We start from the raw sequence: 144,179 nt of genomic DNA, 5'->3' as shown, positions 1-144,179 counted from the left end.
TGGATATACTGTTTGAAATAGGAAAGAATGTCTACTAGGGAAAATTTAGCTCGGCATGTTCATTTCTATTTCCAATGTTGAACTAGTCATGATCCCCCTACTGATCACAGGAAGCGACTCGCGATGATTTCACAGTAGCTAGAGTTACTTGCTTAGGGCCTCTATCCACGACTTGCGTTCTTTGTGGTGGATACCCACGTATTGCTTTCTACACGGTGGGAATGTCCATGTCGTGCTTTCTATGCGGTGGACATACCTAGTTGTATGGGCAGCTAGGCGACAACGGGAGGAGTAAACTCTCGCTCGAGGGGGGATGTTGTACCTCCAGAACATTGTAATTTTAATGAATAATTTTGAGTAGAATTTTTACTAGAATTACTGTCTTGGTGCCGCTTTGCAATACTGGTTGAAGGGCTGTCTTAACGAACCTTGTGAATCGGAATCTAATCAAGGAACTTATATGTTGAACAACCATTGTGGTAGTAATTAGGACACACGAAGAAGTGTGAGTGTGGGGGTGGAAAGTGGGGGCTTGGCTCAAGTTGCCAATGCCTATGAGAAGGGTGGTCCCGATTGGTCGGGAACTCTCCATCCCCATAGTGTTATAAATCGACACTATTATTACTCATTGCCCCTAAAGTGGCAAAGTCTCAAGTGTGCGTGCCTCTAAAACATGGGAAAAAAGGCAGTCCAGATTTCTCTCCTCTTGGAAGGTGGGTCTTAGGATCGCTAGATAAGTTAAGTACACTTCCCCTGCGAGGTGGAGCTAGATCTCGTTGCTAGTAGGCTTGAACTCGACTCACTTTGTGATGAGAGATTGTCCGCTAGATGAACCCTGAACCACTTTGTTTGCTTCCGCTATAGATCTAGTGGCCACCAGGTTTACCACATCAGATCCGCCGTTTGAGACGGCGAGGTGGGGACCTCACAAAACATTAGCATCATTTAGAGACTTTTTTACAAAAATCATGTTCAAGGAAATTGAGATTCTCATTGACTTATCAAAAGCGACTGAATTTACAAGAGGTATAGTACGATCTGACTCGTTGGCATCTATAGCCCCTAGGATAACATCCTCATGTTGGAGACAGGAGATGAAAAATTCTTCTTTGTCAATGTAGCTTTGGACATGAAGCCTCAGCTTCCCAATCAAGAAATGATGGAGGCTTGATATCCCTAGAAAGCGCCATCAGTAGTGACAATATCTCCCATGTCAAAATCTTGAATTCCCAGCTTAGTGGCCAACTCCATTGATATAAAGTTGTGAGTAGAGACAGGCTCAAAAAGGATGAAGGCATCATGCTCCCTCACCTTTCCCCAAGCATAGAAAAGAGATGATCCTTTGAAATGAGCATCCTCGTTTGGAGCTTCGACCGTGAAAGCTCTAGGAGTCTCATTGCGGGCATTTTTTTTGGGGCAAGAACGATAGCCTATGTCCTTGCTCCCCACACTTAAAGCATTTCTGATATTTGTAAAAAGTCTCTAGCTCTTCAAGAGAGAGTTCATTTTTACCTTTATAGACTCCCTTCTCCTTGGTCTTGTTGTTGTTGTTGTTGTTGGATTTTCCTTGGGAAGAGCTTTGAGCAGTGTTCCTCCCCTTTGAATCATTTTGATCTTTGTTTTCCATGAACTTGGCATTCCTTTTAGCCCCTTTTTGGAAATTTGTATGAAAAGCAACCATACTGTGATGGATGACTTCGGTGATAGAACCAGGCCACTGTGAGTTGACATACTCGACCATTTCTTTAGGTAGTCCCGCACAAAATTATTGTTTTTGCTCGGTGAAGTCTATCTTTTGAAAGATTGTAGCTTTGAGATATAAATCCCAAAACTTGTCTAGATATTTCTAGATAGACTTGTTGGAGAGTAGCTTCAAACTGCACCATTCGATGAGCACTTTATCTTTGGCATCGTTTGCAAGGAATGGCTTCATGATGGAAACTCGAAGAGTTTTCCATGTCTTTGGAGCTTTTCTGTTGCCACGAAGGCTATCCCACCATTGACGAGCGGATTTTTTAAAGTGCATAGCTACATGATGTAGCTTGGAGGATTTAGTGAAGGCCTCGTCTCCAAAGGCTACAACAAATTGTTGGATGAAGGCCAATACTTTGTAAGTAGCACCAAAGGAGCCATCATAGGTGAGAAAAGAGATACTCTTTTCTCCCTCTTTGAACTTCTTAATCTTGTGGCACCTTTTCCAAGGAGGATAGGATTTTCGATGTCCTCTCCTCTTGTATTCTCTAGGAGAATAGCCGTTGCATTTTTTGGAAGAGAGGAAGGTGATGAAGAAGGACAAGAGGGTGACCTCTTTCTTGTATTTTTCTTCCTTTGTTTCCTCCCTTCCCTTTCAGAGTGATGAGGAGAAGGACTATAAGATGGTCTTTTCCTTTTGGGAGGAGTTGGGGATCATTGAGACTGCCATCTTCATGGAGCCACATCTTCAAAGGAGTTCAAAGATTGACTTCTTTCTCGTTCATTGGATTCCTCCTCTTCTCTTATTGGAGAGATTCTTCATTTGGAAGTCTCTACAAGAGGTTTCATAAGCTCTCTCTCCTCTTGAAGAGGTAGGGAAATTCCATAAGCACAAAGTTATTGGATAAATTTGGCTTGCAAGGCAAGGTTTCCCATTGCTTGTTGCAACCTAGTAGAAAGATAGCTCACAAACATTGGGGCATCATCAGTAGAACCTTAGTCATCAAGCACGACAAGCACCTCAAGCACCTTAGTCATCTCAATCACAATAAGCACCTAACCTTTAGAGGTCTTTAATGAAGCTAACCCTAAGGTCTTTTGAGCTCCATTAGCTGGCATTTCTCTTTATTAGACCATCTCCCATTTGGACCTACTGCCTTTGGTCCCGTGCTAAGATAAATCTAAAAGCACATGTCTATATTCTAACTCTTGTTCCCATTTATTCTCCAGCATTAAATGCTCAGTTAAATATGAGAAATCATTTGGGTTAGTTAGCTATTAGATTTTATGATAGTATAGGAGGTCATAGACATGTTTCTCTAACCTAGGGTTAACCCCCTATCAAGTCTCATAGCGATCGTGTTAGTGGTTGTTGTGTTGCGGCCCCATTTCGGTCTCTTTCTGGTGATGCCCCATTGACATTCTCGTAGGTTTTTGTGATGAAGTTAGCATAGAGAAAGGAGAGGACATGGTGAGGAGCCTACCTCTCATATCTAGCACCATCTGGTGTCCTTTTTGTGTTGTATGAAGCTATAGAAATTTTGTGCACTATAGTTCTATCTAGCTCTCTCTAACTTGTGAATATAGAAATGAGAGAATAAGATAAGTGAGCCCAAATATCTCATATCGGGGTCCCCGGGCCACTTGTCATGAAATTTGATGTGTGCTCCTATCTCATCACAAAATGCACTTTAGGCTCAAGAAAAAATTCATTTGGACTCCATTTGCCCCATTTTTTGAGAATTTGTCATTTTGTCCAAAAATTGGCAGATCGGGCTTTTCGCAATATTTTTATAATTGCACCCGACTTCCCCGTATATTGCTCTTGACTTGTTAATCATGCATGTATTTTTGTTTTGTTGTTATATATCCATCTCATTGGATTTTTCTATTTTTCTTTGTTTTTATCCAAAAATAAAAGAAAAATAACTAAAGTAACTCAAAAAATACCAATACATCAGCAAAAATAAAAAAGAACACAATGAACCATTATATATAGTCATTCGTGATATTTTTGTTTGGACTGCTCTGTTTTTCTCACTTTTATGCATAAAAATTGCTATTTTTACATATATGCATACACCTAGAGGCTCATTATTGGCATCCTCATGTCTTTGTAGAATCACTTTAGATAAGGGCATATATACTTGGGTTCACCAAATTTTTGCAATCAAACGCTATCAAAACCCAAAATCATAAAAAACAATTCCCTTTTAGTATTATTCTTGGGTTCGCATTGAGAATGCCTCCCCCTCTCCTATTTGGAGTCCTCCCGGACAACGTTGTATTGCCCTAGGGTAAGTTTCGTGCATAGGTTACCAGTTGGTGCTAATGCAGGTCATGTAATGCGGCCCTATATGCATACTCAGTCAATGCAAGGAAAAACTTATTGCGATACAAGAGGTGGGTATAAGTGATGTGCTTATTGGCATTCGACGGTGAGGTTTCTTGTTATGGCAGTACCAACAAGAGAGCTGTGAAATAATAATCTCTCTAATTGTGCCACTCTTTGCTTGATTGACAATGGATGCTTTTGTGTTGCTGTGTTGTTGACATGTTGTTGGAATCCGTAATTCGCATGTGGATTTTGTGATTGTCTTTGTTAAGTACCCAGATTTTTGTTTGGTTCTTTTGAGCTTGCTGTTACTACTTGGGTACCCACATTTCTTGTACCTCTAGTTGTGGATCATATTACTTTGGTCTTGGTGTGATCTAAGGGGTTGCTCTCGTAGGGAGTTCCTTGTGGTGCCGCTTTGGAATCTAGATTTTCTCTTGATTACCTTGTGCAACAGCAAGCAATTTCTTTAGCACCCATACCTGATTATACCTTCGGGTTTGTTGTCGTAGTTTGTCATTTGTCTCATCGAGGTAGGTTATTGTTGGGTTGGCTTAACTTGTGCAACCACTTTCTTTTTTATCCAAACTTGCTTCGATCATGTCGATGACTGTCGTGGTCGCTCGCTATTATTTGGTGGTTTTGTCAAATAGACTCTTTGGACTATTCTCATTGCTTGGCCTTGTAGTAGTAATGTCCTTTTCTTTGCTCTTTGGAAGACATTTCTTATCTATTGTACATAAGGATTGGTTGACCTTATCTTGTAGGTTCATTATCAATGGTTTGTCATTTTTGTCTGTTGCAAATGGAACTACTTGTTTTTTGGTTGCTTGTTGAATATTTATTGTATCAGAGCTCCAATGAATTTGTACATTGTACTTTTGCTACCATGGCTGGACCAGTAACAATGGATGTTGTGCTAGCTTACCTTCTACCACATAAAACCTATGTGGATATATATATTGATTAACATGTACATGTATCACCACCCATCCCATTAAAGTAACTGTGTAGGAGAGAAGAGGAAGGAGAAGAGCACACGACACACAGATATGGGTGGGGAGACTCAATCAGTAAGCAGCCCCCTATACACTTATGCTATGTATAAGGTATACAAGTCAGTGGGCACCCAGACTCTGGGCGGCCAGGCAAGGCACATGTGCCTATACCCCAACAACCTTCCACTTAAAGGCGACTGTGCCTTTAAGCAAGGGAACCTAGTCTAAAGACTACAAAAGGCGAGAGAAAATCGCTCTCAACCGATGCCCACTGGCTGGCTGTGATCGTGTGCATCCGACTGGCCTGCTCCCGTGTAAGTCCATACACCACCAGACGTACCGCACACGTACTGCAAGTATGTACGCAATACCTGCATATCTCCCTCGTGCACTATGCCATCATCAGTCAACAAACGATTGACAACCCCAACTACAAATGCTCCCACTGTAGTTGCGATATCCGGTCTCAAGATCAGCATCTCATACATGAGACCACCGAATGCCGATGCAATGCTAGCAGGTCTTGCTAGCTCTACGGAGCATGCATCAACATATATATCCCTGGAAATAGGCATCTCTGACTGACAAGGCATGTTAGCCACATTCATCTCCTGACTGTCCGTAAAAGACACATCAACCTGTCGTGCAACCTCAGAGCAAACCAGCTGCTCTAAGTGTCTACTGAAAGACATAACCTGCACAACTATATCCCCATGCTCACTGTCGAGCATAGAAAGGAATGATTGCATAATCATTGGCGTCTCAGCCTCCTCTGTAATCATCCACTGCAAACATGACCACTCAATCTGTTGTGACTCACTAGAGCTCTCATGCTCTAAATCCTTATGCATAGACTCTTGCACAACTTCCTCCTGTCGTGACTCACTAGAGCAAGACCGCTCTACCTGTCTATCTTGCATAGAAGTATCTCGCACAACTGACTCTCTGTTTTTCTAAGTCACTAGCAAAGAATGCATGTCTGACTCTGTCACCTCTCTGTGTGACTGCTCAAGTCGTGCCCCAGCTGTGTGCACAACGAGCTCACTACTCTGCACTCCATGCAAAGCACCCTGCAACCCATGAGCAAAAGAGACTGTCCGGGTCTCTCGCTCTCTGCATGGTTGTAACAATATTGAGACTCAACCATCTCGCACTATTACTACGTGCAATGAGTACCATGTGCCAACTCTAGCACCTCTCGCAATCACTAGCAAACCCAAATGCAATGCTAAAGATCACTCAAGCAACGATACCCGACATCCACTATCCCTGAGCTAACCATTGGAGATCAAAATCATCGTCAAATCTGGCACATGATGCACATCTCTGAGCACGTACGATGCACCGCTCGGTAATGATAGTCTCACATCTCCTGAACCAGCAATCTCATGCAGTGACCCATCTGCCAATCGCACACTACCATGCACTCTGCTAGAATAGCTACTGAACCAGTCACAATACGGAGTGACATGAAAAGTGGCGTCCCTGTCTAGCACCCATTGCAAAAGAAGTGCACTATCCTCAGACGTCAAAAAATCAGGAGTAACACAGGAAGCAAATGTGACCTCACTGTCACTAGGGTACTCAGACACTGTATCTGATCCTGCAATTGTCAAGTCAACGGAGCCTATAGCATCTACTGCATCCTTGAGACTAGCCTGTCTCATGTGCTATCTCATACGACGAAAGCATCGCCGTCTAATCTGCCCTGTGTGACCACAATGCCAACATCTCAAGTGTCGACACGAACGAGAACGCCATCTCTCATGAATCATTGTCCTAGACTCGAAAGTCTCACACATATTGACTACTATAAGTGAATGTCAAAAATAACCAAGAGCTGTAACTCTACTCTAGGTACGGTAGCAATGAAATGCACTCAACTAATCCAAAAGAAGCAACCTGCAACGAGAAAATGCTCTCAAAAAAGAGCCCACCAGCACCTACAATGCTCATGTGAATCCACACATAAAATCTCTCGCAGTAGTGTAACCACATTGTGCTCCACAAATGGCAATGATGCAAATCCCAAATGCCAAGTGTATGAGGCTCCTATAGAGTAAACCAAGCTCCTGTATGGCTGTAAAATATGGCTGCAAATCAGCCCCAAAATTCAGCTCTTAAAAAGCTGCATAAACAAGTCACAAATGTGTCCCAGATCAGCCTACAACTGAGCCATACATGGACACCTGCAAAGAGGAAACAATGGCTGAAAATTCAGCGCCCAAACAATCCCTCAAACCTGCCTGTAAACTTGTAAACCTGCTGAAAAACCTCAAGCCATTAATGCTCGAATCCGGCTACCTAGCTCGTAGCCACACAAGCATACATCACAATATTCACTCTTGTGAGTGTGCCAAGATAATTGTACGCCTGTCAAACCATGAGCTAATTACCAAGCCCACATTGTGCGGTATTGATGCATACATGCACTCACTAAGCTCCCACCTGCAGAGAACACCGCATATAATCACTGAGTGCAATCGCAATCACAACCTGGATTGCATCAACTTATGCGCATAAAAATCCTGGGAAAATTTCACCAGAGTTTCGACGCACAATGGCTATCAACACAAAATAACCATTTTCCTACAAGCTCAATACAATGAGCAATCAATGCGCATCAAACTACACTCAACATACATGCATAAGCTCTGCAAACCTGTGTCCAGTAAATGCTCACAAAGAGTACCACAGGTGACCATACATATCATCCACAACCAACCTCTGCACTTGCTCACAAGATCTACTGCTCACCACATAAGCATACATAGAGCATTACCCGCTCAAAGACCATGTATGCAAGCCACAACACTGCAGAAGAACCACTCAACTGCAACTAGCAACACATGTGGGAGTACTAGACTCAACCTGTACCTGGGAGTCAAACCCGATCTTGTAACACCTACAAATGCTCACAATCGAGCAAATCAAACCAATCCACCTCCTGCTTGCCAATCTACACAAGACGGGTTTCTTTGCGCGGCTGAAACCTATCTTCTAATGTAGTGCTCAGAACAAAATTCTGAGGGCATAAACAGCTTTGAAAGGCGGGTAAAACTGCAGGTCACCTGCTGGAAAGTCTCCCGGAACGCTGAGTGTGAATTTCCAAGCTTCGGATCCAGAATCTGCCTGAAAAGTGCGCGCGTGCAATTACGCAAAAACGCATCGAACTTGGCTCTGATACCAATTGAAGGAACTGTGCAGGAGAGAAGAGGAAGGAGAAGAGCACACGACACACAGATATGGGTGGGGAGACTCAATCAGTATAAGTAGCCCCCTATACACTTATGCTATGTATAAGGTATACAAGTCAGTGGGCAAGGCACATGCACCTATACCCTAACACCCATTGCTTTGATTGAGTGCTTTGAATATATCTGAATGTCTTGATGTGTCAGGTGAAGCTCTTGCTCAAGTGTTAGATGCCTCTATAGGCTGTAGGAAATGAGATTTCCTTAAGCTTTAGAATCTAGGATTGCCTTGGCCTCCACTTGATTACCTCCAAGCTTGACTTTTACGGTTGGATCCATTGTATGCTCCTCTTTGAATTCAGTCACTTTGATCCGTAGTGGTGGTCCGCGATGTTGTTGTTATCATAGAAGCTTCCATTTTGACATGTTCTGTCGAGCTTCTACTTGAGATTCTTTGACAACCCGTTTCTTTTCTTGAGAGTGTTTCCTCTTTGCATGTATTTGTTGAAGCATGTTCTGGGTTAGTGGGAGATGGTACTTTTTAAGGGGGCAATCACTAATCCAATTAGGCATCTCTTCACCATATAATGTAGCAAGCTTGACGGATCCACTTGGTGATATATTTGGTGATCACCAAGGGTCCCATCCGTCACTTTTTAAGTTTTTTAGCATGCTATTTTAATGTGAAAACCAAGACATAGTCTGCTACTTTAAACTCTTTCTAGTGTACATGCTTATCAAAAAACTTCTTTTGTTTCCTTTCTTGAGCATAGATAGAGGTTGTGGCCTTCACGTGGATCTCATCTAGTTTTTCAAGGTCATTGAATTTGGAAGATAATTCTTGGCCTATCCATTCGAGTTGTCTACCTATTTTGAGAGTGAAGATCAGGAACTCCAATGGCAAGATCGCATTAAGGCCGAACACCATGTTATAAATATGGTGTTGTTCCAATAGAGGTTTTGTACGGTACCCTATAGGCCCATAGTGTGGCATGTAATTGTTGGTCCCAATTTGCTCTTGAGTTGGATACTAATTTGGTCAAAAGCATGCATAGAATCTTATTGGTAGCTTCAACCTATCCATTAGCCTATCGATGGTATGGAGCAGACTGCTTGTGAACTACCATGAACTTGCTCAACAAATTTTTTATAAATTCGTTAAGAAAATGAGTGCCACGATCACTAACAATTTCTATGGGTAAGCCATATCTAACAAAGATATTTTTATATAGAAATTGTGTAGTGGTCCATGCATCAACTTTTTGTGTGGCCTTAGCTTCAGCCCACTTTGTGAGATAGTCTGTAGTCACAATGATATCTGTAAGCGGAGGCTGAAATTGGTCCCACAAAATCTATACCCCACTTAGCAAAAGCTCTTGCTCCCATCATTGGCATCAAAGGCATCTCATCTCTTGTCATTAGTCCTATGTTACACTGACATGCATCGCATTTCTTAACATATTTATCAGCATCCATGTGTAATGTAGGCCACCATATGGTTAAGAATATTTTTGTCGTCTTATCCCCTAAGAAATGGCCTCCACTAAGTCCTTCATGTGCCTACTCTAGGATTGGTAAATGCATGCTTTTGGTTGCATATATCCTGAGCTAATTGTCATTTCCTCTCTTATACAATTTATGTTCAATTAGTAAACAATCTCAAACCTCTATTTCTATGTCCCGTTGTTGTGTCCTAGCAGTATGTTTCAAAAATATTCTCATGGTTAGATAGTCAACAATGTACTCGATCTATTTTGGTACAGTTGTCACCTGAACAGTGTAGCATGTTCTACTGGTGGTTTAGATCTGCATATTCCATAATTAGTACATCAATTCACATACTCGGACAATAAACTCTTAATTGTTGCAAGCACTGGTGTGTTTTCTTTTGCGAGCAACAATTAAATGCAGAATCGTGAACATGCGCTTCCAAAAGATAACAGTTGTATTCCTCTGGATTTATGCATAACCGCAAAATGTTGAACAAGCCCAAATGATACAAACGTCCGCCAAGTAATTGGACATACTATGATTTTCTAACCATTTGTCTTTTAAATTCATGTCTTGTTCTACCAAACTTGCCTCCATAGGATAGTAAATTAACTATCTCTTGAGACCATTTTGGTATCATTTCAACATTGAAAAGATATGCATCAGGGATATCGTCTACCCCTTCTGGAGATTCTTTGTTTGATAGTCTAGAAAGGTAATCTGCTTGCAGATGTTTCTTTCCTGTTTTTAACACAATAGTAAAATCAAACTCTTGCAATATGATAAACCATCGTACAATTATTTCGATATTGCATGGTTTGTTTATGAGGTATAAGAGGGCTTGATGATTGGTGAAAAATATGAATTTGTTTGCAAGGAGATAATGCCAAAATTTATTAACAGCATATATCATCCCTAACCCCTCTCTCTCCGTGGTTGTGTAATTCTTTTCAGCACTATTAAGCTGTCTCTACTGGCATAGCAGAATGGGAAATCCATATTTCCTTCTCCTCGCTAGGCCCAGATGCATCCAATAACGAATGTTGAAGCATCGATATGAACATGAAAGACCTTTTCCCAATCCGATGCTTTCAATACTTAAGTGGATATGAGTGCCTTATTCAACTTTTCAAAGGATTATTTGCACTCATTTGTCCACACAAAGGCTACTATAAGTCTGTACAGGGGTTGGTGGGCAATTACAACATACATGTCTATAAACCTCATGTAGTACACACAGTGTCCCATAAAGCATTGTACCTACTTTGTGTTGTTTGGCATAGGCAATTCTACGATTACTTTTATCTTGTCCAAATTAGTAGATATGCAATCTCCAAAACAATATGTCCCAAGTCCAATTGGCCATCTTTACCACTATGGTTTTAGTCCCAAGGTGAGGTCTTTCCATAGTTTCCTAGCAATTTTTAGTCACAGTGCTAACTCCAATGCCACCATCAAGGATTCTCTTCACAGTTAGTCCGTTGGTAGTGATTGGTATAGTCGCATTGGATTCATCACCTTCAAAGTATTGTCCCAACTTGTTAAACAGGTAATTCAACAATAGAGTTTTCGTCTAGATTGGGTTGTGGATCTAAGTGCTCCTCCTCTATTGGCACTTCCCTCTCTCCATCCATCTGTGCAAATTGTGGTAGCCTGCCAACTTCTAGTTCTCCATTGACAAAAGCTCAAAGAGCTAAGAATAGCTCGGGGTCTCCATATATTTTGGACATGATGGTGGTTGTAACTTCTGAAGCCATGAAATCCATCAATTTGGCAATATGAAACGGCACCTTTTGGGCTTTAGTCCCTTGACCTAGGGAAGATGGGATCTCCATCTCTTTGATAGGTTCAGGTAGTGTCTCTGTAAACATTCTCTCCAACAAGAAGTGAGTACACCCACTTTCCCATGACTTTAAATCACTTTCTTCTTGGATGACACTGGATATGGTTGGACTTTGTGAGATTGTTGTTGTGTAGGGAACATTGTGTCTGTAATGTAGATCTGCCTAGGTGCTTGCTCTAGATCCCTTTGGGTCTCTTCTACCAAATTCCTTAATTTCTTGATTCTCTTTATCTCCTCTGTAGGGTTTGGGTAAGTTCCTATCTTCTTCTTGGGTCCTGGCCATTGTGGCTCACGACCATCTTTCTTGTTTGTTTCTTTCTTAGTGATCGTTTTAGTCTCCACATGTTTCACTTGAATCAGAATCCTCTTCAACATCGTTCATATATACAAGGCCGTCACCAGTCCCTATGTTGGTCTTTCAACTGGGGTCTAACTTTGCTGCTTTTTGCGATCTCTTTCTTCGTGTTTTTCTTCTTCTTCTAAGATTGGACAATTGATGTTGTGTCTCTTTCTTCACGAATATAATTTTGATTTTGGAGCATCGATCGTGTGAGTACATTTACTGGTATCACAGGTGTACTTTGTGTTGGTTCCTCACAGTAACCTTGATTAAATTCAATGGCGTTATCTTTGGTGCATTTGGATTATTAGAACATTCGGAAATCAAATATCTATGCCACATTGATTACACATGAGTATCGGAATTGTAGACGTGCTCACTTGATTGGTTTGCATTAGTGTGCCATTCTTTTGTAGCCTAATAGGACAATCGGCTACACGATGTGGACCCCCACACTCATAGCATTGAAGAGGTGGTCTCTTGGCAATGTAATTGATATTTTGGCCTCTTGCAGCAAGAACAGCAACTTGATAGACAGGTTTGACTTGTCCCCAATAGTCCTCCATATAGTATTGTGGACTTTCTTCGATTGCATCAATCCCATGGGCAATATTAGGGTCTATATCTTCCTCATAGCCTTCCAAACAAGCAATAGATGACTCACAATCCACTTGATTCACAGAAGTGATTCTTGGATGTGGTGGTTGTGTTCCTAGCACTGGAGGTGATAAGGGTGTTGTTTGAACAACATTTTGGGTCCTAGGGACCATGTGTTGTGGCGTTTGTTCAAGAGGTGGGGTTGGCATCAATTCAGGCACTTGAGGTGTGCCCGTCCATGCTAAGGTTTCTCTATTGGCCATGGCGCGCTTAAATACTATGCAATCCTTAGCTTGATGAACATACCTCCCACAGGCATTGCAATTCCCATTGAATTTTACTCTAAAAGTAGGGCATTCACTGGTACTATGCGGTCAATAGCATACTGAGCACCATTGTTGCTCCCTTCTTTGATACATATGATTGTTTTGTGGAGCACAATTGTCTCTAAAACTCTATTGAATGGCCTTGGTGAGATCTACTAAAGTCATCTCAGATATCTTTGGATCTTAAGCGGTAGATAGTATGGTCATTGGCTTATGCCCCATTGCTTACGAGCTAGTAGATTTAGGCTCAGCAGCAGACACTCTTTCTCCTTGAATTAATTTATCCTCCAATTGGATCGCATTGGTGGTGACTACTTCCCAAGTGGTGATTCCTCTAATGACTAGGCCATTGTAGATATCCTCATGTCGTGGTCCCCTAATGAATCTATCGAGCAATTGATTATTATTGAAGTGATCATTTGGATTACAACGAGAATTCAAATGCTTCAAGCGACTAATAAAGTCTCTCACCGACTCTCCTTCCTCTCGTTGGGCTTTCTGGAGTTGAGATGCTACACCCCAAAGTACTCCCTCTCGTATGTACTCTTTCAAGAACAGTCTCCTAAGAGTAGGGTAAATCATTTTTCTTCCACCCTTAGGGTTCTATACCAATCCCTAGTCTTCCCACTTAAGGTTAGGCTTAAAGCATTACTCTTATGCAGGTCATTTTGTTCTCCTAGAGAATCGCATATTTGTTCAAACCCTTTGATATAATTTCTCACATCCCTGTCTCCACTAAATTTTTGTGTGAGTGGCTATTTGTACTGCCTTACTTCTAGGCTCTCTAGCAACGTGTTATGCACATTCTTAGCAATAGATTTCTTGAGCAAAGGTTGCCAAATCACCTAAGTGAGCAGTTTTAGTGGGGACATGCGCTCTCGGGACTGCATGCAGAATGGGGTTTGGCATTAGACTTGGCGTATATGCTGCCCTTGGGTTCCAAGTTTGGTACGGTGTCATGCCATGTGGTGACCCAAAGTTCATATGTGTGGCCGTAGGCATAGCAGATGTGGTAGCTGGTATGTTCCCATTGAAATAAGAGCTTGGATGTTGTGGTTGTGGTTGTGGAGCATAAATTTTTGAAACAATGGGAGGGGTAGGAGCTATATGAGTACGAGGACCCATAGGCGTATATAATTGGTACACACTTGTAGATACTGTTGCAAGAATTGAGCTACCATGTAGTGGTGCTTTACTAACAAATAGATGGCCATGGCGTGTTTCTTGGCATGCCCATCACTGGGGTAGGAATGGTAGCCATGGTGTCATCAAGAAAAAGATGATCTAGACATGGAAAGGTAAATCTTTCACTTGTGGGCTTAGATTGTACTGAGACCCCTGGAGAAACAACATATGGAGGATCCATTGCGCTTACCGAGGGAGTCTCCATTTGCGATAAAGTTGGTTGCTTAGCCTTCCCTATATCCAATAATCTCATGAGACTTGTTGAAGGCATGCGGATCCCCTTTTTCTGTCTCTAGAGCTCAATAACCCTATGGATGACCTCACAAACTCATTTTGTTGATCCTCTACACTAATAGTACCCACTGTCGATTATTGTAGGACATCTAACCAAACCACCTGATAGTTGTGGCCTATGTATAGGTCGGTCAAAGTCTCCGTTTGTAGTTCATACTCCCAATTATCGTTTAGAAATGCTCCATCTAGGATTGAGGTGCTAGGGGTGTCCTTTGAACTAGATGCAATGTGGCTCTCTATGGGTTGACCCTAGCACTCAATGGCTCGACTACCATGGATGTTGACATAGGGGCCTTTGCTTTAAGATCTCTACGTTGCTCCGCCTTGCGTAAGCTCTTGATTTCCTTTTCCCTCGTTGCAAGGATATATCGCTCAACCTCTTGCACTTCGACAAGGCTTCTACCATCAGGTTATATAACCTCGAAGGGGAATAGCCCTCAAGAGTCAGGTGGTGCAGTGAATGGAGTGTTCACATACACACTCTCCGAGAGCATGGTGTCTACGTTGGTCATGCATGGCATATTTACTTCACCACCCCCTTCATTCACATTGTTAGCTCCATGTTTGGAGCGAGTGGCTCTACTAAAAGTTTCCTTCAAGCGGCTAAGCACGCTCAACCCGGATTGTGGACCCATGGCATGCATGTCTTGGCTTGAACTATCGGGATTAGGTATCGGGTAACCTTCCATGACGTCGTAGTCAGAGGAAGAGTCACTAGACACAATATGTGTGTCCTGAGTGGTGCTACCTTGTGTTCCCGCTGAGGGCCTAGAGCCTAAGGTGGAGGAATAATGAGTGTCCGCATAAACGGAGACAATCTCTATGTGATCGTCTAGCACACGACTAGAGAGTAGGTGCATGTGACCTCAACACTCTAGAAGTGTTGGTAAGTGCTCGTAGAGGCCACTCACCTAGTTTTGTAGGTGTTTATAACCCAAATTTTTTGTTATTTTTGGTCCTTTTTTTAACCAAGCTACGAAATATGGCGTGTGATAGCCCAAAATGAGCATCTTGGCTAGGGGATGTGTCGTGATTTACAACCCCCGATTCGGTTACGTACAGCCCTCGAAATCCTAAAACTAGTCTTTTTCTAGGTGGAAAGAGGGCTAGAATTAGTAATTCCAAAGGGTGAGTGTGAAGGGGATGGTGGAGAACTTAACTTGTCCCACATGCCCTCCCTTCACTTGAGGTCCTAGTCTTTATATATAAAGTAGTGTGTATAGTATATCATAAGACTGAGGACTGAGAACTCGCCTTGGGCTCGGGCTCGGGTTTTGGGTTTCAGGGAATGATCCTGATCTTTCCTTTGAAGATAAACTTTTTTAACTTGTTTTAATTTTTTCAAAAAAGTTTTTAAGTGGATAATGATGCGAGTGGGTGCCAAGTTCACACGCTCACACAACAACTCTGTCTAACTTTTTCTAGCCTCCTTGCATCTAACACATATGTAACATAGTTAATTAACACTAATTATCTCTACTAACACCCTGTCTAACACAGAACTGCACACTCACAGACAGTCAACCTTCTCACTGTCTACTCTACTTCTCTCTGTATACCGCACATTACTGGTCTAAACACTAGCTAACAGACCTGTTAACCCTGCACATTACAGATCTAACAAATTTAACAAAAATAAGTACAATGCAACAAACTGAGCTTACAAAAACCTGTTAAAACTGCGCATTACAGTCACTTAACAGTTCTCACACAAACTCAGACAAAAGCATAAAAGCAGATGGAAGAAAGGCTTCTAGAGGTAGCACTGAGTGCTCCTCAAGATTAATGCAAGGCAGTCCTTGGCAACGCGTCAAAATGTGCACTTTTCCGCACGTGTCGAAGGCTGGGAACTTGCATGTGCATTGTGTGCGAGCCTCGAAAGGTTGAAAGCACACAACTAGACACTCCTAGCAAGCTCAAAGAAACAATGGTGTGTCACTCATCGCTTAATGCTTCCGTTGTGAAGGATCCTGTGCTACGAAGAAGAAGGAGCCGCCATCGATGTCGCGCCCAACCACTTCACCACCATCGATGCCGCCACAATGTTCTCTCTCTCTCTCTCTCTCTCTCTCTCTCTCTCTCTCTCTCTCTCTCTCTCTCTCTCTCTCTCTCTCTCTCTCTCTCGTGTGCGCGCGCGTGCGCAAGCATACACACATACATACGCAAGTGAGCACACGAAGGACATGGAGACATAGATGGAGCAAGAGAACTTCTTAGCTTACACCTCAAAGAATGAATATTTTTAGGTCAAATGGACCCTTTATAAGAGTTTGACCCATCCACACATGGGTGCCCACAGTGGCCGGTCGTTGCATATCTATTGTAAAAATAAGATAAGTGGTGCGCCTCTCACCGGCGATCACCTACACACCTATTGAACCAACAAGCACGGTCCATGACTCAATTAAATAAAGTATATGCGTCCGTCGAAGGTGATAGGGTGTCTGCGAGGGTTAACACCAAGTGCCGATCATTTGCTTCAATAATTTGCACTACTATATGTAAGAATTTAGTTTGTAAGAATTCTAAGTTATTGGAAGAAATTGCTTCAAGAGTAGGAAATTTCAATTTTGCTCAAATAGGGCACTTCAATAGAGGTAGGCTCTTCTATAGGTTTGAGATTCTCCAAAGATGTCAAAGTCAACGATGCGAAAGCATAGAGACCAAGGGCAAAAAGCGAGAGAGAGAGAGAGAGAGAGAGAGAGAGAGAGAGAGAGAGAGAGAGAGAGAGAGAGAGAGAGTATCCTGAATCAATCAACCTTGGCAATGAATAATTGATGTAATGTACAATGGGGGCAAGGGGTCATACATAAACCCACCTCAGTAAATTTCCCTATGCAGACTTTGAAAAATAAGTAAGTCAAATACCTAAAAGCCAAAAAAAAAAAAGGAATCTTTGGGAAGTTCACTTGAGATGCCATAAACTCTATTACCCTCTTTGTAGCTCATAGTGGACATAGAAAGTGAGACCAAGTCGATGAAGAAGCTACCATGGACACACCAATAGCTACACACTTCACTGGACACACCTCGGATTTTCTACACTCAACTTTGTTCCTTAGAAGAATGCCATCTTGAGCATCGATTGCCTTTTAGAAAATTGAATTGTAGACCACACTACGTCCAAGAATCCCCATTTGTAAACTGTGAACACATCACGTCCAAACCTTTCCAGAAAATGAACTTTGAAACACATCCTGCTGTCCATAATCCGACCAACAACAATGGATTGGTGCACTCATCCATTGTGTTTTAAATACATCTGATTGATTCCCTTCCATATGCATGTGCCTTGAACTCTGACCCACGGGCTCAAACACCGGTAACTTGAACTCCAACAAAAGGGTCCAAATTAATTATATGGAGCACTGTTTGCCCCTCTGCCATCACAAGCCTCTCTTTGGCTAAAGTTAATTGTGGCAACTTCCCTCTGACTAGAAATCTTGTGTCATGGCCACTGTGGTTGCCACCATGTGTGCCATGTCGATCTCCTCTGTAAAATCTTTATCACCATTATCTCTGTACAAATTTTCTTTGCCTTTGTCTTCCTACCAGTTCTTTGTTTTGTCTTTGGCTTCAAACTCCCGAGCCAAAAATAGTATCATGTCACATTTAAAACAATGGTTGTCGGACCTCGTTGGATACCGAGGCAGCTAGCTAAGTACTAGTTCTTCCATCCGTGTCAATCTTTCCTTTGCCGTTGTCCTCTAGAAAACTTGTACATTTGCTTTTGGCTTCAAAGTCCCGAGCCAATTAGATCCATGGTTTCCTTGAGAACTTTGCCCGTGCATAGGCCGCTAAGTGGATGGTTGATCTGCTACCAATCAATGTCCTTGGCATTCGAGCAAGGGAGGGCCGTGTTGAAGTTGCAAGAGCTAGAAATAATGGGTTCCTTCTCACACTCCAAGGAATGACCTCAATCACCAGGCTTTTCACTAAGTTCTTCAAGGGCTCGTGCAATCCTCACTTCCCAAGCCAAAAAGAAGCCACCTTTAGATGCCCCTCTCTTGGGCTCTAAGATCCTCGCCTCCGAAGGTCGCAAGATTGGCACCAAGCCACTCTCAAAATCCATCATCTTTCACACCTCCCAAAGAGGCATAGTATAGATCCCAAACCATTCACCCAAGGGGAAAATTTTCCCTCTTAGTCCCTAACGACCCTCCTCTTCCACAGCTACATTGTTTTAAAATGATGTCCTTGGGTGGCAAGGGGGGAGGTCTTCCCTATAGAGAAGGTCACTCTTGACATTTCAAAATGCATGGGCGAGAGAGGAATGTTGAGGGAGGCAAGGGATAACGTTTCAAAACGCTATCTGAGGTCCCATTGCCAAGCAAAGGCATGGTGTGTTTTAGCACGTGGTCCCCTATGCCAAGTATTGCATCCGGTTGTCATGTCAAAACATAATCTCTCAGGTAGTTGACTGCCGCCAGGTGTCACTACTACTAGCATTTCAAAATGCTGGCAGTGGCCACAGTGTTAACAGCAACAACCTGAGTACAAGGGAGGGGAGTGGAAAAGTGGGATGACACCAAAGCCTGCTGCTTTAAAACACAAGGAGGAGCACCTACAGAGGGTTTTTTGTGTTTCTTCTCCTCAGAAAAACGCCTTGCTCACCAAGTTCAAGGGGCACAAAGCTCTTATACCATGTCAAAGTTGATGATGCAAAAGCATAGAGACCAAGGGGAGAAAGCACGAGAGAGAGAGAGAGAGATTTTATTATCATCCTCAAAGGTCAAACATGACCTATGGGACCAAAGTTACATGTGATGTAGTATGTGTATGGCTGATGAGTGACTCTCGATGCTCCAAAATTGTGGTGATGAGAGTCACAATGGAGAGCAAAGTGTGTAGGTCTAAGTCATGGTTGAAAATTGAAAGATGCAAGTTCGGATGTAACCAAAAGCTAAGCACTACAATAGTGTGTGGTACTGAGACTCTCGAACTTGCAGTGAGCATAATGTGCATAGTCAATTTGACTCTTCTCCATTGTCCCAACGTCCTATCTCGCATTGAAGGGAATGGCTACGATAGTGCATATCGCCGACAAGGGGATATGCTCAAGCATGTAAGTGTGAGTACGGTTTTCTCTTTCAATGAAGAACATGGTTTTGTAGTTGAGGGCAATATGGGTATTGTAATGTATGAAACGTGACCAACCGGATTTCTCCCAAGCCATAATACATTGGCGTTGTAGAAAAGCTTCATTCACTTTGGAGTCAATTGAAGCATCATGTAGCAAGCGTAATGCATTTCATCTCCCAAACCACTTGTTTATGTCTTACATCCATCCCGTGCTCAAGATCTTGTTTTTATGCGTCTTTTGAACTTTTTTGCTTGCTTCCCATGCAATTGTAGGAAGGTGATGTGAGGGGTTTTGCAACCCTTTCCATGCCCATATCCTCAATAGGAAGAGATCCCGACTCAAGAAGTAGGAGTATATATGGTGTTTGTATCTTAACTTGGAAAAAGTTTGTAAGAAAACGCTTTTGGACATTCTCAAACTCTTTCCAAGTAGACTTTGAGATGCTCCGGCCCCACACTCAACTCCACAAATCAGAACTGTTGTCACCAATGCATCAAAAAGGTACTTCTTGAGAACCCAACACTCGATGTTTCCCGCATTACACATGTTCTCAAATGCATAATATACTCTCTTTCTTGCTTTCAAACAACACATAGCATATTCGTGATTGGACGGAACCTCAAGGCCAAGGTACTTAAATCTCTCAACAACTTCAAGTGTCTCATTGTTGTACACAATGCATGGCTTCTCCTTATGGATGGTTTTCACAAGCATAACCTTTGTTTTGGATTGATTCACGATCAGCCCACTATGCAAGCAAAAGTTCTCAAGGACAACCATAAGCTTTTGTGCATCTCCTAAAGTGTGTGCTAGAAGCACTGCATCATCCGCATACAACAAAAGCATGATTACTGCATTTCAAATAGTGACCTCTTCAATGTCTTATTCTTGCATAAAGTCAAGTACCATTTGTTCCAATTGATTGATGCATATATCAAAGAGAGTTGGTGACAATGGGCATCCTGGTTTAACCCCAATAGTGCTTACAATTTTTTTTTAAATTCATCTTCCCATGCGCAATTGACACAACCCCAATAGTGCTTACAATTTTTTTTGAAATTCATCTTCCCATGCGCAATTGACACATCGCCTCTCATAGATTCAAGAGACTGCATGCATAAACTCACTTGGAACTTGGAGTTCTTCCATCCTTCTCCACAAATTGTTATGTGAAATCATATCAAAGTCTTTCTTAAAGTCCGCAAAACAATAATACAATCGCTTGTCTTTCAACCGGCTTTGCTCCATGAGAACACGAAGAGTGACAAGATGATCAATGGTGCTATGGCATTGACGAAAACCCGCTTATCCTTTTGCATGCTTGTCATTCTCTTCAATCCAATCCCTCAATTTCATCTCCATTACGCATCCAAACAACTTTTCCATAAGAGACCCAATTATTATAGTCTGGTAGTTGTTTACATTCTTTACATCCCCTCCTTTATGCAAAAGCTTGACCCAATTAGTACTCCAATCATAAGACATACCATGTTGAAGTGCAATCTTGAACATATGATACATCCACACACGGGTAAAATGTCCCGTCCATTTGATCATCTCCAGCTTGATACTTTGAAGATCTCCATCTTTGCGAGTAGCCAATTTTTCAAGCCCACCACATACATCCTCAATAGTTAAAAAACAGGCCATACATGGGAGTGAACCATAAAATGGAATTTTTCAGCATTTGGTTGCTCATATAATTGCCTACAGTGTGTGTACATATCCACAAGACTCAAGTTACCAAAATTCTCAACCCATTTGCCCCTCAAGTTTCTCCAAAATCTTCCACGTGCACATGCCTTTTCTTGGACTTGAAAAAGTTGTTTCTCTACTTCCCATCTCCTTCTCTTCGTTTGAATCAATGCCTTGTATGTATGCAAATGACTTTGATAGTTGTCTTTGTCCATAGTTGCATCAAGCTTTATAATCAAGGACTTTCAAGCATCTTGACATTCTTTATCAAACCACCTTTTTTGTGATCTATCTTTGTTGATATCATGGAGATTCTTTATGGCAAAACATTCTTCGGCATAAGAACAAATAACTTTCTTGAAAGCTTCCCATTTAGTTTACAATGGTGCGTCTTATTGAATCTTTGTCATCCATAACTTTTGCTCAACCATTTCAATGTACATTGGTGCCCGTTTGAAATTCATACATAGTGATAACTTCTCTTTCCTCTCACTGAGATTATCATGCTTAGTTGATTCTCCACATGCAAGGTCAATACATAAGGTCCGATGGTCTGATTCTCGGGTTCATTTAAAACTCTTTATGCGACACATGATGGCTTCAGAGAGTAGCATATAGTCAATCACACTATCCCCATTATGTTTTCTACATGTAAATCCATTGGTTTCACTCCACAAAGATACACCATTGGCAATGAGCGTACCCGTGCTATTACACATGTATAAAAGTAACTTTCCATAATGATCTGGATCTTTCTCATCCATTGAAGTACGATCATACAAGTGAACTTCCTCCAATTCCGTTGAAATGTATGACATATCAAATTGTTGAGTATCATGTTGCAATGTTTTTGTGCGAGCATTCATATCCCCAAATACAATAACATCAACTGCGCCTTTGAAATAAGCAATATCCTATTCTAAATCAAAAAATTACTGATCTCTATTTATGCAAGCATAAAAAGGGGAATCATGATGAGGAATGTAGCAACCGGCTACAAAAATGGGTGCTCTTTTTGGTGTCATAAATTTTCCAGCCATACATAACGTTTGTACTTGTCATCTTTGACAATTGATACAAAATCTTACAATCCTTTCTTAACCATATGCGCTACCCCTCCTTGCCCTCTTTGTTGCTTGAGATTCTTTGACCACATCCCAATGAATTTACATTGTAATTCTCCAAGCTGTTAATCCTTTGTGTATCATGCTCCCAAGTTTCAACAAGAAGTACAACATTGGCTTTTCTTGTTAGTTCATCAATGCCAACCCTCGCATTCGCGTGGGTATCCATTGCAATTCCAAAAGCCTATTTTCAATTTTAACTCGGCCTCATTGGTCGTGCATACCTATTTGCTTGAGGGACTTGCCTCCTCCTTGGGCACATTCTTTTCGTGAGAGATCTCCTTGTTTTTCTTATTCTTTTTCCTCATATGCCTTGCGAGGTGCATATTTTGTATCTTAATAGGGCGATCCTCACATACAAAAAAATTTGTATCCCTCAAATATATCCAACTATTATCAAGGATAATCTTTCGTTTAGTCTCATCTGACATGGTGCATGCAATTGGCCATTCTCTCGAGCGAGGAGCTCCTTATTTACGCACTCTATGTGTTCCATAGACCATAACTCCAGACATGTCAAAGTGGAAATCTACCATAACAATGGCAAGAGAAGGAGGCATCTCTAACTTCTCTTCAAGAATTCCACGAATAAGAATGTTCTTGGAGTGTCGCTCTTGTTCCTTCAACTCCTCTACATCCACGTTCTCAACATTCTTTGTTTAAGCCATAGCTTGCATGAGGGAGGAATTAGAAACCACATTGCTACCATGTACATCAGCCCAAGACTTGTTTGTGCATACATTTTTCATGTCGCATACGTCCCGGCTCATGGTGTTAAATTTCTCCTCTTTCAATACATGGTCATGCTCTACTTTTCTCATGTGCTCCTTCAAAGCATTCAAGTCCACAAGAGAGCGTTTACATTCCTTGATTTCCTCTTCAAGTTGCATCAAATGTGTTGTTTGCATCTCAAGTGTCCTCTTGAGATTCTCATTCTGAACCACAAGAATCCTTAGCGTGCCATTCTCCATTGCAAGTGCCCATAAGTCTTCACCTTGTTGTTTACGATCTCTTGCAACGATACCAAGTATGTCATGATCATGGTTTCCGATGTCGTTGCTTGAGTGGTTGTGTTGCTATCTCCACACTTAGGAGATTTTTGAATCATTTTCTACAATGGATGTGGACCTTGTTGAAGAAGAAGAGTGCCAGAAGACATTGTATGTAAAATAAGAGATGAGAGTCAACTTTCCTGAACCTGTTCACTTCAAAAATTCTGCTATACAGAAACATCTTTCATAACTTTGAAATTTTCTATCTTTATATCGATGCGTAGAGGGCGTCCCGCTCTTTGATTGAGGCTATAGATCACCCAAATCGGAGTTCGGATGAAGAAGTTATGATCAAAAGAGTGAATTGTTGTCTCCTGAACAAATCAACCTTGGCAATGAATAATTGATGTAATGTACAATGGGGGCAAGGGATCATATATACCCACCTCAATAAATTTCCATACTCAGACTTTGACAAATAAGTAAAACAAATACCTAAAAGCCAAAGTAAATAATGCCATCACTTTGGGCAGCTCACTTGAGACTCCATAATCATAAAACTTTACAATGCTCAATCTTTGCAACAAGGAAAAGGTTCCACCTAACATTAGTTTATTAGGAAAACATTGGTGCTTTAGGGAAGAGACTTGTCAATGGTTTATCGAGGACGAAAACTTCTCTTTAAGGGGGTAGTGATGCTACTGACAGAAGCATAGGGGACCTCCTACTTTTTGTGATTCCTTTCATCAATTGAGGTTGTAAAATGTTGTGAACTCATGTAGTCTACAAATTTATTTTTAAAAGACAACCCAATTATCTATCTTGAATGACATTAATCAAATGATGCTTTTGCTATTGACCTTCATTTTTAAGAACTTGTTTGGCATCTGACGATTCACAAGAGCAATGTTGAACATAATGTGGACTACCTATCTTTTTGAGCTTAATGTATGCATATCATTAAAAACAAGCACATTTGGAGAGAAGTGGCCAGGTAAGTCCTCTTCTCACTCTAGTTTCTTTTATATTTCAAAAACAAAGTATTCATAAGAACCAATCAGATGGTGCATTTTACTAATAGCAGCATTTGCATTTTATGTGACAACTAATTCTTTTTATCTATGGGTCCAAATTCCATATATAATGTATCCTCCTACTGTTTATTTTACCTTAAGATCTTCACATTATACACCACCTCTTATAACATCTTCTTATATGAAAGTCCCCCATTTCAACATACTTGCTTGATAAGCACCATACATTTTTAGAAAGTAGGGCTCTTTTACTTACCTGCAGTATCTTATGAGCTATCAAAACAACAATCTCTAACTTCGTGGTTGTACTTGCATTGAATGGAATTGCTAACAAGATCATTTGATATAATTAAGCTATGCAGCCAATCACATGAGCTCAGGTGATTTGTGATGGTCGAAAACAATTTGTGCATACTTCATTGTAGATATGATCATATAAAAGAATTAATCAACTTCAAATATAATGCTAAATATTTTTCTGATAAGATTGGTTAAATCAAAAAATGTAAAACGATCTCAAAAATCCTACCAGAATTGCTATGTACACTATATGAGCTAAGTAAAGTATTTTCTCTATTTTTTTAAACGCACCTTAAAACTCTTAATTTTGAAGACTTGGTCAAGATATCTACATTTCTAATTGATTGCTAATATTGCAGTAGATTTTAGAGTTTAAATAATACCCACTCACTTGTGAATTGTTGCACACTACAACGCTTACACATCTATTTGAAATAAACGAGCGACAAAGAGAGAACACAACAATTCCTTGCAAACATGACACGTCACTAGCTATCAAGTTCATCATGAAGTCTCTCACCCATGCAAGAGCTCAAATGCAATAAAATCATGAGTGTGTGTGTGTGTGTGTGTGTGTGTGTGTGTGTGTGTGAGTGGATGATTGTACAAGCAATGGATACATGCTTAGACAAAGCAAAATCTTCCTTCAATAACGGAAATACTTGTAAGACCCAGTGTAAGGGTAAGGGTAAGGGTGATTATCAAAGTGAAATGTTAGAGGCTCTATAGCCAAACATCAAAACTTTTGCTTATCTATGTGTAAAGCGAGACAAGCTTGCGATCTTCACTGTTTGGATTATCCAAGAAGTATTTTCAATTAATTTCTAGTAATAAGCTTTGGATTGCTTATACAAACACCGCAACTACTGCTCAATGAATAGGTTCTCACTTAATTAAGCAATTATGAGTACTACCTACACATGTCTTCTACTTATAGTAAAACTATGAGTAATTCTCTAACACCTCGTGCTTAGCCATTCAACCCACAACATTGAGCTATTGAGCCTAATTTTGACTAACAAAGAAAGCAAGCAAGTAGATCTTGAGAGACATAAAAACATTCAAGCCTACAAGTTGATGATAGTTGACTCCAACAAAGCAACTTATTTCGATTGCAAATTGCATAGGTTTGGTTGAGGTGAATGTGCAAGTGTCACAATTTGCCACATTATGAGTACTTAACTCAAAAAGTGTTGTGAAGGATCAAAAGGGGGCTAAGGACGTGGGAATAAAATTAGACTTTGCATAAGGGATGTGGATCAAAAGACAGGGCGAGATGTACTACCATTGAAATTTAAAAGGAGGGGTGAGTTGTTCCCCATCCCTACTTTTGGGGAGTGTTTGAAATAGTTCAATCGCTCTAGACCAAAGGGTGGTGTGTGTTTCAACGAAAGGGCAGTCCCTTTGAGGACTTAAATTACCCTTCCGTCTACTCCATTGTGTGACCGATTGGTCCCCATCCCTACTTTGCTTTGGCATCTTCACATACACATACACATACACAATCCAACGTTGAAGCATGATTTTTTTTGCCTCCTGTTGTTACACGCCATCCACTAAGGGTGGTGTCTTTCTCCTCCACCACCCCTCAATCATATGGTTTTCACCATGAAAATCACCATAAACTATGGCGCAGTAATTCATTAACTCCCTCGTTACCCACTAATATTGTACGCTTCCACCGTGCACCATATGACAAGGGCATCCCCTCTTGGTTTGGGCCTATCTCCTTTCTCTCCGCAATATGGTCCCCTTTGTGAATACAATCATCAAGGTTTCTACCATTTGATATTGATATCTAGAAAAGAAAGTGTTAGTCACTATTTGCTTCCCTTAGTGCACAATCATCATGGAAAAATTTTGCAAAGAAGTGTTTAGACCATGGTTTGCATCTAGTCATTTGTAGTCAAGGTTTTGAGTGGTTGGATTTTGTCTTTCGCCCTCTCTCCTTCTCAAGTATCATGTCACAATTTGTGTGTCATTCTTTGTATGATATGCTAGCTCTTAGAGCTAGTTCATTCTAGTTAAAACCCAGCGAGGTGGTGTCCCCTTTCAAATAAGGGGAGATGTCCGCCCAACCACAAAACGCCAAAAAGGTGTAGAGACCACCCATTGATGCCTCTAATTTCCATTTGTTAGTGCCACTTGTTACAATTATCACTTTATTGCTACCCCTTTGCATTTGACATCCATTTTGCCTCATACAAAAATATTGACAAAGAATAGCTTGTGATAGTTCATTTGGTTAGAGCAATGTACAAAGTGCACTTTTCTATCACACCTTGTATTTGTAGCTTTAGGGTTTAGGGTTCATTTTCTTCTCATTCCGTTTTAAATCCTTGCGTGGAGAGATTCCTAACATACCAAGTTCTGCCACGAACTGCTTGAAGCTTGGTCTCACCTCATCTTTCTAATTCACCTAGTTGTGCCACTCACATTGAGCAACTATTCTAAAGATAGGTCAAACTCTCAATCACCAAGATTTTTGTGCTGTCACTGACGAACTCAAGAAGACATCGTCCCTGTAGTGGTTTGTAGGATACCCTATAGACTCGATATGTTCCCATGTGCTATGATTGCGTTTAGTTGTATTCGTCAATTGCAAAGCAAAGTGTTTTGTTGATGCTCTAGGCTTGACTCGTGGCTTGTGGGTGGTATGGTGATGATTTTTTATGGGTCACCAAGAGCTTGCTCAACAACAAGGCTATCATGTCATTTGACTTAGTGTGAGCCTTTGCCATTAACAAGCTCTATAGGCAAGCAAAATCTAACAAATATGTTCTGGAAGACAAAGTTGACTTGTGCAGAACGTTCTTTGTATTGGCCACAATAGAGCACATGTGCTTATCTAATAAGCGACATAATGATTGAGACAAACAATCCTCTTGAGCACTAAATTATCATCTTCAAAATATAAAAAGGTCCTTTCAGTGATGATTGAATGTCTATTTGATCGAGTTCACATATGAAACAATAAATGCAAAGGAGGCAAATCGGGATTGCAGATATGTAGTCGTTAGCATCTTTTAAACATTCTCTCACTCCTCAAATTACTCAAAGGCTAGTACTTCTAGATATTGTACATAAAAGCATAGACTTGTCACACGCCCTCTAGTGCATCATTGCTAAGCTAAACATACCATCTTCTGATAATCGTGTCAAGGCCTGATGGTGAGACTAGTGAAATGTTTTCTTCAGCTAGGTCATCTCAAGCTACAGAGAGAGGGACTTTACCTTCGCAAATGATGAAGAGGTGACCAATCAACAAGGTCATATTTGTGGCGCTGTCGTGAAAAGATTGTTCAAAGTCAAACATCCATACTTCTTATGCCATAGACAGGTGAATAGATGCTTGAGATTTTTTTCTCATAAGCTTACTTGCCCTCTATTCACAAGAAGTTTTGGACAGATTCTCACAATAATTCCCACATTGTGACTTACCTCAACATCATGAGCTTCTGTGAGAAAGGCACTGCATACCTAGCTAGGTGAATGGGGGCAAGGGACCGCCGGCCCCCACCGGGCCCGGTGGGGGCCGGCAGTCCCCTGCCTCCAATCGTACCTAGCTAGGTATGTGGTGCCTCTCGAGTAGAAGCTCATGATGTTATGCAATGTATGAAAAACATTGAAAAAGACTCCGTTTTCCTACATGAGAATATTTCTAAATCTTCTTGTGATTGAGACTAAGCCAACTCCCTCTTTTTGCTAGAGAGACTACCACAACACAAACACCTTGGAAACCCAAACAACCATGTTTGTACCACTAAGAGATCCCCCTTGAGCAAACAACAAACTTGGGTATGAAGTTGTCCCTTTCTGTGAAATGGGAGGTCAAGGCCTTTGTTAGCCAATATCGATATGAGTATGAGCAAGCATCGCTTAGGAGCCGTAATGGGGGGCCGGGCGGGGGGGGAATGAGTTTATCCTTAGTGATATATTGCTAACCCCTTCTTTCTTTGCATTGCCCTTCATTGCATGGCATACTGCTTGTAAAACAATCCCTGGATTGGACATTTCGTTCGTTCCTCTTTAATCTATTTTAAGAAACTCTTGTAAGTATTGTGGTTACTTCTGTCTCATATGTCTTTTTGGCCTCTCCAAGTCCATTGTCAAAATCACTACACCATTATCTAGGCTCATCATGTGGCATTGCAACCACAAATTGGAACTCACAGAGCCGCCTCCATAATCACAAACAACCTTGATTAGTTTTAATCGTATGAAAAAAATGGAGAGATTGGCAACAGTCACAGCAACCAGACCAACTATGCTACCATAATTCGTATTTTTAACTCCTCAAAAACTTCATGCTACCAGCAACATGCATACACAGTGCATTTGGCCAATCAACCCAAAGCCAAATTCAACCAAAAAAAAAATGCAGGGATTTCTTATAACCACAGGCCAACATGGACCTCCCAACTTCTTCTCTCTTATAAACTTACATCAAAAGCATAAAAGTACTTCTCATTCTAACCTAAACGTGCATGCAGTCTTGCATCAGGAGCCGGCATCCTATACTCAATAGCCTGTGCTTTAATAACTTAAACTCTGAAATCATGCCAGTAAGCAGAAAAGCCAAGAGCACACATAGTATATAGAACTCATGAGAGTGAATGAACTACAAATGCATCATGACCCTCTGGGAGAATACTAGGAACATTCATCTGTTGGAGGTAAAGTTACTTGGGAGGAAGATGGTGGTTCTTGCACTGTAAGACTGCATGTGTTCTGCTCTGAAGCTTGATGGAGAGGCGGGTCATCAGTATGCAAGAACCCTCGAGAGGCGGAAGCTGCACCCTCGACCGTAACAACACCGGGAGCCTCAACTGGAGCTTGATGTGATGAAGTTTCATCCAAAGATTGAATTGCTCTATCTTGCCCGGAATCTGCATTATGCATCGGATCTTGCTGAGGTTGAGCAGCGATAGGATTCTGCTCTTGCTGATGAGAGGAAAGGGCATCAAACTTTTGCTCTTCTTGTGATGTAGTTTCATCCGCAGATTTAATTGCTCTATCTTGCCCGGGATCTATGTTATGCGTTGGATCTTGCTGAGGTAGAGCACAAATAGGGTTATCTAGTTGCGGATGGGGGTTAAGGTCGCCAAAACTTTGTTGTTGATAGTGTGGAGAAGGTACATGAAAATGCGGTATCTGTTTTGGATATAAGTAGTGCTGTTGATATACTGTTTGATGCTGCGTTTCTGATTGTGCTTGTGGTTGCTGCAAGCCAAAAAATGTCGGGAAACTTTAAAAGAACATACTTTGATTTGGGCACTTTTAAAGACATTTTATAATAAAACTAGGTTTAGGTCTACCCTAACTCAAAATCAGCATGAAGTTTCTTGCAATTGCCACTAGTTCATTATAGAGAGCATCCATCTGTCAGAGGTTCTTACCAAGTAGAGTTGAGACTGGGCTGAGCTGAATACAGGCTGCGTCGCCAAGCTCTGCTTACCACCAAATTGCTGTAATGATGCACCAGCTGTGCTTATCCCGTGCTCTGGAAAATGTGCTAAACCTATCTGTTTTGCATCACTAATGTCTCCATTTGATGAAAGTTTTTTCCTGCAGAAAACTCTTAAAACCTCACAAAAAAGTTGCAAGGATTACTGAATGGCCAAATTGAAGTTGAATCTTCTTCATGGAAGGAAGACTGACTTGGTGAGGTATGCATGAACTGCATGTGCAAATCCTGGCTTGTAGGAAAAAAGCAGACCACGCAAAAGCCTTCCATCGATCACCGACTCTACTGTGTAGCCATAATGAAATACGTCCGTTATCTTTGCTTCAAATATTCTTTCGTCAGCAGCCTTGAAATCATGAAGTGAAGACTTCACAGTTGGAGCTGCACATCCAAACTTCACTCTCAAACACCCTACAATAATCACATTGGATTGGAAATAGCAGAAAGGAAGTGCAGATAACACGACATAGCTGCATGGAGCCCACATTCAAAAGCCCTCCTTCGATTTCTCTGATAAAAGAGAGGTCTTACTACATCACATAAAAAGTTCGCCAAAAGGGAAAAGTATACGAGGTTCTTTTAAGCCTGTGAGATTAAAGGTGATCCTGTATTTTATAACACTTCATGACTTGAAAACTCTGAACTTGAAAAACAATTGAAACCTTAGGAGATCGTAGGCCAGTTTAGGAAGGTCAAAGGGCATCTGCATTTAGAAAGGGGCCTTCGTTTCTAATTATGCCATGCATGCAGGTCACATGAGTTGAGCAGATGGGCAGAGAGACAGGGATTGCAAGTTTCAGGGCAGGCTGGATTCAGGGGGGGATCCTCTACACTTGCTCATATCTTCACGCTTAGAGGATCATTGAGGAGGGCTGGATACTAGGAGGACGTGTCTGTCTCCGTCACATCAGTATGACAAGTATGCCTTTTTGTAATGGGAGGGCACCACGTGCTAACTGAAAGAACACATTGGAAAAAACTTTTAGCACTTCAATAAGACTGAACAGCCAACACGCGCGCGCGCGCGAGAGAGAGAGAGAGAGAGAGAGAGAGAGAGAGAGAGAGAGAGAGAGGAGAAGAAGAAGAAGAAGAAGAAGAGAGTTTTAACGTTGTAGGAAACTATCCCAAGAGACCTTAAAGATCTAGCCACGAGGAGAGTTGAACGAGAGAGAGAGAGAGAGAGAGAGAGAGAGAGAGAGAGAGTGTCACGTGACACATCCCAACCCTATGTGTCCGTGGACAAGCTATACCACAGCAGGGTTCAATCAGTCCAGTCAGTTTAGATTAGCAGTGATCTGGCACTTTTGTGAGTCTATTCGTAGACCGTGCATGCCCAGTCACTTAGCATAGATGCATATCCTCCGGTTGCACACAGCATGATCATCGGAATTCCCATCAGAATCCATTAGCATCAGTTAGGGGAATTTTTCAGTGCATTTAGCCTGTTTTCCTATTTTTGGTTATTTTCACTTTTATTTTTAAGTGACTTTCCAACAAAAGTAGGTTGGGCAATTTTGCTAAGTTAATATATAAGCAAACCCAAGTTAGCACTTTCTGGCAGAAGAGGCAGCAAGAGCTTCCCGCTCAACAGGCAACTTCTCAGTAGTACCCCCCTCAGCATCAAGACCCATCGCCATCCAAGGCCATCCTTGGCGTTTTTCCCACGACCAACCACCCTCAGGCCTTAGCGTTTTCAGCATTCCCTAGCGCTATGCACATCAGCAGTCCCAGCGTTTCATACCTCAGCAGATCAGTGTTTTTGACATCAGCCATTAGCGTTTTTATTCCCAGCAGGCCAACGTTTTTGCAAGGATTAGAGGCAGCCAGCGTTAGTGCATTTGCAGCCCAACCGCGTCGGAATGCACAGCATTTTCAGCCTTAGACACAGTAGCAGATCAGCCCCGAGTTGGTTGCAGATGTTCCCTCATTTTCAGCCATAAAAACGCAGCCAAAACAGTCATTTTCAGCCACCGAAACAGTCCCGAATTCAGCAATTAGAAGATCACAGATTTCAGCCATCGAGTCGTCGTCGTCATCACCGTCGTTGTCATCGGCATAGTCCCATTGCATCAGTCCATTGCATTCGTATTGTACGCCTTTGTGCAATCAAAGTAGACCACTCTGGCCGACGAGAGTGGGGCCTTAGGAGGAGGGTTTAACAACCTCTCGGGTGTCGTATCTCTTCTCTCTCCTTCTCTCAGTCTCATTCACTTGCACGGACAATCCACTCACTTTGTTCGTGATCATAGCACTCTCCATAGGACGGAAAGCTCTCTCTTTCCCTAAGAACTAAAAGGAACCTTGAGCAATAAAGATCACTAATCTTGAGAAAATACAACAATCATTCCGCTGCACCTTACAGAGAGAGAGAGAGAGAGAGAGAGAGAGAGAGAGAGAGAGAGATACACATGTAGATACGGAGTGGCAGCATTCCACTCCCAAAGCACTCCCCCCAAACCTTGGCACCCCTTTCGGTATTTCTTTTATATTACTTCGCAAAGGTACAACTACCGGGGAGCTTTGCCTCTGCTTCCATACATGCAAGAATGCCAGAGTGAGCCCCCTAGGCTCATATTTAAAGCCCTCGGCCCAAAAGCATCATACATGAAAAGTTGTGCCCTCCAAAAGCATCAGGTGCCAAAAACTTGCGTCCTGGGGGCTGCTCTATGTTTTACGGGATTTTCATACGGGGTTTGCCATGTCAGTAGATTCTGCGATTCGCGGCCAGCTTGCCATGTCATCACTTTTTTGGGGTTTTGTTCCTTGGATGGTTGTCCAATGTTGGGTCTTGAAGTGCCCTAACCCCCTAGGTTTCACACCACATCACCAACTTGTGACATACCCCCCTCTTCAAAGAAGAGTAATCATCCGTAATTAGACTCGCAAAACTCACTCCGATTTGTTTAGCAAACATTGCCTTTATGCATACATGCCAATGGCAACACACAAACGGAGCCTCCAAATCACTCAACTTTAATAGAGAGAGAAAGAGAAAGAGAGAGAGAGTCGACACAGCACGGCGGACTTACAAGTCCAGAAGCATTGGCCCCAAAGACTGGTGCCCCTTTCGGGTTCTTTATTATTGATCACTACAAAGTACATTTGCCGAGCCTCCACACTATCTCGCACGGGCGGCTTCAAATAGGATCTACGGTTGAGGTGATTCTGACCGCCAGATGCACATTTGTAAATTCGGGACATTTGGTAAATTCGGAGAGAAAAGTAAATTCGGGTAGGCTTGTAAATTCGGGGCGGTCCGCACCCATGTCTTGAACCTACGACCTCCCCACTGCGAGCCATGTACACTAACCACTACACCCACATGCGTTCGTTGAAATATAGGTGATTCGAGTATGTCATATTGTAAATGTGGGCCGATTAGTAAATTCGGAGCAAATTTGTAAATTCCGGGCAAATGCCGAATCTGATGATCCACTCTCGCGCCCCGCGTTTTCCTCCTCCACCATTGATCCCATTTGAGCATGCCCATGTGATATAGTGATGAGGACTGCCGAGGGACCTCTGCTCTCAGACTCTGCGTCCAGGTGCTCTCCAAAGTAAGAGGCCCAAGAGCACTTTTATTCTTACAAGGGATGCCCAAAAGCAATCACATTCAAAATCACTAAACCCAAAAGCAACTGATCCCAAAAGCTCACGTAAAAATTGCCACGTCAACAGCCCAACTCAAATTGCGGAAATCTGTACAGCCTGCCACATGGCACCTACAGCACAAATTGCGGAAATTTTGTACGGCTTGCCACATCAACATGTCAGCGCGATTTACGGAAATCTCTCCCAAAGTCCAAGCTTTTGGTCTTTAGGGTTTTAGGCCCCATGGCCGATGCTCATAAGTTCTTCAAGTTGGTAGGTTCGGTTTCGCTTGTCCACTCGGCCATTTCTCTACTAGTTGGTCAGGCCACATCATCACTTTGTACATTTCCCCCTCTTGAAAGAATTGTAATCGTGTCACAAGATGGGCACCATGTGCCAATAGAAAAGAACAGATTGAACAGACTTTTAGCACTTCATTAACAATTGAACTGAGAGAGAGAGAGACAGACGACACGCGACATGGAGTTGCGGAATTCCACCCCAGAGAGTATTGGCCCCAAACCTTGGCACCCCTTTCGGTATTTCTTATATTGCATCAACCCAGTACAAGCCGGTACTCCAGACTCTGCACCTTCTCCAAGAAGCATGTCAGAGAATGAGCCCTAAACTTCATATTTAAAGGCCCTAGGCCCCAAAAGCAGTTTACAGTAAAAAGCCTTCAAACTCAAAAGCATCTGGTCCAAAAGCAAATCCAAAAAGTTGCCATCGTAAGTCACAGAATTCCGTACAACAGTCAACACAGAACACGGAAATCCGTACAGTCTGCCACGTCATCATGTCAGCGCAATTTTTGGAATTTCCGTATAGCTGCCACGTCATCAGCTGCTCCGCCAGCTTTTCCTGTGTGTGTGTGGGTCCTGCTTTATTCTAATCCTTTATGTCTCTTGGGGTCCCATCGGACGGGGTCCCCATAAGTTGGTAGGACTTCTTCTTCTGTTACTTGTTCTTCTTAGGGTTTAGGCCCCTCGGCCACGGCATGTGTAAGTTGGCTCCATTCTTTAGGGCTTTGACACGTCAGCAGTTTGTGACAAATCGCCCTCGATTACCCCTGCAAAACCGACCTAAGCCAAAAACTAGTTCAGTAGACACTGACTCTAAGTACTGACGCACTAGACAACACATATCCAGTACTTGACAGTCACTAAACATTCAAATCATTATCCCCGTCGAGATCTTGGATGAGAATCATGATCTATAGTAACGTATTTAGCAATCACATCCAAATCTGTCACTGATCTCTCGCAGATGTCTTGATTGACTAAATCTTGTTACTATCATATCCATCTTATCTCTCCGCAGAACAAGACTGAAATGCTGCAGTCATTTCGTCTTTCAAACATGCACTCAAACTATCACAAAGTGATGACGTGGTGAGACCAATTGGAAGAGAAATGGCCAAGTGGACAAGAGAGACTAAACCATTCAACTAAGAGAACTTATAAAGCACCGGTCGAGGGCCCGAAACACTAAACGATAGAAGCTTGATGTTTGGAAGAGATTTCTATAAATCACACTGACATGCTGACGTGGCAGATCGTACGGATGTTGACGTGGCAGGCTTGTACGAATTTCTGTGTTTTGCGTTGCTGGTGCCACATGGCAGGCTGTACGGATTTCCACAAATTGCGCTAGCTGCTTTTGGGAGTCCCCAGCGCTAGCTTTTGGAACCAAATGCTTTTGGGGTTTAGTGCTTTTGAGCTGATTGCTTTTGGGCATCCCTTGTAGGTTTATAAGAGCCCTTGGGGCCTCATTCTATAGAGCATCTGGACATAGAATCTGAAAGCAGAGGTCGCTCGAGAGATGTCTTTGCAATGATCAATGATAAAGAAATACCGAAAGGGGCACCAATCTTTGGGTCCAATGCTTATGGGCATGGAACTCGCCGTGCCGTGTCGACTCTCTCTCTCTCTCTCTCTCTCTCTCTCTCTCAAAGTTCAGTGGTATTAAAGTTTCTTTTTATGTGTCCCAAGCCTGTTACAGTGGTATCAAAGCTCAGAAAGATTCTTCTTCTACGGAGGGTCTGATCCCTTCAACAGCAAACATTGATTCTCGAGGAGAATTTGAGAGAGCAGTCAAGGTTCTTTTATTTGCTAAAGAATCTTTGTGTCCCGACCCTGAACTTATTAGGCACTCCCACCCTTCGTCCATCACGTATCAAGCGCGCTCCCGTCTTCACCGCTCTGTCCTAAAGGGCATAAGCCATAAAGAACCCCAGATTACACATGGGTTCTCGCAGAGAATCTGTCAAAAATAACATCTCTCAAGAGGGAGGCGAAGAAAAGTTGAATCCTGCGCGGGAACTGAAGAAAATAATGAAAACTCTTGGCGGAAAAGTTTGTCAGAGCAGAGTACAAATGTCAACTATTGGTTGACACCTGTGAAAAGACTAATCAGGTACTCCAGACACCCAAGATTTGCGAAACACCTGAAGAATTACCCGATTCATGAGATTCACTTGCCATGGCATGAGGCCATTGAGTCTCCTCTCAAGTCGGGAGGAAAGCTGAAAGGACAGACGAGTGCAGAAAAGCCGAAGCTACACTCGCAAAAAGCGCTGGACAGAGATCTTGACCAGAAGACAAGCCAGAGAGTTCAAGAGCAACTGAACAGCGCGGAAGAAAAGGAAAGACAAAAGCAGGATTGGTACCAGACTGTGTGGGGACCAATGTAAGGTGCAATGGAAGCGAATGTTGATATTGCTCAAGATGAGTGCTCCAAACTGTGCTCAAGGGTTCCGTGCTCAAGGGTTCCTTTTACTTACGGAAGGAAGGGCCTTCCGTTCCTTTTAGAGAGAGTGCAATGATCACAAACAAAGTGAACGCTATTGTGAATGAAAGTGTTGAGAGAGAGAGAGAGAGAGAGAGAGAGAGAGAGAGAGAGAGAGAGAGAGAGAGAGAGAAGAATACGACACCAGACGATTCTCAAACCCTACTCCAAGGGTCCCCCTTCTCTATGGCGAGAGAGGTCTATGCTATAGATTGCACAAATCTAGTACAATGACTTTATGCTGAAAATTGACACTGTGTCAGTGAGGACGGTGATGCGCTGAAAACGCAGATGCTGAAATCTGCGGATAGCGGGCTGAATCTGAAAACTCTGGCTAATCCGACAGCACGACGAGGATCTGTTGGAGGTAGGTGAGATCTGCGAAGCTAAGGGGTTAGTTTGCAATGGCTAAGGGCTGAAAACTAAAAACGCTACCTGACCTAACTGAATCTGGCGATGGGAAACGCAAACGCTAGCTGGATCTATTGGAGAAAACGCTGGGCTGATCTGCAACTGCTAACGCTAGATGATCTGGAAGCATCCAAAACGCTAGCTATCCTTGTTGGCTAAAAGCGCAAGGTCTTATGCCGTCTTGCTGAGGAGAGAACACTACAAGCTTGATGCTCCCTTTGTCTCTTCTGTTGGGAATAAGCCCCCCCCCCCCCCCCCCCCCCGCTGCTTATATACCTGCTATCTACAGGCTGGGTCGAGCATGCTCCCCAACAACCCACGACCTTTGAAAAATGGCATAAATAATGAAATGCCTGCAACTGAACTGCCCCAAAAATGCCATGGAAATTTGGGTGTACTGCCTTGGACAATGTAAATGCTGGGTAGTACTGGATTGTGCAATCAGAGGATATGCAACTGCTCTGAGTGCCTGGACATGCACGGCCTACGTACAAGCTCACCAAGGTGCGAGAACACTTCTTAGGCTAACCTGAACCCTGGACCTGAGATAGCTTGTCCACATGCACATAGGGTTAGGTGTGCAAGTGACATCCCCTCCTTTTTAAAGTGAGGTACTCGTACCGAGCTGCATGGCTTCCTTGTAGGCTGACAACAACTCTGGATAATCTCAAAAAAATTCTTCATCGACTCACACTGCCTCGTGGGTTCCTCGATCCTTGAACTTCAAAAAATATTGTCTGACTTGCCTCTTTGAGCCATGGCAAAACCGATGCAACAACCCTTGCTCCGGCTCCATGACTTCAGCTTCGTCGATAATCCCTGGTTCTTCTTCTTTGGAAATGTCTTTTGGAGGTGTACCCTGAAACACTTTCCACCAAGAAACATGGAAAACGTTGTGCATTGACCATGAGTTAGGAAATTGTAATTTCATAGAAACCTCATTGATCTTTTTAATGACAAGAATTGGACCATACATTCTGAAAGACAACTTAGGACACTTCTTTCTGACTTGCTTAAGACGTTGCTTCATGATTCTCAAATAGACCCAATCCCCTTCCTTGATAGTAACATCCTAACGATGCTTCTTAGTCTATCGTAAATAAGACTCCTGAGCCTTGCTTAGCCAAAGCTTCACACTCTCAACAATCATATCCAATGACTGACTTTCAGCATTGGCATCAGGCAATGGACTGACCGATCGAGTCAAAAGTGATTGGAACGGACGACCAAAAGCTGCCTTATACGGAGTTCTACCAATGGTAGAGGAATAAGAGTCATTCAAAATTGCTTGGATCAAAGGGCGATAGAGCTCCCAATGAGACTGTTGATCATACACATATGACTTCAAAACATCAAAAGCCAACTGATTGTAAATTTCTGTTTGACCATCTGACTGTGGATGAAAAGTAGATGAAAAATTTAACTTCGTGCCAAAATTTTTAAAGAGAGAGCGAGCCAATAATAAAACTTGAACTTAATATCCCTATCTGAAACGATGACTTTGGTAAACCACAGAGGGGTATCAATGCTTATCTTCTGCAGAGACTGTGGCCTTACAAGGAATCAACATGCAAAATTTGCTAAAACAATCAACAATTGTCAAACATTGAGTGTTCCTTGAATGCAAACTAGGTGGAAGGTTAGTCACAAAATTCATTCCTGAAATGGCCCGTGCAGCGGTAGCAAGAGGGTTTGCTGCTTACCTCCAGGAGCTTTTACTTTTTGACAAATGGTGAACTGTGTGACATAACGAAACACATCTTTTTGCATTTTAGGCCAATAAAAGAATCTTTCTATTTTGTCAAAAATGGTGCTCATTCCCCTGTGTTCATTCCCCTGTGCCCACCCGTGAGAGAGTCATGAGCATCATGCAATATGGTTGTCCTGAGAGAGGGCAACACACATAGAAGGTGACGAAAATACAACAAACCTTCACGAATGAGATATAGTTGTTGGGTCCTTGGGAAGCAAGAGCCTGCAACCATTGCTTACCAAACTCGGAATCTGCATACTAGTTCTTCATGTTGTCGAAAGAGACACCCTGAATAGAAACTGTGGATCTTGACTCAAGAGCCAAGATCTGTTCTTTGCGACTTAACGTATCTGCAACAGGGTTAGCTTTACCAGGCACATACTCAAGAGCCAGGATCTATCATTTGCGACTTAACGCATCTGCTCAAGGGTTCCTTTTACTTAGGGAAGGGAGAGTCTTCCGTTCCTTTTAGACATAGAGTGCAATGATCACAAACAAAGTGAATGTTACTGTGAATGAAAGTGTTGAGACTGAGAGAGAGAGAGAGAGAGAGAGAGAGAGAGAGAGAGAGAGAGAGAAGAATACGACACCAAACGGTTCTCAAACCCTCCTCCAAGAGCCCCCCTCTCTATGGCGAGAGAGGTCTATGCTATAGATTGCACAAATCTGGTACAATGGTCTAGATGCAATGAACTTGCCAACGATGTCCAGGACAACGATGACGACGACGAGGACGGGCTGAAAAACTGAAAACACTAGGGCCGATCTGCTGAATTTCTGGAAACGCCGACTTTATGCTGAAAACTGACACTGTGTCGGCAAGGACGGCGATGGCGGCGACACGACGACGATGCGCTGAAAACAAAGATGTTGAAATCTGCGAACAACAGGCTGAATCTGAAAACGCTGCCTAATCCGACAACACGACGAGGATCTGCTGTGGGTAGGTGAGATCTGCAAAGCTAAGGGGTTAGTTTACAACAGCTAAGGGCTGAAAACTGAAAACGCTAGCTGGATCTACTGAAGAGAACGTTGGGCTGATCTGCAATTGCTAACACTAGATGATCTGGAAGCATCCAAAACGCTAGCTGTCCTTGTTGGCTGAAAACGCAAGGTGTTATGCCGTCTTGCTGAGGAGAGAACATTGCAAGCTTGATGCTCCTTCTGTCTCTTCTGATGGGAATAAGGCCCCCCCCCCCCCCCCCCCCCCCCCCCCCCCCCCCGCGCGCTTACAGGTTGGGTCAAGCATGCTCCCCAACAACCCACGACCTTGGAAAAATGGCATAAATAATAAATAAATAATAAAATGCCTGCAACTGAACTGCCATGGAAATTTTTGGGTGTACTGCCTTGGACAATGCAAATGCTGGGTGGTACTGGGTTGTACAATCAGAGTATATGCAACTACTCTTAAGTGCTAGGACATGCACGGCCTGCGCACAGGCTCACAAAGGTGCGAGAACACTTCCTAGGCTAACCTAAACCCTAGACCTGAGATAGCTTGTCCACATGCGCATAGGGTTAGATGTGCACATGACAACCGGCCCTGATGAGACGGATGAAAGTACTAAACTTTGCAGAGCGTGGAGCGAAGTGCGAGACCAAGAAGCCCTTATTTTCTTTGATGGAGGAGCCAAGGCCAACTTGATCTCAATAGAATTGGCAGCTCGACTTGAAATTACGTCCGAGGAAATGGGGCCACAGGCCAAGGCTGTTCTAGCGGCACCCGGACGCGATGTTTCCATTACACCTGTCATTGGCAAACTACGTTTGCATTGCCACGGGTATTTATGGCATGAGGATTTTCACATCATGCCTTTGGAAGGGTGTGATATCCTTCTAGGAATCCCGTGGTTCCACAAGAACAGTGTCGTGGTCGATTATAGGGCAAGGAAGGCCATCTTGAAGAATGCGAAGGTCAAAGAGATTGTACTTGATGAAGAGCGAGTCCGTCCCACTTGTATCAGCTTTAGTCGTTTCCAAATTAATAAAATCGAGTCTTTTTGAAAGAATTAAATGACAATCAAAGGTCACATATGTTAGACCTCGGAAAGAAACAAGAGTTTCTTCAAGCTCAGGCTGATTTTTTCTCAAAAGGCTTACTAGGAGAGTTACCTACCCCACCATCATTGATTTGATTTCAGGTAGTCCGACCACCTTATAGAGTTAGCTGAGTCCAAAATGAAGAAATAATAAACCAGGTAACTTAAGAGAAGAGTCTCATCCGGCCTAGTACTTCACCATTCTGTTCGCTTGTGTTGCTGGAAAGATGGATACTGGAGAATGTGCATTGACTATAGAGCTCTCAATAAAATCACCATCAAGAACACATTCCCTATCCCAAGGATCAATGATATACTCGACAGACTTCAGGGTCTACTTGCTTTAGTAGAATTGATACGAAGAGTGGATATCATTAGATCCGAATTGCTCCTGGAGACATCTACAAGACAGCTTTCAGAACGACTTTTGGTTTGTACGAATATTTGGTGATGCCCTTGGTTTTACGAATGCTCCGGCTACATTCAACCACATGATGGATAGGATTTTCAGACGGTACCGATCATTTCTTTGACGACATCATCGTCTTCTCCAAGAGTGAGACAAAGCACAAACACCAACAGGTTTTCCAAGCACTGCGGCAACATAAATTGGTTATAGATGCAAAAAAGAGTGAGTTTTCTTGCCAGAGACCACTTATTGGAACACATTGTCTCAGCGGAAGGTGTAAAGATAGACCCGGCCAAAGTTGAGACCACTCGTGATTGGGCCGATTTGAAAAATGTTTATCAAGTTCGAAGCTTTTGAGGTTTGTGCTTGTACTGTCGATGATTCATTTCAAAATTTGCAGAGATTGCTTCTCCTTTGCATGTGCTGACTCAAAAAAGGGTTTCTTTTACTTGAGGGCTGTCAGAGATTGCAGCCTTTCAGAATCTCAAGGAAAAGTTGACAACAGGACCAGTATTGGCTTTGCCAGACTTGCAAAAGCCCTTTGAAGTTTATTGTGATGCATGTGGTCGCAGCTTGGGAGCAGCCTTGATGCAAGAAGGCCATGTCATAGCTTACAAGAGCAAGATGTTTTCATGTCCTGAGCGGGTTGCACAAATTTATGAGAGAGAGCTTTTGGCAGTTATCCATGCCCTTACACAATGGCGACATTTTCAACTCGGAGCTGATTTTACTGTGTTCACACACCACCAGAGTTCACGCTACTTCTTATCTCAGAAGCAGCTTTCAGAAACGCAGATGAGGTGGGTTAACATTCTGTCACAGTTTCATTTCTAGATAGTCCATATGCAGGGGCAGAAGAATTTCGTGGCAGATGCGTTGCCTCGCAAGCCCTTGGTTCTGACTATTTCCGCAATCCATTCTAGAAGCTTCGAGAATACGATCAATCTGTACGCCATTGATCCTTATTTTGTAGACATCTTTCACCCGTTGCAGAGTGGGGAGACAGTTGCGGGCTATTCCATACCAGACGGCTATTTGATGCTAAAAACAATGTTGTGTGTTACACAGCCTTTGCAGGAAAAGGTTCCGGCAGAGTGCCATTGTCCACCTTTTTCGGGCCAGTGCGGCATAGATACTACCTTGAAGGGTGTTGAGCGTTACTTCTACTGCTGAGGCTCAAAAAGGTTGTGGTCAACTTTCTTTGCAATTGCTTAGTATACCAAAAGGTCAAGTTTGACAGGCATAAGGCACCAGGACTTCTACAACCTTTACCCATACCCTCCCGTCCCTGGGAAAGTATTGCCATGGATTTTATCTTTTATCTTCCTAAGACTCAAAGTGGGCATGATGGCATTTGGATAGTCATAGAGACATTCAGTAAGTAGGCTCACTTTATTCCCGTAAAGAAGACAGTTACGCCCGATCATTTGGCGAAACTGTTTGTCTCACAGTTTTTTCAATTAAATGGCATGCATGAGTCCTTCATCTTGGACAAAGCTTCCCGATTTGCTAGTTTGTTTTGGAGGGAAATCTGGGAGAACATTGGCATGCGGTTGCAGTTCTCGTCCTCGTTCCACCCACAGACAGACAGGCAATCTAAGATAGCCAATTCCGTGGTTTTGGATTTGTTGAAGTCTTATATTTCAGATCAAAAGACTCAATGGGAAAAGTATTTGCCCTTGGTAGAGTTTGCCTTCAACAACACAATTCATTCATCAACAGGAAAGGCGCCATTTGAGGTAATCGAGGGTGCTAAGAAGGTACCACCATTTCTAAGCACCAAGGATAAGACTTTTGAAGCGGATCAGTACACGCGAGATCTGGACACTGCTTTCGCCAAGGTTAGCGAGGCTCTTGAGAAACCTCAAGCACGGAATAAGAAGGCTCAAGCATGGAATAAGAAGGGAACCAACAAGCATTGCCGTGCACAAGGAATCTTAGGACCGGAATCGTCCGCCTACGTTGAGCGACAGCCCGGAACAAGAACCTTCTTTAAAGTGATCGCAAATTGTGAAAGAAAGACATCGAGCTTAATGCTCTATGACTTGGGCATTCCCTATGTGGGAGGACACAAGAGGTTTAATACCCTCTGGACTAACAGCACAGGATTATGCGCAAGGACAGACACCTAGATTGATTTCTAGGAAGATTATTCTTCTCGAATTTGAGAAGATGGAATCAAGTTAGCAGAGTCTCGGATAAGGAAACTTTGGATCAGAACAATTGGCCTACCCAAAGCAAAGGCCCGGAATAAGAACTTACTTTGGTAAGATAACACACTTTGTCTGCCACAAGAAGATTTACATGAGCTTAATGCTCTCGACATGCCCTATGCGGGAGGACACGAGAGGTTTAATATCCTCAGGACTAATAGCGCAAGGTTATGCGCAAGGACATAGACCTAGATTAAATTTTTAGGAGAATTTTCTTCTCGGGATTGAGAAGGTGGAATTGAGTTAACAGATTCTCGGAAATACGCAAATGACGAGTTCTTACATGGCTCATAAGTTTGATGAATGGTGAAGGATATCCTCGAGGTACTAGAGGAAGGACATGAACCGGTAAGGTAAGTATTGAATTCTTAAACTTTTGTTTAATTTAATTTTTTAAGTTCTCTTCTGAGAAAGCACCAGCTCAACTCACCATTGAGCAAGATTTTGAATTTTCTCGGTTTCTCTTCGGGCAGTTCAGTTAGACCTCTACAGTTGAGGACAACTGTTTATAAGTGAGAGGGATGTTACTAAATTGGCTTTATTTGAAACAAAAATAATTCTAAATGAATTATTGAATTTATAAGTGAGAGGGTTTTCTCGCTTGGAACACCAAGGAAAAATATTTCTAAATGAATTCACTGAAGACATCCGAGTACAGAGTATTTCTAGTGCGTCATTCAAAGTAATGACGCGAGCACTGTGAACGGGAATATCTGTAAGACCACCAGGAACGGGTACTTCTGATGCGTCACATCGGATGGGTGACAAGGAGCATCGGGAAGAAGTATCCGACCATCCGGGAATGGACATCTTTGATGCCTCATAGGATGGGTGACATAGAGCATCGTAAAGGAGATTGTACCGTAAGTTTGGTAGGAAAGGACTAGGTGATGGGTATTCTTGATGCGTCACAAGGTGGGTGACGGGTGCATCGGAAAGGGAATATCCATAGTCAGGAGGAAATTCCGAACTGTGTTAGAATTGTGCACAAGGAAAAGCAAGCACTTGAATGAAGATGGGTTCAGAGGAAACTTTGAGGAAAAACAAATGCTTTTTGAGAAAGCAGGATTTCCTTTCGGGAAAGCAGATGCTTTCCTGCGAGGAAGTCTATGTCTGCATTGCAACTGTGCATGTGATTGCATCCAGGGACGCCTGGGAAGTGCTGTGAAAGCATTGTTTTTAACTTATAAGGTTTTATTGAGTTTTTGGGCAGATTCAGACTATTTTAAAATCTCCGGCCGCCCACTTAATAAGTGGCAGCCATCTGATAAATAAAGGCAACAGATCAGCCAGCATGTTCTCTCTCTCTCTTTCTGGCAGAACAGCGCAAAAAAAAAAAAACGGTCGTGATCTCTACGCGAGCAGCTATTCATGCCCATGGCCAGGAGCTATAAAAGCATCATATGCACTCACTCAGAGGGGAGGATCAGATTTTGGCAAGAAGGAGATGTTGCTGCAGAGTTCACCCGCAAAGAAGACGTTCGCCGGTGATGCTCATGACTGTCCCAAGTGTACCCGATGTCGCCAAGACCCAGTGCGCGAGTTCTCGCGAAGAAGTGCCTACGAAGCGTATTTCCATCGCAACAAGCTGCTGCTTTTCTCTGTTTTCAGCCCATAAACGTCGTAGACGAGGCTGATTTACGAGAAGGAACCCGAGAACACACCTCTTTTGTGTGTAGGATTGGCAGAAAGGATTTTCTATTTAGAGATCTCTTATGGGGAATTGCTTTTTGAGAACCGAGTTGCGTTTCGAGCGTCGAGACTTTCAAGGTGTTGCTAATTGGACTATTTTCTTATTTTTAATGATTAATTTCTTTTTTAGGATATTTTATTATGTGCACTAAGAACTGTTAAAAGATTGTAGCTACAAGAACTGCCATCAGGAACGGACAACTCTAATGTGTCATTTGATGGGTGACGGTAAACATCGCGAAGGAGTTCCCGTACGTTCGGTGGAAAGGGCCGGGTTACGAGTGCCCCTGATGCGTCACATGATGGGTGACGGGTGCATCAGTAAGGGGGCATCCCGTAGGCTAAGGAGGAAATCCGAACTGAGTAAGAAAATACGTGTAAGAACGCAAGCACAAGAATAAAGATGGGTTCAATGAAGCTTTTTACGAAAAGCAGGAACAATCGCGGGAAGGCAGACGCTTTCCCGCGAGGAATCTATGTTTGCATTGCATTCGTGCATGTGGTTGCATCCAGGGACGCTTGGGAAGTGTTGTGAAATGCATTGGTTTTAACTTATAAGGTTTTATTGAGTTTTTGGGCAGGTTCATACCAATTTTAAATATGCCGGCCGCTAGAAGATAAAGCAACAAAACCAGCCAGCGAATTCTCTCTCCCTATTTCGGGTAGAACAGCACAAAATAAAAAAAGGTCGCGATCTCTACGCGAGCAGCTATTCGTGCCGTGGCCAAGGAGCTATAAAAGCACCACATGCCCTCACTCAAAGGGGATACCAACGTCAGCAAGAGAAGACTCTGCCGCAAGAGATCGCGAGACTACAAAGCACGGAAGTCGCTTTTTCCCGCGCAAGAGCAACAGGTATCTATGGTGGATTCGCCATACGAATTGTTGTCGCGTGTTTGTGTGGTTTGTTTTGCAGGAATCTCCCGTCTTACGGGAAGACCCTTAACGGGAAGTACGGCTTCACGCCTAGGTCCCTTACGGGAAAGTACGTCTTCACGCCTAAGTCCCTTACAAGAAAGTACGGCTTCACGCCTAAGTCCCTTACGGGAAAGTACGACTTCACACCTAAGTCCCTTACGGGAAGGTACGGCTTCACGCCTAAGTCCCTTACGGGAAAGTACGGCTTCGTGCCTAAGTCCCTTACGCGAAAGTACGGCTTCACGCCTAAGTCCCTTGCGAGAAAGTACGGCTTCACGCCTAAGTCCCTTACGGGAAGGTACGGCTTCACGCCTAAGTCCCTTACGGGAAAGTACGGCTTCGCACCTAAGTCCCTCACGGGAAGGAACGGCCTTGTGCCCAAGCCCTTTACGGGAAAGCACGACCTTCGGGTCTAAGACTACAGAACGGAGGGGTTTCCTCGGGTTCTCGTGCTTGTATAAGAATTCTCCCTGAATAAAAGAATACTCTTAACGGGGGGGGGACCAACCCATCTTCTGGTCCCGAATACTGTGTCGATCTTCTCCCTTCTCTCATGTTTTCAAAGAATTATAATTTTCAGATTTTCCAAGTGCTCGTGTACGCTCCCGTTTTGTGACAGTGGTATCAGAGCTCGGAGTCCTCTCTTTCTCTGCAAAGAAGGACGATTCCGGGAAGAACGGAAAGAACCATGTCGAGCCAAGGGAGAAGTGTTGAAGAGGAGCTTCAACAAGTGCAAGCTCAGCTTGCGGAGTTGCAACAAATTTTACTGTTGCCAGACGTCCAAAAGCTTTTGGGCGGAATGAAGAAAACGAATGGAACTGATGCAGTCAAGCATCCAGACAACACTGTTGGCTTGAGACCACAGGAGGCAAGAGAAGAAGAACGTGCCGAGGTGCACAAAGGATCTTCGGATCGTAATGAACGGCCTACTCCAAGGAAAGGCCAGGAAAAAGCGCTCTCTTTGCTAGACGAGAGCAAGGACATCTCTATCTTACTCTCCAGATTATACTTCTACTTCTCGATCATCTCGTCAGAAGGAGGAAGCCGCTACTACTACTACTACTCTTCATCAACCTAAAGATAAGCCTCGATTCAAGAAGCATGGTCGCAACTCTCACCATCGCATGAGAGTCTTCAAATCGGGCGACAAGGACATCAAGTTCGAAACCTACAATGGACGGAGAGACATCTCCAAAGCACTGTCCTTCATCAGACAGTTTGAAGTCGCCTTTACCAATGGGCACTTCACAGAAAGATCCAAATTACGCCATGTGGGGATGCACCTCAAGGAAACGGCAAGTAATTGGTGGCTAGCCAAGATTCTGGAAGGTTCTCAGGCCAGAACTTGGGAGAGCTTCAAATCTGAATTTTATGAACAATTTCTTCCACCTGACTTCGAGCAGGACATACGGAAGGAATGGGACTGGCTTGCCCAGAAGGAACATGAAAAAGTAACAACCTATGTGGACAAGTATTGGTCGGTTCTTCCGAAGGTCACTCCCTTCATGAAGATTGCCGACGAGGAAAAGAAAAGAAAGTTCGAAGCGGGTCTCCAACCGCAGCTTCGAAAGAGTATGAAAGTGTATCCGCATGATACTCTTCAGAGGATGATGGAGTCAGCAATCATTGCTGAGGATTTGCACTCAACTGGGACGCCCAGAAAGATGGAGCATAGCACTTACCGTGCAAAACAAAGAGGGGTCTACGATGACCAAGGGGGCCAAGGAAGAAAACGTCAGCAATCATTGCTGAGGATTTGCACTCAACTGGGACGCCCAGAAAGATGGAGCATAGCACTTACCGTGCAAAACAAAGAGGGGTCTACGATGACCAAGGGGGCCAAGGAAGAAAACGTCCTCCATCGAGGGACGATGATAATTCTAAGAAGCCAGAGGGCACTGGCAAGCGAACTAAGTATCTTTCTCCTACTCAACTTCAAACTTTCAGAGAGGAAGGAAGATGCTTCTACTATGGCGAGAAAGGACATATCAAACCGGACTGCGCGGTAAAGCAGCAACGGCAAGAACAAGCCTCTATGAGGCAAGAGAAAGCAAGGAAGGAACCCGCACCACCAAGCTCGAACTCAATTCCAGATGTTCAAGGAAACACTTCCTGATGAACTCCCTCCGGTACGCCCGGAAGATCACCGCATAGATCTCATACCGGGTAGCTCGCCTCCCAATCAACCCCCTTATCGGGTGAGTCTTGCTGAGCAAGAGGAAATTTTGAAGCAAGTCAACGAGCTTCTAGAGAAAGGGTTAGTACGGCCAAGTGCTTCACCCTACTGCTCTCCAGTTCTACTGGTGCAGAAGAAAGATGGCACGTTTAGAATGTGCATAGACTATCGGTCTTTAAACAAGATCACAATCAAGAATCGCTTTCCGATCCCTCGGATTGATGATATACTTGATAAGTTGCAGGGTGCAAGTGTCTTTAGTCGCATAGACTTAAAGAGTGGGTATCATCAAATACGGATCGCCCCTGAGGATGTCCATAAGACTGCTTTCCACACAACCTTTGGACTATATGAATTTTTGGTAATGCCTTTCGGCTTGACCAATGCTCCTGCGACGTTCAATCGCATGATGGACCACATTTTCAGGCCGTATCGAGCTTTTACGGGAGTATTCTTTGACGACATACTCATCTTCTCTAAGTCAGAAGAGGAACATCGGAAGCACTTGGAGTTAGTGTTTCAAGAATTACGAAAGCATGAGTTGCATGTGAATGCAAAGAAGAGCGAGTTCTTTCTCTCTGAGATACACTATCTCGGCCATATAGTCTCTCACAATCGAGTGAGTATGGATCCTGTCAAGATCCGAGTGATCGAAGATTGGCCTATTCCCACTACAGTACATGATGTACGTAGCTTCCTGGGATTATGTTCGTATTATCGAAGGTTTGTCCGAGGATTTGCTCATGTAGCAAGACCACTTCATGATTTGACAAAGAAGAAGATTCCTTTCAGATGGGGATCGAGACAACAAGGAGCTTTTGATCGGCTCAAGTACTTGCTAAGCCATGGACCTATTCTGATAGTGCCTGACTTAAGGAAACCATTTGAGGTTCACTGCGATGCTTCAGGCGATTGCATCGGAGCAGTGTTAAACCAAGAAGGCCATGCAGTGGCATACGAAAGCAGACGGCTTAAGGATGTAGAGTTGCATGCATCAATCTACGAAAAGGAACTCTCGGCTGTGATTCACGCCTTATCCAACTGGAAGCACTATCTTCTAGGAGCGGATTTTGTGATCAAGACTGATCACCAGAGTTTGCGGTATTTTCTTACGCAAAGGAAACTATCTAAGAAGCAGATGAGATGGGCAAACTTTTTGTCTATGTTTCACTTCCAGATCCTTCACACGGCTGGAAGTAAGAATGTAGTCGCAGACGCATTGTCTAGGCGGCCAAGGGTGAATGCTATCACTTCGGTGTATCACCAAGAATTAGAAGCACTACCGGATTTGTATCCGAATGATACAGACTTCTCCACCATTTGGGGAAAGCTACATCGTGGAGAGAATGAGTTTCCCTATTCCATTCGGGACGGTTATCTCTACCACCATCAGGCCATATGTGTGGCAGAACCATTAAGAAAGAAGATCATGGATGAAGCACACGCTTCGCCTTATGCGGGTCATCGGGGTATTCTCCTTACAACCTTAGCAATGGAAAGATATTTCTTTTGGCCTAGCCTTAAAGCAGACATTGATAAGTATGTCAGGGAATGCTTGGTTTGCCAAAAAGTAAAGTATGATCGGCATAAGACGCCTGGGTGCTATAACCTTTGCCTGTGCCTAATGAACCTTGGGAAAGTAATGCCATGGACTTCATCATGGACCTCCCTAGAACTAAGACTGGAAATGACGCGTTCTGGACCATTGTGGACAGGTTTAGCAAGCAAGCACACTTTATACTAGTCAAGAAAACGATCAAAGCAGATCATATGGCTAGGGTCTTTCTGGCACAGATCTTTAAGCATCATGGAATGCCTAAGTCTATTGTGAGTGATCGAGATCCTCGCTTGACAGGAAATTCTTGGCGTGCCTTGATGGATAATCTTGGTACAAAGCTGATTTTTTCATCTGCCTACCATCCTCAAACGGACGGGCAAAGTGAGATAGCCAATTCCACAGTATTGGATATGTTAAAAGCTTATGTGTCAGACCGGCAATCTGATTGGGAGAAATATTTGCCTCTTGTCCAGTATGCGTATAACAATACCATACACTCATCGACGGGGACAGCACCTTTTGAGATTCTCTATGGTAAGCCTTTGCTTCAACCCATCCTTATAACTAAGGATAAGATCTTTGCAGCAGATGAATTTGTCCGGGATTTGGACACCGCCTACGGGCAAGTTAGGAGAGCTATTCTACGCTCTCAGGAAAAGCATAAGAGAGCTGCAGACAAGCACAGAAGGAATCTAGACTTAACAGTCGGACAGTTAGTCTTACTCAAGTTTGAGAAGGCAAGAATTAAGAAACAAGCGTCTCATAAGCGGAAGGTGGTAAAACTTTCTACCCGTTACTATGGGCCGTTTAAGATCACTGAACCAGTGAATGATGTCACTTTCCAATTAGAGGTACCGCCTAATTGGAAGATCCATAATGCTTTCCATGTCAGTTTACTCCGGCCGTATGTGGGACCGCCTCCAAGCCAGCCTAGTGTTGAGGAACCTCCTGAGGTTGAGGAAACAGAAGAAATACTCCAACCGGAGCAGATAGTAAGTCATCAGGAGTGGTCTCTCAAATCCGGAAAGATAACACGGCAATATTTGGTTAAGTTTAAGAACTATTCGAATCTAGATGCTCAGTGGATGACGCAGGAGGAATTAGCAGCTTATCCCGAGATACTGGGGATACATGTCCAAGCACTACAGTTGAGGTCAACTGTTTAGAAGCCAGAGGGATGTTGCTACTTGGACTATTTTCTTATTTTTAATGATTAATTTCTTTTTTAGGATATTTTATTATGTGCACTAAGAACTGTTAAAAGATTGTAGCTATAGGAACTGCCATCAGGAACGGACAACTCTGATGTGTCATTTGATGGGTGACGGTAAACATCGCAAAGGAGTTCCCGTACGTTCGGTGGAAAGGGCCGGGTTACAAGTGCCCCTGATGCGTCACATGATGGGTGACGGTTGCATCAGTAAGGGGGCATCCCGTAGGCTAAGGAGGAAATCCGAACTGAGTAAGAAAATACGCGTAAGAACGCAAGCACAAGAATAAAGATGGGTTCAATGAAGCTTTTTACGAAAAGCAGGAACAATCGCGGAAAGGCAGACGCTTTCCCGCGAGGAATCTATGTTTGCATTGCATTCGTGCATGTGGTTGCATCCAAGGACGCCTGGGAAGTGTTGTGAAATGCATTGGTTTTAACTTATAAGGTTTTATTGAGTTTTTGGGCAGGTTCATACCAATTTAAAAATATGCCGGCCGCCCACTTAATAAGTGGGCAGGCACTTAGAAGATAAAGCAACAAAACCAGCCAGCGAATTCTCTCTCCTATTTCGGGTAGAACAGCACAAAATAAAAAAAGGTCGCGATCTCTACGCGAGCAGCTATTCGTGCCGTGGCCAGGGAGCTATAAAAGCACCACATGCCCTCACTCAAAGGGGATACCAACGTCAGCAAGAGAAGACTCTGCCGCAAGAGATCGCGAGACTACAAAGCACGGAAGTCGCTTTTTCCCGCGCAAGAGCAACAGGTATCTATTGTGGATTCGCCATACGAATTGTTGTCGCGTGTTTGTGTGGTTTGTTTTGCAGGAATCTCCCGTCTTACGGGAAGACCCTTAACGGGAAGTACGGCTTCACGCCTAAGTCCCTTACGCGAAAGTACGGCTTCACGCCTAAATCCCTTACGAGAAAGTACGGCTTCACGCCTAAGTCCCTTACGGGAAGGTACGGCTTCACGCCTAAGTCCCTTACGGGAAAGTACAGCTTCGCGCCTAAGTCCCTCACGGAAAGAAACGGCCTTGTGCCCAAGCCCTTTACGGGAAAGCACGACCTTCAGGTCTAAGACTACAGAACGGAGGGGTTTCCTCGGGTTCTCGTGCTTGTATAAGAATTCTCCCTGAATAAAAGAATACTCTTAACGGGGGGGGACTAGCCCATCTTCTGGTCCCCAATACTGTGTCGATCTTCTCCCTTCTCTCATGTTTTCAAAGAATTATAATTTTCAGATTTTCTAAGTGCTCGTGTACGCTCCCGTTTTGTGACAGAAGGTAACGATTTTCATGTTATGATCTCTGAGTATTTGATTGCAGGTGTACTTCCTCTTCGTGAGGGAGTAGGAGCAGAGGAAGGCACAAGCCTCTGCATGATAAAAGCGCTCTGAGGAACTAGAGCAAGATCAACCCAAGGGTTTCGTACCCGAGTTTGGGAAGGAGATCCACGGATTGGAGAGAGGTAGTCTCTCAAGTTTGTATCCGGAAGTTGGGATTCCCAAGTAAGGACTTCATGTCCAGGAAAGCAAAGTTGTTCTGTGGGAAGAGGCCTCTGGAAACAGAGTTAGAAAAGAGATTTGCAAGGATGTCATGCCCTGAGTCTGGAAGGTGAGATCTAGAGGTGAGAACCTTGGTTCTCAAGGATTTGGAATAAGGAACGGAAGTTCCTTTGAATAGGGTTTTGCCCTAGGAATCGCAAGATGAGGCTTCCGGGAACCATCACGTCTTATTCTAGAACGAACGTGGTAATACGTTCGGTTCAAGTACTTGTATAGAATTCTCCTCAGTAATAAAGATACTATTACGGGGGGGGACCACCCATCTTCTGGTCCACAATACTGTGTCGATCTTCTCACTCTCTATCTTTCTCTCTATCTATTTCTCTCTATATCCTCTAGCTTCAGTAATAAGTGATAAATCCTATTTCTCTGAATGTATTTTATATTGTTATGCGCTCCCGTTTGTGACACTTAGAGTGCTCTGAGTAACGCCCTCCCACGAAAGTGATGTTAAACTGCTGTAGAAAAGACAAAGCCTTTGAAGCATCTCTATAACCAGAAAACGTGTCAAATTTAATTGACTGTCCACCTTCCTTAAACTCTCGGACTTTCTTGCTTTTGTCTTCTAGAAAGTCAAACTGGTTGGCTTTGTAAAAATTCTTCTTCTTTGCATAAAAGCTGTTGTCATCAGAGTTTGAACTGGACGAGTCCTCTGTAGAACTGTCAACCACGGGGCGAGATTTAGACTTCTTTGCCTTCTTGCGCTTTCCGAAGCGTTGCTTCTTGCTTCACTTTTTGCCTTTTCTGTCTTCTTTGCTCGAGTCAGATGAGCTAGAAGAACTGTCAGAAGAAGAAGAAGAAGAAGAACTGGGTACTCCTTCAAATCGAACACGCTTCTTCTGTTTCTTTGCCTTTTCAAAAACACACTGACGACCCAAATAACCAGGAAAGTCAGTGCTTTTTTCTGATTTTTGTTATGCTTTTTAGCTTTGTTCTGCACGTCAAAAAGCTGAGCAACTCGTGCATCAACCACCTCTTCTAATTCTTTCTCTGTATACCTCTTGCGAGTAGGAGGTTTCTTAAGAGCAGGTTTTCGGGGTGGTTTTGTGGTCTTCTGCCACTGCGTGTGCACTTCCTCGAAAGAAGTCTGGCTCATATATTTTGCCAATTTCGGGTCCTTGGCAAAATTAAGCATCATCTTTGTTGCATCGCCAATCAATTGTCGATGCTCCATCTCTTGACGCTCCGCCTGAGTAGGCCGAGGCGGACCATACTCCTTGCATGAATCTTCGTTGTAATCCCTTCCCGCATCTCCGGATGCAGAGGGAGTCGAGTGATCTTTGCCTGAAGCCATAGGTGCCGCGGAAAAAAAAAATAGGGATCGAATTTCCCGTAGAAGAGAAATCGGCCGTGCTCTGATACCACCTTAACAAACTTGGACACTCCAAGTCGAGAATCTACCACGACACCACAAATTATCACTTCAAACAGTTCACAGTTCACAATTGATTCGACACTGGCCCGGTGGAGTTCCATGCCTAGAGATATTGGCCCCAAAGACTGGCACCCCTTTCAGTATTTCTTTCTCTATTAATCTGTGTTTAAAGTACAAGAGTGCGGGCAGGCGCTCACACTCAGACTCTACGTCCAGATGCTCTGAGTTATGAGGCCCTGCCTGCTTATTTAAAGGTTACAAAGGGATTTTAAAAGCAGAGCCCCCAAAAGCTTCAAAAGCTGAAAATCAAAAGCTCTTCGTAAATAAAGTAGAAGAGGTTTTCTCTCACAGGCCATAAAAGCAAAGCTTTTAAAAATAAAATCTCTCTCTCTCACTTGCTATATGGCGTAGAATAAAGCAACCAGCGTGCCAAAAGCACCCCACGCAGAAATCTATATTTCCGTACAGCCTGCCACGTGTCTAGCGTTCCGTGAAATGTGTCGTAAATCGCGGAGACTGCCACATCAGCATTTCTCCGCTGTTCTGGGACTGAAGCGAGCCGGAGGCAAGTGTGTGTGTGTTGTGGCACGCCACGTCATCAGTTTGTGACATTTGGTGCAGTGGGTTGCACAAGAGGGGAGTTACTCCACTCCTTTGTCAACAGATGCCTTGATTTTTGAATACTAGAGTCATTGATGTCTCTTTGAGCTTCAGCGATACTGAGAGCTGACAGCATTCTATTGTATGACTTTATGAAACGGAATTTTGGAAAAATATGAAACTGACTTGTTTTTAAGTGCAGGAACTGATAGACGAAATGACTGCAGCATTTTGGTCTGAATGATCTCGAATAGACATGGTTGCAATAGGGATAAGTCAATCAGGCATCTATGAGATCCTGAGTGGATCTAGATGTGATTGCTAACTGCCTTGCCGATAAATCATGGTTTAAGATCCGAATGAATGTTGAATGTGATTTGGCATGTGATGTCCTGTGATGTCTAGTGATGTCTTGTGATGTCGTGTGATGTGACTGTCGATTGGTACATGTGCTAGATGTGTGTTCCTAGTGCGTCTGTACTAACAGTCAGTGTCTGCTAAGACAGTTTATGGCTTCTGTCTATTTTGCAGGCGTAATCAAGGGCAATTACAATGCTTTCAAGAGGGGGGTATGTCACAAATTGGTGACATGGCGTGCCACAACACACACACATACACTCTGCTGGCTGTCGAACAGCAATGATGACGTGGCTGCCTTGTAAGGATGCGGGAAAAGCGGACTGAATGTTGACGTGTCCTACTGTTGACGTGGCTTGCTGTACGGACACCTCCGGAAAATGCGGCGCCATTCACGCGCACGCAGCCACGTGGCAGGGCTGTACGGATAGCTTTTGCTACGTAAAAGCTGAACGCTGAAAATTACGCTGAAGCTTTTTGGGATTGCTTTATTTTACATTAAGCAAGAATGAGAGAAAGAGAGAGAGTTTCTTGCTTTATTTTTCAAAGAGCTTTTAACTTGAAGCTTTTGGGGCTCTGCTTTTAGCATCCCTTTGTACTCTTTAAATATGCAGGTAGGCTCTCATAACTTAGAGCATTTGGACACAGAGTGTGAGTATGAGCGCCTACCTGCACTCTTGTACTTTGAACACAGATTAATACAAAAAGAAATACCAAAAGGGGCGCTAGTCTTTGGGGCCAATATCTCTAGGCACGGAACTCAGTGGGGCCAGTGTCGAATCAATTGTGAAATGTGAACTATTTTGGTCTGTTTATTTGTGGTGTCGCGGTAGATTCTCGACCTGGAGTGTCCAAGTCTGCTACAGTCTTCTTCTTCTTGAGAAAACGCTAGGGCTCCTGCGGAGGTGCTACCTGCCTGCGGAGGTGCCTGCCTCCTTGTGTCTCTGCTTCTTCTGCTTCTACTGAGTACCCAATGGGTTTCTTTTATAGATCTTTAGCAAATTGCCCTACTTACTTTTCCAACAAAAGTCATTTATTGATAAATAAGTAAAAAATGTGTACTTTGGCAAAAAAGGGTTCTATGCTCTAGAAAATGCTGATGATGGGTACGGAATGTCGTGCTAATGATAATGTTGTTTGCAATCAGAGGGTATGCAACTATTCTAAGTGCCTGGACATGCACGGCCTACGCACAAGTTCACAAGGGTGCTAGAGCACTTCCTAGGCTAACCTCAACCCTAGAACTGGGATAGCTTGTCTACATGCACATAGGGTTAGATGTGCACGTGACACGCAGGACACCCCTGCTGGTAGAGTGGCCTCTAAACTGGCAGAGCTTAGTCACTTCTTCCTTCAGGAGTCTACAGATCGCTTGGCTACAGCCAAGGAGGAGTAGAAGTGTCTTCGATGGGGCATTGTTTCCTTACAGAGGATGCAGGAGCAGCATCCAGACAGTCCATGGTTGGAGGAGAAGATGCGACAGGCTAGGCAAGAGTTCACTAGCATTGAGGAGCAGCGCCATGATTTTGCCTTCCATCGACAGGCATCGCAGGTGGGTGACAGAGTTACTGGGGAGTTTTTTGCGACAGTGGGGCCACGCCATGCGCACACCAGTGTTAGTCAGTTGAGGAGACCTGACGGATCAGTTGCTTCAGAGCCTGGGGATATGCGTGCAGTTGCTACTTAGTTCTACCGCGATCTGTTGTTAGCTGAGCCTCAGTTAGAGCGCCAGGATGCATGCAAAGAGCTGGTTTGGGCACAAATGCCTTGCCTTGTTACCGAGAGATGCGATGGAGACTTGAGCTTCCCCTCTAGCTAGAGGAGCTCCATGAGGCCCTCAGAGCACTCCCTCGTGGTAGTTGTCCAGGGGAGGACGGTTTGACTCCGAGCTTTTTCTTGGAGTATTGGGACTTTCTTGGTTCAGATCTTTGAAGCGCAATTCCATACGTTTTGCACACTGGCGAGATGCATGACAGCATCAGTGAGGACTTCATCTACCTGATTCCCAAGGAGGAAGGCTCCTTGGATGAGATTCGGCAGTGGCGACCCATTACCATCCTCAACTCATCCTACAAAATTGTTGCCACGTGACACATCCAACCCTATGTGTCCGTGGACAAGCTACAGCATGATCAGGGTTCAGTCAATCCAGTCAGTCTAGATTTAGAAGTGATCTGGCACTTTTGTGAGTCTATTCGTAGACCGTGCATGCCCAGTCACTTAGTGTAGATGCATATCCTCTGGTTGCACACAGCATGATCATCAGTAATCGCATCAGAATCCATTAGAATCAGTCAGGGAATTTTTCCAGTGATTTTAGCCTATTTTCCCTATTTTTGACATTTTTCACTATTAATTTAAGTGACTTCCCAACAAAAGTAGGTAGGGCAATTTTGCTAAGTTTGTATATAAGCAAACCCAAGTTAGCACTCAATGGCAGAAGAGGCAACAGGAGCTCCCCGCTCAACAGGCATCTTCTCAACAAGAACCATCAAGAACTTCAAGCCTTGGCGTTTTCCAACCTTGGCGTTTCCATCACATTCAGCCTAGCGTTTGTGTCATCGCCCACAGTCCCCCTAACCCTGGCATTTCCAACTTTGCTCATCGCCAACAGACCCACAGGTCTAGCGTTTTCACTAATGCTACCAGCCCAGTGCCCCCTAGCGTTTTCAGCCTTGACAGCAATACCAACTCCTAGCGTTTTCAGCCCTAGCAACCACCTTCAGAACAGCGTTTTTGCAGCAGATATAACAGCAGATTTTCAGCATCAAGTACGGCGGTCAAATCAGCCCTAAGTACCTGCAGAAACACCCCATTTTCAGCCTCCCAAAAACGCAGCAGACCAGCGTTTTTCAGCAGTCCGAATCAGCCCCGAAATTCAGTAGATAGAAGACCGCAGATTTCAGCCCTAGAGTCGTCGTCGTCACCGGCATAGTCCCAAGTTGCATCAGTTTTCCATGCATCGTCGTTGTACCACTTTGTGCAATCAATAGTAGACCACTCTTGCCGACAAGAGAGGGGCCTTCGGAGGAGGGTTTTACAACGTCTCCGGTGTCGTATCTCTCTTCTCTCTCTCTCTCAGTCTCATACACTTGCATGCACAGTGTCCATTCACTTTGTTTGTGATCATAGCATTCTCTCATTAAGAACGGAAGGCTCTACCTTCCATAGGAACAAAAGGAACCTTGAGCACAGTTCGGAGCACTCATCTTGAGCAAAGCGCAAACATTCATTCCGCTACACCTAACATTGGTATCAGAGCTTTGGTAGTGTTCTGTATCACTCAAGGAAAGTACCACAAGAACCACAGAATTTTTTTTTGCTTGTTGAGGTCGCACGAACCCAAGTTCACTTGGGCGTGTCGATTCCTAATCGTGTTTTTGAAGAGTGACAGGAAACCAGGAAAGAAGGGCTTGTCCAGCCTCCCCTTGTGCCTCTTTTCACTCATTGAGAGCGGACCGTGCACTTAGCGGCTGGCCAATCGACTGAGGTGGGAAAAAGCAACCTTGGTGTGAGCGCAAGGCCGCCAAGGGGTGCGCCCGCAGAAAGGAGTAGAACTCGGGTGAAGAGAAGATCCTTCTCAAACACAGATTGCAAGCGAAAGAAAACCTCAAGAACCCGACAAGAGTGGGGCCTTCGGAGGAGGGTTTTACGTCTCTAGTGTCGTATCTCTCTTCTCTCTCTATCTCTCAGTCTCATACACTTGCATGCACAGTGTCCATTCACTTTGTTTGTGATCATAGCATTCTCTCATTAAGAACGGAAGGCTCTACCTTCCATAAGAACAAAAGGAACCTTGAGCACACTTCGGAGCACTCATCTTGAGCAAAGCACAAACATTCATTCTGCTGCACCTTACAATTCTAGCAAAGGCTCTGAGTTTGAGGATCCAGCCACTACTAGAGAGCATATGCTTTGGCGATGAGCACATTCTTGACTTCTCACCAGGATGGCCTGCGTGGTCTTGAGCTCCCTATTAGGGCAGATGAGTTTCTTGATGCTGAGTTCGCCGACGACTCAGCCTTGTACTTGGAGGGCCAAGAGGCCAATCTGCACAGGTGTAAGCACGCTCTTGAGGTGTTCTGTTGTGCGTCAAGCACATTGATCAACTGGAGGAAGACAGTTTCTTTCTGGGTTGGCAATGCTCCTACACCTGATTGGTTGCCAAGTGAGGGTTTCATATGGATTCTCCCAGGGACTGCAGTTCGCTACCTGGGTTGTCAGGTTGGCCTCGACTTGTCTTTTGAGCAGCAAACTGCTCCCCTTCTCCTGTCCATGAGGAGGAAAATTGCTACATTGGAGTTCCACACGGCTCTCTTTGGCAGGCAAAGTTGCAGTGGCCAACCACGTGTTGTTGGCTACTATGTGGTACCTTATATCTTGCTGGATCTTCTCGAGCTCCTGTATCAGCCAATAAGAGAGGCTGATCCGGAACTTTCTTTGGTCAGGGTGCAGCACTCAGTTAGCCCGGGCCAAAGTAGCCTAGCAGGTCATCACTATGTCATGTTCTCAGGGGGGGTTGGGGATCATAGACCCAACACAGCAAAGCAGAGCCCTTCTTGGGAAGTTTGTTGTCACACAACTGCATCCAAAGGAGGAGCCCTGGAAGGAGTTGTTGCTTTAGAGGCTTAGAGCTCGAGTGCCTCATGCAAGAGTCCCTTGGAGCCCTTCCATCAGGTGGATCTTTACAAAGATGCGCAAGTTGGTCAAAGATACGCAAGTTGGTCTGAGCAAGAGACTGGAGGATCAGTTTGCTACGAGCTTTGCTCTTGGGAGTAGGTACGGAGTGGCCTGGAGCAGCACTAACCCACTTGCACAGAGGAGCGCTTGTAGCAGGCTACAGTGTCACTTTCACAGGACACACAGTTAGTATAGGTTGTCTAGTTTGGTTCACACTGGACAGACTCTCTGGGCTCGGCAGTGACACGTGGCAGGGATACGGACGGTGGTCTAGTGGAAATCGTGGCCAGGTCACCACCACCACTCAGTTTGGAGATAGATGGCTGACATTTATGAGCCGTTAGTGGCTCTTTATGGTTGGACATATGAGTAGTAGCTGTTAAGTCATCATTATCATCTTCTTCATATATGGTCCAACGTCGTCATCCAGAGTAGAGAGTCAATACACAGCACGTCTGCACCATCCCTAACCCGTGAGTTCTGGGCTGGAGCTGAATGTGCTGCCACGCTAGAGTCTGTACTAGTTCCTTTGAAATAGTCAAGTCCATATATTCTGATCTGCTGCTGTGTCTCTGTGTTGATTTGCTGTTATCTATTGTTTCTTGTGTTTTCATTCTGTTTGAATGAGATGTCACGCACATTGCACTGAGGAGCATCCACTGTAGAGAGCACGACACACTATCCACGCTAGGGGTGCTCTCATTTTTGGCACGCCCGGTGGGACCTCAACTCAAGTCTCACTCTCTGTTGAGGTACAAATCGAGGAGCTAGCTGGTTTTTACCTAGCCTCGCCTACTTCGCCTTGCACAGTGCAGCCTGCTTGTCTGGTCCAGTTTCACCCTAGACAGCTTAGTCTAGCTGACCTAGTCTCTCGCCCTACTGGTTTGGTCCTCTCTCGCCCTGGTCCAACCAGCTCTCGTCCCGGTCTAGTCCTTCCTCGTCCCTGGTCTAGTCCTTCCTCGTCCTTGGTCCAGTCAGGTGATCTTGGTCTAGTAGAGTCGGCACTGGTGTTCAGCCAGTTAAAGGTCTTCTTGCCCAAAGCTTGGTTGGGTTTGTGGTTACTGCATGACACATACAAGGCGGTCATTAGAGCGTCAAAGCGCACTATTGAGTCCTCTGAAGTACTACCACAGAAGGCGTCAACCCTTAGTACCTAGTAGAAGTCCACCAGACTTATAGCATCATCCATTCCTCCATCTGGCTCTACATCTTCCAGGTCACCTTCCCCAGTAAAGCTCTCTCCCATTTTGTTACAGCAAGTATTGAGCAACGGGCTCCTAAGAAAGAGGCCATGGAGGAGTTGACAAGTGTTTTGGCCAAGGTAAACATCAAGTTTCCTACTTTCAAGGGACTCTCCTCAGAAGATGTATCTTTCTGTAGAGGTTGTGGTCTTAATAGAGAAGATTCTTATTTGGTGTTGTTTCCATCAACCTTTGATGGTTTAGCAGACAAGTGGTACAGTCAGTTTGCAGAGAATCATTTTCCAACTTGGGCAGCTTTAAGCAAAGAGTTTTGTGCAGCATTCAGGCCAGGTGACTTCCAGGAAAAGGTTTTGGATGAGTTGGCCAACATGGTGCTCCAGCTAGAGAAGACTTGCAGAACTCATGACTAAAACCAAGTCTCTGGTTGCCAAGCTTCCTCAACAACTAGGGGAATTTATGGTCAAGAAGTGGGTAGAGAAAGCTCTTTCAAAGACATCTCAGTAGAAACTACACGAAAGTCTTCGACCTGAAGCATCTGTAGAGGAGTTTATAGCGGCCATTACCAGGATAGGAGGAGCAAGGAGGCTATTCAAGGACCCCCTTCATGTGGAGACTGCCTCAGCACTCACGGAAAATCCCTCTGACCCCTTGCTTTCTTTACGCACGGAGTTAGAAGCACTGAAGTTACAAAGAGCACTTTAAGAGGAGAGGTCCTTCTCTCTTAGACCGGAAAAATCTCCACAGCAAGAGGCTTTAGAACAAATCAAGCGGGAGCTAGAAGAGCTCCGGGCACAGCAAGACACTAAGCCGCCGATGGTGTGGTGTACCTCTTGTCGCTCTCCAGGGCATCCTCCTAAGGACTGCCCACTTTGAGCTAACTACCATTTCTGCGAGAAACCTGGCCATGATGACAAAGAGTGCTATTATCTGAAGGGAATGCGGCAAATACAACAGAGCCTCGCCCCCAACCTTCAACAAGGGTTGACGCCTGCATCCAACATGGTTTCACCCTATGGCCATCAAAACCCTATACCACCTCTCCTGACAACAACTCCTATGCAAGGTATGCACAACAACTTTGCATCTCCCAGCTTTTATCATGCTAATGCTCCTTCAGTTTCCCAAAGCTTCTACACATCAGCATCCGTCCCCATGCAATAAGGGCCGAGACCACCTCGCCCCTCCAATAGGCCAATTTTGTGCTACACGTGCGGGGAGTATGGACATTAACAGAGCAAATGTCCGTTGCCAGAAGGGTCCCCTCCCCTCCTTGCCGACACTACCTTGAAGCTAAGGATCACTATAGTAAGGACTGCTCAAAACAACGCGCATCCACATCTGCAAGCACAAGCCAAAACCAGCAGGAGTTTACATTCCCAAAGATCAACCTAATCATAGTAAGCACCATTCCACAGGCCCCACCTTCCACTCTTGTAGTTGCCTCTCAAAATGGGTTGGAACAGGTGGAAGAGCCTGCTGGTGTGCTCACACGGGCACAGAGAGCAGCTTTTGGTCTCAGCCTCCCTGACGGTCCAACTTTTTCATCTCCAGTGACACAAATGAGTCAACCTCCCCTAGTAGTTGACAAACCAGCACGTAGTGCCAAGAGCCAACCTACCTCTCTTCTCTCAGATATTGATGGTTCCGTCATGGAAGCAGTAGAGGGCTTGCAGAAGCTCAAGATACCAGAGCAAGCACTGATCAAAAGAGAGAAGCCTACAACAGAGACTATCTTGAAAACCACCTTCCAGCAAGTGTCATTGTACGACATGCTTCGACTTGATGCAAATTTTTGAAGTGACACGCTTTCCATCATTCAATCTCTGTACCCTGGTGCAGGGTCTAGTGGCGGGCACCTACCTGTGCAACCCTTAAGAGTCCTACATGATTCCGCTCATTGATTACAGGAGTCCTCGTCTCACCGCGTCTATTCTAGGGCGCGACTTCTCCAGTGTCATAGTGGATGGTGGATCGGGTATCAACTTGATGCCAGGATTCACTATGTTGGCATTGGGTCTCCAGCCTACACGGCCCACTCCCTTTACAGTGACTTTGGCAGACCAAAGAACTGTCTACCCTGTGGGAATAGTAGACAAGGTCCCTCTGCAGGTACAAGACTTCACATTCAACCTAGATTTTGTTGTAGTTCGCCTCCCTCAGATAGAGGGCAGATTTCCATTACTCATTGGAAGACCATGGCTCCCACACACAAAGGCATTACATGATTGGGGAAGTGATTCAATGTGGATACATAGCCCGGGCTATCCAATGAAACCTATACGCCTTGAAGGGGGAATGGATCCGGTAGTGAATCATAGTTCTCTATCAATGGAGTCAACTCCCCAACTGAACCAGCCTACTCCACCGGATGGACCAGAAGAAGACCTGCTAGAGTGGTTGGAGGCTACCCACTCTATGTCTTGCTATGTGGTCTCCATTCAAGCCTTGCCAGGGGATACACCATCTTCCAATGTTGCTACAGTGGTTGAGCCCAGTGCATCGACTCCATTGCTTCCAGAGATTGATAGCTCAGCTGGCCCCTCAGTAGAAGCCTTTGGACTTGGTGAGTCTATCAAAGACCATAGAAGGGGTAAGAAATCTCCTTTACAAGAGTTCACCCACGTCACACCCTCAGCCTCACCTGTGTTTGATACCCTGCCCCAGTCCAAGCTATCCTATGTACTAGATGAACTTCCCTTCAACGAGCTTCCACCGGGATGGTTACAAGAAGAGTGCCGATTTCAATATCGATCAGACCCCAGCTCATGTTGTTCGGAAGCTCATAGAGGCGGCAAGGTCTTCTCTTCCTGATGCATCCTCGCCAACTACACCGCCTGACCCCGTCAGAGAAGTCAACCTAGGCGACCCTGACAACCATCAGCCCATCCTATTAGCTACTTGGTTATGGGATCACTCCGCGCTACTCGACCAAGTAATCTCTTTCATGCACTCTTTCAAGGATATGTGTGCCTGGTCTTACCACGATTTGGAAGGGATCCCAGTCGAGTTAGGAGTCCACAGAATCCCTCTGGTTGAGGGGGCTAAGCCGGTCAGAGGACGGGCTTACAAGCTCAACCCCAAGTATGTAGTAGCAGTCAAAGTCGAGTTAGAAAAAATGCAAGAAGCAGGTATTATTGTGCCAGTGGAGCACTTAGAATGGTTGTCCCCTATGGTTATCGCTCCCAAGAAGCAGTCGAACAAATTTCGAGTTTGCGTCGACTAATGGGCTCTGAATAAGGTGACAATCCCAGATGGATTTCCGACCCCTTACTGAGAGAGTCCTCGAAGATGTCGCTGGGCATGTACTATACAATTTCATGGACGGGTTCAGCGGCTACAATCAGTTAGGAATACATCCTGACTACCAGGTAAAGACAGCTTTTGTCACTCCATGGGAAATTTTTATCTACAAAAGGATGTCCTTTGAGCTGAAAAACGCTCCTCCTTCATTCAATCGTCTTGTCTACATCATATTTTGTAGCTTGGATGGTGAGCCCTCCTATGATTCAGCGTGTTCTTTTTAATTGTTTGGATAAATTCTCACTTTTCACCAACATCTATACCCTCTCTCATTAAGTTTTATTCTCATCACAGTTATCACAAGCATAAATTTGGAATAGATTGGATTGTCATCCTCCTCCTGTCTCTTTGTATCTATCTCTACTATCTTTACTGTCTTTGCTATCTCGTTTCTGTCTCTGTGGATTTCTAAGCCTGTGGAGGAGTCGTTCAAGAGAAAACATAATTATATAAACAACAACAAACCTCGAGACTTTTTTGTGAAGTATCAGGAGTTCAACTCTAGGATAGATCTTTGAGGTCTCTTGTCAGGATGGCTCCTTAAACGTTATCTCATGCATCAGGTGGGTCACCTCTTTAGCATCCCACCCTTCCATTGTAGGCAAGCACTCCTTGCTTACAAGATAAATCACCTGTGTTTCAAAGATCTTTGTTGGTAGCTCCTGCTGTTCTCTCCAAGCTACAACAGTATCCTGCATGTTTCTTACATATTCCCTATACAGCGCCAACTCCTTAGACAGCTTCCGTCCCTTTTCTCTGCTCTCTTCTTGCTCTGCAGCCAATGTTGTTGTTGCCTAGGATCCACTAGTTCATGACCCTCTCTCTCTCTCTCATAATCTGCAACTTTTCCAGCTCTGACTCCATGCTTTGCACCTGTTACACCTGAGCTTGCAGGTCTTCCTTTAAGTTTCTCCTTCAGCCCCTGCTCTACCTAGTCCTCGCCCCCCTACAATACTGCCCTCGCCCCTCTCCCCATATCATACCTGATCCCTCGCCCCCCTATACGGTCTTTGCCCCTCGCCCCCCCTACCCACCCCTCGCCCCCTGCCCAGGCCTCGCCCATCGCTCAGTGTTTCAGATTTTCAGATTTTTAGCAGATCAAGTTTCTGCAAATTCCACATCGCTCAGATTTTCAGATTTTCAGCGGACCAAGTTTCCGCAGCACTAGAAATAGAAATCAGGAGTGTGCGTATACAGATTGTTGGTTGACTGCACACTGATTGATGAATGATCTGTGGGGATATTTTGATGTAAGCTCTTATGCGGATTGACAGTATCTAGCTAGCTTGTAGTGAGATAATTGTGTATGCTCTTGGGGTTTGAAATATACTGCTATAGCTAGTCCGTCAATCAATGTCATCAGGTGGCTATGGCAGGAGGCAAAAAACTGTTGGAACCACACAGGCAGGCCAATTATGAAACTGAAGCGGCATCAGATCCTAACAGCCATGGGGTCACGGATATGATGTCCAGTGCCCCATCTAACGGAAGTTACAAAGCCTCGGCATCATATGCAGATTCCAGCTCAGCCTCAGATAGTGGTAGCAGCTCAGACAGTGGTAGCTCAAGTGCACAGGAGAAGGATCCAAAAGGGAAAAGGAAAACAATGAGTCACCTGATCCGTCATGAAATTGCCAGGCCTGACAAAACAAAACACAAAACAAATTTTTTACTCAATCACATGCAGCAACCCAAGCCATCTCTTAAAGATGTTCACTCACATGACCAATTGGACAACTTGGGTGTAACATCGCTAGCTGAAGCTGTTCTTCTTGATGACATACCTGTCGGCATGATTCACGAAATGTTTAAAAATTTCCCAAAGTCAGAGGACACACTTTGACAGCGACACGTTTAGGACATGCAATGGGGATGACCAACTTTGACAGCGACGCGTCTAGGACATGCAATGGGGATGACCAACTTTCCCTCCTTGCAGCCGAGTACTAGGTCATATTCAAAGCTCTCCAAAGCTGCTACCATACAGGCATGCAAGGCATTGTTCAAACCGGATCATCCGAATCTGTAGCATCACAAAGCTCTCTTAGCAATATTCAGATATTATTTTTTAGTGAGAAATGCTCAAGGACCAAAGGGGAAATGCGAAGTACCTACCACATTTCCACAATGTGATGGTATTTATTGTTTAATCAAGAACATACCTTGTGGGTTTCATTTAATCCTCTTTACATCATTGCAAACCACGGCGAAAAGGTTTAGAGTACAAGTACAGTCACCTCAATCTAGCTTCCAATTTTTTGCCACACCACTGTTGGCTTGGGTGATAAACATCCACATCAACCCTCTTGAAGTGGATGCGGATGCAGCATTGCCATCGCAAGCAAAAAGAAAGCCTCTTGGCATAGATGATCAAAAGAGGAAACAAAAGAAACGAGTCAAAGTGGTAAAAGATACGGTAGAGACACTACGACCTCTACCATTTTCAGAGAGCCAGACTCGGGTGACGCATCCTCCACAACGTCCTTCTTCTACCTCCGTCCCCGTCTCTACAGTGACAGAGGCCGTCGGGAGCTTCGCTGTTCTTGGTACGCCCTCTCCTATTACTGAGGCGGTCTCTCTCTCCCAGGTAACTCTCTTTACTGCTTCCGTCTATACTCCTGCCACTGTTACCACACCCTTCTCACCACCTCTGGTACCCTCGTCATTCTCTCCCATCTCCAACTCACCCATTGAACCTGCTACTACTTTCACCCCGACATCCACTGCAGTGCCTCTTGGGCACCCTATTCCTACTGTCACCCCGACCTCGACTGCAGTGCCTCTTGCGCACTCTACACCTCCAGGTGCTACTGATGCTTCTTCAAGTGGAACAGACTCTACCTCGTTGTTCAGAATCTCTAAAGAGAACCTGCAGGAGTCAAGAAATGCTATTGCAATGATTGAACTTGGTGCCGAGAAATTAGCAGCTACCCACCAAAAGCACTCGGCCACATATGCGGCCATGGAAGGCTGCTTGCGAGTTGCAAAGAGTACCATTGCTGATAGAGATGCTACCATTTTCGCCCTACGTCAAGCTTTGCATGTAAAGTCCCAGATAATTGATGACCTCAAAGCTCAAATGCAAGGATTTCGGGACATGCTAATCCAAGGTGACATGGGGTTTCAGCAGCAACCTCAGGCTACCATGGGATATTCGTGGGCTCGTCTGGCGAGATCAGTGTAGACGCCCATGGGATATGGAGAGCACAGTCATTGACAGTTTTGGGAAGGTGCTCCATCACGGCAACATTTTGACTACTACCCTCAGGGATTTTAGCAGCCTTGCACCTTTGGCTCCTTACCACACGTCATCCTCACAAACGGCTTCGCAGGTGCACATCGACATGGGTGTGCGAGTTGACGGCCTCAGTACACTTCAAGCCGGGTACTCCCATCCACCGAGCAACGAGTGGCTGCTCCTTTCGTTGAGAGTCGGTTTGTGGAGAGTACTCATAGAGTCCAGAGTTTTTCCATCGATCTGATGGCTCCACCTCCAGAGTCTGATACTTCCGGTGCAGTAGTGGCCACAACTCTATCTCTTGGATGACAAAATCAGGAGCTCACCATTGTACAGATGCAGTACCTAGTGGTTTTCTTTCACGCTTTCTCAGTATTCCTCTCACCGAGACGGTGAGCGGTCTTGTAGCGGGTAACCTGTAGCAGGCTACAGTGTCACTTTCACAGGACACACAATTAGTACATTTGGTCTGGTCTGATTCACATTAGACGGACTTTCTAGGCTAGGCAATGACACGTGGCATGGATATGGACGGTGGTCTAGTGGACATCATGGCCAGGTAGTGTGTCGTTGCTCTCTACATTGAGTGCTCCTCAGTGCAATGTGCGTGACATCTCACTCAAACAGAATGAAAACACGGGAAAAAATAGATAGCAACAAATCAACACAGAGACACAACAGCAGACCAGAACATATGGACTCGACTATTCAGTACAAACTCTGGCGTGGCAGCACACTCAGCTCCAGCCCAGAACTCATGGGTACAATGGGGATGTAGAGGCTCAGATGTGCAGGGATGGTGCAGACGTGTTGTGTGTATTGACTCTCTACTCTAGACGACGACACTCGACTATATATAAAGAAGATGATAATGATGACCCAGCAACTACTACTCAAATGTCCAACCATAAAGAGCCACTAACGGCTCATAAATGTTAGCCATCTAAGTCTACCTCCAAACTGAGTGGTGGTGGTGACCTGGCCACGATGTCCACTAGACCATCGTCCGTATCCCTGCCACATGTCATTGCCCAGTCCAGAGAGTCCGTTCAATGTGAACCAGACCAGACCAAATGTACTAACTGTGTGTCCTGTGAAAGTGACACTGTAGCGTGCTACAGGTTGCCTGCCACAAGACCGCTCACCGTCTCGGTGAGAGGAATACTGAAAAACTGTGAAAGAAAACCACTAGGTACTGCATCTGTCCAATGGTGAGCTCCTGATTCTGTCATCCAAGAGAGAGAGTTGTGGCCACTCCTACACCTAAAGTATCACACTCTGGAGGTGGAGCCATGAGATCGATGGGAAAACTCTGGACTCTATGAGTGCTCTCCACAAACCGACTCTCAGCAAAAGGAGCAGCCACTTGCTGCTCGGCGGATGGGAGTACCTGGCCTCAAGTGTACTAAGGCCGTCGACTCGCACACCCATGTCGATGTGCGTCTGCAAAGCCGTCTGTGAGGATGACATGTGTGGTAAGGAGCCATCCCGACCCACCTAGTGGTTTTCTTTCACAGTTTTTCAGTATTCCTCTCACCGAGACGGTGAGCGGTCTTGTGGCGGGCAACCTGTAGCAGGTCACAGGACACACAGTTATTACAGTTAGTCTGGCTCGCTTCACACTAGACGGACTCTCTAGGTGGGCAGTGACACGTGGCAAGGATACGGACGGTGGTCTAGTGAACATCATGGCCAGGTCACCACCACCACTCAGTTTGGAGATAGACTTAGATGGCTGACATTATGAGCCATTGGTGGCTCTTTATGGTTGGACATATGAGTAGTAGCTGTTGGTTCATCATTATCATCTTCTTCATATATGGTCTTGAGTCGTCGTCTAGAGTAGACAGTCAATACACACAACACATCTGCACCATCCCTGCACATCTGAGCCTCGACACCCCCATTATACCCGTGAGTTCTGGGCTGGAGCTGAGTGTGCTGCCACGCCAGAGTCTGTATTGGTTCCTTTGAGATAGTCGAGTCCATATGTTCTGGTCTATTGCTGTGTCTCTGTGTTGATTTGCTGTTATCTATTGTTTCCTGTGTTTTCATCCTGTCTGAGTGAGATGTCACGCACATTGCACTGAGGAGCACCCACTGTAGAGAGCACGACACACTATCCATGCTACAGCGCTTGAGACAGCCCCTTGTTTGGAACCCCATGGTTAAGCATGCAGAGAGGCCACTTGGTTGGTAGTAGGCCTCATGTTTCTTCGGGTCCCATGGCAGAGGGCCGAGCCCACACTATAGGCGACTCGCTTCAATTTTCAGGTTTGCTAGAGGAGGTACAGAGCATCTAGCTACAGGGCATGAGAGGGGTACAGAGTATGTGCTAGGACATTACAAAGGCTTTACCAACTGAGTGGCTCACCCCTCTAGAGACAACAACTCTCAGATGGATGGGAGAGTGCACGAGACTAGAGGTCCTCATTGCAGTTCGTGCTTGCTCAAAGCCTGGTACCCCCCATGTTCTTTGAGATCAAGGGCGAGGGTCGACTACACAAAGTCTCAGTAGAGGCTCCACAGGTTGCAGAGCGTTGTTTTCAGAGGATACAAGTAGTGGGCATATGTGGGAGGACCTATGTCACAGATCCTGACCCAGCATACTTGAGACAAGCCACTGGAGGCTCTGGGCTTGGGAAAGCTGGCCTCTGGCACGCAAAAAGCCACTGTCTTTCTCCAATTTGATCAATGCTCCCGATGCACAACAAAAAACCTCCAGTGCGTGCTCACACCTATGCAAATTGGCCTCACGACCCTCCAAAAACATGCCTGAGTCATCATGCATGCAAACTCAACGTCCAAGAGCTCCTCTCCCCAAATAGGTGGCTGTAAGCCACGCAAACCAACCTATTGAGAAGTCAGAAATTTGCGCATTGCCCTGCCGTACTGAGCGTGCAAGCATGAAGCATTCCCCGCGTCCCCTACCAACAACACCTGACTATGGCACGTCTATAAAGAGCAGACACCCCTCTGATCCATGCATCTAGAAAACCCATACTACGCATAGTGCCCTCACAAAAGCCCCAGTCAACTCTGTCGTACGCTTTCTCAAAGTTGAGAAGAAGCACCACAAGATTCTTTCCTCAAAGGCTAGTAAGGGCAATCGCCTCCCAGAAAGTGAAGATTTTGTCAAGGATACTACACTCCTTGACAAAGCCCGTTTGAGTCTCATGTATGATGCTCTCCAGTAGTGGCTAAATTCTCAAACTCAGAGCCTTTGCAAGAATTTTGTAGACTGAGTTGAGAATGGTGATGGGCCGCCATTGTCGAATCTCATCTAGGGAGCCCCCCAAGGATGAGGTAGATCAAACCCTAACTCATGCTATCGGGCATCTCCCCAATGTGCAAAATGTGTTGGTATGCACTACGTAGGTCCCATCCAAGAACCTCCCGTACTCCAAGAAGAAGATGGGAGTCAAACCATCCTCCCCTGGGCAACTACCACAAGGGAGTGCTCTGAGAGCCTCCTAAAGCTCCTCTAGCAGGAGAGGGCTCTCTAGTCTTTGTCGTGTCTCCTCAGTGACTCGGAATGGCACCTGTGCCCACACCTACTCTCTGCATGCATCCCTGTGCTTTGCGGTTGAGAGCAGCGCACGGTAAACGTCAGTAGCTATTGCCCACATGTCCTCAAGCTTTGTGGTGGCAACAGACTCATCTGATCTCCTCAACTGACAACCACTGGTATGTGTATGTCGGGGAGGGGAATTATCATCTCAAAAAACTCACCAGTAACTCTGTCACCCACCTGGGTCCACTGAAATGCCTGACGATGATAGAAGAACTCGTGGCACCACTCCTCAATGGTCATCCAAAGGCTACCTAGGTGACGCTCCTGCACCGTTGTACAGAAGCAATGCCCCGACGAAGCCACTTCTACTCCTCACGGGCTGCAACCAATCGCCTTCAAGCCGAGGAGAAGAAACAAAAGAGCTCATTGACATCATCAAGAGGAGCTTATGTTGCATCGTCCTCTAGGAGAGGACAACCATCATCACCATCCTTAGATTTTGCATTGTCATCCAATGTTAGGAAAGGCTATGATTGTGGGGGAGCGAGGCATTTAGCTAAGGATTGCTACATCAAGAAATTTTGCAACAAGTGTGGGAAGAAGGGCCATCCTCCTTCCAAATGCTATTCGAATGATCAAAGCAATAGAAATGGAAGTAACAACACCCAAGGCAAGCAACCAATGAGAGGAGACGCACAAGTAGCAGAAGAAGGCAAAAAAAACCTTGTTCATGGCGTAGAAGACTGGCATTTATGAAGCAAACATTTTATAAAAATTCATACCTTCTCCAATTTAAGGAGAGGTTTTATCATCCTGTGTAGATATTATCCTTAGTGGATAGTGTCATCCAGTGTGAATATTGAGTTGTATCTCCAGTTTGTCAATCTAGTGCAGACCCCAAGGGAAGCGTTGTAGGTTCATGGGCTTTGTCCTAAAGTCACCATGGAGCATGTCCCCAATCTACTGGCCATCCTAAGTGGCACATGTAGCATTGCCAAAAGAGGCCTTGGTCATAGGCCACTCCATGTGGAGCATTTCTAGACCATAATATCACACATAGAAGTCATGTAGACATGAATAAAACCCCCTAAGTATGCAAATTTATTTGTCTCTTAGAATAGGTTGTTCCAAGTTGTCATGCATGAGGTAAGCAAATGCTACCTCACTATGGCTATATAAACACCTCTTTTGTACTCATTTCAACCGAGTAATCAACTTCATTTTGTGTCTACACTCTAGTCAATTTCCATTGAGCAATCAGCATTGTAATCAGCATGCTATTAGTATGAATGCAACTCTCTTTTATACACCCTAAATCCAACATTTAATTGAGAACACATGGAGAGTTTCATCACTCATTACTCCAGCCATGGTGCTATATGCGTCGCTGAGTTCCTGGTCAAGTGATGTAAAAGTACGCTACCAGTACAGGGAGAAAAACCAGAAAACTATAATTTAAAAAGAGACCCTTGATCGAGCGTAAAGGACATAGCACCTGCATGAGACACTGGCACCATAGCAGGTGTTTCATTTGCTAGACACACTAATGGCTTTGGGGCAGCTGCAGGTGCAAGTGGGATTGCCTTCTCTGTATCTGGACTCTTCAGTGAAGATTGACTCTCTTGCCTTTTCCTCTTGAGCTCCTTTCGCAATGAAGACTTTTCTGGTTTCTCATCTTGTGCTCGCTCTGATTGTATCTCTGCAACCAAGCAAGAATATATGTAAAACTGAAAGAAAATAAAACATTTTTAACCAGTTTGGTGCACTTGCAAGTTATATACATGCATACCAACACCAAGCTAGTGTATGAAAACAGCAGCAAGTGGAAGTAAGCTGCTGGGAAGGGCTGGTTAGATTTATACAGCTACCTGCCCACATGGAAGACTATGGACAGGTATTACTACAGTAAAATGCTCACATGAATATCTTAAGAACATGTGCACCCCCACAAAGCTATCGACAGGTGCAACCAATACACTATTAGGTAGAAACCACATAGTTTTCGATGAACTACCTGTGTCTAGATAATACATATCATCAAGAGCCTCCAAGTTATCATTGCAACCACCAATAAAAAAAAGAACACCTCCAGTTATACAGTCCCCTGCAACAGAAAATCTGGGTGAAGGCCCTACACCATCTACTATCACCTTGCTCCATACACCTGTATCTGCAATGCAACCACATGCTTAAGAATGACACTAGCCAAACTTTACATTCAACACACAGCAACAGCAAGATGAGAATCTCAATGAAAATTACAGTGGCAAGGAGAGTTACATAAAGAAAAGTACACACCTAAATCTAGCATGTGTAAGTCATCAAACAGCTTTCGATCGTTTGTAAAGCCTCCAAAAACAAAGATAAACTTTCCCATAGACACTGCTACATGGCCAGCCCTTGGTGTCAAGATCTGTCCTGTCGTTTGAAACTCTTTCCATTCCATCACCTCTGCAATATAACTGATGCTGTTGTAAACTACAAAAGAAACAATGCTTCCAGAAATACCAACATGTGTCAGTACATCTATTTACCTGTATCGAGGATATGTACATTGGCCAAGTGAGAATCAGACGCATCTTCACCTCCTAGAACTATCAGTTTGTTTCCATACGCAGAGCAGGTATGACTGTCTCTTGGCACCGGTGGATCACCTTTACTAAGTGCCTTTGTCCAGTGCAACTTGACTGCAAGGCACAAACTTAGACTTTTTGCAGACAGAAAATCTCAAAAGTTGAGAGAATGTCCAGGGTAATTAAGAGCATTGCACATCTGAATTTTACTGACCAGTATCTAATATATATAGATCATTGAGATATGCTCCATCAGCTTCTTTGGCATCATCTACAGTCTTTCCACAGCCACCAAAAATAAAAATCCTGGTACCAATTAGTGCAGCGCTGTGACCTTCCCGGGGTGTAGGACCGTCCCCACTTACTTTTGGTTTAGCCCAAGTGTTTGTTGCTAACAAGTTCAACAAGAACAAACAAACATGATTTCAGCTTAAAACCCATCCATTCTACTGAATTTACAAGATGGATTCTGCAAGCTTATGGCAGTGCATTCCTAAGCATGCAAGAATACTGTATTTCCCCAACATGCTATATAGCACAAACCATAGTAGACTGTCGAAGACCTGTTATGCAAAAATATGCAGTGGAAGAAATTTTGTACCTGCAATGGGACAAAACTAGCGTGTATCTATCACAACGTGTGACCACAATATGAGTCCATGTACCCAATATAATACTTCACACTACTATACAATAGCTAGGAAAACAACAGCACCAACTAAGCTTCCTAAACACCAAAATGGCAAATTTGCAAAAAACCAAACCTTTGCATTGGTGTATGTGAATGAAGTTCTAACTCTAGAACGGAGGCGAAAAGGCATCCAAAACTGAAATCAAGCAATACTCTAGTGACTATGAAGACTTTAAATGCTCGTAAAATCAGAATAAGGGCAACATGCAATAACTTCGACCTCCCATTTCACACAGCGGCACAAAAAGGAAGCTGCAAGATAATATTGAATCCTCTCCTTGATTACCTGTGTCTAGAATGTATAAGTCCTGCAAAAGGCTTTTTCCATCCGTGCCTCCAAAAACATACAGGGAAGTTCCGACAGTGATACATGTATGACTGTCTCGTGGAGATGGAGGTGTTCCTTTTACCATTGGTTTACTCCAAGTTTGTTTCGCTGCATTTCCAAAGAAACAAAACTTTTCATTGAAACGGCACAAAGTTCTTTCAACAAATGACATGATGAAAAAGTCAAAGGTGCAGCTCAAGCGAGTGAATTTCTTCTATTTCTTTTTAAAGTCCTCACTACAAACATATCAAGGGCACATACCCCAAGGAAATGGAAAAAAAAATAAAGAGAGGTTTGGAACAAAACATAACAATCTTGGATCTAGAAATTTATCATGCTACGATAGTAGATTTTGGCATCATGAAAAAGTGGTTTTGCTTCCTTGTTAATAATCACAAAAAACAAGTGTGTGACTAATACAAACCAGATTGGAATGATTATCAGCATTAAACAACGTAAAGACATAACAAACCAACACTCGATAAATGTAGTGGGTTATCATCGTTAGAGGCATGGTTGAGCAGGGCATGTGCGCTGGACATACTGTGAAGTCTTGTATAGGATGTTAGAAACCAACACCGGATTGATCTATCAACAAGCACATTTTGGCGACTCTCTTGACACACATCAACACTAGATTGATGTGTCCATGTAACCCTGCTACAGTGCTAGCGGGGAGAAAGTTGGACTAGGCTTGTTAAGAGTTACGACATCTCTCTGGATTCGTACAATTGGTCCCGGTGTCTCCCAGGGACAGGTGACAGGGAGTGAGGGCTGTTTTGTGCATGTCGGGATGTGTCTAGCCATGTTTAGCTCAGAGTTTTGCCTTGGTTCCATTGTCTCTTGCTGGCTGGGAATATTTTTCCCAACCTTGCCGGTTTTTGCCATAGCCCTATTGGGCTTATGATGCCATGTACTCCCACTTTCCTTATTTATGAGGTCGTCAGGGCTGATATATGCCTGGCCGACCAGCATGCTTGGGAGCATTTATCTGTGGGCAGGGGTACCATATGGGGGGGCGGGGGAGGCCCGAGGGTAAAGAGCCCTTCAGTGCTGGGCACCCCTAGGGGGTAGCCCTAGAGTAGCCGATGGACGGAGAGGAGATCAGAATGCTAGCGTTTTTGCTTAGCTATGCTAGCGTTTTCTTCAACCCCAGCGTTTTTCACTCCCAGTAGTCGGACACCACCATAGGCAATTTATGGGCAGCAGGGATGCCCTAATTGCGTTTTTCCCCTCAGAGCATCTGCACGGAGACGATGTGATCACCTAGATGCACAACACCACATCAGAGGTGCAGGCACCGGAGAGGAGGTGTTCCATGCTCTCTACATGAGACACCTCTCCCTCTTTCTCCAGATCAGTTCTCTTGCTAAGAGGAGATCCCCACCAAAGCATTGCTTTCTTAGGACTAGGGTGGCAGCCCATGTTGAGGCCGTGTCAGTGGTCTCACGTGTAGAAGCAGATGGAAAAGGCAATTGCAGTTGTGTGTACCATGGGTCTATACATTGGGGCATGTCAGATCTATGCCGGACCACCCTTTGTCACTTGTATGAGCGATTTGTTATCAGCATGGAGAGCCTTTCCCAAATCTCTCTCTCTCTCTCTCTCTCTCTCTCTCTCTCTTTTTCTTTTTTTTTTTTGTGTGGAAAAATCAGTGCTGTATATTACTGAGTACAATATAATCCCCAGCGGATGCCAAAATAGCCTATCACGTGGGGTGTACAAGCTGAATGTAAGGGTGAGAGCCACTATAGTGACAACTCGACTAGAACAATCTCATGGTGGTCTGTGTGATGAGTGGAGGAGAAACCACCGAGGGGGGGCATAATGCCATGTAATCTGGCCACCTGTAAGTGTGAAGAAGAGTGGAGATCGTGCCCAATGCCGAAGGAAGGCAAATCGACGAGCCTCGGCTGCTCGAGATGTACCTGAGGAAGAATCCCACTGCCAAATCAGGGTGTGAATGATGTCCAGCCAAATGGCAGTGAGGGTATCCTAAAGGAGCTGTGGAGCCGCACTGAGAATGTGAAGACAACGAGCTCTCCAAACATTCCATAGTGTAATGCTAGTGATGACTGAAAAAACTTCATCACGTGTCTGAGGATCCCCCTGCCAAGCAATCTGTGGTAACATAGCCAAAGTCCCTCGCCGATAACCAGTTGAGGTAAGCATAAGAGCTGGATCTGTGTCTGAGCCCTCGTAGAAAAGATGCGGTCCGGGCTCTCTCTCTCTCTCTCTCTCTCTCTCTCTCTCTCTCTCTCTCTCTCTCTCTCTCTCTCTCTCTCTCTCTCTCTCTCTCTCAGATGTCATGTCTCTTTCTACCTCAATGATCTCTCTTCTCCACTGGTGCCTTGTTCATGTATGTGGCATTGCAGGTGTTCTAGATCAGAGTCGAGGCGTCCACCGGTTCGCAGGCCTATTCTTGTCTTCATCTTCACTGCCTATTTTGACATGGTATCCAAGCCCTAGGTGGCATGACTACCTTGGATGCTTGGTATTGGCTGATCCGGTGCCGTTTTTGGACTTGATTGAGAGACAAGAAGCTTGATTGAGGGAAGCCGATGGAGGTTTCAGGATGTGTAGCGTTCTGAATAGTTCCGGTTTTCTCTGATGGAGCTTTGTTGTCGTGCCTCACTTGCAATGAGAGCATGCATGCGGCTTTTGGATCTTGAGGGGGAACCATTTCACTTCCAGCCTTCTTCAGAGATAAGTGCTTGGACAGCAGTAGGATCTTCTTCAACATTTTTGGAGCAGGTTTCTATGGCTGTGTTTTCTTGGGGGAGATGGATTGGCAAATTTGCTGTGCCTTTTGCAATTACACGTCTTTCTTGAAATTGTTGACGGAGCTACCTATCCGATGGGTAGCTGATTGATGATTGAGTTGTACTTTTGCATCAGATTGTGAATTATGGATGACAAAGGAGGATCTCTTCCCTCCTCGAAGCAGAGGATGTTCTTTGGCTTTTTCTTTTCCATCCGAGGATGGAAATTTTAGTTTCGGCTTCAATGTTCTCTTGTTCATCCGGTATGCAGCAGACTAGGTGCATGTTCCAGTGCATGTGTTGGAGTTGGCTTTGGTAGGAAGAGAAGGATTCTTCTATTCCCAATACCACTTCTTGTATGGTCATCCGACTTCATTGGATGAGGTTCAGAGGTGGAGCATGTGGTGCCAGATGTTTAGCCGGCAATGACAACAGTTCGAGGAGGTTCTTCTAGAGTATGGACGTTTCCCATCTCCATGTTCTCTCCTTCCTTGACGGCAGTGTGGCCCTACAGATTTGGTCATTCTTTTGCCCTTTTGTGAGCTTGTCGGTACCAGTTGTTGGACAAGTTTGTGATCTCTTTTGAGCAGTATTCTTGATGATCGACATCAGATTTGTCAAGATCCTTTGGATGACAGATTTGCACACAGTGTTGGCACTTGGTGGGGAAATCTAGTTCTTGTCAAAGGTAGCAACCAAAGATGCAATGAAGACAAGAATTGGCTTGCGATCCGGTGGACACCTCAACTCCGATCTAGAACACCTGCAATGCCACATTCATGGTTCAGATTAGAACTACTATGTGATGTATTGACGACCCTAGTTCATTATCCTCACACACATCTGCAACCACACAATCCTTCCATATAAATTGTCTTCCCAAGCACTCATACCTGCTTCAAGGATTGCACACAACATCCCTACTTCTCCGCCCCACTTCCCTCTTCAAGGAACTCAAGCCAATCTTCTTTTTCTAATCAAGGTACACCTGCTCCAAGGTTGTCAAGACTATCAAAGAGGAAGCAACATTAACCTCTCCTATTAAGCAATTGGGAAGTATGTCTTCAAAGATGAGGAAAAAGAGTTGTTAGCAAACCCTGCACCCAAGGACTCTGTGCACCACTATACTCCCCTAGTGCCCTTGCCCTCTCATATATACTCCTAAGAATGTGGGTCGGGCAGCTGTCCACCAGTCACGACCTCCACAACCTCACAATAAGGGGGGGGAAGAGGAGAATAAGCACCACTACCCAGTAGAGCCATGGGAAAAACATATGGCAAGTTTGGGAACATTTGAAACCCAGCTTGTAGGAGCTTGATGGCCATGGAACAAAGCCAAAATCCTACGCTAAACATGGCTTAACATATCCCAACATGAGAAAACAACCTCACATTGGCCGGGCATAGCTACAAAACAACCCTCACTCCCTAACATCTATCCCTAGGAGAAACTTGGACCAACTGGACGAATCTAGAGAGATGCCTGAACTCTAGCAGTTCCTACTTCCACAATCAGCAACATTTGGATGCTTCTCCCGTATATCCCCTTGGAGAGCTCTAACCTTGGGCAGCCCATTCTGATCTCCGTGGCTGCCAAAAACCCTAATTTTGGTGAAAACCTAACCCTAAAACCAAAAACCCTAATTCTGTTGAAATCCTAACCCTAAAATCAAAAACCCTAATTCTTCCCTAACCCTAACCCTAGCCCTAACCCTGATTTGCTGGACATCAGCGTGATTTACGAAAAGTTGGATAGCTTTTTGGCGTTGGTTTTGCAAATTTTGAGAAAGAGAGAGAGAACCCTCTTTGCTTTATTTTAGCAAGAGAGAGAAAGAGAGAGCCTCTCTGCTTTATTTATTAAAAGAAAGAGAGAAGAAGAACTTTTGCTTTATTTGCCAAGCTTTTGAGCTTTTGATTTTCAGCTTTTGGGGCTCTGCTTTTGGCATCCCTTGTAAACAATAAATAAGCGGTTTCGGCTCACTCTGCAGGGCATCTGGACGCAGAGTCTGAGAGTGAAACCCTAACCGCTCTCTTGTACTTTGATCTGATTAATACATAAAGAAAACCCGATAGGGGCGTCAGTCTTTGGGGCCAATATCTCTAGGCACGGAACTCCGCCGGGCCAGTGCAAATCTATTGTGATCTGTGAATTGTTTTGAAGTGGCTATTTGGTGCTATCGTGATTGATTCTTGACTTGGAGTGTCCAAGTCTGTTACAGCTCTTCTCTTGAGTATTGGTGTTATGTTGTGTACTGGATATTGATTGCACAGTTGATTAGTGGGTATAATCTCTTCAACACAATTGGAAAGGACAGTTTTGGTGAAGGTTTTAAGGAAGCGAGTTACAAAGTGGGAGTGTATGACATATGTGCCCTTTCGACTCTGTATGGAATTTGGCATATTGTATTGGATTGTACCTACAGGTTTAATCTTGGAAGATGCAGAGAAGTGGCACTTTTGGTTACTCTCAAGGAATTCGCTTGAGCAGCTAGGTCTTGTTGGACCCCGACAACCGCTCATTGTGTGACTTGTGAGTTGGTTGAGTTGAGGAGATTCTTGTTACAACTACATTTACTTTCAGAACACATTTTACTTCCCGAACGTCTTTCGGGGGTAGTCACTGGCTGGTATGTAGGCCTCGTACTATTCAACCTAGAAGTCTTGTTGCAGATATCCTCGTCCACGAAACCCGTACTTTACAATTGCAGATTGCTCACTCTAGCTTCCTGGTCCCATCTTCCTTTCTGGGTCTTAAGAGTTATGGCATCTCTCTGGTTTCATCAAGTCGGTCCCGGTTTCTCCTAGGGACAGGTCACAAGGAGTGAGGGTTGTTTGTGACTGTCACAAGCGGGAGCGCACACAAATAAACAACAAGCTGAAAATAAATATTCTTTCAACTCAAAAGAGATGCGGGACAAGATTGACATAGTATTTGGGACCAAAACATGGGTTGGAACTTGGTCCCCCCCTTAAAGAGAATATTTATTAGGGAGAATCTTTTTACAAGCACAAGAACCAAAGAAAACCCCTCCGTTTTTTTCTCAAACTCGCTGGTCAATTTCCTTCCCGTGCGGGAATTTCTCGAGAGACGAGCTCTCAATTCCGTTTCCGTCTGTTCCCAAAGCGTGAAGCTCTACAGACTATTCCCGATTCCGTTCCTGGAATATCTGAGCATGGGCCGAGGCCTTATAAGTTATTGCTTCTTCTCCGTGAAAGAGTACCTGCAAAAACACAAACACGAAACAACAACTCGTATGCCAAAGTCACGATTGATACTTGTCGCTCCGAATACGAGAAAGCAAACTCCGTGCTCTGTAGTCTCGCGATCCTTGCGTCTTCTCCTCGCAGAGTCTCCTCCAAACTAGCGTTGGCAAAATCTGTGTACAGAGAGGGGGGGGTGTGATGCTTTCGTAGCTCCCTGGCCACGGCCAGAATAGCCGACATGTCTACTACTTGGATAGCAAAGCCCATAGGGCGCTGGGAATAGCTGGAGGAAAGAGAGAAGCCTTGCGGCAGATTTAGAGAGAGGAGAGAGTGAACGCTGGTTGTATTCTCAGCAGTAAGGAGGGTGCACTGGCTGTTTTGAATTGTCCCTGCTTTATTTTTAATGGGCCCCACTTCTTCAGTGTGCGGCCGGTCACTTTTAATATAAAAAAATGTGAACCTCGCCAAAACTCAATAAAAAAATCACATTCTAGGCATCCCCGAGTGCAATTCTCAGGCACAGATGCAATGCAAGCACAGATTCCTCGCGGGAAAGCATTCGCGCTTCCCGGAAAATACTTAAAAATATTCCGCTTTTCAAAAGGTTCTCAGGGCAAGCATAGTAAAGTCCAGTCTTTTAAAACCTGCGAGCTCGCTGCTGCCTACGCGTCCCCCCCCCCCCTTCGCTGCTGCCCTCGCGCCCCCTCCCCTGCTGCCCCGCCATTGCCCCCACCCGCTGCCTTCTCCCGCCGCTTATTTTCCACCTCCCCGGCCGCTCATTTCGATTGCAGCCTTTCTCTCCCCGAAGGTGTTCTTCCGACTGGCTCGGACAGCGCTGGATTTCTAGGCAGTGCTCGTCAGGGTCTGTGGTAGAGGATCTTCTATTTCCGACTCTTTGCCGTTTCTTCTCCGCCACAGCAACAAACACAGATGGAGGCTCCAGCTCCGCCACAGAGGGACTCATCCGAAACCCCCTCGCCCGACCCCTCTGAGCCCACCATTCGACTTGCTCTTTCATCGACAGAGCAAGCAAGCCTAGCCGCAGACCTTCTCCGGGCCCGCCTTCTCGCAGAGGTGGGCAAGATCTTGGACGTACAAATACTCGGACGAGGCTACTATCAGATCGAGTTTGAGACCTCTGAGATGACGTCCAAGGTCATCGCCATGAGTCCGGTGACCATCCGAGCAGCTCGAGCCCACTTTCAACATTGGAGACATGGTTTTGACCCTACTTCGGATGTTTTGGTAGAGAAGGCAGACATCCCCATCTCCTTTGCTTTCTTGGTTTGCGGAGGGAGTACCTACCACTTTTGTCCAGGATAGGCTCAGCGATTGGGACTGTCCTGGAGACACCTCGCACGGCAGCCTCAGTAGCTGCCAAGGCGGCTGGCATTCCCTCAGTTCGCGTTCTGGTTAGGGACACTCACACGCTCCCGAAGGTCATTCTTTTGCCTCGGGTGAGTGGGGGTTGGTTTAGACAGAGCATGGAGTATTCGGGCCTCCCGAACGAGTGCTTCATTTGTCGACAGATGGGCCATCTTGCGAAGGCCTGTCCACAGAGGAGGCCTCAACCTGCACCACAGACTCAGCCCCAGCCTGCAAGGGTTGGCCAGCAGCCCTAGACAGACACAACGCACACATGCAGAGCCACCCTCTAAGCCTGGGGCTCCAATGGAGGAGGGATGGCAACAGGTCCGTGGTCGACGACGGCAGGGGCCACAGCGACAGCCTGGCACTCAGAGTGGTCCTCAAGCGCCTACACAGCAGCAGCGGGTTCCCACGGGGAACCGTTTCGGTCCTCTTGAGCAGGATGAGGTCGCTGCTCCAGCCCCTACCTCAGCCTCACCCTTGACAGCCCCACCCCCCCCCCCCCCCCCCCCCCCCCCCCCCCCCCCCCCCCGAGTTCCCCCCCTCCTCATCATCCTTCCCTCCGCCTCCTGCTCGCGCCGCCTCTTCCCCCCGCCCCTCTACCCCTGCCGCTCCCCCCCCGCCCTTCTTCTCCACCTCTTCCCCCTGCTCCTACTCGCCCCCCTCCCACTCCACTTCCTCAGTCGACCCAGGGGGCAAGGCCATCTCCGGCTGCTAGGAGACCTCTTGGCAGCGCCTTTGCCACGAGTCGCTTAGAGAGAGAGGGACAGCCTTTCTTGCGACCAGCTCTACAGGTACAAACGTCTCCTTTTGCAGCTATCCCTCGTGGTTTGACGAGCATTGACTTGCGGCGCCGATGGGACTTCTTGACTACGGCTTCACTGGTTTTCTCAGCGACCCATCAGCAAACCATGAGGCAGTCTGCTTCAGGGTCCATGTTCTGTTCCTTGCAGCTAGGGGGATAGAGGCCTTGGACTCAGCGGTTGGCTTCTCGTTTCCCCTCTGCGGCAGGGACCAGACTGAGTGGACTCTCGACTGAGTGTTGCAGTGGTTACACACACAGGTCCTAGAGTTCTCTCACCACATGGGAGAACTAGGAGTTACAAACATGCTGCAGACTTTGTGGCCACTGGTCAAGTTTGTGGTGTCCCCCCCCAGATACAGTAGGATGTAGACACATTGTGGTCTACTTCTTTGCTGATACGCAGTGCTTGCCATGCTATGTACACATTCATGAGGACTCCGGGACAGAGGAGGTTGCTTTACGGACGGCTCGCTCTACTTGGGCTTGGGCCAGGCACTCGTTGCAGTCACGCCTATCTAGAGGACGGTCGGATGCGGATTACGCCCCATCCAAGCCAGCCTCGAAGATAGCACGTTTAGCTGTTGCGGCGGCAGCATCTGTTCTCTCTCGTTCCCCATGAGGATCATCTCATGGAATGTGCAGGGACTTGGTGGGCCCCAGTTTCAGCGTCAGCAGGGCCGACTGCGTCAAGAGCTTTAGCGCTGCCTTGTGGGAGGAGAGATTGATCTCCTTATGCTTCAAGAGCACCATCTGTGTGAGAGCCACATTAGACGTTGTGGTCAGCTCTTGCGTGGATAATATGATACTTTTTGGTCAGCTGCTTTTGGACTTGGAGGCATCCAAGGTGGGGTATGTATGACTATTCTCTGCAGGCCATTGTGGGCAGAGGGATTATTGTGCCAGGTAGGGCTCAGTGGATTACTATGCAGGTTTAAGGTTGCCTTGTGGGCTTCTTGTGCATCTGTGCGCCCAATGTGGCGAGTGCTCGAGCAAAGTTTTGGTCACAGATAGGTGAGTCTCTGCCGTAGGCAGAACACTGGTGCATAGGGGGGGACTTCAACATGTTGGAGGACCCTTCTGACAGGATTGGTGGTTTTGTACCTTTGTGCATGGAGTTGAGCTGGTTACTTGGGAGAGGTTTTGTATGACTCTGAGGGTCTCGGATGTATGGAAGCACTCTAGTTTTGTGAGGCCCCCAGACAGCATTGCCTTCTCTCGTTCGGACCACAGAGTGGGAGGAGTGAATCTATCGCGGATAGATCGCTTCTACACTAGTGACCACTTCAGTGACTTGGGAGGGACAGTTGGCATTCTGGCAAGGACTTCCTTCTCGGACCATGCACCAGTGATCCTCACAGTGGCAAACAGGCAGAGGAGTCCGGGCCAGCTCAAAGACTGCTTTTCTTCGAGGTACAGGGTGAGGGACGCTTACAACGAGTTGCAGTAGAGGCCCCGCACGTGGCAGAGTGCTGTTTTCAGAGGATCCGAGTGGTGGGCATCTGTGGGAGGACTTGTGTCATTGATCCTGACCGAGCAGCTCTTGAGACTGGACACTGGAGACTATGGGCTTGGGAGTGCTGTCCACTGGCACGAGTACAGCGGGATCCTGGAGAGTGGCTTTGGAGGGACCCTTTCTCTTTTGTAGACCACCCAGGTGCCCCGTTCTTTCAGTACACTGTTCGACTGGGACGTCACATACTAGCAGCACAAAGAGAGGCCCGCCCCACTGCAGCACCTCATTGGCAGGCGGAGTGTCTCACAGCTGAGTTCTTGGCAGCCTTCTGGGAGAGGTTGTGGGACTCCAGACAGCCGAGGTGAGTCACCTTGTTTCAGTGGCTGGTCGCACACAGAGCTACAACAGTTGGGCTCTGGCTAGTGCATAGTGGTCTCTCGGCCGCACGTGCAGCTTGTGACACTCTTGTGGAGAGTCAGCGTCACTGTCTTTGGGACTGTCCTCTTGCACAACATGTGTGGCTTAGAGTTCTTCGGCTGATGCCTGCTCTCTCCACGGCTCAACAATACACTTGGGGAGCAACGGCTTGGTCCACCCTCACGGGCCCGGCACTTCAGTTTGAGCTATCTTCCACCAGCAGGATGATAGTGATGCAGGAGGGGCGACCTACATTCCAGCCTGCCACAGAGCTTACTCCACAGGAGTGGTGCAGTGAGAGAGAGGAGTGTTGGGTGCTCATCAGTGGCCTGACACTCTGGTTCATCTGGCGGGCCCGTTGCTTCCGCATCTTTGAGGCTCCCCCTATGCCACCAGCAGAGACTGTTCGCGATCTTTGGCTAGAGCTGATCCACACTCTCAGAGGACAGCTCGAGAGACTTCAAGGCAGCTCCGACCGCATGCGGGAGCGCAGAGAGGCTTTCCTTCGACTATGGCGTCCTGGGCCTTTCTACACCATGGTCCAGGGTGTACTCCGATGGCACTACCAACCACCTGTGTGGCTTTTCCCTCCTCCCATTTCTTGATTTAGCCCCATTGTACATATGTTGGTTCTTCATTGGGAGAGTCTCCCCATCATGGTTGTTGTAGCCCTCTCTTGAAGAGGTGGTTGTAGCCCTATGGACAGTTTCATTAACTAATAGAAGGATCTTTTTCTCGGGAAAAAAAAAAGGTTCTCAGAACCCGTCTTTATTCTTGTGCTTGTGTCTTTACACGTATTCCTCTTTCCAGTTCGGGTTTCCTGCCAAACCAACGAAATATTCCCTTTCCAATGTTCCCATCACCCCATCACGTGATGCATCAGGAATATTCGTTTCCCGGTCTCCCCTACCGGATTAACGGTACAACCCCTTCACGATGCTTAATGTCACCCATCATATGATACATCAGAGTTGTACTTTCCTAATGGCTTTTTAATAATTCCAATAGATCTACAGTTCCTAACCTTATGGTTCAAGTGCACACATTTAAATATCCTAATTTCAATAAAAAGAAATTACTCTAAAAAATAAGAAAATAGTCCGATTTTTTTCCGAGAAAAAGATCCTTCTATTAGTTAATGAAACTGCCCATAGGGCTACAACCACCTCTACTAAAGAGGTCTACAGCAGACATAAGGGGAGACTCTCCCAATGAGAAAATAGCATATGTACAATGATGCTAAATCAGGAGATGGGAGGAGGGAAAAGCCATACACGTGGACGGTAGTGCCATCTGAGCACACCCTAGAGCAAGGTGAAGAAAGGCCTAGGGCGCCAGAGTCGAAGGAAGGCCTCTCTACGCTCCCACATGCGATCAGAGCTGCCCTAGAGTCTCTTGAACTGTCCTCTAAGAGTATGGATCAGCTCTAGCCAAAGATCTCGAACTCTCTGCTAGTGGTACAGGGCGAGCCTCAAAGATGCGGAAGCAGCGGGCCCGCCAGATGAACCAAAGTGTCAGGCCGTAGATGAGCTCCCAACACTCCTTTCTCTCTCTCTCTACTCCACTCCTATGGAGTAAGCTCCGTAGCAGGCTGGAGTGTAGGTCCACCCCCCTACATCATTATCATCCTGCTGGTGGAGGACAGCTCAAACTGAACTGTCGGGCCAGTAAGAGTGGACCAAGCAGCTGCCCCCCAGGTGTACTGTCGTGCTGAGGAAAGAGACGGCATCAGCCGAAGGACACGAAGCCAAACTTGTTGCGCCAAAGGACAGTCCCAAAGACAATGACGCTGACTCTCCACAGGATGGTCACAAGCTGCACATGCTGCCGAAACACCACTATGTACAAGCCAGCTCAACTGCGGTAGCTCGATGTGCAACCAGTCACTGAAACAAAGTGACTCGCCACAGCTGTCTGGAGTCCCACAACCTTGCCCAAAAGCTGACAAGAACTTAGCTGTGAGACCCTCCTCCTGCCAATGAGGTGCTGGAGCAGGACGAGCCTCTCTCTCCGCTGCCAGTATGTGACGTCCCAGACGAACACTGTACTGAAAGAATGGAATACCTGGGTAATCGGCTAAGGAGAAGGGGTCCCTCCAAAACCACTCTCCAGGATCCCGCTGCACACGTGCCAGGGGACAGCTCTCCCGGCCCACAGCCTCCAGTGGCCAGTGTAACAAACTGCTAACATGTCAAAGCCCTGAAGAAGGGAGCCAACTTGCAGATGTCGGCCGAGGGGCCTAAACCCTAAGAAGAACAAGTAACAGAAGCAGAAGTCCTATCAACTTATGGGGACCCCGTCCGATGGGCCCCCAAGTGACATAAAGGATTAAAATACAACAGGACCCACAAACATGCAAAAACTGATGACGTGGCAAATTTTCGAAAATTGTGTTGGCATGATGACGTGGCAGGCTGTACGGATTTCCGTGATTTACGCTTGCAGCTTTTGGCTTTGCTTTTTGGACCAGAAGCTTTTGAGTTTTGAAGGCTTTTCACTGTAACTGCTTTTCAGGCCAAGGGCCTTTAAATATGAGGTTGGGGCTCATTCTCTGGCATGCTTCCTGGCGAAGGTGCAAAGTCTGGAGTACCGGCTTGTACTGTGTTGATGCAATATAAAGAAACACCAAAAGCGGCGCCAAGGTTTGGGGCCAATACTCTCTGGGATGGAATTCCGCCGCTCCTGCCTCGTGTCGTCTCTCTCTTTCAGTTCAGTTGTTATTGAAGTGCTAAAAGTCTATTGAGTCTGTTCTTTTCTATTGGCACGTGGTGCCCGTCTTGTGACAGCCAGTCTCAAGAGCTGCTGGGTCAAGATCTATGACACAAGTCCTCCCACAGATGCCCACAACTCGGATCCTTTGAAAACAGCACTCTCCCACCTGTGGGGCCTCTACTGAAACTCGATATAAACGACCCTCACCCTGTGGCTCAAGAACAGGGAGGATACAGTCTTTGAGCTAGCCCGAACTGCGATGAGAACCTCTAGTCGCGTGAAGGCCCCCATCCATCTGGGCGCTGCTGACTCAAGAGGTGTGAGCCACGCAGCTGGTACTGCCTCTCTGATGTCCTGACACTTGCTCTGCACCCCTCCCATGCCCTGTAGCTAGATGCTCTGAAGCTCCTCTGACAAGCCTGAGAACTGTAACCAATCACCTAGAGTACGTTTTGGACCCTCTGCCATGGGACCCCAAGAAACATGAGGCCTACTACCAACCAAGTGGCCTCTCTGAGTGCTATCCATGGGGTTCCAAACAAGGGGCTGCCTTAGGCGCTCCTCCGTTGTCGTGTTGTGACACGTACATAGTGTAAAATAAAAACATTCACCTCACTTTTGACAACATTCGATGCATGGAAAGAAAAACAATAATGTACATATTGTGATATATGCTAAAGTGGCTACTGCGGTCGCTATCATGTGCATACCTATCCAGGGAATCGTGGCCTTGGATGTGGCGGCTTTGCGTGCTTTCCCACTTGACAAGATTGCTAATTTGGTTTGACAATGTACATATTTCAAGTGTTTCATGGTGGCACACTCATCTCGCCTATAACGACTGATGCGGACAAAAATTGCCAAAAATAGCAGCTAACAGACGTCATTGATGATTGCAGAATTGCATAGAAAGTGATCCAAAATGATATATTGATGAAAAATGATGCTTATCTATGCTTATGTGAGTGATCCCACAAATGTAGGGATTTTTTTGACTCTGTTTGGGATTTTTCGCATCAGAAATGGCATTTTTTGGGTCAAAAATGAGCTGAAAATGACCTAGTTTTGGACTAAAGTGGCAAAATGGCCGAAAAATTGACACATCGGCTCATATTGCCGTGGGTAAGAGAGAGAGGGCTGCTTTTTACATGAAAAACCTACAATTTTTCTCTACTGTGCAATTGCTTCCATGGTTGCTCAATCTATGTATAGGGTAGTCCCACCTCTTCGTAATCTTGTATCTGAGCTTGTGAGGGAGTGAGTTAGGGTTTCCCCTTATCAAAATGGTGTGTGGGCTTCACTTTAGAAGCTCTTAAATCTCTGCAAATTCAGAAAATGGTTGACATGAAGGTGGAAGCTCGTGTATTCCTTTCAGCTGTTTGATGTTACGACTATGTAATTGGGAACGAGGCTACATGATACCATGAAAGAGGTTTGGGTTTTGATTGAAAGTTGTGCTTGTATGAGCATTGAGGTTTCATGGCTGAAACTTTAGTGTTTTTAAACGGTCTTTTAAAGTGAAATTGAATGTGATTTGGTGATCCTCTCACCATAATCTCGACTACGAAAACAAGCAGACTCCAAGCACGATAGGAAAGTGGGTTTGTGACCTTTCTGTCACGAACGCTCTTAGATTTTTAGTCACCCTTAGAAAGAGGATTGGTGATTCTCCACAAACGCTTTTTCTAAAAGTGTTTATGACTCTCATCACGAACTCTCACAGCTAGAGGTTTTGCACCTTCTCAGCTAGACCGCACACATTCCGACATTTTTGGTAAACCCGACGCGAAGTTGCTGGGGTGGGAGTTAGTGAATTGATCTACACACTTTGTTAGCCATGGATGAAAATCCAGAGACACATGGGATGCACTGTGATCCTGCAGTGATGCAGATGTTTCAAGCATTTGCCATGGATATGTAGCAACAACAAGCAGCGAAAAGAAGCCAGATTTCAACCACAAAAGCAGTGCAGTCCATTGTGAAGAGAATTGACCAGTTTGATGGCAAAGACATTACGAAGTATCTACGAGATTATATGAAGGAAATGGAGTTGAACCGAGTGTGTGAGGAAGACATGGTCCGAAGTTTTGAGCTAATTTGTGTCCCAGAGATCAGAGACCGTATTAGGGCAATTCAAAATGCTCATGGAAGAAATTGGGAAGAATTCAAGCTTTCTCTAAAAAAAGACTACTTTATGGAGGACTCTAAGAGGGTGACCAAAAGAACTTTCTTAGATTGGGTTACAAAGCCTAAAGAAGGGATCTTTGCTACAGAGCTTCTCAGAGAGTTTGAGCAATGCTATGCTCAAATATCACAAACTAAACAAGCTTCCTTGGATAGGGAGAAGGTAGAACTTTTCCTACAAGCAGCGGGCAAAGAAATCGAAGAAAAGTTAGAGCTTCTCTTGGAAGACAAAGATATAGAGCAAGGTTTGAAGACAAGGTGGAATGATGTACAAGATGCAGTCTCCCTGTTGGCAAAAAGACAACGCAGAAGAGACAAGATGGTGGTGAATAATGGTGCTCCAGTTTCTGCTATTACTGAGAAGCAGCCAAAACCTGCTATTGTAGCTTCTAAGGATGATGGATCTATGCTTGGAGAAGGTCAGTCACCAAGTCAAAGACCTCAAAATAGAGAAGGGTTTGTAAATAGGTGCATATGGTGTGACAGCCCATACCATGCAAGAAGGGACTAGGAAATCTTCAAGGATTCCTTGGGTAAAGATTTTGTCTTCTTCAAAAAAGGAAAGATACATCTTAGAGAAACAGAGAAGCCCTTGGCGACCAACTTTGGCAAAGGAGGGATGAAAAAGCTAGTTGAGGACATGGCAACTAGTCATGCTATCTTAATGGTTAAAGCAGCAGCATTTGGCTGGTCAAGTCATGCTCAAAGGGTCAAAATCTATTGAAGACATCAGTGAGGATGGTGAAGATGTTTGGCCATCTGCGATGGAGTTAGCTATGAAGGGAAAGTTAATTAAAGAAATCTTACATGAAGCAGGAGATTGTATCCGTCTTGAGACTGAGTGGAATGAACTTGTAGATGCCCTGTCAGTGCATGCCTACATTGCAAAGTGCCAAGGCAACAAGACACTTGTTGAAGAAAAACGTAGGAGAAAAAATGGGGATGAAGGCCCCTCAAAGAGGGCTACTAGAGATGGAGGAAGAAAGAATCCGGGTCCCTCTCAAGGGCCCATGGCAAGGGAACCTCCATCACAAGAAGTACCAATGAGAGATACTGCACCAAAGGAGAAGCAAGATAAAGAAAAGAGCTAGGGGAAAAGCCCATCATACAAGCTACAATCAGATATTGAAGCTACCACAGATTTAAAGAAAGTTTTAGAGGAAAGGATCTTAAATAGCAAGGTGGAGTTTACATTGGGAGAAGTCCTTGGCATTGCAAAGAGAGGTTCCACGAGGAAATCATTGATATCATAAGAAGGAAGCAACAAGGTTTAACAGAGTCTATCCAATCAAAGGCTGAAGAGAGTGCTTTAAAGACACATGTGATATAACTACAACAAAGAGATGAAGATGAGAATTTTATAAGCTGCTACCAGTCTTCGGGCGGCAAAAATAGGCATGGTAAATTTGAAGACGAAGATGAAGACGAAGCCACTCATAAGAGCCACTATTCTAAAAACCATGGGCAAGGGCTACAACAGAAACCTTGATTAAGGTGGGAGATTTTGAGGAGCCTTATGTGGCCTTGATAGACCATGATTCAGAAATTAACCTCATGTCCAAGAGTCTCTATATGAAGGGAAAGTGGCCAATTGATACTGACCCTGGGTGGATGATTAGAGCTGCAAACAACTCATCCGGGGATCTCTATGGTGCTTGTCCAAATGTTAATGTAACCATAGGGGATGTGAAAGGTGAGCAAAATTTCTTTGTTCAAGAGATGTCAAGCTATCCTCTAATCCTTGGACAACCATATATCATCGCAGTGCGAATGGAAACAAAAGTATTGGATGATAGATCTGCCTATGCCAGGGTCAAAAGCAAAGATGGAAAACAAGCTGTTCAATTCTTGACAATTTGCATTGACCATGAGCTAAATCGTGACAGCATAAGGGACCATTCTCTACCAAAACCAAGCAAGGAGTTTCGAGATCAAAGGGAGATGAGGGGTCTAGGCCGAGTACCATCGTAAAGCAGGAGTGCAGTGGTACAGGAAGAAAAAGGTTCTCGCCTGATCCAAAGGGAGACAAAGCTTTTTCTACAGGTGCGCTAGTAGCAAAGGATGGATCAGTATCTTTTACAATGCTTGGAGATTTAAAGAAAGGACAAAAACAATATGTAAATAGTGTACAGAGAAAATACAAAAACCATGATTTGCTAGATGAAAAGACGAGTACATTTCAGGTGTTTTTGAAGAGCTTTCTTTTGCACATACTATGGGTGATCTCAATGCTATAACAGGTTCTAGTTTTCAACAAGGAAATGACCTGGTGAAAGTAGCTTCTATGGACATGTATAGGATCATTGAGTCTTTCAAAGATGAGGAGTGCTTCAATGTGCAAAAAGATCTAGAAGTGCGAGTGGAGACGAAGTACAAGACTATAGCAAAGAAGGTGAAACCAGTGGCATTGCCTTTTCCTACAGATTGCAAGGAAACGATGAATCAGGCTTCTTTGTGTTGCTAATTGGACTATTTTCTTATTTTTAATGATTAATCTCTTTTTAGGATATTTTATTGTGTGCACTAAGAACTGTTAAAAGATTGTAGCTACAGGAACTGCCATCAAGAACGGACAACTCTGATGTGTCATTTGATGGGTGACGGTAAACATCGCAAAGGAGTTTCCGTAAGTTCGGTGGAAAGGGCCGGGTTACGAGTGGCCCCTGATGCGTCAAATGATGGGTGACGGGTGCATCAGTAAGGGGGCATCCCGTAGGCTAAGGAGGAAATCCGAACTGAGTAAGAAAATACGCGTAAGAACGCAAGCACAAGAATAAAGATGGGTTCAATGAAGCTTTTTACGAAAAGCAGGAACATTCGCGGGAGCAAAGTTGCTTTCCCGCGAGGAGTCTGTGTCTGCATTGCATCTGTGCCGTGTCATGCACCCGGGGACGCCTGGAATGTGTTTGTGTAGCATTGTTTTCACTAACTGAGTGAGTTTTTAAAGTTTGAACAGGTTCACACTTTATTTTATAAAGTGGCCGGTCACTTTTAAGTGACCAGCTAAAAGTGACCAGCCCTTTTATTAATAAAAAAAGCAAGCAAGGCTCTTTAAAAAAAAGCCAGCGCTAAAAGCTAACGCAGGGGGCTGAAATTGCGATCTCTCTCTCCTCTCTCTAGGAGCGCAAGGCTCTGCTTTTTGGGTCTCTATTCCCGCCAGGTGCCAGACCCTATAAAAGGGTAAGCCAACGTTCCAGTTTTGAACAAGCCGGAAGCAGCAGAAAGCACTAGCGCTAGGATTCTGGAGCAGAGACTGGCGACGGAATTTGCAAGTGTTCGCGTGACGACTGAGTACGGAGGTCGATTCTCCGAGCAAGGAGCAACAGGTATAAGGTGTTGATACGCATTGAGAATTGTTGCCTTGTGTGGTTTGTTTTGCAGGAATCTCCCGTCTTACGGGAAGGCCCTACACGGGAAGTACGGCTTCACGCCTAAGTCCCTTACGGGAAAGTACGGCTTCGCACCTAAGTCCCTTACGGGAAGGAACGGCCGTGTGCCCAAGCCCTTTGAGGGAAAGCACGACCTACGGGTCTAAGATTACAGAACGGAGGGGTTTCCTCGGGTTCTCGTGCTTGTATAAGAATTCTCCCTGAATAAAAGAATACTCCTAACGGGGGGGGACCAGCCCATCTTTTGGTCCCCAATACTGTGTCGATCTTCTCACTTCTCTCATGTTTGCAAAGTATTATAATATTTCAGATTTTCTAAGTGCTCGTGTACGCTCCCGTTTTGTGACACTTTGCAACCTAGTCTCCGAGACCCAAAAAGAATTGGACACAAGTTTACGCAAGAGTCATTGAAGATGTTAAAAGTTCGAGGCAATGACTCCTTGACAAAGATTGAAAGAAAATGCTTTGAACACACACTCTCCAAACATGGAAAAGCTTTTGCATTTGAGCCGCATGAGATAGGGTGTGTGGATCCATCTATAGTCGAACCAATGGTAATATTCATTGTATCTCATGTGCCTTGGAATCTACGACCAATTCCAGTGCCAAAAGCACTCTTGCCAAAGCTTATAGATTTACTCAATGAAAAGATAAAGATGGGGATTTTGGAACCTTCATGTGCTCCCTACTCAAGCAGATGGTTCACAATACCAAAGAAAAATGGAGCTCTACGCTTCATTCAAGACATGCAACCTGTCAACAAAGTCACAATCAGGAATATGGGTACAGGGCCAATTATAGATGAGTTTGCAGAAGCATTTGCAGAAAGAGCAATATATTCTATGGGAGATTTGTACTCAGGGTATGATCAGTTCCAACTAGCAATGGAAAGCAGGGACTTGACTACCATGAGAACACCCTTGGGTTTGATAAGGATGTGCACCTTACCGCAAGGAGCAACCAACTCGTTGCGCACATGATGAACGGTATGAACAAAGTCCTTCGTGACTTCATACCTCAAATTACAATGCCTTTTCTTGATAACGTTCCAATCAAAGGATGCGACTTAGCTAAAAAAGATGAGGCTCTGGATTCGAGGGGGTGCCGTAAATATGTGGCAAACTACATCAATGATTGTGACAGAATTTTAACAAGACTGGAAGAAGTTAACCTTACATTATCTAGGCAAAAGTCAGTGTTTGGGGTTGAAGAAATATTGATAATGGGACATCTTTGAAATCCTCATGGCCGCCGACCTTGTCTAACTAAAGTGGATGCAATACAGTGTCACAAGACGGGCACCACGTGCCAATAGAAAAGAACAGACTGAACAAACTTTTAGCACTTCAATAACAACTAAACCGAAAGAGAGAGGACACGCAACACAGAGTGGCGGAATTCCACCCTAAAGAGTATTGGCCTCAAACCTTGGCGCCCCTTTCGGTATTTCTTTATATAGCATCAACATAGTACAAGCCGGTACTCCAGACTCTACACCTTCTCCAAGAAGCATGCCAGAGAATGAGCCCTAACCTCATATTTAAAGACCTTGGCCTAAAAAGCAATTACAGTGAAAAGCCTTCAAACTCAAAAGCATATGGTCCAAAAGCAAAGCCAAAAAGCTGTCAGCGCAATTTACGGAAATCCGTACAGTCCTGCCACATCAGCACCGCCAACGTGAAAAGCGGAAATCCGTACATTTTTGCCATGTCATCAACCAGCATGATTTTCGAAAATCTGCCACGTCATCAACCTGCTTCGCAAGTTCTTGTGTGTGTGTGTGTGTGTGTGTGTGTGTGTGCCATGCTTTATTTCCTGTTGCTCTGCCTCTTCACTTAGGGTTTAGGCCCCTTGGCCCACATCTACAAGTTGGCTCCCTTCTTCAGGGCTTTGACACGTCAGCAATTTGTTACATCTCCCCTTCTTGAAAGAGAGTAATCATCCGCGATTACAGCATATCTGCAAAACAACTCAAGTTAGCTCAAAAATTTCCGAGGGTCATTTCGAGGGACATTCCGTTTGCTCTTTTTTTTTTGTTAAGAGTTAGCTTCTCCTTTCTGCTCTTTTGATCAAGGAGTTAGCTTCTCTTTTCGTCCAGATTGGAACTCTTGATATTCCGACGTAGTAAAATTAGCCATCACACCCAAACCGTACTAATCTTCCACGAGTGTCTTGATGCACTAAAATTACATACCCCAGCAATCTCATCGAATTAGGAATATTCAGTAGTTGGCACATCACAATGCAACACAAATGCTCACATATGTATGTTACAAGACATAGAAACATAAAGCCGCCGATGAACACTCCTCCCGCATAACCTAAGAAGGTCCGGGCCAGGAGATAAAGAGTCCTTTTACAACCAAACACCCCCCCAGACCACAACCTGCGTCGTTTGGAGGTGCTGAGAGTAACCACCGCTCATACTTCTTAATACTCCTCCCTCATAACCATCCAGGTCCGGGCCGGGAGTCACAACAACAATTATTTTACAAGCATACAACCAAACGCTCCCCAAGCATCGGCCTGCATCGTTCGGAGGTTTTCTAGCATACAACGGAACGCTCCCCAAGCATCGGCCTGCGTCGTTCTGAGGTTCAAACAATACCAAAACAGTATTTTTTTTCACTTCTCCACCCGGGAGTAAAATTACCAATCATTGAAACCAGTATTAAAACCAGAGTCAAACAGTTCAAATCGGCACCAAGTCAAGTTCAAAACACATACCATCCATTTCAAAGAGATTCCAAACAAGATCACCAAACGAGATCAAATAGAACTCAAACTTTTAAAAAAATCAATCTCGACATTAGCCGAGCTCAAAAAGTCGATTGGCTTTGCATCCTGGAACCTGCCAAAAATTAGGGTTAGGTTCATTCCATAAGATCATAGCCGAGTACAACATGGTCCATCAGCTCTTGGACAGACAATGTTTCTTTGGCGCGATGGTAGTCCCAAGATAGCAATCGCACTGGACCTCCAAGGTCATCTGCTCGTGAAGAGACGTCTAATGAGAGATGTTGAGAAATTTCAAGTTATAATCTGCTGGGGTTTCCATGGCAAGCATTTCAAGATACCCCACTCTGCCAGAAGTTGCACTCCGAAGGAAGATGTCAGAAACCATATAACTTCGGGGGAAAGAAAATTCTTGAAAGCTTGCCAAGTCCTTGGAAGTGTGCGGCTTGGTAGCTATAGACATCAACATAGTTCAAGCCGGTACTCCAGACTCTGCAGCTTCTCCAGGAAGCATGCGAGAGAATGAGCTCCTAACCTCATATTTAAAGGCCCTTGGCCTAAAACGCAATTACAGTGAAAAGCCTTCAAACTCAAAAGCATCTGGTCCAAAAGCAAAGCCAAAAAGCTGCCAGCGCAATTTACGGAAATCCGGACAGTCCTTCCACGTCAGCACCGCCAGTGTGAAAAGCGAAAATCCGTACAATTCTGCCATGTCATCAGCCAGCATGATTTTCAAAAATCTGCCACGTCATCAGCCTGCTTCGCAAGTTCTTTTGTGTGTGTGTGAGCCCTGCTTTATTTCCTACTGCTCTGCCTCTTCACTTAGGGTTTAGGCCCCTCGGCCCACATCTGCAAGTTGGCTCTCTTCTTCGGGGCTTTGACACGTAAACAGTTTGTTACAATACAGAGGATGAAGGAATTATGCGTAAATATCACGGAGGTGAGAGGGTTTCTAGGTGCATCTCTCTTCTATCTCATATGGATTCCACATTATGCACATGTCGCAGATCCTCTTTATCAATTGCTAAGGAAGAACCAAAGGTTTCAATGGAATGATGTACCTGTAAAAGCTATGAGAAAATTGAAGCAATTGCTGCTGTCCTCACCAACTTTGAGGAAGATTGACTAAGAGTGTTGAAGACCGGTGATTGTGACAGTGGACACTAGTCCAACTGGCACATACATAGTGTGAAATAAAAACATTCACATCACTTTTGACACTTCTCGATGCATGGAAAGAAAAGCAATAATGTACATATTGTGATATATGCTAAAGCGGCTACTGCGGTCGCTATAATGTGCATACCTATCCAGGGAATCGTGGCCCTGGATGTGGCGCCTTTGCGTGCTTTCCCACTTGATAAGATTGCTAATTTGGTTTGACAATGTACATATTCCAAGTGTTTCATGGTGGCACACTCATCTCGCCTATAAAGACTGATGCCGGCAAAAACTGCCAAAAATAGCAGCTAACAGAACCCATTGCAGGATTGCATAGAAAGTGACCCAAAATGCTATATTGATGAAAAATGATGCTTATCTAAGCTTTTTATGCGTATGCGAGTGATCCCACAAATTTAGGGATTTTTTTTACTCTATTTGGGATTTTTCGCATCAAAAATTGCATTTTTTGGGTCAAAAATGGACTGAAAATGACCTAGTTTTGGTCCAAAGTGGCAAAATGGCCCAAAAATTGACACATCAACTCATATTGCCGTAGGTAAGAGAGATAGGGCTGCTTTTTACAGCAGTTTTTCTCTATTATGCAATTGCTTCCATGGTTGCTCAATCTATGTGAGGGCAGTCCCACCTTTTCGTAATCTTATATCTGAGCTTGTGAGCGAGTAAATTAGGGCTTCCCCGTATCAAAATGGTGTGTGGACTTCACTTTAAAAGCTCTTAAATCTCTGCAAATTCAGAAAATGGTCGCCATGAAGGTGGAAGCTTGTGTATTTCTTTCAGCTGTTTGACGTTACGACTATGTAAATGGGAGCGAGGCTACATGATACCATGAAAGAGGTTTGGGTTTTGATTGAAGTTGTGCTTGTATAAGCATTGAGGTTTCATGGCTGCAACTTTAATGTTTTTAAATGGTCTTTAAAAGTGAAATTGAATGTGATTTGGTGATCCTCTTACCATAATCTCGACTACGAAAACAAGCAGACTCCAAGCACGATAGGAAAGAGGGTTTGTGACCTTTCTGTCATGAACGCTCTTAGATTTCCAGTCACCCTTAAAAAGAGGGTTCGTGATTCTCCACAAAAGCTTTTTCTTAAATTGTTTGTGACTCTCATCATGAACTCTCACCGCCAGAGGTTTTGCACCTTCCCAGCTAGACCGCACACATTCCGACACTGTGCAAGTAGGCTAATGCTACTCTACGCCTCTCTGCAGCTTCTCCCAGGAGTGGAGAAGACTCACAGTAAAACGGTCCTCCAGTCTCTTGCTCAAGCCAACTTTTTGCATCTCTGTGAAGATCCATCAGGTCGAAGGTCGCCACGGGCCTCTAGCCTAGGGCACCCTAGCACTAAGCCGCTGAAGCAAAAACTCCTTCCAGGGCTCCTCCCATGGGAGCAATCCTCTAACAACAAATTTCCCAAGAAGGGCTCTGCTCTGCTGTGCTAGGTCTATGATCCCTAACCCTCCCTGAGAACAAGGAAGTGTGATGACCTGCCAGGCCACTCTGGCCCGGGTTATCTGAGTGTCGCGCCCTGACCAAAGGAAGTTCTTGATCAGTCTCTCTACCTGACTGAGGCAGGAACTCGAAAAGATCCAGCAAGAAGTTATGTACCACATAGTAGCCAACAACACCTGGTTGGCCACTACAACTCTACCTGCCAAGGAAAGACGTGCGGAACTCCAATGTAACAGCTTCCTCTTGACAGACGGGAGGAGGGGAGCAATCTGCTACTCAAGGGACAAGTCCAAACCAACCTGACAACCCAAGTATCGAACTGCAGTCACAGGGAGAATCCATCTGAAACCCTCACCTGGCAATGAATCTGGCGTAGGAGCACTACCAACCAAGAAAGCCACAGTCTTTCTCCAGTTGATCCATGCGCCTGATGCACAACAAAAGGCCTGTAACACACTTGGACACTCCAAGTCAAGAATCTACCGCGACAACACCAAATAACCACTCCAAAACAGTTCACAGTTCACAATTTATTCGACACTAGCCCGGCGGAGTTCCATGCCTAGAGATATTGGCCCCAAAGACTGGCTCCCCTTTCGGTATTTCTTTTTGTATTAATCTGTGTTCAAAGTACAAGAGTGCGGGTAGGCGCTCACACTCAGACTCTGCGTCCAGATGCTCTGAGTTATGAGGCCCTGCCCACGTATTTAAAGAGTACAAAGGGATGTTAAAAGCAGAGCCCCCAAAAGCTTCAAAAGCTGTCCCAAAAGCTGAAAATTAAAAGCTTTGAAAATAAAGCAAAAGCTTTCTCTGCTTTTCACAATCTCTCTCTCTCTTGAGAGGTAATAAAGCAAACAAAAGAACTCTCTCTCTCTTGCTTAAATAGAAATAAAGCAAAGAGGCTTCTCTCTCTCTCTTTCTCAACTTGCGTAGGAAAAGCAAGTCCAAAAGCTGAAATTAAAAACTGCCGCCCTGCTGCCCGAAAATCACGCTGCAATTCGCGGGGGTCTGTACAGCTGCCACGTTTCAGGCGTTTCTGATTTTTTGCAGTTAGGGTTAGGGTTTCAACAAATTAGGGTTTTGATTTTCCTGCAGAGCGGGCAGCCATGTCATCACTTTGTGACAAGGCCTCAAGAGCCTGCTCACACCTGTGAAGGTTGGTCTCCTGGCCCTCCAAATACAAAGCTGAGTCATCTGCAAACTCAACATCCAACAACTCGTCGCCCCGAATAGGGAGCGCTAAGCCACGTAAACCAACCTGCTATGAAACCAAAAATCTGCTAATCACCTCAGCATAGAACAGAAAGAGAAAGGGGGCAAGAGGGGCAGCCTTGTCTGACCGAATATGCGGAGCATGAAGTGATCTCCTCTGCCACCTGCCAACAGTACTTGATTGTGTGCCCGTCTATAGAGAGCTGACACACCTCTGATCTAAGCATCTGAGAAGCCCATCCTACGTTAAGTGCCCAGTCCCAGTCAACTCTATCATAGGCCTTCTCAAAGTCGAGAAGAAGTATTACCAAATCCTCACCACGGAGGCGAGCGAGGGCAGAAGCCTCCCTAAACGTAAAGGTGTTGTCAAGGATACTACGCTCCTTGACAAAACCTGCCTGTGTCCCATGTATAATGCTCTCTAGAAGTGGCCGAATCCTCAAACTCAGAGCCTTGGTAAGAATTTTGTAGGCTGAGTTGAGGATGGTGATGGGCCGCCACTGTCGAATGTCATCCAAGGAGACACCCTCCTTGGGAATGAGGTAAATGAGACCCTCACTCATGCTGTCAGGCATCTCTCCTGTGTGCAGGATGTACTAAAAAGCGCTGCAAAGATCTGAGCCAAGCAAGTCCAGTACTCTGAGAAAAAACTGGGAGTCAAACCATCCTCACCTAGAAAGCTACCACGGGGAAGTGCTCTGAGGGCCACATGGAGCCCCTCTAGCTGAAGAGGTTACTCAAGCCTCTGGCGTATCTCCTCAGTCACAAGACAAGGCATCTATGCCCAAAGCTGCTCTCTGCAAGCATCCTGACGCTCTGACTGAGGCTCTACTGAAAGCAGGTCACGGTAAAGGTCAGTAGCAACTGCTCGCATGTCCTCAGGCTCTGAAGCAACTGACCCGTCAGGCCTACTTAACTGGCTGACCCTGGTATGCGTATGCCGGGGTCCCACTGCCTCAAAGAAGGCCCTTGTTACTCTGTCACCCACCTGGGTCCACTGAGATGCCTGTCGATGGAAGGCAAACTCGTGGCGCCTCTCCTCTGTGCTAGGAAGCTCCTGACGAGCCTGCTGCAACTCCTCCTCCAACCAAAGACTGTCTAGATGCTGCTCCTGCATCCTCTGCAAGGAAGCAACACCCCGTCGGAGGTGCTACTCCTCTCTCACTGCAGCCAGGCGGGCCATGGCCTCCTGAAGAGAAAGCCGACTAAGCTGAGCAAGTCCAGAGGCCACCCTGTGAGCAGGAGAGTCCTGCACGGCTAAGCGCTCTGTCCAAAGAGCCACCACTCTGTCCAATTAGCAACATCCCTCTGGCTTCTAAAGAGTTGTCCGCAACTGTAGTGCCTGCTGAATCTCCATAACATCGCCGTAGTCGAGGTCGTCAGCGACATATGAGGCCTCGCGAGGCTCGCATTGAGGCTCGCAGTCCTCCTCTAGCTCCTCCAAAAGTGTCGGCCATGGACGGATTCTCTTGTGCCATCTCCCACTCAGTGAAGGGATCTGCCTTGTGTGTGACGCTCTTGGCAAGCATGCGCAAGTTAGCGCTCACAAACACCAAATCATTGGCCCTCTGGACCCCAAGGCGATTCCTCTTCTTAGAGGCAATGTGGCTGTACACACTCCATAGTTGCTCCAAGCAACTAGTGGTACATGCTTGGCTAAGGACACAAACAGCCAAGCGCTGCAATGTGGGCAATCTCCTCCATAGTCCACCCACCACAAAACCGAGCCAATCTTGCTGTGATCAACCTGTGCATCTACACATCCATACGAGCCCTTATTTTGCCTGTAGTTGAGTAGCTCATCTCTAACCTTGCGCCTAATGTCACTGCTAGACTCAAAGCGCTCCAATGCAAGCCGCCATCCTTTGCTCACCTCCTTGTCGGTCTCTTGACGCCTTCCCTGAAACTCGGGGTCAAGTACATAAGTTGCCACATGAAGTGGAGAGTAATATCCATTCCACCTCGACTCACACAAGCCATGAATCTCCGCATACTGAATAGGGTCCGGCACAAACTTCTAAAGTGTCTCTATCATCCGATCCATGGCTTCGTAGACTTTGCCGATGCATGGCTGCAAGCTATCCACAACTCGAAGTAGGTGTAGAATAGGCTTGACCATGGCGTCAAGAGTCTTCACCTCCTCCCACCAAGCGGCGTCGTCGGCCCCTTCTCGGCATTTTAATCATGTTTTGCTGATGTAGACTTTGGCATGGCCTGGAACTCATCACTAAGAAAGAAGCCCCTTAAGGCTCCGCCACATGTAGACAAGCGACCTAGCATAAGCGAATTGAATGCAAATCTTGTCTTTGAATATTTGAGCAAGGACAAGTGGCTCCTCTTTGAGAACTCATGGCGCACTTTTTGATGGTTGAGCACAAAGGAGACAATTTGAGAGGCGTCACTAATGGTGGGTGATATCAATGACAAGCTCCCTATATCCTTCAGGAGGTTGTTGAGGCAACGCGCCATGCAAAATGTGACATGGATAGTGGGATACATGCCCTCAATGATAGCCCCGGCTGCCCTACTTGACGCCTCCATCTGCAACCATACAAAGGACATTCTCCGGTCCAATGATCTCTCTGATGCTTGTCCACTCCACATCAAGCATCTCCGCGGCCTTTGTAAGGATTCTAGTTGCCAATCCTTAATTAAGTACTTAAACTCATGATTAAGACGTAAGAAACTTGAACTGAACTCAGAAACAAGACTTAGAAGACTCTAAGTTGATTGATTGAAAGTGTGATACAAGGGCTCCTTATATAGGAGACGAACAGGTACATATGAAAAGGTATGACCCTTCACGAAGAGACACGTTCTTTAGGCGAATAGACATGTCTTTAGGCAAATGGACACATCCATTCGATGAAGAGCCGCAACCATTGGTCGAAGGGACATGACTAGTCGTCGAAGGAGTGTGGCTGTTGGTGAAGAGGTATGACTTTTAAGCGAAGGGTTGTGACCATTCGAGAACAGGAGTCCTTCCGGGTTAGTCACACTTCGCACCTGCATCTGTAATGAATCAAGAAGAGTGTAGCAAGCCACAATCGTGACATTCCCTCCCATTTAAATTAAAACCCCATGTTCAAATGAAAGTCATTCACTTGTCAAAGAACTCTTGAAGCAGGTTAGGGTATTGTTGCATGCCTTTATCCGTCTGCCAAGTTGAATCTGACTCATCAAGATCTATCCACTTAACAAGAAATTTTTTTCCGAGAAACAGATCCTTCTATTAGTTAATGAAACTGCCCATAGGGCTACAACCCCCTCTTCAAGAGAGGGCTACAACAACCATGGTGGGAGCCTCTCCCAATGAAAAAACCAGCAAATGTACATGGGGCTAAATCAAGAAATGGGGGGAGGGAAAAGCCACACACGTGGTCGGTAGTGCCATCGTAGTACACCCTGGACCATGGTGTAGAAGGGCCCAGGACGCCGCATGCGGTCGGAGCTGCCCTGTAGTCCCTCGAGTTGTCCTCTGAGAGTGTGGATCAACTCTAGCCAAAAATCGTGTATCGTCTCTGCTGGTGGCACATGGCGAGCCTCAAAGATGCGGAAACAACGGGCCCGCCAGATGAACCAAAGTGTCAGGCCACTGATAAGCTCCCAACACCCCTCTCTCTCGCTGCACCACTCCTGTGGAGTAAGCTCTGTAGCAAGCTGAACTGTAGGTCGCCCCTCCTGCATCACTATCATCCTACTGGTGGAGGATAGCTCAAACTGAAGTGCCAGGCCTGTGAGGGTGGACCAAGCCGCTGCTCCCCAAGTGTACTGTCGAGCCGTGGAGAGAGCACGCATCAGCCGAAGAACTCATAGCCACACCTGTTGGGCCGAGGGACAGTCCCAAAGACAGTGACACTGACTCTCCACAAGATGGTCACAAGCTGCACATGCGGCCGACAGACCACTATGCACTAGCCAACTCCCAACTGCTGTAGCTCTGTGTGCGACCAGACACTAAAACAAGGTGACTCGTCTCGGCTGTCTGGAGTCCCACAACCTCTCCCAAAATGCTGTCAAGAACTCGGCTATGAGACCCTCCTCCTGCCAATGAGGTGCTGCAGCGGGGCGGGCCTCTCTCTATGCTGCTAGTATATGACGCCCCAGACGAACGGTGTACTGAAAGAACGGGACTCCTGGATAGTCTGCAGAAGAGAAGGGATCCCTCCATAGCCACTCACCAGGATCCCACTGTACTCGTGCCAGTGGACAACACTCCCAAGCCCACAGCCTCCGGCATCCAGTCTCAAGAGCTGTTGGGTGAGGATCTATGACACAAGTCCTCCCACAGATGCCCACTACTCGGATCCTCTGAAAACAACACTCTGCCACCTGGGGGCCTCTACTGAAACTTGGTGAAGGCGTCCCCCACCCTGTAGCTCGAAGAAAAGGGATGGAACAATCTCGAGCAGGCCCTGACTGAGATGAGAACCTCCAGTCGTGTGAAGGCTCCCATCCACCGGGGTGCTACTGGCTCGAGAGGCGTGAGCCACTCAGCTGGAACTGACTCTGAGATATCCTGGCACATGCTCTGCACCCCTCTCAAACCTTGTAGCTGAAGACCCTGCACCTCCTCTGACAAACCTGTGAACTCTAGCCAGTCACCTAAAGAGCGCGCTGGACCCGCTGCCATGGGACCCCAGGAAACATGAGTCCGATTGCCAACCAAGTGGCCTCTCTGAGTGCTAACCATGGGGTTCCAGACGAGGGGCTGCCGTAGGCGCTCCTCCATGCACGTAGGCTGTCTCTGCTCCAAGCCATGCCGCAAGAGCTCCCAAGATCGAAGCAAGCTCACAGCGAAACGGTCCTCCAGTCTCCTGCTCAAACCAACTCTGTGCATCTCTATGAAGATCCATCTGGTTGAAGGTTGCCAGGGGCCTCTTGCCTGAGGCACCCTAGCACGAAACCGCTGTAGCAAGAACTCCTTCCGGGGCTCCTCACCTGGAAGAAGTCCTCTGACAATGAACTTCCCAAGAAGGGCTCTGCTCTGATGTGCTGGATCAATGGTCCCAAGCCCTCCCTGTGAACAAGGAAGAGTGATGACCTGCCAAGCCACTTTGGCTCGGGCTATCTGAATGTCACGTCCTGACCAAAGGAAGTTCCTGATCAGCCTCTCTACCTGGCTGATACAAGAACTTGAGAAGATCCAGCAAGAAGTGATATACCACATAGTCGCCAACAACACCTGGTTGGCAACTACTACTCTGCCAGCCAAAGAAAGTCGTGCTGAGCTCCAATGTAACAACTTTCTCCTGATAGACAGGAGACGGGGAGCAATCTGTTGCTCAGGAGACAAGTCCAAACCCAGCTGACAGCCCAAGTAGCGAACTGCAGTCCCTGGGGGAGTCCACCTAAAACCCTCTCCTGGCATCCAATCGGGCACAGGAGCACTACCAACCGAGAAAGCCACTGTCTTTCTCCAGTTGACCAGTGCGCCCGATGCACAACAAAATGTCTCTAGAGCCTGCTCACACCTTTGAAGATTGGCCTCCTGGCCATCTAAGTACAAGGCTGAGTCGTCGGCAAACTCAGTGTCCAATAGCTCATCTCCCCGAATAGGGAGTGCTAAGCCCTGTAGACCAACCTGCTGCGACACCAAAAACCTGCTCATCGCCTCCGCATAGAACAGAAAGAGGAAGGGAGCAAGAGGACAGCCCTATCTGACCGAGCGTGTAAGCATAAAGCGATCACCTCTACCTCCTGCCAAGAGTACCTCACTATGAGCGTGTGTACAAAGCTGACACCCCTCTGATCCAAGCATCTAAGAAGCCCATCCTACGTAGAGTGCCCTCTAGAAAGTCCCAGTCAACTCTGTCGTATGCCTTCTCAAAGTCAAGACGAAGAATCACGAGGTCCTCACCATGGAGTCGTGCCAGGGCAGAAGCCTCCCAAAAAGTAAAGATGTTGTCAAGGATACTGCGTTCCTTGACAAAACCTGTCTGAGTCCCATGTATAAGGCTCTCTAGAAGTGGCTGAATCCTCAAACTCAAGAGCCTTGGCAAGAATTTTGTAGGCTGAGTTGAGGATGGTGATGGGGCGCCAGTGTCGAATCTCATCCAAGGAGCCACCCTCCTTGGGAATGAGGTAGACCAGGCCCTCACTCATGCTGTCAGGCATCACTCCTGTGTGCAAAATGTACTGAAAAGCACTACAGAGATCTGGGCCAAGCAGGTCCCAGTACTCCAAGAAAAAACTGGGAGTCAACCCATCCTCACCTGGACAACTACCACGGGGGACGGCCCTAAGAGCTGTCTGCAGCTCCTCAAGCTGAAGTGGCAGCTCAAGCCTCTTACGCATCTCCTCAGTCGCAAGACAAGGCATCTATGCCCAAACCTGCTCCATGCATGCATCCTGACGCGCTAACTGGGACTCTGCAGATAGTAAATCAAGGTAAAAGTCAGTAGAAGCTGCACGCATATCCTCGGGCTCAGAAGCAACTGACCCGTCAGGTCTTCTCAACTGACTGACCTTGGCATGCGAGTGCCAGGGTCCCACTGCCTCAAAGAAAGCACCAGTCACTCTATCACCCACTTGGGTCCACTGAGATGCCTGTCGGTGAAAAGCAAACTCATGACGCCTCATTTGATTGCAAACTCATTTGATTGACAATGATTTGCATGATGATAAGCATGATGATTTGAATGACAAGCATGATGATTTGGATGACAAAAATAAGCATGATGATTTGAATGATATTGCTAAGCATGATGATTTGGATGCCAATGACAAGCATGATGATTTGCATGATCAAGATGTGATTTCTCACGAGCATGATGATTTGCATAATCAAGATGTGATTTCTCACAAGCATGATGATTTGCATGAAGATGATGTGATTGTTCACAAGGATGATGTGTTAGTGGATGCTTTTTCTAGCGAAGCTAACCTCGTTGTAGATTCGATCAATCACAAAGAATCGATCTTGGCTCTCGAGTCGAGGTCCAAAGAACCCCCACAGGACGATTTGATCATTCAAAAAGAACCGATCTTGGCTCTCGAGCTTAGGTCCAAAGAACCCTCACAGGAAGTATTCTGTGTTCGCATGATTCATACGCACGCATTGTACGAGTATTTCATTCGTGATCGTTTCCTGTATTTTAGTCAGCATCTTTATGTGATCCCTTTTCCTAGACATGACATATTGTATGTTGAGCACGTTTCACTCATGGATGAGCACGAATGTCTGCGGATTTTTCATGAAAAGCTGAAAAGTATGCATTCAAGGAAGTCGGCACGGCCCAAAGAAGCAAGCGTTGCAGACCTTTATGAAGTTCAAGTACCGCACGACCCACACATCAAAGTGGGCCGGCGAAGAGTCCCTTCCAAGATTCCGGATGCTATTGGCGATCTCCCTCGACGCCATACAGTTCGGTACTAGTACCTCACTTTGAAAAGGAGGAGATGTCACGTGACACATCCAACCCTATGTGTCCGTGGACAAGCTACATACAGCATGATCAGGGTTCAGTCAATCCAGTCAGTCTAGATTAGAAGTGATCTGGCACTTTTGTTGAGTCTATTCGTAGACCGTGCATGCCCAGTCACTTAGTGTAGATGCATATCCTCTGGTTGCACACAACATGATCATAAGCATTCCCATCAGAATCCATCAGATTCAGTTAGGGAAATTTTCCAGTGCATTTAGCCTATTTTCCCTATTTTTGATATTTTTCACTTATTGTTTTTAAGTGACTTTCCAACAAAAGTAGGTAGGGCAATTTTGCTAAGTTAATATATAAGCAACCCAAAGCTAGCACTCGTTGGCAGAAGAGGCAGCAGGAGCACCGCTTAACAGGCACCTTCTCAGCAGGACCCCAAAGGCTTCTAGCGTTTTGCTCCACAGCATCTTGGCTAGTGTTTTTGGACAAGACACAGCAGATCAGCCAGCGTTTTGCATTTGCAGAGCCACGGCGATAAGACCACAACAGATCAGCCTAGCGTTTTTGCATCTGAAGAATCCCGGCGACAGAAACTCCATTTTCAGCCCTAGCGTTTTTGCATCTGCCAGCAACCTCAGCGTTTTGTAGATCTATCACGACAGAATCAGCCCTAGGACCAGCGTTTTCAGTTTTCAGCAGTTAGACTTCGCAGATCAAGTCCCGAACCTCGAGCAGCAGTTCTTCGCAGCACGTCGTCGTCGTTGTCGTCGTCATCGATGGATTTCAGCATCTGCGTTTTCAGCGCGTCGTCGTCGCATCGTCGTCATCGACATCGTCATCAATATAGAGTCAGAATTCAGCAGATACAAGAATTGCAGATTTCAGCCCATAGCGTTTTTGGACAACAGTAGAAAGATTGCAAATTTCAGCCCTTAGGTCGACTTCATCATCGCCAACATAGCCTAGACTTGCATCAGTTACATGCATCAGCATTGTACCAGTTTGTGCAATCAATAGTAGACCATTCTCGCCGACGAGAGTGGGTCCTTCGGAGGAGGGTTTTACAATGTCTCTGGTGTCATATTCTCTTCTCTCTCTATCTCTCAGTCTCATACACTTGCCGCACAGTGTCCATTCACTTTATTGTGATCATAGCATTCTCTCATTAAGAACGGAAGGCTCTCCCTTCCATAAGAACAAAAGGAACCTTGAGCACAGTTCGGAGCACTCATCTTGAGCAAAGCACAAACATTCATTCCGCTGCACCTAACACCCCATCTGTGAGAAAGGCCACCACGTGTTGCTCACCGATCGTTTCTATGGCCGTTGTCCACTCTGCAGAGAGGACATCGGCAGACTTGCCACTCTCGGTGGCATCATGAGAGTGCACAAAGTACATCTCTCCACTCGAGTATACGACAAGGCCATGGATAGATCTCTTCCTCGAATCGCTCCACCCGTCAGCAATGAGGGAAACGCCATGTTTTTCCCAAAGCCGTTGAATATTGAGTGTTGCTTGCTCCATGATCGCCTTCTCTCGATCAAGCAAAGTAGTTCGGAAAGCCTCTGAAGATGGCGGCACATAGTCGGTGCCATACTCTTCTATCCGTTGCACCATAACTTTCCAATACTCCGACCTATTTCGATCAAACATAGAAGAGGTTGGTATAAAAAAGACGGAAACGACGTAAACGGAAGAAATGAGAGAGAAGATTGATAAAACATACCTCGCCGCGACAAATGGGATATGATCGTGATAGAAGAATTGGGCCACGGCGGCATCCACCTCTTCCTTCTTCTTTGGGTCCCAAGAGGTGGCAAGGGTCCTTTGGCGACTGTCACAAACTGGTGACGTGGCGGCTCTGTACACACTCTCCCGCTCTAGCTGGCTAACGTGGCAGTGACGTGGCAATAGCGTATGAACTTCCCCTAAAATCGCGGCGCATTCTACAAAAATCCGTACAACCTGATGATGTGGCAGCAACGTACGGCAGCCTTTGGGCCTGCTTTATTCTACGCAATTTAGCGAGAGAGTGAGAGAGAGAGAGAGAGAGAGAGAGAGAGAGAGAGAGAGCTTTATTTTGATTTATTTACCAAGCAAGAAGCTTGGGAGATGAACTGCTTTATTTTTAAATGCTTTTAATTGGCAGCTTTTGGGGCTCTGCTTTTTGCATCCCTTGTAAACCTTTATAAGTGTGGCTTGGGCCCTCACTTCTCAGAGCATCTGGACGCAAAGTATGAGAGTGAGACCCACCCACTCCCTTGTACTTTGTGCAAAAGATCTAATACAAAAAGAAACACCAAAAGGGGCGCCAGTCTTTGGGGCAAATACCTCTTGGCACGGAACTCTGCCGGGCCGGTGTCGAATCAAATTCTGAATTGTTTTGAAGTGAATCCCCGTCGTATCGCGGTAGATTCTTGACTTAGAGTGTACAAGTCTGTTACAGTGGTATCAGATCGTGGCCAATTTCTCTTCTATCGGGAAATCCAATCCTTTTTACGCGGCACTTATGGATTCAAGCAAAGGAAAGTTGATTTAGCAGGAGTGCAAATGGACCCGGCCAAGATAGAGACTATCCGTGATTGGCCCGATTTGAAGAATGTCCATGAAGTTAGAAGCTTCTTGGCCTTGTGTTTGTAATACAAGCGATTCATTAGAAAGTTTGCAGAGGTTGCTTCCCCTTTGCATATTTTGACACAGAAAGGAGTTCCTTTCTCGTGGGGATCCACAGAGGTGACTGCCTTTCAGCCATTGAAAGAGAAATTGACTACAGGACCAGATTTAACTTTACCGGACTTACAGAAGTCATTTGAAGTATATTGTGATGCTTAAGCAGCTTGTTTTCAAGGCCGGAATTGACAGCACAGATTTATGAGAAAGAGCTTTTGCCGGTTATCCATGCTCTTACTCAGTGGCAACATTACCTACTCGGAGCGGATTTTACTGCCTTCACAGACCATCAGAGTTTACGCTACTTCTTGTCACAGAAGCAGCTATCGGAAAAGCAGATGCGGTGGGCGAACATCTTGTCACAGTTTCACTTCGAGATTGTCGATGTGCAGGGATAGAAGAATTTGGTGACAGATGCTTTGTCCCGGAAACCGTTGGTTCTGGCTATTTCCGCGATACATCATAGGAGCCTCAAGGATATGGTCGATCAGTATGCCACAGATACAGATTTTGCAGATATTTTCACTCGAATACGGAATGGGGAGATAGTAGCGGGATATTCCATTCGGGATGGCTACTTGATGAGGAAAGCCATGTTGTGCGTTACACAGCCGTTGAGGGAAAAGGTTATGACCGAATGCCACTGCCTACCTATTACGGGTCACCGGTGTGGAGAGATACTTCTTTTGGCCGAGACTCAAGAAGGACGTGGACGATTTTGTACGCAGTTGCTTGGTATGCCAGAAGGTCAAGTTTGACAGGCATAAAGCACAAGGATTGTTACACCCTTTGCCCATACCACCCGCCCTTGCTGGAAAAGTATTGCAAACGATTTCATTTTTGATCTCCCGAGAACACAGAGTGGTCACGATGGTATCTTGACTGTTATTGACACATTTAGCAAACAAGCTCATTTCATTCCAGTGAAGAAAACAGTCAATCCTGATCACTTAGCGAGACTGTTTGTGGCCCAGACCTTCAGATTACATGGCATGCCTGAGACGATTGTCTCCGACACAGACCCCAGATTCACGAGTTTGTTTTGAAAGGCTATTTGGGAGAACATTGGCACAAGGTTGCAGTTCTCGTCATCGTTCCACCCACTGACTGACGGGCAATCAGAGATTGCCAATTCAGTGGTACTAAAATTTGAAGTCCTACATCTCGGATCAAAAGACTCAATGGGAAAAGTATTTACCTTTGGTGGAATTTGCCTACAATAACACGACACACTCTTCGACGGGGAAGGCGCCATTTGAGATTATTCAAGGTGCTATGAAGGTTCTATCCTTCCTAAGCACGAAAGATAAGATTTTTGAAGCCGATGAGTACACACGTGACTTGGACACGGCTTTTGCCAAGGTCCGCGAGGCTTTGCAAACATCTCAAGAAAGACAGAAAAAGGCAGCAGATAGCCATCATCGCAATTTGAAATTGAATGAGAACGATTGGGTGCTCTTACGTTTTGAGAAGGCATGCTTGAGAAAGAAAAAGGGAAAGGAGAGGCTTTTTCCAAAGCTTAGTATGCGATACTACGGACCTTTATGATGTCTCCTTTAGAATGAACCTGCCCAACACTCGGAGAATTCACAATGCTTTTCATGTGAGTCTCTTGAAGCCTTTTAAAGGCGATGTGAACGATGATTGGGAGAATGATGAGCAACCCGAAGTGGAAGAAAACGAGGAGATCCTTGTACCCAATGAAATTTACTACGTACTAGTCATATATGATAACAACTTACATTTACTATTGGGTCTACTATTGACTTACTACCTATTCTACAATTCATATATGACTAGTACGTAGTAAATTTCATTGGGTACCCCCTACATTCTACGGAAATCTGTACGGCCTAATGACGTGGCAGCAGCATGGGCTTGCTTTATTCTACACAATTTAGCAAGAGAGAGAGAGCTTTATTTTGCTTTATTTACCAAGCAAGAAGCTTGTCAGATGAACTGCTTTATTTTTTAATGCTTTTAATTGGCAGATTTTGGGGCTCTGCTTTTGGCATCCCTTGTAAACCTTTATAAGTGTGGCTTGGGCTCTCACTTCTCAGAGCATTTAGACGCAGAGTCTGAGAGTGAGACCCACCCACTCCCTTGTACTTTGTGCAACAAATTTAATACAAAAAGAAATACCGAAAGGGGCGCCAGTCTTTGGGGCCAATACCTCTTGGCACGGAACTCCGCCGGGCCAGTGTCGAATCAAATTGTGAACTGTTTTGAAGTGAATTCCTGTCATGTCGCGGTAGATTCTTGACTTGGAGTATCCAAGTCTGTTACAACGACGAATCGAACCCGATGAAGATCCACCGGCACCGACACTGGGTAGAGAAGAAGAAGGAAAAATGAGGGTCTTTGTGTCGATACCTTTGCGTGCGGGCTTGGATTTATGATTGAATTGCCGATCCTTTTCCTCAAGCTCCTTCCTCTTCTCGACGCTTACATTGGTGCAAAATTTCACCTCATGTCCTGGCACTCGAAGAAAGTGTGCCGTCCCTTTGTCATGCCCCCCTTTCCGTGTGTAAGAGCAGAACTTGCATGCCCATGCACGAGAACCTCCCGCCGCCGACAAGGTGGCCTCCGAGGTCACTTCATCCCACCACGACCATTCCCTCGCCTTTTGAGTGTTGCCTGCATGAACAGAGGGGGTTGTACGAGAAGAAGAGGCCATGGATGATGGATTATCCGGATTCCGAGAAAGAGAGAGAGCTTAACCCTAAATCGGCTTGAGGGTGTGAACTTTGAGAGAGAGCTCTTGAAAGTTGAGAGGGGAATGAAGTTGAAAGTTGAGAGAGAGGCTTGCTCAATGCCGCTTGAGCCACGACTCCTTCAAAGCTTGAGAATCGTGATACAAAGCTTGAGAGAGGCTTCACTTCTTGAGAAGTTGAGACCATGGGAGAGAGACCTTGCGCCTTCGAGCCTTGAGAGCAAGAGAGCTTGAGCAATGAGTAGACCGTAGCGCCGAGCGGAGGTTGCAACTTGAGAGCAAGAGAGAGAGCCTTGAGAAGTTGAGAGCAAGAGAAAGCTTGAGAGCTTTGTGAAGGAAAGGGGTGAGGGGGTGGCACATTTTATAAGGAGGCTTTTTGCCCGTTTTTGAGTTTCTGCCCGTTGGCCGAATATGATCGTTTCTGCCCGTTCCGGCTCCGTTCCCCCAAACATTCCGGTTTAGCATTGCCTGTCAGAACGAAAGTCCATTCCAGGACGTTCCCCCCATTCCCAACCAGCCGGAACGCCGTTTCGATGTTTCAGGCCCCGAAATGTCCGTTCCCCGGTACCTCTGCTATCCACACAAGAAAGAGCATGTTGTGCATACAAAATGAAATACAAAATGGGAGATTGCAATGTGCATATGCCATAAGTCACAATGGAAACTCACTGCGAAGCATGGAAGGCAATGTGGTCCTGGAAGAAGAATCGGGCAACCGACCTATCCACCTCTTCCTTCAATTTAGGATTCCAATTTTCGTTGAGGGTGCTTTGGCGATGCGAATGGAAGCCCCCAATGTAGATGCATTTGTCTTGAATGCTTGAGAGGTGGAGCCAAGGTTGGCTTGCCTTTGCTCTTGCCGTGTTGTTGTGGCAGAGGGATCAACAGCAACAAAACGGCCCCTCTTGACCGCTTCCGCAACCTCATACAACGCGAGCTTCTCAAGAAGCTCCAACCTCTTCTCGGGAGTAATGCGTGGGCAAAACTTCACCTTGTGACCGGGTTCATGAAGAAGATGGGCTCGCACTTTGTTTGCACCACCCGTTCTCTTGCACGGGCATAGCCTGCATGTCCATGGTCTTGCACCGCCACATTGACCACGCGCGGTAGAGTCGACTTTATCCCACACGACCATGTTTGCACGGCGGGCCTCCTTCGAGAAGAGCTGGCTTGAGAAGTGGAGTGAGCTTGAGATGACAAGATGGTGGAGAGAGAGTAGAGGAAAGCTTCAAAATTGAGAGGGTAGAGGAGGGAGAGAGTGGGTAAAGAGGAGACTCAAGGTAAGAGGAGGGAGAGAGTGCCAAGTGGGTAGAGAAGAGACTCAAAGGTAGAGCTCTGTAAGGTGCAGCAGAAGTGAATGTTGAACTTTGCTCAAGATGAGTGCTCCGAACTGTGCTCAAGGGTTCCTTTTTCTTACGGAAGGGAGAGCCTTCCATTCCTTTAGTGAGAGTGCAATGGACACAAACAAAGTGGATGAACACTGTGAATGAAGGTGCATGAGACTGAGAGAGAGAGAGAGAGAGAGAGAGACAGAGAGAAGAATACGACACCAGAATGTTGTCAAACCCTCCTCCGAAGGCCCCACTCTCTATGGCGAGAGCGGTCTACTATTGATTCCACAAATCTCTACAATGCTTTGGACTCGACGACGAGGACGACGACAAGACGGGCTGGAATCCGAAAATGCTAAGGGCTGAAATCTGCAAATTCTGACCCTATGTCCATGACGACGATGTGACGACGACGCGCTGAAAACGCAGATCCTGAAATCTGCATTTTCCGGGTTGAAACTGCAAACTGTGCTAGATCTAACCGTGCGGCGAGGATCTGCTGCGGGAAGGTGAGATCTGCGAAGTTTGGGACTTCTACTGCGATGTCTGATTGCTGAAAACTGAAAACGCTGGTGCTTCTTGGTATTCCGTCGCGGTGAATCTGCAAAACACTGAAGTTTTATGCTGATGCAAAATGCTAGGGCTGAAAATCGTCTGCTGTGGTGGGAATCTGCTAACACTAGGGAACCTGTTGTGTTGCTGTCGTCAGGGCTTATTTGCTGGTGCAAAAACGCCAGGACTAGGTTGTCATGCAAAAACGCTAGGCCTTGCTTGTTGCAAAACGCTAGGGTTCATCTGTTGGGGTCTTGCTTAGAAGGTGCCTGTTGAGCAAGTGCTCCTGCTGCCTCTTCTGCTAGCAAGTGCTAACGCTAGGTTTCTATATATACTTGCTTAGTGAATTTGCCCTACCCAGTTCCCAACAAAAGTCACTTAATAATACTAAGTGAAAAATGGCTAAAATAGGGAAAATAGGTCTATGCACTGTAAAAATGCTCCTGATGGGTTCTGACTGAAATCTGATGGTCATGTTGTGTGCAACCAGAGGATATGCATCTACTCTAAGAGCCTGGACATGCACGGTCTGCGAACAAACTCACAAAAGTGCCAGATCACTTCCTAATCTAACTGAATTGAACCCATGTTTTGAAGTAGCTTGTCCACGTACACATAGGGTTAGATGTGCACGTGACATCCCCTCCTTTTCAAAGTGAGGTACTTGTACCGAACTGTATGGCGTCGAGAGAGATTGCCAACAGCGTCTGGAATCCTGGAAAGGACTCTTCGTCGGTCCACTCTGATGCGTGGGTCCTGCGATACTTGAACTTCATAAAGGTCTACAACGCTTGCTTCTTTGGGCCGCGCCAAAAGTGACAGTCTTCTATGGCTCCTTTAATGCTTCCATTTCGTCTATAGTCATGCGTCTACCTTCTTCAAGAATCTCCGAGGATGAAAATTCATGAAACCACTTCCAACACAAAAACATGAACATACCCATTCCATATAAAGTGACTGGAAAAAATCTAGTCTTTTGAAAAGATTGTGCATGCAATGTAGATGAACAGATAGACGGAGTGCCAAACTGTTTATCAAACACACGTAAACAATGGAATCGAAACTTGACTTTACGATCTAAATCATTCAACTGTGGCAAATCATAATGGAAATGCCAATGCTTGGTGCTCAATCCTTCTTGTGATCTTTCGGATATTGTGTTATGCCAAGGAAGACATGGAATGTGAATCAGTTAAATGCAAACATTTCTTCTTTTCATGAGTCATCCGTATACACCCATGCTCATTCATGAGTGAATCGTGCTCAACGTACAATATGGCATGCCTTTGGAAAGGGATCACATAAAGACGCTGACTAAAATATAGGAAAGCATCACGAATGAAACACTCGAACAATGTGTGCTGACTAATCATACAAACACATAGTACTTCCTGAGAGGATCTTGGAACCTAAGCTCGAGAGCCAAGATCGGTTCTTCCTGAGAGGGTTCTTTGGACCTCGACTCCAGAGCCAAGATCGGATCTTCGTGATTGATCGGATCTGCAATGAGGTTAGCTACTAGAAAAAGTATCAACTAAACCATCATCCTTGTGAACAATCACATCTTTTTCCTGCAAATCATCATGCTTGTGAGTAACCACATCTTGATCATGCAAATCATCATGCTTGTCATTATCATCCAAATCATCATGCAAATCATGTGTGTCATGCTTTGGAAAAGAAGAGACTGAGAAAGTCTCCTTTTCCTGATCCTTTTCAAACTGCACTTGCACAATAGAAAAAAGTCGCAAAAACTCTTTCATGTGTTGGTCGCTCTTCTCTTTTCTTGCTTTGTTCTCGCGATCAAATTCTGCTTGTCTTTTTTCGCACTCACGATCTATGGCTTCCATTCTTTCTGTGTATTTACGCTCTATGGCTGCCATTCTTTCTTTGTGTTCTGCCTTTCTTTTCGTTGTTCTTGCTTCGCGTTCTAACTTCCTTGCTTCGCGTTCTAACTGCCTGTCCATCATCATCTTGTCGAAAGCCTCCATAGGAGTTAGTGCAATCCTTGGCGTAGATGGGGAAGAGGAGGGTCGGAAAAACCTTCTGGTGGGGAAAATTCTTCTTCGCCACCCTCATGCTCATCACCTCCATGCGAAGTATCCATTCCGCTTCGGGTGAAGACCATCCATTAAAGTCTAGGGTTCTTAAGTTCACGAGGAACTTGGGTTCTTGTGGGTCTTGGGTTCTTGTGGGTCTTGGGTTCTTGGGTTCTTGAGGTTCTTGAGTCTTGAGGGTCTTGAGGTTCTTCTTTAGCTTGCAATCTGTGTTAGAGAAGGATCTTCTCTTACCCAAGCTCCTCTCTTTTCCGCGGGCGCACCCCTTAGCGGCCTTGCGCTCACACCAAGGTTGCTTTTTCCCACCTCACGTCGATTGGCCGGCCTCTAAGTGCACGGTCCGCTCTCAATGAGTGAAAAGAGGCACAAGGGGAGACTGGACAAGCCCTTCTTTCTTGGGTTTCCTGTCACTCTTCAAAAACACGATTAGGAATCGACACGCCCAAGAGGACTTGGGTTACGTGTGACCGCAACAAACAGAAAAAAAAAAATCTTGTGGTTCTTTCCTTAGTGATACAGAACACTGTCAAAGCTCTGATACCAATGTAAGGTGGAGCGGAAGTGAATGTTGAACTTTGCTCAAGATGAGTGCTCCGAACTGTGCTCAAGGGTTCCTTTTACTTATGGAAGAGAGAGCCTTCCGTTCCTTTAGTGAGAGAGTGCAATGGACACAAACAAAGTGGATGAACACTGTGAATGAAGGTGCATGAGACAGAGAGAGAGAGAGAGAGAGAGAGAGAGAGAAGAATACGACACCAGAATGTTGTCAAACCCTCCTCCGAAGGCCCCACTCTCTATGGCGAGAGCGGTCTACTATTGATTGCACAAATCTCTACAATGCTTTGGACTTGCCGATGATGTCGACGACGATGAGGACGACGATGAGACGGGCTAATATCTGAAAATGCTAAGGGCTGAAATCTGCAAATTTTGACCCTATGTCGATGACGACGATGCGACGACGACGTGCAGAAAACGCAAATGCTGAAATCTGCGTTTTCCGGGCTGAAACTGCAAACTGTGCTGGATCTGACCGTGCGGCGAGGATCTGCTGCAGGAAGGTGAGATCTGCGAGGTTTGGGACTTCTACTGCGATGTCTAACTGCTGAAAACTAAAAACGCTGGTGCTTCTTGGTATTCCATCGCGGTGAATCTGCAAAACGCTGAAGTTTTATGCTGATGCAAAACGCTAGGGCTGAAAATCGTCTACTACGGTGGGAATCTGCTAGCACTAGGGAACCTGCTGTGTTGCTGTCGCCACGGCTGATTTGCTGTGCAAAAACGCTAGGACTTGCTTGTTGCAAAACGCTAGCGTTCATCTGTTGGGGGTCTTGCTGAGAAGGTGTCTGTTGAGCAAGTGTTCCTGTTGCCTCTTCTCCAGAAAGTGCTAGCACTAGGTTTCTATATATACTTGCTTAGTGAATTTGCCCTACCCAGTTCCCAGCAAAAGTCACTTAATAATAATAAGTGAAAAATGGCTAAAATAGGGAAAATAGGTCTATGCACTGTAAAAATGCTCCTGATGGGTTCTGACTGAAATCTGATGGTCATGCTGTGTGCAACCAGAGGATATGCATCTACTCTAAGTGCCTGGACATGCACGGTCTGCGAACAAACTCACAAAAGTGCCGGATCACTTCCTAATCTAACTGAACTGAACCCATGTTATGAAGTAGCTTATCCCCGTACACATAGGGTTAGATGTGCACGTGACAAGCTCCGAGCCTCGAGGAGAGGGTAGACCATAGAGGCGAAGCGCTGAAGGTAGACCGTAGAGAGGAGAGGCTTGAGCAATGCCAAAGAGAGCTTGAGCCTTGAGAGACCCAAAGGGTGGCTTTTATAGCCTCCTCCAAAAAATAGACGTTGGGCTGGCCTAATGACCGTTTCCCTACTAATGGCATATGCACACAAGAAAGAGCTTGTTGTGTTAGTATGGAGAGTCAAGACCCCATAATGAAATACAAAATGGGAGATTGCAATGTGCATATGCCATAAGTCACAATGGAAACTCACCGCGAAGCATGGAAGGCAATGTGGTCGTGGAAGAAGAATCGGGTAACCGACCTATCCACCTCTTCCTTCATTTTAGGATTCCAATTTTCCTTGAGGGTGCTTTGGCGATGCACAATGGAAGCCCCCGATGTAGATGCATTTGTCTTGAACGCTTGAGAGGTGGAACCAAGGTTGGCTTGCCTTTGCTCTCACGGTGTCGCCGTGGTGGAGGAATCAACAGCAACAAAACGGCCCCTCTTGGCCGCTTCTGCGACCTCATACACCACGAGCTTCTCAAGAAGCTCCAACCTCTTCTCGGGAGTAATGCGTGGGCCAAACTTCACCTCGTGACCGGGTTCATGAAGAAGATGGGCTCGCACTTTGTTTGCACCACCCGTTCTCTTGTACGGGCATAGCTTGCATGTCCATGGTCTTGCACCGCCACATTGACCACGTGCGGTAGAGTCGACTTCATCCCACCACGACCATGTTTGCACGGCGGGCCTCCTTCGAGAAGAGCCAGCTTGAGAAGTGGAGTTAGCTTGAGATGACATGATGGTGGAGAGAGAGTAAAGGAGAGCTTCAAAATTGAGAGGATAGAGGAGGGAGAGAGCCGGTAGAGAGGAGACTCAAGGGTAGAGGGAGAGAGTGCCAAGTGGGTAGAGAGGAGACTCAAAGGTAGAGCTCCGAGCCTCGAGGAGAGGGTAGACTGTAGAAGGGAAGCCGCAAAGCGCCGAAGGTAGACCGTAGAGAGGAGAGGCTTAAGCAATGCCAATGAGAGCTTGAGCCTTGAGAGACCCAAAGGGTGGCTTTTATAGCCTCCTCCAAAAAATAGACTTTGGGTTGTCCTACTGACCGTTTCTCTACTAATGGCATATGGCATATGCACATTGCAATCTCCCATTTTGTATTTCATTATGGGGTCTCGACTCTCCATACTAACACAACGTGTTCTTTCTTGCGTGGATAGCAGAGTTATCGAGGAACGGACATTTCGGGGCCTGGAACGTCGTTCCGACGTTCCGGCTGGTTGGGAATGGGGGGAACGTCTCGGAACGGACTTTCGTTCCGACACGCCATGCTAAACCGGAACGTTTGGGGAAACGGAGCCGGAATGGGTAGAAACGGTCATATCCGGCCAACGGGCAGAAACTCAAAAACGGGCAAAAAGCCTCCTTACCAAATGTGCCATCCCCTCACCCCTTTCCTTCACAAACGCTCGATGCTACGGTCTACTCATTGCTCAAGCTCTCAAGCCTCAAGGCTCTCAAGCTCTCTCTTGCTCTCAAGGCTTCAAGGCTCAAGCTCTCTCTCCCTTGGTCTCAACTTCTCAAGAAGTGAAGCCCCTCTCAAGCTCTCTATCGCAATTCTCAAGCTTTGAAGGAGTCGTGGTTGCTTGCCTCTCTCTCAACTTTCAAGCTCTCTCTCTCAAAGTTCACACCCTCAAACCGATTTAGGGTCAAGCTCTCTCTCTTTCTCGGAATCCGGATAATCCATCATCCATGGCCTCTTCTTCTCGTACAACCCCCTTCGTTCATGCGGGCAACACTCAAAAGGCGAAGGAATGGTCGTGGTGGGATGAAGTGACCTCGAAGGGCACCTGTCGGCGGGAGGTTCTCGTGCATGGGCATGCAAGTTATGCTCTTACACGTGGGAAGGGGGGCATGACAAAGTGAGGGCACACTTTCTTCGAGTGCCGGGACACGAGGTGAAATTTTGCACCAACGAAAGCGTCGAGAAGAGGAAGGAGCTTGAGGAAAAGGATCGGCATCAATCATAAATCCAAGCCGCACGCAAAGGTATCAACCCGAAGACCCCCATTTTCCCTTCTTCTTCTCTACCCGGTGTCGGTGTCGGTGCCGGTGGATCTCCGATTCGTCGCCAAAGGACCCTTGCCACCTCTTGAGACCCAAAGAAGAAGGAAGAGGAGGATGCCGCCATGGCCCGATTCTTCTATCACGACCGTATCCCATTTGTCGTGGCGAGGTATGTTTTATCAATCTTCTCTCTCATTTCTTCCGTTATCGTCATTTCCGCCTTTTTGATACTAACCTCTTCTATGTTTGATCGAAATAGGTCGGAGTATTGGAAAGTTATGGTGCAACGGATAGAAGAGTATGGCACCGGCTATGTGCCGCCATCTTCAGAGGCTCTCCGAACCACTTTGCTCGATCAAGAGAAGGCATCGTGGAGAAAGCAACACTCAATATTCAACGGCTTTGGGCAAAACATGGCATTTCCCTCATTGCCGACGAGTGGAGCGATACAAGGAAGAGATCTATCCATGGCCTCATCGCATACTCGAGTGAAGAGATGTACTTTGTACACTCTCATGATACCATCAAGAGTGGCAAGTCCGCCGATGTTCTCTCTGCAGAGTGAACAGCGGCCATAGAAACGAGCGGTGAGCAACACGTGGTGGCCTTTGTCATAGATGGGGAGGCATCAAACAGGGCAGCAGCAGCTACTGTAGAGGGCCACTATCCACATGTGACAGTGTGCTTTTGCACGGCACATTGCTTGAACAACCTTCTAAAAGACATCGGCAAGCTAGACTGGATCGCTCCAATCATTGTTGATGCAGTGAAGATTGTTACTTTCATCAACAATCACAACTTGGTTCGGAGTGAGTACCTCAAGAGGTAGGGCGGCAAACTGCTTCTAAAGTATTCAGACACCCGCTTCGCATTCAACTTTGTTCTTGTGCGCAGGCTGTCTGAATGTCAAAATGCGGTCCGACAAGTCTTCATCAGTGATGATTTCACCACCTCCCCCTATGCAAAGCCAGTTGCAGGGATTTTGTGCAAGGATAAGGTAGAGGATCTTGAGTTCTGGAAGGAGCTCAAGAGTCTAGACGCACAGGTAAAACCGGTGGTTCATTTGCTTCGAGTTCTGGATGGCATGGATCCAAGGTTTATGAGGCAACGGACCGCATGATCAAGCAGCTTGCAGCTTGAGCCAAAAGCAGAGCGATATAAGGAGATCCATGCGCTTTGCAGCTCGAGGTGCAATTCATATGCCTCTCCTTTACATGGGGCAACATACATGGTGGATCCAGAGTTCCAAGGTGCAGGGCAAGAGACAGATAGAGAAGTCATGAACCAATTTACAAAGATCTTAAAAAAGATGGTTCCAGACACAGATGGGCGACGCATTGTCAGAGATCAGTTGAGACAGTACAAAGAGATGTGGGGATCATTTTCCAGTCTAATCGCAGGAAGATAGGTTCAGTGCTATGGTGGGAGGACTATGGCTATGATGGCCCTGAGCTTCAGAGATTGGCGATCCGTATTCTTAGCCAGTCAGTTAATACCTCATGCTTGGAGCAATTGTACAGTACCTTTAGCCACATTGCTTCCACGAAGAGGAATAGGCTTGGAGTGGAGAAGGCAAATGATCTTGTCTTTGTCAATGCAGATTTGAAAATGCTTTGCAAGAGTACAAGCAAACAAACAGATCCTTTTACACAGTGGGAGATGGAGCAAGAGGCTCCTCAAGCAGCTGGAGATGCAGAGCCACCGACACGACGTACTTCATCCATGGCTGAGATCGAGCCGAGCCTAGAGCTCGATAATGAGGAATGGGAGGATGTCCATGATGTACAGCAAGCTATTATGAATTGGGAGGCCTCTCATGCTAGTGGCTCTTGAGTCTTGAGTCTTGAGAGTTGAGAGTTGAGAGTTGAGACTTTAGGACTTCCATTATCCTTACCTTTTTGTATGGCTGCTTGCAGCCTTGCCCTCTTTGTAGCATCTTTATGTTATTTGTCACCTTTAGTCTTTTGGTATTGTGGTCACTGGTTTGGCCCCCTTGTAGTCTCATTATGGTATATGTCACCGTTAATATTTTTGTAGCGCCTTGGCGGGCCTAGTTAGCCAAAATTAAGCGAAAAGTGTTATCTCAGACTTCTACTCTTGCAATTATTTGAGAGCTCTAATCTGTAATTACATGTGTTATTGTGTATGGACATTGTGTTTGTTCAATGTTGTGTATGTACCATCATCCATGGCCGCGGCGCCGCACATCCCAATCAAGTCATAATAAGGTTGAATGGTGTTCGAATCATGTTTTTTGTGGGTATTAGAGTCAAAGGACTCTAGTACTACTTGTATTCAAACATATAACGCTAAAAATAGCATTATTTGGGTGTTTTTTAAGCCTCCTGTTCCACTTCGTTCTCGTTCCAGACCCGTTCCCGTTCCCGTTCCCCCGTTCTGCAGGGAGACCGATCGTCGTTCCCATTCCGCGATCCGGGTAACTATGACCCACGCTGCAGAGTGGGCCGACGAAGAATTGTTGGCGGACTCTATGGAAGCCATACAGCTCGGTACCAATACCTCACCTTAAAAAGGGGGCCTGTCACGTGCACATCTAACCCTAACTGCATGTGAACAAGCTGTAACTCTATTTCTAGGGTTTAGGACAGCCTAAGAAGTGTTTTGGCAACCTTGTGAGCCTGTACGCAAGGCGTGCATGTCCAGGCACTTTAGAGTAGCTGCATACCCTCTGATTGCATAAGCAGTAGCACTAAGCATAAGCATTTTCACCGCATAGAACCATTTTCCCAACCGGGTGTAAACCACCACTTTTTAGGCATTTTTATTATTAAATGACTCTTCAAATTCCAAATCGTGGGATTAGTAGCATGCTGCTCGACCCAGCCTCTAGACACCTATTTATGCAACCCTTGGGGCACCAGCATTAAGGAGAGGAGCAGTGAAGAAGAGCCTCTCAAGTACCAGCAGCAACAAGCACCTGGTGATGGTCACCCACACCAGCGTTTTCCCAGCCATAGCATCAGCGTTTTCAGCCATCAAAACGCCAGCATTCACTTCAGCCTTGACCAGCGTTTTCAGCCTCATCATCGCTGTCAGTATCCCGTCACCGCAGCAGTTCACCAGCGGTTAGATTTCAGCCCATAGTCACCTCAGCGTTTATAGTTTTCAGCCCTCAGAACAGCCAGCGTTTTTCAGTTTTCAGCCATCGTCGGGATCGACGCTAGCACCCTTAGCCTTGCCGCAATCGCAGTTCCCAATCAATAGCCATAGCGTTTTCAGATTTCAGCTCATTAGCCTCGCAGTCTCAACATTTACCGCAAGCATCGTCATCGTCGTCATCGTCAAGCATCTCAGCATTTAGAACCAGTGTACCAGACTTTGTGCAATCTAAAGCAAATACCTCTCTAGCAATAGAGAGGAGGGCCCTTGGAGGTGCATCTGGAGTTGATCTCTCTCTCTCTCTCTCTCTCTCTCTCTCTCTCTCTCTCTCTCTCTCTCTCTCTCACACACACACACACACACAACACTTTCTCTCATAGTTTTCCATTCTCTCTTGTTTTGGTCCATTGCACAATCTCTCATTAAGTAAGGGGGGCTCTCTCTCCCCTTCAGTAAAAGGAACCTTGAGTACGCATTGATCACTCATCCTGAGCATACACCATCATTCACTTCCGCTGCACATTACATCATTTAATTAGGAATATTCACTGGTTGGCACATCACAATGCAACACAAATGCTCACAAATGCATGTTACAAGACACAACGAACATCGCCGCTAAGCACTCCCCTGAGATAGACGATCTGCGGTACGAAGCTACTCAACGACTACCTCGTCGCTCCCCCCACAAATAACCTAAAAAGGTCTGGGCCATGAGCTCAGGGGCTGATACAACCAAACGCTCCTCAGATCGAAGCTGACGTCGCTTGGAGGTTTCAAAGCATACAGCCAAACGCTCACCAGACATCCTGTCTGCGTCATTCAGAGGTTTTCGAACGTACAACGAAATGCTCCCCAGACATCCTGTTTGCATCATTTCGAGATTCAAACAATACCAAAACAACATTTCTCACTACTCCACCTTGGAGTAAATCACCAAGCATTGAAACCAGTATTAAAACCAGAGTCAAATACTTCAAATCGACACCAATACAAGTTTAAAATAGACACCATCCATTCAAACAAATTTCAAACAAGATCACCAAACAAGTTCTCAAACAGATTCAGAAAACTGCTTAATCAAACTGATAAAGACATCAGTCGATCTCGAAAGTCGACAAGGCTTCTGTCTTGCAACCTGCACCAAAATTAGGGTTATATTTCTTCCATAAATTTGTAGCCAATCGCAGCATGGTCAACGACAGCTTGAAAAATCTTTGATCCTTCCCTTGCAAGTGATCTTGGGTTCTTTATGGCTTATGCCCTGTAAGTCAAAGCGATGAATATGGGAGCGCGCTCGATGCGCGATGGAGTAAGGGTGGGAGTGGCTAATAAGTTTGGGGTCGGGACACAAAGATTCTTTTAGAATATTTCTTGGAAATCTTGGAAGCGCCATTTTGCTCTGTCTGCTCTTTGATAGGACTGGTATTCTTTTAGAAAAGCACACGCTTGAAGCTATGATACCACTGTAACGGGGACAGGCACCACGTGCCAATGGAAAAGAACAGACTGAACAACATTAAGCACTTCAAATAACAACTGAACAGAAAAGAGATGCACAACACACGAGACGAATAGCGACGAAGTTCCACCCCGAGAGCGTACTAGCCCCAAACCTTGGCGCCCCTTTCGTTATTTAAATTGCTTGAACTCAGTACAACGTCGATACTCCATCCCCTGCACCTCCACGCGGGAGCATGCCAGAGAATGAGCCCTTGGCTCATATTTAAAGGCCCTTGACCAAGTTTACATGAAAAGCTTATAAGCTTAAAAGCATCTGGCCCAAAAGTGTGGGGCAGCTGAAAACGCGGAAATCCGTACACCTGCCACGTCATCAACAAGAGCGTAAAATGCAGAAGTCCGTACATGCTTCCACGTGGCATTGTCAACACAATATGCGGAATTCCGTACAGATCTGCCACATCATCATCCGCTTGCACATATTTGTGTGTCTGTCCTACTTTGTTTTAATGTCTTTAGGTCACTTCGGCCCCATCGGACGGGGTCTCATAAGTTGGTGGGAACTCCTCTTTAAAAATAGGCCACTCGGTAAAACTTTGCAAGTTGGTAAAACTTCTTTTGTTGCTTCTGCTTCTTATACTGCTTCTTTTCTTAGGGTTTAGGCCCCTCGGCCGGGATCTGCAGGTTGGCTCCGTTGTTCAGTGGCTTGACACCTCAGCAGTTTGTGACACTAGCTACCTAGTCGTGAATTGTTCTGAAGTGGTGAATTCCACTTACAAATTCAACTGTGAAGTTTCTTTGTGTCATAAAGTGCATTTAGACGACATAGTTATGGTGAAAGCTAAAGTTTAGCGCCCTCTAGTAAGGCTATTGGCCGGTTTCAACTATCCGGAATCCAATTAAGACCATCGCGGACCACAAAAGCCGTCTCAACCTCTAATGTTCCTCGAGAGTCCTCTAAGGGTAGAATCTCCAAATGAACAAAGGCTGGTGATTGCATCACCGCCGCCGAAGAAGTTGAAGCATCTCCAACTCGCTTTGGACACTTCGCCAATATTGGCCCTTTTCCCCACAATAAATTGCAATGTCAATCCACCTTCAAGGCTTCCTTTTCAGCATCACTCTTCTTTCCTTTGTTGTTGCTTTTCTTCTTACCCTTTTGCTTCTTCTTCTTCTTGTTGTTGGAAGAATCGGACAAGGCTTCGGAGCCTAACTTCTTCCCCACATTGAACCGCTCCTCCTAGAACAATCTCATCCCGAGGAATAGTATTCAGCCGGCCACTAGTAATATGCGAACAATAGAAATTGGTATACCAAGGAGGTAACTAGGCCAAGAGTTGGATGGCCATATCCTCTAAACTAATTAGCTTTCCCATATGAAGTATCTCCTGCTGAAGCTCCTACATCTTGTTGATGTGATCCCTCATGGATGAGTTCTTCGCATCCACGATCCTCAATTGCACCTCTAAGGCTATCCGCTTCATTGGAGAGATTCGATCATATAGTGAAGAAAGCATATCCCAAATCAACTTGCGTTCTTCATCAATAGGATGTGACTGATGCCTGATGGTGTACTATTGAGGATTATGAAAGACTATTCGAGCATTGACACGCTCCTATAACTTTGCTCCTGCACGATCCTTTGGCAAAGTTGCTCGTAACAAAGCCTCCAAGCTCGTAAAAGTCGAACAATGTCATCATGGTCGCTTTCCAAATGGCATAGTTGTCGCCATTTAATTGCCGATCCGAGGGAAAAGTAGGGAGGACAGATATCCTGATTGGTTGACACCTATGCCAGAGTAGAACTGGACCAATCTCCCCACTCCTTGTTGACGAGTAGTTCAGCACCACCGCCGGTAGCTACCTTGGGATGTACTTGATCACGGACCGAATTCATGTCAAAATCATCAGTCCTCTCCATCGTGTGAGAGAACTTGGGCATGTGACAAGGCTAGGTCCAAGTAAAAGAAGAAAAATCTACAAATTTGCCTACTACAGCCAAAATCAGCCCCAAATGAGTAAAAAACGCAGGAAAAACGGCAAACCGCCTCTTTTTGTCGCGGAAATTCAGCACCAAAAACTTGCACACATCACCAATCCAATTCGAGAGTACGTTGTGGCTATGATACCATGTCAAAGGTGCAACGGAAAAGGGTGAATGATGATCTTGTCTGCAACCGCGAGCAAACCTCCTCTCGAGAACAAGAAATCAATGGATCTCCAATCTATCGCGACGGATCTCCTCGTAGACGAACTCTTATCGCGTACCACCCACCGAACGAGCACCGGTAGCAATCTGCAAGTGCACACACGCATGTAGGGACTCAACATGAAGGGGAAGAGGAGCGCTAGAGAGAGGGAGAGGTATCGCTGACGAAAACATTGGAGAGAGAGATCAATGGTGCAAAGAAAATGCTAGAGAGAGAGAGAGAGAGAGAGGCCGCACACACAAAGCGCAGAGAGAGAAAACGCTACAGAGGGTGTGCCCAGAACGCTGGAAGCTCTGCTCACTGATACAACATGCCAAACGTACAAGGGGGGGAGGGGGGGTAACTGCATATATAGGGCAATAGCAAAATTATCCTACCTAGCATATAAACCCCACAATTCTAACAAATGGCCAAAATGCTAATAAATGTGTAAACTCACTGAAAGCGACCTGCAACACACATTTAGTAGCAGAAATGCATAACACTGGAGACTCTGACCGGGGGTAATCCTAATAACAGGGATCCCACCTCATGCCAGCCTACCGGGTGGGCAATACCGTAGAGTGCATCGCGGAGAAAGGTCCGTCTTCCTCAGATACGACCAGGCAGAGCCACAAAATAGTCCCCCACTTCTTGATCTGCTCCTAGTAGATATTGGAAGACCGGACAGGAATTTAAACTCTTACACACACTACCCTCCCCCCCTTCCGTTTTCATCCTTATCTTCTTCTACCATCTACTCCTCCTTGCGTCATGTATCCATTTTTGAATGTCTAATGTATATATTTTCTCTTGGACTTCAAAGGGTTCTATGTGACAAATTTTAGAGATAGAAAGATCCTATTAGGCCTAATCGACCACTTACCCTAAGCATTTAGATAGTAGCACCTCTATTTCTACAATAAAAATAGGGTAAAATGGGTGGATCAACCCTTGTATAATATGTTTAAATTGCCTTTAAACTTTGTGATCATAACCTCTTTTCAAGGAAGGGTCTACTCTTCAATCCATGAGCCTCACCATACCCCTCACCCATTGATAATCAAATACAAGCCTAACAACTGAACTTCCTTCTTGAAAAGATGAATGTTGAGACCTTCCCTTTGTGAAATCAATGGATATGGAGAGGTTATTGAGACATCGGAGTTGAGTGTAAGTGATCTTGAAAATGCCTTAACGTTTTCTAGTAATCTTGTCTCCAGAAGAGCGAGCTGGGAAAGTAATCTCGACCACAAAAACAAGGCATCTTTAGAGACAAACAATGGCACTGCCTTTCAATTGGTAAAAGAGAATTTACTCTCTCTCTCTCTCTCTCTCTCTCTCTCTCTCTCACACACACACATTTTTTGTGAATTACTTTTCAATTACTTTTGGGGGAAACCTCAAAATGAGGAAAACCCACAGAATATATCATATACAAAAAATGCCGAAGTTCGTATTGAATAAAGGCATAGTCAAGAAAACACATATGGAACACATACACACACACACAATCCGTTGTACACAGGCTCAAAGAACCTCGGCATAGTCCCTACCATTCTCCCTAAAGGCCAACAAACAGATGTGGTCTACTTGTTTGGCATGTCTCTTTCTTACGTCTTAGCAAACATCGTCTTTAAGAAAAATCCTAAACTAATTCTCTCGAGACATTCAGTTGCCTCAATCATTGTGATTTTGTGTGGTAACGAGTACAAATATCTTTTTGAAAGAGAGGAGGGGGTAATTGGATTTGATCGATGTTGCACGAGGTGAACCTGTGCACTTGTGCATACGTGGGGGGAGAGAGCAACTGGCACAGAAAAGTAATGGCTTTTGTGTGTGTGTGTGTGTGTGTGTGTGTGTGTGTGTGTGTGTGTGTGTGTGTGTGTGTCCCACCCACATGCACATCCGAGAGAGAGAGAGAGAGAGAGAGAGAGAGAGAGAGAGAACCTGTGTCAAAGATGTGGACGTCGTTGACCTGGCGGTTATCTTTGCCATAGCCTCCAAAGACGTAGAGAAAGCGCCCATGCTTGACCGCGTTGCAGGTGTGGCCCCACCGTTTGCCAGGGCCTGCTGTGCCTCCCCTGCGGCCCCTGGCTCCCGCCTCCACCTTCAGCTTCACCCTCTCCCACCTCATTCTCATCACCACCTTTCTTGTAATACCACTAGACTCTCTATTAAACACATGCACAAATTATGAATATAAAAATAAAAGAACAATGTTTAATATCTTGAAGAAGGCCTGTGCATACACAGAAAAAATATATTACATGCATTCAAAGCTTATATAGACGTAAGGGAACATCACTTGATATCAATATGCTCTCTCTCTCTCTCTCTCTCTCTCTCTCTCTCTCTCTTTCTTTTCACAACTTCAAGACTATCATGATTGGCCATCTTTTAGCCAAGATATTTGGCTCAATTGTAGAACGGGCTTTGAGCTTTTGGACAGAAATCAATGAAATCAGATCGGTGGATCAAGCTAGATTTAGGGAAGGACACGACACTTTAGACCATATCTTCACATTGAGAGCAATCAATGAGAAAGGTCATGTGCACGAAAAGAGGATATATTGCTGCTTCGTGGATTTTCACAAAGCCTTTGATACGATACCAAGTGCAAGATTGATGAGGCGGATGGAAGATATTGATATTCTAGTGGAAATACGTTGGAGTATTTATGCTTTATATGAGACAGTAACAGGTACAGTGTGAGCCCCTCGTGGTATGTCTAATTTAGTTAGAAGTACCATCAGGGGATGTCTGCTTTCACCTATGCCATTTGGGCTTTGCAAAGACGAGGTTTTTGAATATATTGCGAGAGGAGGAGGAGTGGATTAGGCCATCCTTTTATTACCTCTAACTTTGTTGGATCCATACGGGTGCTATCTTTAGAGATAATGTGACATGCACTTTTCTTTTGAGTAATGAAAAGTTTATTCTTTCTCACAACTTTGAAAGATTACCTGAAGGTGTCGCTTGTACTCCTCAAGAGAATTTGAGTGGCCCATGGCACATGAAATTAGTTTTTGATAGTGATCTTATTTAGTGCTCTATAATCGACACACATGTGATATGTGCCTTCTTTCTTTTGCACTAAAAGTAAAGGTGAATAGAATGGAGAGGAGTTAAGCCTCACCATCCCTTTTTCCACCAATTCATGCACTTGCCTCATGATCTCCTATTGTTGAGCGTGGAAACTTGATAAGGAGGCTTGTTAGGCGGTGAGCTTCCTAGTAGGAGCTCAATTGCATGGTCATCATCCTTCATTTTGGAGGTAGCTCACTAGGGATGTCATCAATGAAAACATCTTGGAATACATTTAGGAAATTAGATAACTCTAATTCCTTTTGATTCCCTTTATTGCTATTTGTGAAAACATTAGAATCATATACGCAAAAATAGAGCTTTTCATTGACTTATCAAAAGCAAGCGTATTTACCAGGAATATGGTGTTCCCTGACTCATTACCTTGATTATGTAATAGCGTTTTGAAGAACGCTGGAAGGAGAAGTAAGCCACTTGGAACCACTTCATCGGAAGGGAAAACTGAAAGCAAGGGTAGACTAGAACTGCACAGAAATCAAAGGCTAAAATTGGAGAAGCAAAGGCAACCGCACAAAAAGCCATGGTCTAGTGAGAGAGAGAGAGAGAGAGAGAGAGAGAGAGGAAGGACTCTGAAGGAGGCGAGAACATCATGTCCAACCGACACAGCCTTCTTCAGCTATACGCATGTGGCGTGCCAGCCTCTCTCTCTCTCTCTCTCTCTCTCTCTCTCTCTCTCTCTCTCTCTCTCTCTCTCTCTCTCTCTCGCTCTCTCTCTCTCTCTCTCTCTCACACACACACACACACCCCACCCCTTCCCTTTTCTCTACTTTCACCAGGAAAGCGCACCTTGCGGTCCTTGTATGCAATATAAGGACTTGGGTTTCGATCAGTAGGGCTCGCCTCAGCAAGAAAACACAAATTTGGCCTTGCAGAAGCTCCACAAACATTATACGCTTTCTTAGCAAGGCAGATTCGAGAGAGCTTTTAGTCAAAACACATTTAGCAGAATCATCTGTATGTGTCAATCAGTCGGCAAAAGAGATCGGAGTTTGCAGGGGACTTTGAAAACTTCTGAGCATATCAAGAATTTGCAAGAGAGACTTCACTTGCATATACAATGAGGGCTTTGCAGGTTTGAATTTGTGAATTTGTGGAGCTTAGCTGGACGCCTGGGATGACTTGAGCATTATCGAAAAACGCGGTTACTTCATACCGTCCAAGTCGCATAGCTCATAGTAATCTTTGAGGGGACTTCCACAACGTCTGCATCAACTGGCCTGCAAGCCTTTATTGAATAAATCTTATGATGGTTAAGGGCTAATTTACTAAATATGGTGAAGTGAATCGCTACCAAGTCTTGGAAGTTGTTGGAAAGGGAAGCTACAGGCTTGTGTGCTCGGCAATTGACGCATACACTAGAGAGAAAGTTGCCATTAACAAGATGAATGACATGTTCGAGCATGTTTCTGATGCTATTCAAATACTCAGAGAGATTAAAATCCTTCCATTCCTGCGGCATCTTGACATTGTTCAAATTAAGCACATTCTACTACCCCCCTCTCTCCGTGATTTCAAAGACATTCATATGGTTATTAAGCTTATGGAAGCTGACCTTTACCAGGTCATCAAAGCTAATGATGTCCTCACACAAGAGCATTTCCAGTTCTTCTTGTACCAGGTTTTTGTGGACCCTGAAATTTATTCATTCAGCTAACATATTTCATCTCATCGCGATTTGAAGCCAAAGAATGTTTTGACTAACTCTGGTTGCAAGCTCAAATTATGTGATTTTGGATTATCTGGAGTCACATTGACTGGCTCGTCATCTACCATTTTTTCGACAGACTATGTTGCAACAAGATGGTATCGTGGTCCAGAACTTTGTGGTTCTTTCTGTGCAAGACTAATTATTTAATTTGCAATACACTACTGCAATATACATATGCGGCATTGGATGCAATTTTTTGTGGAGCTGTTGATGACTGGAAAGCCTCTTTTTTCAGGGAAGAATATCCCCGGAGGATTCACCATGAAAAACTTACCGTACCACGTAAGTGCAGGGGAGGGAGGTTTTTACAGGTTACATAAGCATATAAGTTAGGGGTAGGCCCCCAATAATTTATCTCCCAAGCTTAGAAATAAGAGAGGGGGTATCATTTTTTTTATTTTTTTGGGGGGGGGGGGGGGGGGGGGGGGAGAGGGGGGGAGAAAAGGGGGAATGGCTTTCCAAAAGAGTTTACCCTCAAACTTGTGAGTCAATAGCTACAAAGATACATGCACAAACTAACCCTGCTTTGTATCAATTGCTTGTTTTGTGAGTATAGTTCATTTGTTGAGGGATGAGGGCTACAAAGAGCTTCTATAGATGCAAATTTATACAGAGGAGCCAACACAGCTTTATAACCATGTTTTTGAGCAATAATGTGTATTGGTTTTGAAGTTATAGCGGGACCTAGAACTACTCAAACTCTTCTCCATGCCTTGGTTACATAAGAGATCCCCTAAACACGAGCAATAATTATTCCAAGCTCCTCTCATTGAACACAAGCAAGACTCCTTCCCTCTTTCAATTCCCAAGAGAGAGCTTCGAGAGAGCCCGTGAATCCTCAGAGAGAGAGAGAGAGAGAGAGAGAGAGAGAGAGCCAGTAAAAGAAAAAATTAATTCTTCCCTTTGCTTATGCTATGCCAAGAGCAAGAGAGCTCCCATAGGTCGAGAACCAAGCAAGTCCTTCCACTCCTCCCACAAGAGTACATTCCCCCCAAAGCCATCCCAAAAGATCCTAAGTAACCCACAACCCTCCTGCTGAGATCAAGAGAGAGCACCCCAATACTAACAAGAGTGAATGAAATTTCAATTCTTCTTCTTCTCCTCTCTAAGAGAGAGAGAGAGAGAGAGAGAGAGGGAACGGGGAGGGAACCCCAAAGCACGGACAAAGCACACACCAAAACAAAGTAGGTTCTTCAACCCTCAAGACCAGAGAGCTTCCCGAGAGTCCACCCATCCTTCATCTGCCGATAGCAATCCCCCCATTTATTTTTTCCTTCTCTCTACTCGTCTCCTCTCTTTTCTCCCAATAATAGCCCCCTTTTTTACTATTTTTAGGCACTTTATGAACTCCCTCTTGTTGTTGTCACGTCGCGTGATAATAGCGTGGGAGTCTTTTCCTGCTGATGTGGCACACCGAGCTTGAGCAGAGCATCAAATTGGTTGATACTAGTATTGAGTTGTGGCGCCGTAGGCTGCTCATCAACTCCCGCTCAATGGCTGAAGACATCCAGGCCTTGTAGAGGCCAGCAGCATGAGATCATCAAGCTTTGTACCCTCTTCCCGACCCTACCTGCTCGCCATGCTCTTTGATTTCCTCTTCCCTCTTCACATTGCCCTCTCTATTTTTACCCAATGGATGGCCTAATTCATGAGCTAAAGGCCTCGAAGACCCAAATAATCACTACTCTTGATCATGTCTGCATAATGTCCGCTAGTCATATGATGGACGGTCATTCATTGGACCCAAAGCCCAATTGCTTCATCAAACCTATTATTCGGTGCCCTATTTGTGGCAAAAATCCCATATTGGTGCCCAATTTCCAAGTAAGTGCCGCCAATGTCCTCATTTTCGATGCTCGTATAGTGTACAAAGGCTGGAAGCCAAATTTCCAAAACTTCCAAAGGCTCTGCTAGAGAGGTCCAAAGACTCAAAACCCGTGTGCCAAAGCAAGACTCTGAGAAAAACCCTCATCTCAAACATACACAAATCCTGTCTAGAGACCATATACCCAAATGCCCATAACTTGTCCAATCTAAGCCCGAATTGTGTTCGACAAAGCCCGATTGCCCCCCTGATCTCAAGACCTGCAATGCAAGCACTAGTTTTGAACTGCAAAACTCCAACTTTTTGAATTATACCATTAAGTTGTCAAGCATTCTCGATTTTTGAAACCCGTAAATATGCATAAGTGCAGCTAATTCGGTTGTATTGGCTCCATTCTAAACGTGATTGAAGCTTGGTAAAATTCAGCTTGATCTCAAAATCAAATCTTGGCTATTCAGCCTTGTTATCTTTCTAGTTTCTCAAAGATGAAGAGCCTTTGTTCAATGTAAACCTCAACGTGGGCTAGTTGCGTTAAATCTCACAAATACTTAGTTTTGATTATTGCTCACATTGACAATTGCAGTAACTTGGATTATACACGTAAAGCCCATGTAGTGGATAATTTGAGTTTTTCTATAGATATTTCATGTATAGTTAGAAACACATGATCTAAGCAAGTAGGCTTGCTCTCAATTAAACATGTGCGCATGTTTTGTGATAGGCATCTTAGAGCGCCTGCCCATAGTCCCGCCAATGGTGCCGCTCAGAAGGCGTCTCACAAAAACTGAAACCCCCATACGCCTGCCGAAACTGCCTCCCAAATTTGATTCGTTGTTGGGCTAGAGGGAGGTTGAACCACCCTTTAAATCGACCTCTTGCAGCTTGATCGGCTACAACAAGTTTTTCCATGCTTTATAGGCCTATTTTGAGAACTGTAATCTGCGCACAGTGAACACTCCTAGTAAGTTGTTGCGCTATTACCGAGATGGAGCATGGCTATGGAAGGCTCTCTACTACTTCCCTACTGGCAGGCTTTCACGTTTATTCATTTCGCCTTCAGATTCCAAGAGATTCGTTCTTCCCACCTACTAGCTTGACGTTGCATGTGCAGCTGTCCAACATCACAATCAAAAGCATCCAGTGCGGTTTCGAACTCTTCCACCCACTCAGTTGCACAAATGGAGATTATCGTTGTACACCAGCAACGTAAGCCCGTACGATGCTCGCAGACTTGCTTATAGTCTTTAAAAAAATCATTTTCACTATTCATCGTATGTTGGACATGATTTCTTTTACGAAAATCGTGGTTCCCTACTCGCAAAGTGCATCATTCTTATGGTCGCAACAACGACATTTTTTGACTGACACCGTTGTGACAATGGAGCACAATCTGTGCCAAGCTCCACATAATCGCATGCCAGATTGTGTATGCTTAGCGCCAAGCTCATAAGCATGCGGTAGCCTATGCCGATGTAACGGCTCAAGAGAGTATGTGCTCCCATTTTCATTCACATCCATTCCCCAAAGCTCCTCATCTTTCAGCTCTGTATGATCATCAGCATCAAGAAAACAATTGGGCTCTACTGGTAAGGACGAAACTGAGTGCGCAGGTGAATTTAATAGACTGCGAGAGGCCGCCGCCCCGCTGTGCTGGATTGAGAGGTGTATTTGCCTTGCTATGTGCTTCCGCCCATTGTCCCTTCAACTCACTCTATACTCTGTCCAAATCACTGCATGATCGCCTAGCTGAGCCCAAGCAGCACATTCATGCAGACAAAAGTCGCTCTTCTTGTGTACAGGCAAGGGATTAGGCAATTGCATGCATCAGATTCGTTGATCTCCGAGAGCCGAATGGATGAGAGCTTTTCAGAGCAGGAGAGCCTGCGGGGCAACAGAGAAACGTCATACTGGCCGTCAACAACATGCTTTTCAGAGCAGGAGAGGTGGCGGCAACAAAGAAACGTCACTTGCGTCATCTCTAGTCTGATCTCGGTCTCCCTATCTCGTTAACTAACGACATGCTTTTTGAGTTCCTTATAAAGGTTGTTTTCAAAAGCTTAATCCCTTTGTAGAAATTGCATTCACACAGTCTTGCAAATCACACATGGCTTCCCTTGTTTTGCCTCCGGCTTCTCGTCGGACTCGCGGTGATGCTCTAGATAACACGCTCATGGGCACACATTTGTAAAGTTTTTGTAGCTTTGGTGTGGATCTCCCGCTTTCATGTGCATTATTTTATGGTTTCATGCATGTGGGTTTCGATAAGCACATTAAGTTGATCAAAGAAATGAGGCAAATACGTTTTGTGGTCGGCCCCTAAGTGGAGCTTAATTTTCTAGTCCTATTTCCCTACACAGGAGCGAGGCTGCAGCCACACTAGAAAGGATCACCCGATGTGACGGGCGGAAGGCTGCTATTCGAAGCATAGCCTTCCTTGGAGGTAGAAAAGGCTGTGTGTGATCGACTAGGAGGTGACCGGAACGACTAACGTACAATCCATTGCTTGCTAACTATTATGTAGCATTTGCTATCAAATGAGTCGATCGGAGGCATTTCTCAGCTCGTCTGGTTGTCGGATCCATTGTAGGAACCAATGATTTGAGAGAGAGAGAGAGAGAGAGAGAGAGAGTCGCTGGCAAACTTTGTTGCCATCGCTAATATAAAAGGTTTAAAGGTCTCGCTGAAGGAGAGAGAGTATTGGTCTAAGGAAAAATGTATGGTAGGATGGTGCATTGAGAGTATTGTGTGTGTGGTTTATGTTATTTAAGATGAGGTTTATGCAATTTGAGAAGAACTTACTGTATAGGAGATCATAAAATCGTGTTTTTTTGGTTACGTAGGTACTCTCACACTTGGAATATCTATCCACCAATCTAAACGCGGTCTCGGCCAGGAAGACGTTGACAGCTTCTCGCAAAACGTTGCATACAAGAGGTGAGGGCTCGCAGCTCACTCAGGATTTGGCTTCATTTTTAAAGTTTTCATAGCTTGCAAATTGTACTATTGGAAAAAGTTTTTTACATGTAGTCTTTGTGGTAGTTTATTTGCTCTTGGATTGTACATGTGACAAAATGAGAGGAGTTATCCATGTTTGTTCTAGCTAATGTGCTCAAGTAGAGCCCTTTGAAGGTCAAGTGGTTTTTCATGTGATGCATTATCTCTTGCCGTGATTTCATTGCAGTGTAGGCAGCTATACACGCTGAAGTTTGCATGTGTTCACTTTAGGAATTTGCACCCTTAGTGAAAAAAATTATTTATTTTCTTTCTTGTTTATTAATTTGGCTTGAAGCATGAAGTGGATCTTTTGCAACATGTTTTATGTATATTAAGGATTCTATGAAGAAATTTTGACTTAGTTTGGATGTACATAAGGAAAGAAAGATTTACAAAATGTTTCTTCAAAATCACTTGCTCGCTGAGCTTAAAGAAGATGAAGAACGAGGTTTCTTCTTACAAACATTTTCTCGTGAAGTTCGGGAAAATCTAGCATCACAATATAGTTTGGATCTTCTACAACGCTCGGAGATAACAAAATTATGGCCAGAAATAAGATACAACTTATTTCCTAAGGGAAAAAAAGTTTGGAATATACAAAAGATCTTTCTTAATGATTTGGTTGATTGGGATGGAAATCTAAAATTAGTGTTGGCAAAAGAGAAGTTAGGCTTAATCAAATATCACAAAGTAACCCACTATGGAGGTGGAAACATGCCTTTATCATTGATGCGCTATAGAATGAGTATGATAATCCGTCTCATTCCAGAAAAACGACTTTGTCCTTATGAAAAGCCCTGGTAGATACAAACTTGGTCAAGCACATGGACTTGGGCATTGTTTTGCAAAATATATCTATGTATTTGGGTTTTGTTTTGCAAAATATATCTATGTATGTAAAGCCCTGGTAGATGTAAAAGTTACAGTGGCATGCTCGACTTGGTCAAACGCATGAACTTGGGCATTGTTTTGCAAAATATATCTATGTATGTAACGCCCTGGTAGATTCGAAAGTTACATATTGATTCTCGACTTGGTCAAGCGCGTGGACTTGGGCTTAATGAAATATTGTTGTTTAACCTTTGATTTAAACAAAATGGCACATGTTTAAGTTCTTGTAGGCATATAATACACAAGCAAGAAAAAAACTATGTTCGGATGACATTCCTCAAGCACCACGTACATTTGTTTTTTTGAAAGAGGGTCAACCTTAGTAAAACTAACCCTCATCAAGTTTCGTATACTATCTTGAATCTTCTTATATAGCCTAATCACTCAAAATAAGTTTGTTTTGCTACTATTGTTATGGCGTTTCTTCATAGTGGCTCATCCATCTACATCAAATTGCTTGCAATAAAATGTGTAATTTAAGTACATTATGAGATGTGAAACACTTGATTTTGGAGGAAGTGGATCTAGGAGTCATACCTTATCTTTGATGGAATGGTGCTTGCCATTTACAAGGGTAGATCTTTTAGTTTTGGTACCCTTTGTTTAGTACTATGCTAGCATTGGCTAACACATTCCAATGTCTTCTTATAGGTTTTCCAACATGAATTTATGGTGCAATTTGGTATACTCTAAGAGATCTCTAGACTAGCCATCATATCCCTATTTTTTGTGGATCATAGAACATGCAAGCATTAGTCCTGTTCTTACATATAGAGTTAAGACTACGGATGAAGCACCTTAGACCTACTTCTAACACTTGTTCAGGCTTTTGATCTCCATCATCCTAAGAGATTGTTTCTTGCATCGTATGTGCCATTTATCCCTTGATAAAAGTAGAAGGCTTATTCTAAGGATGTTCTCAATAAGGAGCCTTCTACCATAGCTAACATATTGGAAGTATCTAGTGGGAGCCCTTGCACATGATTCACTGTTAAGAGATTCTTCACATCATTCCTTTAGGGGAGCCAAGAAGTATCTTCATCGATTTCTATCATGATGGTCTTATGCATCTACGTTTTTCATCGTAAAACACGACTATATTACATGGCATTCTTCTCCAACATGTTGGTTCATCATTGCTTTCTTGCCCACTCAACCACTGAGTTTCTAAAACTCTCTCTCTCTCTCTCTCTCTCTCTCTCTCTCTCTCTCTCTCTCTCTCTCTCTCTCTCTCTTCCCCCCCCCCCCTTCGCCCCACCCCCACCCCAAATCCATGGTGAAGGTGAAAATGCTTTGGATAGGTACAATATGAAGGCTCTAACCGATATGCAAACTGGGATGCATGTGAGAGAGACCGAGTCTGTCTTCTCTGTCGCAATATGAGAGCTTATTCATTTTCGAAAGTTGCAAAAATTGTAGCGCTATTTCATTTCCGTAGGGGTGCTTTCCTCCAATGTTCACAGTGGCAGAGGTATGTAGGGCATCGTTGGTTATGCAAAAAATTGAGGCGCTACCACAAAAGCTGCTCATGATTGATGTCATCAATAAATTGGCTAGTAGTGAGCCAAGTGACTCGGAAGAGATCTGATGTGTGGCCAAATTGGTTGAAAGCTGGGACACCCTTTTTTTTAAAATGCAAGGTATTGATTTGCAGGCTACTTGGATGGTATCACACAGTCGGAAATGCAATGAAGCACTCTCACTGCCAATTGCCTCCTCAAGAAGGGCTTCGCACACACAGTATTAGCTCAAGGAATTAGTTAATGTGCACGTATTTCGAAATTATGCAAGACATGGATGATAGAGCAACACAACCATTTTCTCTCTCATCTTCCCTTCATGTTTGCACCATGTGATAGTCCTCTCCCTTTCTCTCTGTGATAATATCAAGCCACAATGATTTTTTAGGGTTTAGAGTACTCTTGAACTTTTGTTTAAAAAATTATTGTAAATTTTCAAAATTAGTAACTTGTTTATTTGTTTGTTTTTTTTTGTTTGTTTAGATATATACTCAAGGATAGTTTGATCTACCCATGGCAAAACAAGAGATTGTCGTGCATTTGAATGAGGGTTTAGACCAAGATACAACCTTAGGCTTTCTCCTTCTAAAGTTTGGAGGTACTTACAAAGACTTGAGAGCAGAAATTGCTTGTGACAAGATCTTTTGTGATATCTTTGTTTTTTTGGGAGGATCCAAAATGCTTCCTTTAGGACCATCACAAGAGGAGAGGTGGGAAGTTGAAGTGGAGGGGGTGACAATTCGGGCAAAAGCAGAAAGTAATGCATGCAAGCGTCCACGAGTGGATTCCATAGGTTTATGCAATGATCCACCTCCCTTGAGCTCTAGCAATGATCCTCATATACATTACCAAATACCTAGTGTTGGCTCCACGGATAGTCCTATGTGTGAAGATGTGGCTATCACCTCGCACAAGATGCTAAAGAGCACTTTAGCTACTGCAAGGGAGGTTAGAAAGTGGGAAGGAGAAGTCAATGTCGCTAAAGAGAAACTTAAAGCCATGGAGCGCCATGATAGATTTGAGTTGATGTCAAAAGATAAGGATGGGAAAGCTATGTTTCAACTTTGGTGTGTTGAATGTGAAAATCCATACGGGTAAGGAGGGCATGATACAATTTCTAACTTTCTACACTCGCATATCAATACAATGGCTCATCGACGCCGTCTTGCAGTTGGTGAGAATCAGAAGCACGACAATGAAAGGGCGGACCTCTCAAAAGGGGACATTAAGTCTAAAAATAAGAAGAAGGTGGATGAAGCCTTGCTTGAAGTTTCCACCTTTGAAAGGGACAATGTTCCCATCTTTAGTGTTGTTCCCGACACTCTTGGAGAGTATGAAAATTTGTCAAAAATCTTTGTGGAATGTAGTTTGGACAAGAAATGGATACCTTTGTTTCCAAAGACCGGATCGATTGGCCAATGTGTGATTGAACATGTGAAGTCCAAGCTTCATATCAAAGCGGCTAATGGAGGTATGGATGAAAAGATAGCAAAGGTGGACCGTCCAAGCAAAGCGTTGGTTGAAGATAAGAGGCAAAGGAACCTACATGGTTTCTTCAAACGCAATGCTAATCCAGGTGAGTAAAAAATCTTTTTATTTTTACATGCAAAATGACTAGTGTGTTTAACATTTCAAGTGTGTTTTTTAATCTCATTGCAGAGCCTTGCAATGAGAGCAACACGAATGTGTCACAAAATGCATTAGGTATCTATCTTTATATGTTTCTTTTCATGTTTGAATGAAGGAGGAGGATTGTATACTTAATGTGTCTATGCACAATATGCAGAAAATTATTTGCTACCCACTCTTTGTTGGGAATTTTGGCAAGACACTTATAAAGTTGAAGACAAGATGTTTCATTTGAAACCTTTCTTAGATGACTACAAAGGAGGTGCATGTTGGGATTGTGAGCCAACTACGATGGCCACATTCATGTTTGGAGAAGCACTTGTGTGTATCCAAGGGACATTTCGTCATAAACATTGCAAGCGAGTAAATCTTCAAGGGGTTCCCTTTGAAAACTTTCAATGTACAAAATGCACTACAATCCCCAAAGAGCAAGACTTTCGCATGCGCTTGTATCAAGAAGAAAAAGCATTGGAAAATAGAGGCTGTCGTGGGACCGGCGATGGAAGAAGATTGGACTTCATGACCCATTCAAAAATTTTGCAGATTGCAAGAGCCAAAGGAAAGATAGTTAGGAAACTTAAAAGGCAGGTTTGGTTCACCAAAACAAGAGTTGCAGCCTTAAGTGTTAAGGTTCGATGTCTTTGAGAAAGCACATTTGAAGCAATGAAAAGAGGAGATGTGAAGAAGTTTTGCCATGACATAGTCAATGCTCATAAGTATGGCCTTTTTGAAGGGAAAGAGGCCTTATGGAACTTTCTCACGGACATTTCTCAAAACATGGCAAGAGAAAATGTAGGAAAGCGGTACTCAGAGACAACAAAGAATCTCTTTGAAGCTATAAAGATTTGGGGAGGTACCCGATTGCATAATTTTCTTTCTTTGAATCTTGAAGGTCCAAATTTGTCAACCACCATGCAAGCTATTCGATAAGCACTTTATTATCAAATAGGCTTAAGAGATGATATATTCAAGCATTTGGCTGAAATTTACACTTCTCACATGAAAAAAAATGGACTTTGTATGGGAAGTGTGCCAGTAATTATTGCTGAAGATGAAACTGTTATCAAAAGAATGGTTCGTTGTGTAGCACGAGATGATCATCTACTCGGATTTTGTGGCAAAAAGGAAAACCATGTTTGCAATCCAAACTTTGTGGTACTTGTTGGAAATGGAGAGGAGGGTTACAACATGATTATTGACTCTTTTCAAAATAATGTGATTGCACATTATGCAAGAGTCTTCATAGCAAATCCCTTGATTGATTGCTTGCCAAAGTTGGTTGTTTTAGTTCAATTGACATGCAACAAGTTTGATTCTTTGTTTATCAGAGAGCAATGGATGGGAATATCTCTCTATTGGAATAAATATGTGAGAAGCATTGTGGGTCCTTTAATTGGACATGCCTCTGATGGAGACTCAAGGAGAAGAAAGCTTATGCTAGAGGATTATACATCATCTCTAGGCAATAGATTATCAATGTCATGGCAATCTTGGCCTTTCACAGCTTCTATTGAGATTGATGGATCTATTTCTGGTTTGGATGATTCGGATTTCATTCATAATGGAAAGAAATTGATTAATCCTCTTGATAATGCATCTAGAAGATTAGTCCTTGGCCAAGACTTGGCTACTTTAAATCATGTAGCTCTTGTATATCAAACTTTCAAGGTTGAGGAGCATGGCCTTCAACAAGGTGACATTGAAAGAAAAGATCGCCAAAATTGGAGGTCTACACAAAGAATAGCAAGCCGTAATGTTCAAAATTGCTTACACTTGTTGCGGACCCAATCCAATATTCGTCAAGAGCAAACACTTGGTACGGAGATGTACCTATCAATAGTTGCATCATACATTGATATCTTTTTATCTCCTTCTCTCGACTTATTTGATCGGATCAAAGCAGCTGGGAAAGTATCTTTCTTTTTCAGGTACCTGCATCGTTAGTCTTATTTTGTACCCTTTTATTTTCACATGTTAGAGATTTAAATAGTATCAAGGAGTAACTCTCATGCTTAAATACTTACATAATCTTCGATTGTGATCAGACTATGGCGCATGTGGATTACCAATCATGAAACATACTCTTTGAAGAAAAATTTTATAAGTAGAGAAACCTTTTTGGACATTCAACTGTCTTGCCATTTTGTTGTCCTACTGATAAAGGCTTTTAGGGATCATTATGGCCACTTGCGGGTTCCTCTTTCTTCCACAGGGTCAGATTCTTGTGAGAACTTCTTCAGCAAGGTGGGAGGCATGATAAGAAATGAGAGATGTTATGATGGTTATGATTTGTTGAGTAGTGCAGGTTCTCTAAATAGGATTGCTGAAATGCAAGCAGGTTCGTCTCTTGCTTTTCCTGTGGCTCATGCAAAGCAAGAGAATATCTAGTTTCAGATGAATCATTTAGCAGGTGGGTCATTGGCTAATCTCGGTGATTATAGCAGTGTGCAAAGTGATGGACATATGATTAGCGCTCTAAAGGAGGGGTTATTGGAAGCAAAGATGTTACGCTCAACACTTGGTATGCAACATAAAGATTGGTGTAATGATGCATGGGGAGAGCGTGATCTCTCTTATCTTTTTAGTGTTGTTGATGTCGACAACGAGAATGAAGAGGGCTCAGTCACTCAAGTCACTCAACTTGATGGGCATGTCGAGGATGAGAACATTATCATGGCTGAAAGCGAACTTCGCCATACATTGGATTGCCTCATTGATGAAGAGGAAGGTGGAGTGAGAGAAAGTTCATCTCTTGTTTCGATTGATTCAAAAACCATATGCAAAAGCACTCTTGTAAGCCAACTAAATGGAAATCCTACATTGTCAAAGGATAGGCTCACAAGGGTAAAAACAGAAGTTCTTTTCTAACTTCTTTTCTCATTGGAAAAGAAAACTCAATTAGATACACACACATGTCTTGTAATTGGATCAGATTGTGCTGTTTTGTTTGAGAAAACAACAATCGAAGACAGTGCAAAGGAGAAAAACAGAGGTCAACTTGCAAGTACTAGCAAGGAGCGAGCAAAGGGACATGGTACTTGGGAAGAGTCGTGAGCATGAGAAGGAAGCTGGAAGGTAGTTTCAAAGAGACTCGTGGTCCTTTTGATCTTCTAGATCGCCCTCCTAATGTGGAGGTTCATCTATCATGGTATCAAGTGGCCAAGGGTAGAAGAAGCTACACATATGATTTAGTGGACAATCAAGCGGTATCTTTGGATTCCATAATTGCTAAAGCACACTTGGATTATGATGTCACAACAAAAAAATATGTTCTTGATGCTAATGATTATAAGATCTTTAATGATTATTTGAAGAATGTGAAAGGTAATTCGATCTTGTGTGTATAGCTATTTTTAGCTAAATTCTATTATATGCTCAAAGTCATCCTGACATGTTTGAGTTTGCTTTTGTAGGATAAATGGAGGTGGATAATATGCAAGTTTGATTTTTGAGGTATAGGTTTTTTCTTCATGTCCTTTTTCCTAATTATGTCCTTTTGTAAATTCCAAAACTTCTTAATTAACATCAATCATAACTTCTTAATCAACATTAGTTTTCATCTTATGGTGAATTTCAATATGATGTAGGTGCAAGAGTTTTGGCTACAAAGTTTTGTTGCGTTTTGACAATTTGGTGTTTTGATGATTAGCAACATTTGGCCAATATGGCTTAGGCATTGGACTTGGTGTCTTTAAGCGAGTTGATAGAAGGATATGACCATAGGCTTGTGGCTTTGTGCATCAACATTTTCTTTAAGGCTTATGGCTTTGTGCATCGACATTTTATTTTGTCTTGGAGTATGTTGCTAGCAAGATGTGGTGAACATGTCTATGGCAAGGAAGGTTTGAGTTGTTTGTATCATATGTGATCATGTAGCTTATGTGATTATGTAACTTGAAGCTTGCATTGTGAAAGACATTACTATGGGTGAGAGACTCCTTGATGAGATTGTTTGTCACAGCGATTGCTAGAAAAATATGGCGTGACGTTTATGCGAAACCTGGCACTCTCAACAAAGAAAAAAAGGCCTTTAATTATCTTTTGATTGTACCTGTGGTCTATTTGAACAAAAGAAAAATATAATTGATTTGTTTTGATTATGAACAAAGGAAAAGTAGTTAAACATTTTGTTAAAATTGTTGTTTTTTGAAGCACACCATTTGCAAACT

General features: G+C 45.0%; 1 protein-coding gene across 2 annotated transcripts; it reads right to left on the bottom strand.

Moving 5' to 3' along the window:
* Positions 1-28,885: 28,885 nt before the first annotated feature.
* Positions 28,886-128,501, bottom strand: LOC147419550 (uncharacterized). 2 transcript variants are annotated; one of them, XM_086505951.1, is made up of 10 exons: positions 128,286-128,501; positions 74,135-74,284; positions 73,372-73,548; positions 73,119-73,271; positions 72,883-73,035; positions 72,599-72,754; positions 72,080-72,283; positions 30,185-30,401; positions 29,923-30,091; positions 28,886-29,746 (listed from the first exon to the last, which is right to left on the bottom strand). In XM_086505951.1, the coding sequence occupies exons 1-10, from the start codon at positions 128,476-128,478 to the stop codon at positions 29,177-29,179; spliced, it is 2,142 nt and encodes a 713-aa protein (XP_086362077.1). In that variant the 5' UTR covers positions 128,479-128,501; the 3' UTR covers positions 28,886-29,176. The 2 variants fall into 2 exon arrangements, with proteins under 2 accessions (XP_086362077.1, XP_086362078.1); XM_086505952.1 differs by having other exon boundaries at positions 30,185-30,371; positions 128,286-128,500.
* Between the last annotated feature and the right edge of the window lie 15,678 nt (positions 128,502-144,179).

Source organism: Adiantum capillus-veneris, chromosome 29 (genome assembly GCF_014529385.1).
Source record: "Adiantum capillus-veneris isolate H3 chromosome 29, ASM1452938v2, whole genome shotgun sequence".
NCBI classification, from domain to species: domain Eukaryota; kingdom Viridiplantae; phylum Streptophyta; class Polypodiopsida; order Polypodiales; family Pteridaceae; genus Adiantum; species Adiantum capillus-veneris.
This window is presented reverse-complemented; position numbering and strand designations above follow the sequence as displayed.

What these genes read in the sequence shown, in the direction of transcription:
- LOC147419550 (XM_086505951.1), bottom strand. Translation starts at nt 128,478, where the DNA reads ATGAGAATGAGGTGGGAGAGGGTGAAGCTGAAGGTGGAGGCGGGAGCC. An exon ending in TGTACATATCCTCGATACAG is followed by an intron (nt 73,036 to 73,118) that starts GTAAATAGATGT and finishes GTTATATTGCAG; the next exon opens with AGGTGATGGAATGGAAAGAG. An exon ending in CTTACACATGCTAGATTTAG is followed by an intron (nt 72,755 to 72,882) that starts GTGTGTACTTTT and finishes GTTGCATTGCAG; the next exon opens with ATACAGGTGTATGGAGCAAG.